The sequence below is a fragment of the Trachurus trachurus genome (genome assembly GCF_905171665.1).
Source record: "Trachurus trachurus genome assembly, chromosome: 22".
NCBI lineage: Eukaryota > Metazoa > Chordata > Actinopteri > Carangiformes > Carangidae > Trachurus > Trachurus trachurus.
Window position 1 is genome coordinate 8,359,484 of NC_139907.1, and position 144,179 is coordinate 8,503,662.

General features: G+C 43.5%; 3 protein-coding genes across 3 annotated transcripts in view; all 3 read left to right on the forward strand.

Annotated features, from left to right (window-relative positions):
- Positions 1-28,300: 28,300 nt before the first annotated feature.
- grin3ba (glutamate receptor, ionotropic, N-methyl-D-aspartate 3Ba) lies at positions 28,301-95,444 on the forward strand (the record flags this gene model as incomplete). Its single annotated transcript, XM_083998042.1, has 12 exons — positions 28,301-28,846; positions 64,101-64,801; positions 70,783-71,279; positions 72,080-72,351; positions 73,086-73,322; positions 76,599-76,745; positions 77,082-77,227; positions 80,619-80,734; positions 90,841-90,992; positions 92,170-92,334; positions 93,748-93,815; positions 94,469-95,444. 12 exons carry the CDS (start codon positions 28,301-28,303, stop codon positions 95,442-95,444), a joined length of 4,023 nt encoding a protein of 1,340 aa, XP_083854168.1.
- An 11,792-nt stretch (positions 95,445-107,236) lies between these two features.
- LOC311005351 (phospholipid phosphatase-related protein type 3-like) lies at positions 107,237-118,674 on the forward strand (the record flags this gene model as incomplete). Its single annotated transcript, XM_083997736.1, has 8 exons — positions 107,237-107,317; positions 107,712-107,897; positions 109,528-109,657; positions 110,583-110,778; positions 112,721-112,778; positions 114,767-114,940; positions 115,886-116,755; positions 117,667-118,674. 8 exons carry the CDS (start codon positions 107,237-107,239, stop codon positions 118,672-118,674), a joined length of 2,703 nt encoding a protein of 900 aa, XP_083853862.1.
- A 12,942-nt stretch (positions 118,675-131,616) lies between these two features.
- Positions 131,617-144,179, forward strand: part of palm1b (paralemmin 1b) — a 22,365-nt gene continuing 9,802 nt past the window's right edge. Inside the window, exon 1 of the mRNA XM_083998261.1 lies at positions 131,617-131,991. The gene's annotated coding sequence lies outside the window, so the exon portion shown is untranslated. The remainder of the gene's footprint in view (positions 131,992-144,179) is intronic.

Consider the following 144,179-nt stretch of genomic DNA (forward strand, 5'->3'; position numbering starts at 1 on the left):
GATCTCACTTCGAGTTACAGCGAGAAGCAGTTTTCAGCATAAAAGCTCTGGTAAAATCACTGTACGCCGCTAAACGGCATCAAATTTGTAACATGTCAATGTCAATATTGTGTGTACGGTTCATCCGACAGCCATCAAGGGGCAGAAAAATCTATTAATACAGCTTTAAAGACAGACAGACGGGGGGAGGCTGACAGGCGGGCTCTTTGGTCAGTCAGACCTTTAAAACAGCTGTAGCCGGTCTGTGGGAATCAGCTGGCTTTTTGCTGCTTTTTAAAGAGGCAGCCAATCGACACTTTTTAGTATGAGTGCTGACACATTGGTATGAGTGCTGATCCGCTCCAGGATCGCTTCATAAGTGAATTTCATTATTTATTTTTCAGGCCAGATTAGCTATAATGGACGGGGGTCAATGACCCAAGAAGATCATTACTTATCCACTGACTCAGGTATCAGCCTATACCTTGCTATTCCTCAATTACTAGCTGACAGACAGGCGTGTGGAAACAGGGTCATGCCAAAGCCCCAGCCTCCCCACATATATTAGGCTAAATCTCCTTCCTCTCACCCCACTACCTCTGGGACTCTCAGGGGAACGCAGAAGAGATTGAGTGCTCCATTGTTTCTGCTAATGCGGTTTAGCTGCCTGTCAAAGAGGCGGTTGGGAACTGCTCCAGTCTTAACCACCCGCTTGTCTCTGACACTTAGTGAGCATGAATGTTTGCGCTCATGCAGTTATATGTGTGTGAGCATCTCTGCTTGTGTGTACATGTGTCAGTGTGTTGAGTGTGGCAACATGCTCTCATACAGTCTGTAGCCTATACATGGTTCTTATGCATTTCACTGTGTACGCAAATTACTTTCAAATATTTATTTCACTGCCCACTTTCTTATCAGCGTTTTTTCACGGTGTTTCGCTATATGTCCCTCTGCCTCTGTTATCCAGCCTCCATCCTTAAAAACTTCCATTTATTGGTTTCCTTCGAACACCACCACCCTCCCCGACACCCTCCCACCCTCCACATTCCTTAACCATACAAATGCATTTAAATGTATTTACCCCCTATCTGCCTTTGCTCCCTGACTGCCAACCCTGCTCTCCCCCTCTTAAATAAACCAATTTAATCATGGAGGCTTCTTTGCCCTTGTGCATTTCAGTGTGTGTGTGTGTGTATGCGTGTGCTCCTGTTTGTGCATAGAAGTCACTGTGTGTGTGTGTCTAGGTGTGTGCAATACACAGAGAGAGGAAGAGAGGGAGATAGATCCCCACAGGCGTGTGTGTGTGTGTGCGTGCTTGCGAGGGTGCACATGCATTCCCCCCTCTTCCGCTGTCAGTGCTGGGTTCAGTGATGCCCAGCATACTCATCCGAAATCTGTGTGACCTTGCCAGTCAGCTAGTCATTCAGCCATAGCAGGGCATCTCGTACACCTGCCCTCTTTTGCTGTTGGTGTGCGCTTGCATGTGTGTGTTTATGTGAGTGTGAGTGTGCGGGCATGCGGGTGGGCGGGCAGCAAGCAGCGTGTGCATGTGTGGATGATGTTTCCTTCTTCTTTCTGTCTTGTGTGTTTGTGTGGCTTCAACTGTAACAGGCAAACAAGACCCCATTTTGTTCCCATAGATCCAGATGATTAGTATCAGATTGGGCCTTTAATCCTAATGACTTTTTCCACCACACGCCTTTAAGATCACACTGGCTTTGTCACCCAGTTCCAGCCAATAAAACACCCCCCTCCCCTCCAGACCTGTCCCGAAGTGACTGCGGTGATTGCATAACGCCAGGATATTCTCAATGAAGCTGGCAATGGAAATGAAAGAAATAAATGCTCTCCTCCTCCATTAGAACTACTATCAAATTGTCCTGTGGCATTTATAAGGTGCTTATTCCCTATTTGCTACATTGAAACTGTTCAGTGGCAGACACTTTTTAACTTTAATTGTTCTTGAAAATGCAGAGACTGAATGTTTTTAACTATCTATATAAATGTGAAGTGCTACTGCAAAAAAAGAGCCTAAGTGCTGAGCAAACCTTCCCTGGATAAATAGAGATTAGAAACACACACATCCACACACTTACACACACTTACACACACACTCACACTTACTCACATACACACACACTACGCACAGTTGCCAGCAGGTCTTATATGAAATAGACCAGACTCAAGGCGAATACCAAACAATGCAGCGAGGCGCAGGCGACACACTGTAATTTCAGGACAGGCCTGAGTTATTCTGCCAAAGGAAATCCTGATCTCGCATCTCATCAATCATTTTCTGCACGAAAACGGCAGCACCTGCCTGTGTTTTGTTCCCATTCGGCTCAGTTCTGTAAACTTCCTGTCTCCTGTGGGGAGACATTGAGCTTAATTCATTTCTCTAAAGAAGCAATCTGGCTGTGGGCCCTTTAGTGCAAAAGCAGAGCATGCGGTGTCTCCATCATCCTAATATTAAAATGGCCCGCATCCCTCCCTCTGCCCCTCATCCTCTCCGGCTGGCACGCCCCGGAGCCATTTGTCACACAAACAGCATCTAATACAAGAGTGGGGTTGACATCAGTCCACCAGGAAAGATGACAGATGACACATTTCACTACACCTTTATACGATTGCAGAGGCTTGTCCGTCAAAGTACTGCAGAGAACAGAAAAGATGGAGAAATGAATATTGGTTCCGATTCGTATTTTCTTTCCTTTCCTCTGTTCTTTACTCAGCTGCCATCTCTACTCCCTCCATTTTCCCCCCCTCTTGTAATGGTTTATACAGACACAGCATATCCACTTCTCTGTTGGCTCAAAAGCCATTACATGTAGAGGCTGGATGTGTTCTTGAATAAGAGTTTGCATTTAATCAATTCCGTGTCCTGCATTGCAATTGTGAAATTAGCGCTGGACATAGGACGCTGGGAATTTACAAACTGATCAACACTGACAACTTTATCAATACTCAGATCAAATACTGCGGATCTTTACTCTTGAGACTCTGTGAAATCTTGATTTTTCGCACTTGTTTTACAGATGTGTCTCCATGCAGCAGAAAACTGTAATTACTCATCTCATTGAGCACTGTTTTTCCTGAGAATTCAAATTAGTAGAAATTGGTTGTAATTGTCAGTGTCTAAGAAAATGACAGCTCTTTTTGTGAAAAAGAGTTGGTGCAGAACTAAGAGCAAAATTGCAGAAACCTGAAGAATTTGGAATCACTATCGCTGTCCCTGGTGTGCAGCTGACATGATTTTTTTGTTATTGTTTTCTTTTCTTTTTCGGCTCCCTCCCTCCTGCAGGCTGAGATGACTCTTGGAGGTGATTTAGTATCAGAAGGAAGAAGCCAAGGGGCAGTAGGGGAGGGAGTTGTCTAAATGGGAGTAATAGATGGACGGCCAGGGGTTCATGAGGAGACGTGGGAGGGCCCAAGAGCTGACAACGAATCGTCTGAATCAGGGTTTCTCAAGGACTTTTGTAATTCACAGTTTGATCTTGGCCTGGGGGGATCGTGGGGAGACGAATGGAGGAAAGGTGGAAAGGTGGAGGGGGGGGAAGGAAAGATGTCAAGGAAAAGAAGAGGAAGAGAGGACGGAAGGGAGGGGTTCCCGCTGGAGCCGAATAAATTGAGAGAACAATTCGGTATTTTTAGGAAGCGGAGATGGATTGGTATCTGATAAAGTGTAACTACTATGACAAATGGGCCCTGTTGTTTCTCACACAGCCACACAAAGCAGGTGATAGTTGGTGCCTCTCGCTTATAAAAGTGTTTGGAGAGGTGGCCAACGCCGACAATTAATGAGAGCAGAGGGGCTGTCCAACACGGGAGATTAATGTTGGATAGCAGCTGATAAATCAAGCCTCAAGCTGCCAGTTAGAGCCGCATGTAGATGACTAAATGGCAGTGGAAAACACTGCTCGGTTAAAAACAACTCATACTTGGCACACCTGTTAGAAAAGCACTTGTAAGTGGCTACGGTGACAACAAGTGACCTATCATCACGCTAATTCAATAGTCTTCTGTGTTTTAACTGTGCTGCTGCAACTTTATTGACTGTTAAACAACAGAGCACTAATTGTCTCTTCCATTTTCAGTGTGTTTAAGTCTTGAGAGGATCGCGTCCTTATCAGCGCCGAGCCAGGCACCAGGAAATGGTGCTGGAGTCTCTCATACACAATCCACACACTCCAATGGATGCACTGAATATACACATATAAATCCGCACATGGCAACACTGGCAGGAATGCGACTTCACACAATTATGTACACATGAACATTATGCGTATATGGACACATGTACACACCGAGGGCCTACCTATGAGTAGACCCCTCCCCCCTCCTCCTCCAGAAGCTGTTTCATCTGTCCAGTCAGTCATATGTGTGTGTTTGAATACCTCAAAGACTTGAAGCCACAGCCCCACCGCTCTGCCCGCTCTGCAGCCCTAAGCTGCGAGAGGCAGAAGAAAAGGGATTTGCGAGTTCACCAGCGCTGAAATGACTGCGATGCTTTGGCGAGTTATGCTCATGTGGGATTTAAGTGGCTGAGAAATTCGAGGACACTTTTTACTCCTCTGATTCAATCCACTGACTGATCTGTCTTTGGCAAATTTAATACACGAATGTGAGATTTAAAACCTCAGGGGTGAAAGAAGCTCTTGACTACTTCCTTTTCTAGCTGGTTGTAATAAAAAAAAAAGAAAACTGTCATTGTGAGGGGAAAATACCCTCCATAGCCCACCGGGTGCAATTTACAATATATTTGTATTTTACGAGCTGTGCATGCACACACAGCCAGTTCACAGACTGCAGTCAGAAATATTTAACGCTATGTGTTTACGAGGCAATTATTCAATGTATTGTGAAAAAGCAGACTTAATCATTTATGGTTGCAAAAATTCGACATTACAATTTTTTGCTAAATCTATCCAAAGTGTCAGTTCCAGTGGTTTCCCTTTGCTTATCCTTAAGCCAGGACCGGCTTAGACTGATAAGTGGAGCTAGCCGGGGGTCATCAGCTGCTTAGCCTGTGGAGGCCTATGTGTATGTGTGTGTGTGTGTATCCATACATGGATGAGAGCAACTGTGCATTTCCAGATGATATATTATATGCATGTTCGGTCGTGTGCATGTGCATGTATGTACGCTGACATTCATTATGTGCTAGCATATGCACAAGCCTTGTGCGTTTTGTCTGCAGTGCTGAGGTAGACCGAATGTACGCATAAGTATTCAGCCAGGTTGGGGATGTGCTTTATCTCAGCTGTCCGTTGCTGTATCTGAAATCCCTCCCTGACCACATCCCATCCAGGGGCCAATCCCACATACTGCACCTGCACCAAGATATGGTCATACAGGTAAATGTTATTATGGCTGTTTCAGTCGGCTAAAATGTGAATGCTGTGAATTCCTCCATATTCTCATACTGTAATAGTATTCTGTGTTATGACCTTGGTTAACGTGCTTCGGTTTTAATTTTACTTAGTCTGAGTTTCCACCTGGTAATAATAATATAAAATAATTGTATCTTCTGTATTCTCATTCTCTTCTGCACTGGTCTTTATTCTGTGTCAGTCTGCTCTGTTTCTCTCTTTTATCTTCCTTCGATTCTTGTCAGCCTACCGAAATTAAATTAGGAAGCTGACAAGATGACATAGATGACATGAAGTCTGTGAACAAAAAGGTGTGGGGAAAAAAATGTAGCACGTTGTTCTGGCCAGGCTGCACATGTTGTGGCAATCAAGGCCAATTGCAGCACTTTTATTTGGTCTCACACTTTTCAGCTTGTAAAGAAAAAACAGATTAAATTTATTATTTTCTTCTGGAGAAAGTTGGACAGAAAAGTGTAACTCACAAGGCCTACAGTAAATTGATTCCACACCAGTAACATAATGTGAGGAGGAACTTGTTTTTGGGCCTAATCAGACATACATTAAACAACTAGCCATTAGTGATGTTTACAGCAACAGAGGAGCCTCAAAGTCAAAGCGAATCAAACGTCTGCCCCGGTGGTTCCAAGGGCTCATTATCCCATTTGTTGTCTGTGCTGTATGTTAGGCTGTCTGATATATAAGTGACAGCATGTTTGTTTGTCTGAACTATTGTTTTTAAGCCTCAGTCCATTTCTGATAGTTAATGTAAAGGAAGCTTAAAAGGAAAAATGAGATGATACCAGCTGATATTAGCCTGTGATATGGGATATAAGTACTGTAAATGTTTCTTCAAAGGGATGAAGACACAGAGCTCTACTCTACTCAGTTCTGCTTGCGGTGGCCGTCTGCTGATGTTTGCCCCACTCTTCGCATGCCAATTAGTCATTAAGTATCTGACTCAGGTAAAACAAGAAGCCATTAAACCTGTACATAGTGCACTTTCACTGTTTTGATAATTGCACAAATGAGTATTGTACGGCACAAGGAAGATTTAGGCGATACAATCTCCATTCTCAGACTCTGACTTTGCTTATTTCTCGTGGACAAGTTGTAACCTGCACCTTCACCACACTATGAAATAATCATGTATAATTATGTAACATAATACTGACACAAGAAGCAAATACTCTGAAATACTTAATTGCGCTTCTGAAATTACTCCGCCCAGCAGCCTTGTCTGGAATGTAGTTCCGGCTACGCATTTGCCTTGAAAACAACTCTGTCTCATAATGTTACATTATTATTTCACAACAATAAAAGAAGTGATGGAGACGAGGTAATATTGGATTGACTCCACCTGTGGAGACTGCTCTTGGTGAGTAAAAGAATGAAATTTGATGCAAAACTACACCGTCTCCACTGAGTAAACAGTTTCTGTATGTGGCATCGCCAACCTTAAAATAGCTGCTCTAAACAATCAAGGTAACAGTTTCATGAATTAGCTTTATGATACACAGACAGAGCCAAGTTAGCCATGTTTTCCAACCAGACTTTATGTGAAGCTAACTACCTACAGGTTTTAGCTAGATACACAGAACTGATATGGATAGCCTATTAATCCTTTTTTAATCTTACTTTAAGTAAGAAAGTAAAGTATTTCTTAAATGTCAAACTACTTGAGGAGGACAATGCAGAACATTCTGTTCTGTTTGGGAGAAAAGACTTCTTCATAATGTAATGGGGAGCAGGGACAGCAGGAGAAACAGATGCCATAAGGAAATTATATGGCTTTTAGATGATTTAGAATTTCCTTTTTATGGCATTTCAGGACAATCAGATCTTGTGTAAAACTTGTTTACTGTGCACTTGTAAATCATGTTCCTTGTATTCTCAGATTATTTACTGTGCAAATTCATCTACATCCCAAGTGTCATTATTTTGGGAGGATGATTATCAAAGGTGTTACGAGGTCTGAACCAACTTTCCCTGTTGCCTGAGCTGAAACTACTGTAAATCTTCCCTCTGCTGCATGCAGGATGGTAACGCCGGCCATAAATTACAACCAGTGCAGCAGTGCAGCTTTTTCCTTGAGCACAAAAAAAAGAAAAACACAGCGGCGTAAACGCAACACACAACTTTATGGAGCAATGAGTATCATAATGCTTCAATTTATGCGTGTGGTTCATAAACCGAGAATCAAAGTGGCTGTAACTATTTCTGAACTGCAGCAATTAAGTGGATTTCTGGAAAACAAACTAAAGCACACATCAGCCACCACATCTACTTTAAATTCTTTACAGTTGGGGAAAAGAAAATCTTTGATGTCGGAAGTTCAATGGTAGAATTATTGATTCCTTTTAACTCCAGCTGTGAATTGGGTCCAACATGAAGGAAGATTCATGAATGAATGAAACAGCTCAACGAAAACAACTCAATCTACTGCTCAGTTAAATTATATTGTACCGACGACGCACATTTATCTTTATGCCTCTCCATTCTTTTTCAGATAACAAATAAATTATATTCCCAAATTAGATTTACTGGGATGGGATCATGTTTCTCATTACATGCCACTTGTATCCACAGGGATCAGTATTTTTCCTGTCTGTCTGACTGAGTGAGTTCACACCAACCGATCGATAAATGGCTTTGTTTACTATGAGAAACAAACACACCCAGCAGGCCATTATTCTGTCTCTGAGTGTGATAGTAAAAAAACAACAACAAAACGTCATAAACATCTTCCAACTGGCCTGATGCCTGGAAATTGATTATGGCATTATTGACAGCCCTTGTGGCATGTCATGGCCGTGGTAATGATATGAGGAGCATTAGGCCGCCGATGACACAAACTCACAACTGTTTTCATAATTCTGACCTTGACTTACGTACGTGAAGATCTTGCAGAGCACATTACATCTCCGTTAAAATGACTCATGGTATTGATCCACGTGTGGAAAGTGTTGACTGTTTTTCCTCCTGTGGAATCAGTATTCATTAAATGTCAGTTTAGAGCTTAATTATGAATGGTTATAATTAATGCTCCGGTCGTATGATGAATGGTTATCATTGTCCTGGGTGGCGCCGCGTGCACCGGTGGCGACAGCGGTTTACAATATCATTTCTCCTCTCAGCCCTTGGCGAGTTCATACCCTGTGACCCTGCGATCCCCTGTGCATTTTCATGCCCGGCAGGCTGACTGCAAATCGATAAGCTAAATTGTCTTATACATAAGAAATGATGCAGTGGCGCCTTAAGGTGATGCGGCATCATTAATGAACTGATGTATCTTCATTTTGCATTTTTTAAATTCTTTTTGTGTATTGGCAGGACCATAAAGGAGTTGAAAAGAATTATTAGAGGTATTTCAGGGATCCGGGGCTCTTCAAAGACTTGGATGGATATAAAGCTCCCACAGAAGAGCTACAGTAAGTGAGGGATTTCAGTGGTGTATCTGTGGGTGAATTTATGTTGAGGGAAATTACAAAGTCAAAGGTGCAAGCTTGTGTACATAAATACATTTGGAGAGTAAGGAGAGAAGCTAATTATGTTTACCAGGGAGCTCGCAGACTCTTCCAAACTGTAATAAATATATCCTGATTAAATAAAGTATATAATTAGGATGTATTAAATACAATTTGCAGCAGTTCATTTTTGGATCTGGATTTAGTTTTAGACGAATTCAACCACTGTGATGTAGTGTTTTGTCAGATGACAACAAGTTCAAATAATTCAGATTGGCAGCCATATAAACCTATTGGACCCCTGAGACTCCTGCCTTGTTATATAAAGATATATTGAGGAAGTCTTATGAAGAATAATTTGAAATGACAATTTATCGAGGAGAAAATCATCCGAACCCAGCAGCTAATTCCACTTTGTAACTCTATTAAACACAGTATTAGCAAAGCAGGTTGTACAAGTTCACAGTGCAAATGTAGTAATAATAGCACAAAACAAAGTTAATTAAAATCATATCAAATCAATTTAAAAACCCACATGATAGGATCAGATAAACTTTGACAATCTAATTTAATCTTCCTTGTGATGATCATAGAAGAAAAAGAGATGAGAATATGAAATAAAAATGGTAAGGTGGGAGGGAGACTGGACATCATTCTCTATTTGTCCCAGGTGAGTTTCCAAATCAAGAAGTGTGACATTGGACCAGAACTCACCGAGGTGTGTTGGCTCAATCCACTGTTTCAACATTAAACTTAAACCAGTCCCTGTCGCCTCAGCTAAAAGACCTGAAATGTCCCTTTTATTTTTTACATTTTCTGTCACTACGTTTTTGTCTCATTCCCACACGTACAGTACAAAGCTCTTGATGTGTGTTTGGTGTTTCCCAGGGGAAAGTGTCATTTAGTTTTGTCCCACGAGATTTTTCTGAACTCCTTTGGACTGAATGGAGGCACCGGTCTTCAAATGAACACTGACAGTTTGGTTTATTCTTCCACCTCAGTGAGTTATCAGTCACCATCAGCCGCCCCTAGAGCAGCGGGGGGTGGGGGGTGGGGGTGGAGAGGTCTTGTTGGGTCTCCGAGAGTGTGTGTACATGTATGTGTGTGTTATTGACACCAGCAGGAGGACAGAAACACCCTGAGGTGAAAAGAGGATGTAGCATTCTCTGATTTATTTTCATTTCTAGGCCATACTTCATATGAGTACCTTAGAAACCCTCATATTCATTTATAAAGACAGCCACACACACACACACACACACACACACTGACACACACACACACTGCACAGTAAACACATATGCACCGCCGCCTCACTGAAATCCGAGGATTAAAAGCTTCTGTTTGGTCACAAATTAAACGTGTGCATTTCTCTGTGTGTGCGTGTGTGTTGGTGTGTGTTATTAGTGTATGATGAGAGGGAGGGGGGGGATTTTTTTTTCTCTTTTTGGCAGTGTGCTGAGCAGAGAGAAGGTTCAAAGCTGTGGGCTTTTTTTTTTTTTTTTTTGCCATCTCCCTGCTTCAGCATGTGCACAACCAATGACCTCAATTAGCCCAGCGTCTGATAGACACACACACGTGCGCACACACATAGACAGACAAAAACAGCTAATACTGGGATACTGGGGGTGGCGGGGGCTGAGAGACAGAGGCAACAGTAAAAAAGTGATGATAGGATTAATGGAGGAAGACTATTCAAATGTGCAGAGATGTTTGTGTACATCTCTGTTTCATCATCAGTGATAAACCTTGACTCCCTGCTGGGGAAGAAAGAGAAGGAGTGTGACAGATAGGAACAAGATGAATGGACAAAAAAACAGAGAGAATCACAGACCCCATAAACAATGAGACTGACGAAGCGATGAGTAGAAGTTTGGTAAGATCAAACAGAGACTATAAAGAAAGACGGGACAGGGGAGAGAGTCACAGAGACAACAAAGAAAAAGAGAAGTGGAAAAAAAAAAACGAAGTAAGATTCAGTTTAAAGACCGTTAAGGGAAAAAAAAAGCACAGCAGAAGATGGAAGACTTACATAAAGGCAAGGAAGATGAATGAATGAGTGGAAAAAGTGGCAGAGAGGAAAATGAATGAAAAGCAAAAGTGGGAAGTCAAACCGCGGAGATGAAAGAAGAAGAATGAGCAAGAAGAGGAAGAAGCGCGTTGTGCACAGATGTAGATGGAGGAAGCAAGGATCTGTCAAACGGCAGGCACACTGAGAGGAACAGCGCTCTGACCTTCACGGGACAAGCTGCTTCCACCGACAAGAATTTATGCGCGCTCTCACTTTGTATTATTGCCCATAGTAGAGTGAGAGTTCATATGTGTGCACAGCTATGTATACATGCATGGAGATGTGTTGCTTTTTTTTGTCCCTGTGGCTTTTCTGTTGTAATGGAGACTTTAAGTGTGAATGAATATAGGAGCATGTTACTCATTGTGAGTGTGTGTGCGCCAGACACAGCGTGAGTAAGGTAAAGATTGAGGGTTTCCCCTTCATCACACACATTCCCAGTCCTTCTCTTTCATTTTTGCTCTGTCTCTGTCTCTCTTTCTCTCCCTCTCCTCTCTCCCAGCAGCCCCATCTCTCTCGGCTCTCGGTGGGAACTCCATTAGACCTTGCACTATGTTATCTTATCCTGGAAAAATAGCCGGACCACCTGCGGTTCAGAGCAATTATTGTACACCATATCTCAGGAGGTGTTACAAATTAAACATGGCTTGGGTCACGCGCGTTTCGCTCAAAGCAGGCAGCATACATGCAAATGTTCGCACTCTAACGTCCCACTGTACCAGCTGTAATAATAAGACACATTTGTTTCCACCGGTTGCGCACGCCCCTTTGGAAATGTTCCAATTTGTTACACAAGTAGAAAGTTGACAGCACCCGAGGTGTACAGCATCAGAAAAGGTCATCCAATAATGCTGAAGATCCATCATGAATAAAAGACAGTGTTAAGAACAAACTAGAGGTTAATGCATGAGGTTTTTGTGTCTACAGGAACATGGTATTTGAAAAATGATTTAATATTTTGTCCAGATTTGTTTTTCCTGGAGGCTATGATAACTTGCCCAATTGAGTGTGATCTGTAGTTGCTGTTTTACGTCCCCTCTCCCCAAAAACAAAAAGACAAGGTGGCCTCAGGCGAAGCTTTGAGCAACTCTCGTGGTCAAGACCTGTGGGATTGTAACGCCCCTGGCATTAAAAAAAAAAACGAATGGAAAACATTGTGAGCTCAGCCCAGCAAGCACAACAAGTATTACAATGAAGGATTACAAACAAGTGATTCCTTAAAACCAGTGCTTCACGTGGTGAAAGCTCACAAGCAAATTACAAGACTACGAGTTAAGCCCATCGCATGCTCCTAAATATTTGAGTAGTGAATGTACACAACTGGTCATGCAGCGTGAATGCTCATCTCTGTGTATTAAAGCGTGCAGTGTTTCTTAATGAATTTGTAAAGCAAAGTGATATGAAGTCATTCTGGCTCCATCAGCTTATTCGCCAAATGTTTTTAGTGAGTTTGGAGGTTTATGGGTAGTCACTTTACGGCTCAACATTACATAACTGAATTAAATGCGACCCATGGGGATGAATGCAGATGAACTGGGGAAAGACACATTTTAGATGCTTTCCGCACCGCTGCTGTACTTACGGGGGGAATACTGTAACCAAAACAAATTGCTTCCTTGTAGCTATCCTGCAGTGCTAATGCGGGACAGCTGCATGCGAGGCGGAATTTCCACTGCAGGTTCATTTTCAGAGAATTGAATAAATATCTGCTGCACAGTTCGAAATGTCAAAGAACATAAAACAAATGTGCACCAAGGAGGCAAAAAGTCAGTTTGCAGACTCTGCTTCTTTTTTTTATTTTTATTTTTATTATCGTCCCCTTTGTTGTATCTTTTCTGATCCGAGTCTGCGTGTGCACACGTGTGCATGGCTGTAGATATGTGTCAAACCTCAGAGCGTGTGCGTGTGTGTGTGTGTATTTGTGCCTGTGTGAGATTTAGGCTGTGCTATCTTTTATGCAGGAGGCTCGCGCTCACAATCTGGCTACTTGAGAAGCATCTGCATCTGTGGCGGCAGTGGTCCACCTGTTGTGCAAGCCAACAGCGCAAAAGGCTTTCCAAGAGCTTGGAGAGAAGGGAGGAATTATCACAAACACAGACTGATAGCTTCTGATGTCTGGCCATGAAGCCGGTTGGAGATTTGTGGCCCCACCACAACATGAGATTAGAAAATCTAGAGGACAAGACTTTTAGCTTTAACTTCAGCTTCTTTTAACTTCCTCTGAACCGCAAAAACACACAACCACACACACATGCACAGACCTGCTGGCCTCACATGAGCATGCCAACACCTGCAGACACTCAGTAATCAACACATTTAAAGAAATACACACATATGCACAACTCACACACGGGCCAGAGGCCGCAATCTGACACATGCTTAGTGATGACACCTAAAAGTTAAACTGGCCTCTGGTCGCACACACACACACACACACGCTGTACACACAGACACTCGGGTAAGTTAAAGAGGTTTTCTGCCCTGTGGTTGTCCTTGGGCAATATCATCACAGAGAGAATCAATAGAGCCATCGCTCAGAGTGAATGGAAAGAGGGAGAGAGACATTGAGAAATATATAGGAGCAGAGACAGGGGGTGTACAGAAAGATTGGGGAGGAGAGGAGAGAATAATAGATGTGAAGTGAGGGAGGGAGGGAGAGGGAAGGGAAAGGGAAAAAGCAGAAAAGGGAGTAAAAGAGTGTATCATTAGAGGGAGTGAGTAGGACAGAATCACAGAGGGATAAGAGGAGGAGTGAAGCAGGGAGCTGGCAAGAGCGTTTGAGGGAAAGGAGTACAAAAGGAAGCTGGAGACAAAGTGACAAGGATAGATGAAGGAAGCAAACGGAAGAAGAACAGATGGAGAGATGGAGGAAGCTAAATGATGGGGATGGGGGGCAGAGAGTGAGTAGATATAACAAGTAAAAGAGAGTGAGAAGTCAGAAGGAGGAGGGAAGAAGTGTGTGCTTCAATAAAAAAGAGAGGGGGAAGAAGAAGATAGGAAGAATAAAGTGGGGTTGAGAGAGTGTGGGTGGGTTAAAGGAAGAAGAGAAAAGTAGGAGGGAAAGAAAGTTCAGAGGGGGAAGGAGGGAAGATAGAAGAAAGGAAGAAGTGATTAAGTGTTTGAGTGAGGCGGTGATTAAGTGAGACGAAGACTGACCCTGCAATCAAGTTCTGTCAGATTTATGGTTCCCCCGAACATGAATGACACTTTATTATGTCTGAGGATCAAACTGTGATGTAATTGCTCTTGTCAACATGGCCGATCAGAGTGAGCGGGTAATAAATTTCATACAGTAAAGTTGACAGTAAAACACAGCCACAAATTTGGTACACAAACCGAGGGCATTATCTGATAGCTGAAGTGGCAAAGCATTCACTTCCTTGGCTGCATTTATCACGATCAATAATAAGTATTACTATTGTCTTTCAGCACTTTAGGGTCTTTCAGCTGATTATTTTGGTTTCACAGTTTTACTGTAACATCTACGTGCTATTCTAACACCTAAAAGATCCAGGTATTTCCCTCAGCTGTGGCAAATAGTCCAGAACAGGAAGTAAAAATTCATGCTTTCATTCACAACTGTTCATTTAGCTATACAGTACTGTATGTGGCTGGATGGCTACAGAGAAAACTGTTATAAAATACCTACATCATAAAATGATAATGTGATATGACTTTTTCTATTGCTCTCAAATGACTAAAAAAAGATGAATTAATAATGAGTAATTTAACACCAGTGTTTCGCTGACCTCTGGTTGAAATTTTCAAGCCGGTCGAACGCTTCCTGGCTGTGATCAGAGGACTTCCCCTGTGGCACCTTTATCCTCCTCTTATAAGTCCTGAGGTCATCTGAACATCCTCTCTGTAAGTTCAATCACTGGAGGGCAACAAAAACATGACTTTTATACAGTGTAAAAATACTCTTCAAATATTGTTTAAAGGGTAATTGCCATTTTTTACAATCTGGACCTTATTTCTAGCATAAAATACGATCATTTACTCACCCAGATAACTTTGGTGTCATTACAAGTCGTTATGGCGAAATTAGATCCAGCCAAGAGCCGCGTATATCCACATAATGCGCGTACACGGGCAGCGTAATGCAGCCTGTAAATAACACATTATCTGCTGCGAAACCCGTTCATTTGACCAATATTTTGTTATGATACGCTAGTGCTATTCCCCTCTGAGTCCGGGGTTTCCTGTTATCAACATCCGGGGTCTGTAGGTTGACCTACTAACCTCTGACCTGGATGACATCATCTCTGAGGGCTGTGCAGCTTGTTGCTACTGTACCGCTAATACTATGGTTCGTTTCTGCGTGTTTCCGACTTCCGACTCGGGGAATAGCACTAGCGTATCATAACAAAAATATTGTTGAAATGAACGGGTTTCGTGGCAGATAATGTGTTATTTAGAGGCTGCATTCAGGTGTCCTATAGACTCGCATTATATGGATGCGCGGCTCTCGGCTGGATCTAGTTTCGTCGGAACGACTTGTAATGACACCAAAGTTATCTGGGTGAGTAAATGAAAGTATTTTATGATAGAAATAAGGTCCAGATTGTAAAAAAAAACTGCAATTCCCCTTTAATATGTGAATCTACAATCTCTATGCTAGGATATGCTAGGACTGGCTCCATCTGACCCAGAAATATGTGACAATATGACCAAGTCGGGAGTCTGGACATGATAAAGTGTGTTACCGTAGGGGAGAGGAAGGAGTTGAGGGGAGGTAAGAAGGTGGAGGAGTGGGAGCAGAGTGGATGTGTCTCTGTGGTGGTGTAATTACATCGGACTGGTCCCGGCCAGTCTGCGCGTCGTCAACTTCATTAGCAGGTCCCATGTTAATGCAATGACAAATGGCCTACATGGGGAAGAGGCTGATTAGATTTGAACAGATCATAGAAGACACACATTAGCTCATATTAGCCTCATACAGGACCTCTCATTATTAACCAGCTGCCCCGTGCTCCTGCTCTGAGGTGAACTCAGGCATCACAGCCCTCCTCCTCCTCCTCCTCCTCCTCTCCTCCTCCTCCAACTCTCTCCTGCTCTACTCATTGCAAAGTGCTGTGGACGCTTGGGGAGAGGCATAGTGGCCTATATTAATGTAATCCCCTGCACCTAGCACTGCCAGCTCAGCATACAGCCTCCCCTACGACAATGGGAGTAATGGGCACGGCTCTAACCTATTATCACAGCTCACCGTTAGCCAGGGGGACATTAACCTGTGCAACTCGACATGTACGTCTTCCGCCCCATGACAGTCTGCTGCAGTCAGATTTTTCCCCCCTCGGGACACAGTGTGAAGAAACTGATCTAGGAAAAGTTGAATCTGGGCTTCCGGGGGATTCTCTATCTTGTAGACAGAGAATATCAGGTACATTTATTTTTTTGCACAGCTAAGGAAAGAGCAGCTGGAAATCAGTTGCAAGGTACAGCTAATCTTTTTAACTCTGTGAATTAACAAAAAAAATGTAATTAGCTCTCACATCCTCAGGCATGAAATGAAAAACACACACGCAGTTCACACATATCAGGTTGATCAAAGACAGTTTGCTCTATATTTGTTTAGATTGTAAAGATACACATTTGCTTCTGAAACAAGTCCTGAAGCTTAACTTTTAGCTCAATCAATCGACAAAGATTGTATGGAAATGGGCAAATATTGTGGATCAAAGGCTTGAATTTGATGATGAAATGAGGAGCATGATGGTGAAATGAAGAAATTAAGCTTCTTGAGAAATATAATGCAAGAACTCAAAGTTTATTTCAAAGGCTAAAACTTTGGAAATTTTAGACCAAGTGAACTCCCGGGTAAAAAAAAAAGAGGAAAAATATGAGGAAAGCACAAAATGACTTTGAAAATTGTAGCGTGTGATGATGCTGTAGGTGAGCGTTAGATAGACTGATATGTGATGACATTTTCAGGCTGGATCCATACGTTTCAACAGCTTCTGCAGGAGGAGGAAACCCAGCAACAAATGCGAAACATCTTATATCACTGTCAAATTAATTCTGAGAGCCTGCTGTAATTACCCCACACAAATGAAACCATGGTTGAGAGGATTGGTATAGACACTGCGTCATGCTGGTAGCCTTGTTACTGTAGTGCTCACGCTTCTCTAAATTAAGATCACATTTCTGGCAAACCTCATTACTTACTGCAGTAAAGCGCCATTGCAACTTATCGCTTCTCCTCCTCTTCCCCCTCCCCCCTTCCATTTCTCTGTACATGTTTTGTTTTTTTAATTAATAGATTATTTAATTTAACTTAAGAGGAGAAACGTGTGGGACGTGATTTAAAAAAAAAGTTTTCTTCCATTCCAACCACCAGAGACATCATTGATTGAATGCTGGTGTTTTCTTCTTTGTTTTGATGGTAATGAGTCTAATTTTCTTTAATTTCTCCTCTGATTAAGTCCACTTAAAGATATGTGTGGGTTGTCCAATTTAAAGTTTAAAATTTTAAGTATTTTTAAAAATTATTTTCAAATCATTCTTTGTGTCAACCTTGACATCACCTTTTAAAGTTGCAATAAAGTGATTGGTTATATGAGCAAGCTCTTTTTTTCTTTTTTTTCTTACCTCTATAAAATGCAGAGCAGTATCTTTATGTGCCCAGTTGAGGGCTGGGATTCTCCCTCTGGCAATAGAATTAGGTAGGTTTAATTCAGTACCTGAGGATGGAAGACTATGCACATTATGTAATCTAAATGTAATTGAGGATGAACTGCATTTTGTGTTTCCGTTATATGATGAAGCCAGGCAGTTTTTGTTTCAGAAAATACAAAATGTGAAGACTGAGTTGTTTTGGGCTGATGATGAGGTAAAGTTGGAATGGTTCTTTAGAAAATAAGTCTTTACTATAGCTACTTTCATAAAAAGTGCCTGGACACTAAGAAAAAATGAATTATTTATGTTAATTCCATGTGGTTTTTGTTTTGTCTGTACTCTGATGATTTTGTTTGTTGTCTAAATATGAACTGTGTCTTGTATGCATACATGCATACACACATTCATACTGTACATATACCTACACAGTACGTCCCCCACCGACCATTCTATAACTATCCACAAACCTACACAACTCAAAAACAAAACAGGTTGAAATTTCCTAGGTTACATTACACAACCCATATCAATCCTCAACTACAATTATGCTAAAAAACTGTCAGAAACAAACAAACAAGAAAACTTCATGTTTGTTGCAAAATTAAGTTAATTATTTCTCTGATCCTCAATCAAACATTTTCAAGTTTGTACATTACACTTAAATCAATATCAATATCAATATCAATTCAATTCAATTCAATCCAATCCAATCCAATCAACATTCATAGGCCACCTTATGAATATAAAACATTAAGTTTCTCTTTAGGTCTTATGTTCACAAGACAGTTTTGTTTTTGCTGAAAAGAGCTGGCGGTTGCAGCTGCAGGTTGATGAGAATCATGAGACTGAATCAATAATAAGCTATCTAGGACTACCACCTTGTTCTCCTCTCTGCCAAACAGCCAAGCTGCAGGAAGCATGGTCACAGTCTCCCCCTCGCTGAGCCACAGCACTGAATAATGGCCAGAAATGTTTTTGCAGAACATTATGTCACAACAAAGTCGACCTTTGGCCATTTAAACATCATCATTTCCTCATTTTATCCTGTTCGACAATTGTGTCATAGTGACCTTTGACCCCTGACCGTCAATTCGTCTTTGTGTGAGTCAATGTTTGTAACAGATCTTAAGAAATTCCCTCAAGGTGGTGTTGAGATGTCACATTCAAGAGGCCGATAAGAGTCCTAGATTCAAGGGATTCCCAGGATAATGCATTCACAAGGCCAAATTAGGATTTGGGTAGAGCACAGTAACCTTGACCTTTGACCTTTGGCTACCAAAATGATAACAGTTCAATCTTGAGTTGACCAAATTTGAAAGAAATTCTCCCGAGGCGCTCCTCAGACAACAGTATTGATGAGACCAAGACAAACAGAGGGACGACCTAGAAACATGAGGCCTCGCCAACCCATAACCCTCGCGGTCTCCAGGGGAGGGGTCATAAAAAGGTTAAAAAGCTGAGCACAGAAGAGGGAAGCTGCAGAGTTCAGCAGTTAATCTCTATGGGCTTGTCACTATGGGCAACCCCCCTTTCACATCACATCACACACACACGCTCATCCGAACTGTTGCCGGCGTAAACATTGTGATTAGTGCAGCTTTAAATCTCATTCAACGGAAGTTTCCTTTGATCCTGTAAATAAAACATGTCAAATTACTATTGTCACAACCGTATTTATCGTTTAATTTGTACTTGTGAGTGAATAATTTGCAAGCTGTCATACATCCCCAGAAGCGATGTAACGATTAAATAAAACATTTAATTTGAACAAGACTTTTCATAATGCAGTGTGGTGTGTGATCGTCAAACACTGGAGTCACTGGGGGAATTTTCAGTAGCCAATAAAATTGAGTTTGTGACAAAGTCAGAGGGAATACAATTAAATGTCAACAGCCTCGATGTCAGTTTTGTGTCCAAACAATCTCTGTGTCATATTAGTGATGACACAAAACTTGTCTGCGCTCTGACAGCTGACAGCTTAGTTTTTCGGGAAAATGACACCCAGCTTTCTCTGCAGATTATACAATCATTTCCTGCAATTCTTTCATCCATGGCTTAAAGGAACTCTGCATTTCCATCTGTTTTTTTTCTTCCATATTCATTCTGCTAATATGTTTTCTTTCTCCTGTGAAAATGTCAGGAGGAACCACTGTTTGCGCCTTCGTCTGCCCACCACAAATCTGCATCTTGTCATTTCTCTGTCGTCTGAGTACAGTGGCAACAGGTGCTGTGTGCATTCATTAACTGAGATAAAAGACGCAGGAAATCTTCAGATGGCATTTGATACATGGGCGTCCTTTAATTGTTGCTTATGATGAGAACAAGACTGTAATGTGTCTGAAGACATCGTGTTAATCAAAGACCAAAAGAAAAGAGCAGAAGGAGGAAGAAGCAGAGCGAAAAAGAGCTCCAGGCAAACCCCAAACCTCCACCTTGGGAAAGTTTAAATGATTAAATGGCTCCACCATGCTGCTGCTCATTATGCGTCGTGTCCCACTATTGGACCCCATCATTTTCTATAATTGCCCCCATTGGCCGAACTCCTATCTGGCCTATTTTGTCCCGTTCTTGCTGAGAAATTAAGGCATTCCTCCAGCGACCCTGACCTGTCCCAGGCCTTGTCGTGTGACTGACAGCCCATTAGCGCACCATTGATTGGTTGAATCCGGGAATGTGTGAGCCAACCTAATTAGGAGGAGTCCCTCCTCTCTGAATGTCAATTGAGACCCTTGGAGGAAACAAAAGTGCAGGCAAATTAGGCCTTTCTAATCCACTGAATGGAGGCGGCTGTTTTTACACAACAAGATCAGCAAATTACAGTGCGACAGACAACAAGTGTGTTTAAGCATTCAAGCACACACACATATACACACACACACAATCTTGGATAAAGTTATATATACGCGAACGTATAATAAGCAGATTTCAATCAGCCATGTTCAGGCACGTAACCATGCTAATACATACTCACATGGGTATTGCCTGGGTATTCCCTGTTTCACTCACACATGCATATATGCACTGAAACATTGCCAGAGGTCCTGATTAACACGTCACCCACTCACCTGGACAAACCTTCGATGTCTCATAGGGAGGTGATTCAGCGGACACACATACACACACGCACACACACACACACACCTAAGTACACTTTTATCTGCAAACACTCACAGAAGAAAACCCATGTCTTCCTATATGTCTTCTTTCTCTCGCAAACACTGCCGCTCAGTTAACACGTGTGCTTTGCTGTGTTTAAACAGACACACACTCCTACATGCTAAAACACACACTGGTTCGCTGAGATGGGGGACGTGCCTGCATGTGTTTTTTTTTTTCTTTTTTCTGAAAGCTGCTGCTGCCTACAGCATATTCCGAGACTATTTGGGCTAATCAGTGCCGCTCTCCACCACAGATGGTCCTTGACTGAATCTACTACTACCCTGCCATTAGTCATCTCGCCTTCTCTGCCATATTCATGCAACAACAACAATGTATTCCTCCCAAAACTTACCTTGACAGTTTGGGTTTTAATGGGTTTGTGAATTCAGTCATGAAAATGGAATCACTTGTGTGGTCACAGGAGTGCTCAGGAGGTTTTTTTTTTTTAAAACTCCAGATGAGACACTAATGAGATGTATTGTTGATGATGCTTTTCTTATGAAAAATTGATACAATTGTGGATGACAGTTTATCACGCTTCCTTGGGACTTAAATGATATCTGTGGTGATCGTGAAGGATGATCCATTTAACAGCTACTATTATACTATTGGACAGTGGACAGTTATATATTTTTCTGCCATTAAGAGTAGATTTCTGCAGAGCAGAACTTTTTCTTGAACTGGGCAGTGCTCCATCTGAGATTTCTTTTTCTTTGTACTGTAGTTTTGTTTCGAGTCTTATGGCCCAAGGTCTTTTTAAGGACACCAACCCAACCTGATTTGCTGATCAGCCACAATTTTCCTCAGACACTCAGGAAAAGAGCAGATCAGGAGAAGGAAGACTGACGAGCACAAACACACAGCGTGTGTGCGTGTGTGTATGTGTTTGTGAGTATGATACAATTCTCTGACATAAAATATTGATGCCCTGCTTGAAAAATACATAATAAAAACACAACAATTCTGCATTGCCCAAATCTGCTCGGCTGGATTTGAATATTTTATAATTAGCCTAAAAGTTTAAAAGCTTTTTGTGCGAAATAATTCAACAGTACTAACACAAAGTATTTCTTTGTCATGATTGTCGGTTGGGATTTTGGTAATGGTCATGGTCCATCACTGTGTTTCTGAGGCTTTCCTTTCATGCCATTAAAACAGAAATTTAAGACATTAATCTATTAAATGTATTATTTAATTTGGGTTACATTTACATTTAATATTAAATAGACACTTTGCACTGCGTAACATGACCTGTGTTAAAGGGATAGTTCAACATTTTAATCCCTATAGTTTTAGGAGTAGAGAGTGAGAGCGTTTTGGAGTTGTTGGATTGTGTATTTGATGAGGGAAACCAAGAAATCCCATTAGCCTCCGTAGCGTAGCTCTGAGCAGCTCGCCGCTCTGCTTCGCCGTTCTAAAAATAGCTTGCACTGACAATTAAAGGTAACAAACCTACTCCTAACACTATAGGGATTACGGCAATGGGCCGAATTGCCAAAATGTTGAACTATCCCTTTAAATCTATATCACATTTTAGAGAAAGAAGGAGTAGGTTGCCACATCAGTAAACAAATCAACTTATTGATATTTGAGATGGTCACAAGTGATCCATCATGTTTCACTTGCATCTCTCTGAACTGTGTGGATTAGTAAAATGAAATTACATTGCCTATAAACTCCTGTATTAACGACATTGTGAAGGCATAAATCACATTAGTTTTGGACCTCACATCCTTTTCAGAGACAAATGCACTATACGTGAAACGTTTTCAACACCTTCATTTTTTCCAGTATTTATTGAAAATTTTCGCAGTTCATGTCCGGCGAATATCTAAATGGTTACAAAGGTAAGTGGTGAACTGCCAACAGGCCTTTTTAAGAGATTACGGTAATGATTAATTCACAATCTTCCTGTGGCAGTGGAAAGAAACGAAGACTTCAAAGCTGATGCACACAATTCCTATAGATTTTGTTGATGACTCACAAACACTCCGTCTGCACCGAGGCCGTGTTGGAGCTATATGCGTTGCAGCATCCTCTGTTCGGCACATTGATATCATAATGCTGAGATAAAAGGGAAGTAAGAAAGCAGGGGGGCAGGGGGGAGGTTCACCCACTGAAAATAATGACCCCAAACATTACAAGAAAAGACTCAGACAGTGATTTCAGAAATGTCTCAGAGGCACTGAGACACAGGATTATGTAAATTTACATAACAGCTGGAAAAATTGCGGTGCTCTAAAATTGTATTTTTTTCCTAACATCATGCAGCCGTCTCCGGCCCGTCTCCCCCTCCCTCACCTCCTAGAGGGAGGCAGACAGCCACCCACCCTGTGTCCAGGATGTCACCTGAGAGCTTCAAAATAAAACACAGAAGTCCTGGCACAAAATGGAAGACAAACCACAAAAGCCGCGCGTGCACAGACATGCACATTCACTCTCACACACATACACACACAAAAACCGACGCGCACACATCCTCATGCACGCACACACACACATGCAGGGTGCTGCTGTTGCTTCCAGATAAGTCTCTCTCCATGGACCAGTGTCTTTGTGCATCGGAGGGAGCAGACAGGGAGAGGAACCGGGAGGAACAAACTCGTGTCGTTAATTTGTTTCAACTCATGACACAGTCGCCACCACCAGCAAATCTTCCTGGAACATTCCCACCTCTCCGCACTCGTGGTAACCTTCTCATGCTCCCTACAAACCTTTTTCAGGGTTTGCTACACTTGATTATTTGTCTTTTTTTCTTTCCTTTCCTTTCTTCTCCTCTGTCCTTCTCTCTGTCTTTCCTCCTTGTTAGTGAGCATTGTGCTAAGAGGTGATATTAGTGCCTTTAGTGCTGTGCCAGGAATACTAACTCGCAGCTCCCTGGCATTTCAGCAGCCTCTGTGCTACCTGGGTCTGTACTGGCAGATTACTTAGGATTACATTTACACACACACACATACACACGCACGCACACACATATAGGCACACACAATGAGATGCACACAGACACAGAGTAGTCTTCCTTGTACAAGAGCACTCACCCTTAGTCAAATTGGCAGTTGTTGTTGGCTCACCCCTCAGCTGAACCACTATGTTCTCCAGCAGTCTTTTACTAGTGTAATTGCAGTTTTGGTTCAGGGATGAATCACTGATGTGGTTTAATGGCGTGGGTTGTAATGTTTGGGGGGCAAACAGCGAATGTGCCGTCGTCTTGCCTCGGCGAGACACAAAAATATGAAAGAGAGAGTGAGGGAGTGGGACCAAAAGATCAGAGGGAAAAGCGGATGAAGGTGAAGACGGGAGGAAATAGGTGGAGCGGGGCAGATAAAGGGAAAAAAGGGGAAGCGACTGAGGAGAGGATGCATTTAACATGCAAAGTCGGAGGGCAGGTAAGAAGGAGGCGCGGGACAAAACAGGGGGGCAGGAGGTGCCGAGTGAACAGGAGGAGAGATCTCACACAGTGAAAGTAAGACACGGCCCCTGCTAGCTAAGATGAAGGGCTACTTTAATTGGGTTTCTGATGCCGGCTTAATCCTATTCTCCATATTAATCCCTTACAATGTACATAATCAAAACAAATACACCCATGGGGGGAGAAGCTGCTAATAGGAAACAGTAATACAGATCAAGTGTGCATGTGGGACACCTGTATAGAACCTTTGGGGACAAACTAAGGACAAGTCCCAGCCTTCAGCCCCCCTGTGCTGTGCTGTGGGGGTGGCAGAGGGAGTTCACCATCACACTTGAGACCCTTCATAATTCTCCTCCTTCTCCTCCTCATGGACTGTATATTGTGCTGCTGAAATGTAATTTTATTATCACTCTGTTCTCAAAAATGTCACAGAGCAACAAGTAGAAGCAGTCACCTTGCCCGAAAAATAAAATTACATTAGAGTGTAGCGTCGCTCAGCTGGAAAACATCTATCCTCCATATACTGTACGCCCTAACCGTTGCTCGCCAACCCCTAGAGTTGTGTCTTTACTTCACGGTGCCTAATTTATTTCACAGTTAATTCTTTTCACTCTCATGGTGGATTTGATTTGAACTGTTTATACTGTAAGCCTTTCTATATGCTTTTTTTTCCAAATGAATTTTCAATACTATTGAGTGGTATATGTAAATATGAAGCAGAGGGGGATGACGTTCCTCCTTAAGAACATCACAGTGGTGAGAAAAGGGAATTGAATGCTTTCAAATAATCTACATTTATAAATGTAGCCCATATAAACACATATAAAATGGATAGAATGACCTTTTTCTAAGTGCTAACACCCACTTCACTGTATTGCTCCTGTCCATACTGAATCCATCATTCAAACAGCTGCAGGGGAGGTTGGAAAAAGCATGGAAGCCCCTGGGCTAACAACAACATCAACAAAAGCTGACTGGAGGCCAGCACGGGCACGGGCAGACCTGGAGTCCAGTCAACGAAGGCGGATTGCAGGTGAAGGTTAGAGCTGTTTTGATGAATAAAAAAATACAAATAAAAAAACACTCAATGATTTTGGAGCTCGCTGTTTGCAAGACGCGTCTGCTGATGTGAAACATGCAGCGCAAAAAGAAAAAAGATCTCAGAAGAGCCCTGATCAAAGGGTTACAAAGTGTTTAGATATTCATCAGTCCACAGCAACACAGACTGTGTATAAATGTGGATGATTTAGCTCTGTGGCTACTCCTCTCTGTAGAAGTGGGAACCCAGCTGAGAAGATTCCAGAGGCACAATGCAGAATGCGAAATGAGGCAAATAATGAAATAAATAAGAACACAAAGCGCAGTGTAACAAATAAAGATTTAAAGGCATCATCCGAGCTGGTTATCATGAGTCTGCCATATGCAAATCATGCACAAGATTGCATGAATCACGGTGTCCTGTCACAGGCGCTACAGAGGAAGCACTGCTCTCCAAAAAAAAGAGCAAATACTGTAAAAATAATAACAGCACCTGGTGTTCATCAAAAAGCACAGTGACAGTCCTAAACTAAGGCTGAATTGAACATGCAGCACTATGGTGTAAAAAGGGAACTGCACACCGACATGAAAACATCATCTCAGGAAGGTGAATTATGGTGGAGGGACTGGGAGCCTCGTGATTTGTGACTGCTTTGCCGCCTCTGGGCACGGACGGCTCGACACCACCGAGGGGAAAATGAATTCCAAAGTTCATCGACATACTGTATCTCGGCAGGATGATGTCGGGGTGGCCGTCCACCCGCTGAAGCTCAGGAGTTGGGTGATGCAGCAGGACAATGACCCTCGACATCAAAGTAAATCTACTACAGAATAACTTCAAAGAAGGAAAATCCACCTTTTGGAGTGGCCCAATCAGAAGCCAAACCAGCTGAAGGGAGCCACTCACACCTGATATCCTAAGAGTGTCTGAGACGAAGCAGCTCTGTAGGAAGAATGGTTCAAAATTCCTCCTGAACATTGTGCAAGTTATTGATTCTTACGGAGGTTCGACCAGGTAGAAAATCCACGACTTTCCCCACCAGCATTTGGTGCATCATTAGCATGAGCGCATTGTGTTTGTCTATACTTGAGACTTAGATGAAGATAAGATCTCATTTTATGACCAATTGATCCAGAAAACCGCATCATTTCAGGGTTCATTTACTTTTATTGCCGCTGCATCTATTTAGTGAGAAAAAGACAAAACAGAATACAATTGTTGGGATCAAATTCCCTATATTATTTGTTTTAGAAAAACTAGGTTGGTCTGGATCTTCATTAAATATAACTGCTTAGTCACAGAACATTCTGCTGCTTTGAGAAACAGATTTTGCAGAAGTCAACTTGTGATAAACCTGCTCCGACAATCATGACGCTTCACAACATGAGGAGACAGAACTACATTTAGAAACACTTAGTCTGAACTCATCGCTGCCCTGCTTCAACAGGTTCCTGAGGGAGACTGTGTGAAGAGCCATGCAAGTTTAATGCTTGCTGTTTTTTTTTTTGCAGTGGAACAAAGCCCAGAGTGTTGGTTTTCATCTTCTTCCTATACCCAGCAAGTAGAGCATGAGGAGGAGGAGGAAGAAAGGTAAGAAAACACTTTCTGTTTTTCACCCAAGTGTCTTAAGATTTGTCAGCAAACGGCGCCAGTATCACACTGTAGGTCACTCAGCAGGCTGTGAAATGACTTGTTGATCCCCAGGAAATGTGTACGTGCGTGAGAAACACAGAAAAACAGAGACAGAGAGAGGCAGTGATACCTGTATTTGCAGGTTTGCCATAAAAAAAACCTTTTTCTCATGTCAGGCCTCTCACTGAAAGGGCCCTGCAGCTTCACCACCCCCCTGTCAAATCTACAGGAGAACGACAGAGGGAAGCTAGAGGAAGAAGAAAAAACAGAAGGAGATGGATATCTGGACTATCAGTGGTGTCTGGCAAACAGGCAATTAACAGAAAAGGTATGGGGACCCCCAAACCACACACACCACTGACCAGACTTCACTCAGTGGACACAGAGATGTAATGAATGTTCTGCTCTAACGATGGCAAATTAGATCAGTGGGAGATAGGAGTGAGTGCAGGATGAATGAAGGGAGGACTGAGTGCTGTCCCTTGCATGAAGCCAAATTAGCATGCACAGTAGATCTCTTTTATGGCATTGGCGCTGTCCGTGGTGCTGAAAAGATGTGGTTACACAACGGATAATGTTCCACTTGGACGGCGGGCAGGAAGTGGGGATAAATCTCTGAGGTAAAAACTGAGATTTCAGCAAGCTATTAGCTTTGTGTTGGGCCAACCTGGCAGGAACACGGCGGAGGAAAGGTGCTTAAAAGTGGCTTATTACCTCACACGTCTAATGACTACCATTTATAACAGCACAGACGGATAAAGTTTATCTTTTATCCTTATAAAAGTTGAAGCAGTTTCATTCTTCTAGTTCTAGTGTTTTAAATGTGTGTGCGTGTGGCAGAGATTGCCTGAGGATAAAGTAGAAAATGAAAAACATAGAGGTAAGTGAGTTTGCCCACCATTAAAACGAAAATAAACAACAGTAAACTCTGCTCTACGAGGAGTAGACTAATCCCTGTATTGAATTGTCCGTCTTAGAACAAGAATCATAAAAAATAACGAGCAGATTCATCTTCGATTGCTTGTAGTTTCAATACTGAATGAAAACATTAAGCGCAAATTCTCTGCGGGACCGGGAGAAGCGGAAGGAAATGTTACCCGACGAATATTCATTAAAATTCAACAAGAGGCAGGCTCCGTGAGAGGTTAGTTTATTGGCGGGCAGGCGCATGGACACACACACATATACTGAGACACACACACACACACACGCACACACACACTCTTCACAGCTGGTGTGCCTTCCTCCAGCAGAGACTGACAGAAGCGGGGCGACCGCTCTAAGCTGCGAGCGCTCATCTCTCCTCTCCTCCACCAGCGCGTCTTTCACTGTTGACATAAAAACTTTGAAGAGGTGAGAGGCGAAACGTCAAGACGCCCACAAATCACCGTCGACAGCGCGCATCAACAAAGAAGAAAAAAAAAAAGAAGAGAGGGGGGGAAAGAGGAAAAAGAGCCATCAAGTCCGAGGAAAAGCGGTGGAGCCGGGAGAAAGAGGGAGCTATGCCATCTCCCGCCGAGCAGAGCCCAGTCCTCCTCTGTTGTGTGTCAGAGCTGCAGCATGGTGTCTCTCTCTGGACTCTGGACCTACTGCCTCGCCCCCGGGAGACCTCATCTCCTCTTCCTCACAGTCATACCGCTCCTGCTGCTTCTCCTAGTAACCGTCTCCTCCACCTCCTCCTCCTCCTCCCCGGACTCCTGCTTCCCTCACCCGCAGCCTTGCCACATCCTCGCCCGGATAGGACACACCGTGCGCCTCGGTGCGCTCTTGCCGACCCGCCAGCCGGTACGGATACAAAACGCGCTCAACCGCGCCCTGGCTAGCCTCCGGCACCAGAGCGGAGGAGGGGGAGACACGACGACCTCCCAAACGCCTCCCCTGCTGCCCTACAACCTGAGCCTGGAGATGGTGGCTCGGTCGCCCGCGGGAGGGGACCCGGAGTCGCTGTCCCGTAGCGCCTGTCAGGACCTGGTGGTCAGGGGGGTGTCCGCCGTGCTCGCCTTTCCCCGCTCCAGGGAGGAGCTGATCCAGGTGGAGTTCCTCTCCTCTTTTCTGGAGCTCCCCTTCATCTCCATCCTGGAGGACACAGAACCCCTTGTGACCAAGGTATGGAGACAGACAGAGTGTGTGTTTCTGCATGTTCCTTTGCACCTGTAGCAGAAATCTTTTTTATTTTATTTTTAAGAATAACAGAAAACACTAGAGTTTTTAATATTTCATTGTGTTAACTCTTTATGTGCCTTGCACTTGAATAAGCAGGAAGCTGCTGGTCAAACCTTTATCAGACAGTTGGAGGCTCAAAAATGACCTATTACCCTGTGGCAAGGATTTTGAGTTGGTGCAAAAGTCTCTTCAGCAGCCACATCTTAAAGCTGGTTCCAGGCAATGGAAGAGTGTCAGGAAGAAAAAAAATAACTAAGGGGGATGATTCAGCAGAGCAATTATTCCTGATCACAATGTCATGAATTATTAGAATAAAAAAAATATAAGGAACAGAAATAGTGAGAAACATAATGGCGCAGATTAAAGCATCAATTGAGTGCCACGGATTCTTAAATTGCAGCACTAAATGTCTTCTTCCAGCAAAACTCTGATGTGGAGACTGATCTCAGCTGAGCTTTGCTGGTGAACCTGCAGGCCCTTCACATGCATGTTTAATATCTGGTAGCTCTGCCTTGGTGTTGGACTGAACCCTGCAGCCCTCCAGCAGCAGAGGTTTAAAGTGAAATGCTTTTTTTTTCTTCTCTTTTTTTGTAAGCTCTCTTCTTGTGTATATGTGTGTGAGTGTGTGTGTGTTAATACAGCCAGAATGTGTGTGTGTGTGTCTGAATGGGAGTGTGTGCATGCATGATTCAAGACGGCTGTGTTTTGGCACCTTTCAGAGTGAATCATTCAAACAGTTGAGATCCTGATAGATGGATGCTGTGGAGAGGTGTGGTGCCCACAGCTTGTGCTATTTGTGAGTGATAAGTGTGTGTGTGTGTGTGTGTGTGTGTTTATGTATGTTTGTATGTGGGTGGGTGGATGTGTGCGTGTGTAAAAATTTGTAGATGGGCAATAAGCGTGTGTGTGTGAGTGTGTGTCATGTTAGTATTCCCAGCAGCAATCGAGCTGCTTGCCAGTCAGTCAATCCAGCTCCAGTCATATCCGCCTCTATCCAACTGAGCAGCCAACTGCATCTCTCCGTCACACACACACACTCACACTCTTGTATAGGGGCAACCAAAAACACACACACACACACATCCAGGAAGGCACGTGCATGTAAGAAGGGCAGTCAACTTTGGTAATGGTTCAGCTGAGACACACAGACAGACACACAAACATCAAAGAGGGAGGAGTGGCGGAGGAGATCTATAGTTCAAGTCTGAAATCTTTGTCCTGTCATGTTGCTTTGTCAACAATGGATTGCTTATTCGATTTCAATAAAGCTTGCATGAATGAGAAGTCGCAGCACTTGACGAATGTGTCGGCAATGTAAGGAGATAAGCAGGGGAGAGCAGAAGGAGAGAGAGAGAGAAGGAGAGAGAAAGGGGAGAAAGAGAAGAAGGGGTGGGCCTGGAAGGAGGAGAGAGGTTTTTTTGAGCTGTGGGAGGCCTTTCATTTCTGCATAACTGTGCCAAGCAGTCACTGGGCAAAAGAGAAACAACCATCACTCTCGTTTCTCTGTGTTTCTCCCCTCTCTTCGGCTTTTTCAGTATTTTTAGCAATAATTTTTTCAAGCAGCTTTTTTCCACATAAATGAATGCCTGTTCTGGTGAGCTGCTGGGTTCTGTGCTCCACAAAAAGTGGCTCAGCCTTTTATTAAAACCATTTTCTACCCACCCTACCCCACCCCCAACCCCTCCACAGTGTCAGACAAGGTGATGTGTACCAGGTACCTGGCAGCTGCAACATCTGTTCAGTTTGTAAGCAGGAGAAGAAGAACTGGGGGGGGGCAGAGCTTTGAATAGTAATAGCGAGTGAACAGACCAATGATTGACTCAGGCCAGTGAGTGGAAATAACAGAAAATCCATGGTCAACAGTCACAGAGAGTGAGCAGGAAGATCAAGAGAAATCAGAAGTGTTTTGAAACAAAAAATTCACAATGTTAAAATGGAAAGAGGAATTTTACATATTAAAGAAGACACCACTAATCCTCCTCCAGTCGTGTAATACTGTATAACTGTTGCTTAGGTAAAGAACATGGTCCTGAAAGGATGATTTCTGCAAAAGCTCAATTGTTTCCAGCTTCTCAAATCTGAGGATTTTCCACCTTTCTCTGTTTTTTTTTTATTACTGTAAATTGAATTTCCTTGGCACTGTGAGGTTGCTTTGGAGTGTGCTTAGACGAATCATGCAATTTAAAGACATTTCCTTCGACTCAAAAGGGCGTTTTTCACAATCATCTGGCATTTTACATAGTCAAAGATTGATGTAACCACAAAAACAAAAACAAAAAAAAAACACTCAACTGCTTTATGGATAATAAAACAGAGAGAAGTTGCAGCTTTAAAAGAGAATGAATTTCAGTATGAGAGCACAGTGAAAGAGTGTGTTTCCTTTATCTAACGCTCCAGGGTGCAGCTCCATAGAAAAGGGAGCAATGCGAGAGGGGAAATAAAAGGAGGCAGGCAGGAGGTGGGACAGGTATTTAAACACACACAGAGAGGGCAGTGACGAGTGGGTTAGGTCAACAGGGAGGCAAATTGTTACCCTGAGCAAACAGGGAGAGAGTGCACTGGTTTCTCTGCTGATAGGGACAAACACACAAGCAGAAGATATGATTCTAATTAAAAATGCTATTTACATTTTAGCATCAGGAGGGAGGAGTGTTCCTGAGACAGGAAGAGAAGGAGGGCTGGAGAAAAGACGGAGACAAAACAGACACCGCTGCCAAAAAATATTTGTCCCAGATTGATTAAAAAAAAAAAAAAAAGAGGAGGAGGGTTTTTTGTTTTGTTTGTTTGTTTGTTGGTTTTTTGGAGGGAGACTCATCACCCCACCCCCCTTGAGTGTTTTTTTTTTTTTTTTTTTGAAATGGTGGGGATTTTTCTGCAGGGTGTTGGGAATCCAGCCCATGTTTGGACATCAGAGAGAGACTGGGGGAGGCACTCATGCGTACACAGGAGGAGACTCTTGCCATGCTTCCGTCAACCTGTCAAGTAAATTTTACACAACTTTAAAAAACTGCACAAAATAAAAAAAGAAAAAAGAGGGAGAGAGAGCGTACCAGTCATGGGCTAAATAGACTTCGTCAAGGTCAACGAACGTGCGCACGAGAAAACAAACACATTCTTTCAAGAATTAATGAGTCGGTGGTGTGTGCTATCATTTCTCTCTAATATTTTTTGCCATATTTCCTCTGAAGACAAAAAAACAAAGACATGCACTTGGCACAGTGGTGATGGAAAGGGGGTGTGGGGGGGGACATCATACAATGAGTGTGACATTTCTTGGAGGTGGTGATGATAGATATTTTCCAGACTACCTCTCAGCACACCCACAAACCCCCAAGTGAAGGCTTGTCATCATTATGTACTTGAGGGGAACATTTCTCCCATAAATTATCACAAAAGTTCTTTTACTGTAAAAAAGAAAAAAAAAAAGAAAAATTTCTGCATTGCGGAAGGGGGAGAATTTTGAACAGCGGCGTAAAAGGACTGAAAAAGGACACAGACGGAGAGAGGGACAGACGGAGACAGAGAGACAGACGGACGCCGGGGGTCGGTTGTCCGTCTGCGTCCTCCTCTCTCTGCTTAGTCAGACCGAGCTGTGGGACTTGGAGATGCGTCTCAGCAAGGAAGTGCTTATTCCTTCCAACCTACTTAAGCTAATTAGAACCACTGTGTGACCCCTAACTGTAAATCTCTCCCGTCCATCTATGGCAGGCCGGATGGGGGGGGGGGGGGGGGGGGGGGGGGGGTGGTAGAGGGGAGGAGAGGAGACAAGAAGAGGGGACAGAGAGGAGGAGGGGAAAGAAAAAGGAAATGGGCTTCTAATTCCCATCAGGGCCATTATGGGCATTTGGGCAGGTGATTTGTTCATCAGAGGCCTCTGGATTGAATTAGGGAAAGAAATGAAAATGGACAGATTTGACGTTTAAGTAAAGGAATCCAAAAGTAACCTTAATTAGTCTTGGAAAAAAATGACTTTTAAAATTGGTATTCTACGAGTATGATGGGGTGTGTTGGTAATAGCAGCAACAGTCGTGGTCTCTGAATGAAATAAGTTGGTTGCGCAATTGCCGACAGATTTAATTAAAATGAAAATCTCCATATGCAATCGCGGTCCATTTTTAATGCGGCCAGCCCTCTTTAAAAAGCACGGCCTCACCAAACAATTCTAGATTTGCTGATAATATCACAGAAATTATTTTGTGGATCATGATGTCTATTCCGGAAATGTATTAGTAGGCAGAGCTGAAGGAAATGGTTTTTGCTGATTCCTGAATGTGATTAGGTGAGAGGGGGTGGTATGGTGCGAATTCATTATTTGTCATTCTTCACACTGGAGACTATGTTCCTGCAACTCACCTCACCCCCAGCTATACTTAATACTGTTGAAATACACCCTGAAATTCCTCCATGAGGCACAATATTGCAGGACTATCTATCAGAGTCTCATACTGAATGCCATTCATACTTCTCTTTCTTCTCTGTAGTTCACTTACCTCCATTATTTCCGTCTTAAAGGTTCTAATATTCCCTCCAATATAGAGGACACATTTTATTCATATTTCACACAGTCTCGTTTCTACCTACCTTGTTTTTTAACGAGCACTCCATCATACTGTATATACAGTGCTCGGATCCTGTTGCTTCAGCCCCTCACACTTTTTTTTTGGCAGTGTTTTTCATTTTATCTGAAGTAATTTGTTATTTCGTTTATTCCCCCCTGCATCACAGCGTTAGTTGAATGCCCAAACTGCAAAACATTGATGTCACTGTCATTATCCGAAAAATATAATGGCTGCAATACACACTCAAGATATACTTCTGCACTGTATAATTCATGAGGTTTAGACTGTTTATGATTCAGAATAACCTTTATGGTTCTGGTGGGGGAACTACTTCCCCGCGTGCAATCTATCCATCCCGCATTCTTTAATGAAGTCACTCCTTTTTTTTAATGACATACCTCATTCTGCTTAGTAAAATGAAGATTAGCACAGTGAAAAAAAAACCAATTTGCAACTTTGAATGAAATTACATTTTAATCCAGAGACCCTGCTGAATAAGACGCATTGTGGCTCTGAGCTAGCCCCGCTCTCAAAGGACACACACACACACACACACACACACACACACTGCACACCCACTCACTCTTACTCACACACATCTGTGCACTCAGATACACAAAGATGGCACATGCACTTGTCCCACACAAATGTATACCTGCCTTTATGACATTCACACACACACTTGCATACAGTGTCTGGTCTGTGCTCACTAAAGGTTATTAAGCCTAATGAGGCTTTACAAGGCCATGCTGCCTTTAGTGTTTCCTTTGAGCCGATGAGGGGATTTGTGCCCCGACCACAGTGGATGAACGAGTGGATGGAGAGGGACAAAACTTGCACCGAGCCAGAGCCCCAGGCAAACTGACAGTTCGAGACAAGCTGGCCACTTAATGCAAACAGCTCAAAGCTTTTTCTTTATTAGTGTTGTGATGACAGTTCAGCGCAGTCTTGACTGAGCCAGATTAATTGAGCAGAGCAGAAACAGCAGAGTATGTGTTACCAAAAGGACTGTGGGCCTGTTTGAGCTGCTCAGTATGGCATTTGAGTCCGTGTTGTAATGTTTGGCTTGTGTTTGGCTTGTGTTTTCGCCTCTGGTGAAACAAATGTCTCCAGTAACTCCAGACCAGTACAACACGTCTCTATGGAGTTGGCAAAAAAAAATGAAGCAAGTGATGGATGGTGGCGGAAAGAAAGGAAAGCAAGGGGCTGCATGTATCAGGGAGAGAAGGGGACATGGTTGCCATTATAGAGAGTTAATGGAGGGATTGAGAGTGGTATGTTGGGATCAAGGAAGGAAGGATCAAGGAAAGAAGAGGAAATAAGTCGGCAGGGAATAGATGCAAGGAGGAATGAAGGGTGAAAGGGGGGAAAGGATGTTGTGGAGCAAGTGAAGGAGAAATAGAGAGAAAACAGGTGGGGAATAAGGGATCAGGTAGGACTGGAAGACATCAGGAAGTGTAACATGGGAAGGAGAGATGGAGCAGAACAGGAGGGCTGTGGAAGTAGGACAGCAAGAAAGAAGGGATCAAAGAAGAAACTGCAAAATTGAGTGTAAGAGGAATTGAAGGAACGATCAAGGTGGAAATGGAAAAAAACAGGCAGAGTGAAGAAAAAGAAGAGGAACCAGATAGGAAGAGGGAGTAATGAAGGATGAATGGGCGGTCAGCATGCGGAGAATAAGAATGATCGAGGGGAAAAAGAAGAGTAGGAGGAGCAATCAAGGAATATATGGAAGAGTTGGGGAAGAGGAAAAGAGGAATGATCATCAGAGGAGAGGAGGCGGGGATTGAAGGAGGGATGATGGAGGGTGGGAGAAGATGGAGGTATGGAAGGAATGAGTGGCAGGATGGCAGGAGGCCTGGGTCGTGTGCTTCCTCTTCCATTGAGGAGTTTGATGGAGGCAGTTTTTATCTAAACTGTGCCGGTTCATTAGAGGATTAGTGACTGATAACTTGGAGCTATCTGTGATTGAAAAACACCCCCACACCAACATACGCACAATCCATACTGATAAGTTAGTGCACACACACACAAACACACACACACACTGTGCGTCGATTCTCATGCAAGCCTATTCAAACAGCACAAAAACAAAGGAACACACTTAATCATACAAATGCGTACTCTCTCCACAGGGTTCCTACACATTTGAAATTTCCAAATTCCATACTTTTTCCAGACCCTAATTTCCAGATTTCTCGGTAAAAAATTCAAATAATTTGTGATATTTGAGTAAATAGTTGTGCATTATATATAAAAAATCATGCAATTAATCATTTGTTTTCATTTGTATTCTGAACGTGTATGCCATTATGTAACCAAATAATTTCCAGGAGATTTTAGCTATAGGTAGCACATACACAAATAATTAACCCAGATAACTTCAGATAAGACCAAACCCAGATAAGATATTAAGATAAATATATTTCCATACAATAATTACCATTTTCCATACTTTTCCAGACCTGGAAATGTATAAAATCAAATTCCATACTTTCCATACTTTCCATACTTGCGTAGGAACCCTGTCTCCATCTTACTGAGGTTACTTCCATGTTTCCCTCCCATGAAGCCGATGTCGTTAAGGGCGCAGCAGCTGTTTGCATTTGTATACATACGCGTGAATGTGTGTTATTGTGTCACAATATGTGGCGACAGAGGCAGAACATCACACACCTAGACCAGGTGGGCTTCTGTGATAAGGACAAAACCTGGAAACAGCAACCGCTGAACCCTATAGAGGCTCCCACAGGTCACAGGTGAAAGACAAGCAGACGGGAGCGGCAGACAGGAAGTAAGACCGGTGAGAAAAGGTGAGAAAGATGTGTGCTGATGTGAGATTAAACAGATGCTGACAGATGGCTGTGGGACATGGCTGAGCGAGTTGCCAACGCGACAGGTTAGCCAAACACCCGGGGGTGAAGACGAGAAAGTGGGGTAAAGGTCCAGAACAGGGTGGGGGGGAAGAAAGACAGAGGATAAAGAGTAAAAGCGAGAGGAAGAGACGGTGAGAAAAACAGGCTCAGACAGACAGAGCGATTCAGACAGGTGGAGAGGTGAGGAAAGAAAGACGGGCAAAAAACAGACAGTAAAAGGAAAAGATGAAAGATATTTAAAGATGAAAGGAGGAAAAAGGAGGAGAGAGAACGTAACGGAGCGCAAGGCAGTCAGAGATGGAGTTATTTGAGAGGCGGGTGAGGCGTAGACAGGGGATTGAAAGATGGTGGACCCCAAGGTAACTTCTGTGTTCCTTCTGGGATATTTATGTTGGGAGTTGGCACGAAAACCGTATGATTTAGAGCCCATCTGGATGAGCTTCAACACCACCTGCCCACAGAGGAAAAGCTGTCTGTAAGGAGACACACAACGGTGCACCGGTGGCATTCGCGTAGCTACACACAAACACAAACACGCGTTGTTTACATCACTTACACGTGTAGAAATGCAGCCATGTTTTTTTTTCCTCCCCACTTGGCTCCGGTCCAGCTCGTTGGATCCGAAATTGTCTCCTGATTGTCCCTTTACAACATTTTAAATCAGAGAGGACCCATTGTGTGGTTATTAGTCTCCCGCTTGGAAATCAAACGCTTGTTAGCCTAGCTTGCTAACTTTGCAGCACATTCCCAGTAGAAAGACCATTAGTTTTTGTTCATCGCACTACAACACCTGCTGAGTCACAGGCAGGTTTCATACTGTGCTGGGGTTTTCTCTGCATCAGAATGGATGGAGCGGGTCCAGCTAGCATTAGCCATCTGTGTTTCATGGGTAATGACGTCTAACTAGCCACAATAACAGGCATTTATGTGAATTTCCCAGGGTGTCATAGTGGACAGCTGAGGTGTAAAACGCTGCGTAGAGTCTTCCTGGCACAACTTTCAAGGGAGCAAAGTCTGAAAGAGTCAAAAAGTCCAGCAACAGTTGCTCTATACAGAAGAAGGAAGAGATAATGATTAAGTGGCTGTTGGTAATAACAGGCTATTTTTAGTCCCTAACCACACAGATGTTGTACCAATCAAATTACAGCAGTGACATTGTCAGTGGTACAATACATTCGTAATGACAGGAGAACATTGATATAGGAAGTGCTGTCTTATGGTGTTTACACAAAGGGCTACAGTTCTTCACCTTTTCCCTTCAATTAAGGGCAAGAATCACTTCAACGTGATTGTTTCATTTAAAATGCAGCACAGAGAACATCTCTACCTGCTGTCTGACTTTACTGAAACTCTTCTTCGCCACACAGCTACGTGCACACTCCACAGTGCAGAAATACACACTCCTCTTGTAACAAACCTGTAATCTCCTGTAACTGCCATATACTACTTAGACATATTGCTGTAGATGCAATCATAAGCTTGCGCGCACGCACACACACACACACACACACACACACACACACACACACACACACACACACACACACACACACACACACACACACACACACAGATGCTTTCACACAGGTACACTTGTACCTGCACAGTCGCAGCTTTGCTCCACATGTGCATTGATACGCTCGCACAGTCAGATTGTATCCTGGAGCATCCATCATACACACAAGCAGTTGTCATTTGTCGGGAAGTCTTGTTTCAGCTTAACTCTCTCTCTCTTCCACTTTCTTTCTGTACTGACCTCTGTGGTCGAGCTGCCTCCATAAAGCAGAGCAGAGCGGAACGACTGATAAATCCTGAGTGATATCCCAGCCCGACTACTGGTGCAGAGGAAACATCAAGACGATCAGATATTTATATGCACAACATCTAACACATAAAAACTATTTATGGGCTGGAAGAAGACATGCAGACATGATACAGCTGATAGAGTCTCTACCAGACACTGGGTTTTAGGGAACGAGATTTGAAAGGGAAAGGATTGAAGGAAATGGATGGGTGAATGAAGCAGACGAGACATTAAATGAGAGCTCGAGGGCGGGATGACACAAAACGAAAAGAAGAGACGGAGAACTAAAGGTAGAAAAAAAAGTGTGATAGAGAGAAGAGAAAGAGGATGTGATCAATTTTCCTTCCTCGTTGCCCTTCACAACAACAGAGGACAGACTGTCCTCCAGATAGCGCTAAAGCAGCTTCCCTGTCGCACTTATCTCATGCCAAGTCACGCTAGAGAGCGGAGCAATATTTCACTCTAATTCAGGTCAGTTGCATGCATATATCATGCATCCATCCCCGCGGTCGCTCTACCTTTTATTTTAGGGGAGAACTGAAGAACGCCATTAAATTACAACTAGTTATAACCCTCAGGGATTTATTAGACGACCCGGATCAGGCTCTGTTTGGAAAGAAGAGACGTCTATTAGGATTAAATGACAAATAGCATGAAACACAAACAAATCATGACTTCATGGCTTGATGCCATGCTTTTTTCTTTTTTTACTCCATTAGAGGCTGTGTCCTCACTGAACTCCTCTAAGTTTAGTTATGCTGTTGATGCAAAATTGAATGAGAGATACAAATGTTGTGTTTCCAGTGTTGTAAAGAGGCTGTTGCAGCAGGAATCTGTATAGAACTGAACAGGATCAATATGTTCTGAGCTACTTCAGGCGAGGAAATGGAGCAGATTTTTAATCGAGAAAAATGTAATAGGCGGGAATAGATTTTTTTTTTTCCCAGGTAAAACAGCATGGTGGCAATATATTTGAGGAGTCGAGTGGACTAACATAAGGATGTGTCGGGTTGTTATTCTGCCAGAGGAAGGCTGTTTATTTTGCTCCAGGCTTGACACAAGAGTGAACTGGCATTGAGGCATTAAGGTGGAATGGTTTGGTAGAGGGATTCCTTTCAGGCAGGACGGACGGGCAGGCAAAATGGTTGGTTGGAGATATCTTTCTCTGGCAGCTCACAAGTGAGGACTGCTGTAGAGATTTGTCAAGTATAACATAAGGCCGGGGAAGAGATATCTCAATTTTAGTTGAGATGCCTTAGAAGAGTTGAGTAAAATCTATACTTTGGCAATTTATGATGGTTTCTATAAATCATGGGATGATGCAATAGCCATTAAAGACAGAAAGTAATGACTGTGTCTCATCCATACAGCTTTTGGGAGAAACACTTCTGCTGCCTTTCTGCACCCGCCTGTCTACATCAAGAAAAGGCAGTCAACAGTGTCTAAAAATATTCCTTTTTCCCACCATTTTCTATGAAGAGTGCTGTGAAGAGAGTATAAAAACTCTTTTAGGCTTCAACAAATGCCTCTTCTTGCACTTCTTGGATGTAGATAAATGTCCTTTACAAGGGCGTAAAAACTCACACCTCTGTCAATGCCAGGCCACGATGGAATATCATTAGCTATCAATAAATATGAATCAATCACAGCACTGAAGTTGCCAAAATACTTAAATCATTTTGAAATGGCTCAGTTCTGCCAATTTATGCAAGGCATTTCAAATTTATGACTCTGGGACTAGCTAGCTTAAATGCTGAATACTTAACGCACAGCTCTCCTGCTGGGAATGAAAAGTATGAGGAAATATTTTCAGTGAGTGATGAAGTCTGAAAGTCACAAGCTTTGCATGCTTTGAATTTATATTACATATATAAATATAGACATTATACATCTTCAAAAATACATCATAAAATATATAATTTATGTGATATAAATATATAATAATCATTTTACATCTAATTTTACATCCAAGTCAACTTCCTCTCATGCGTTTTTTGGGGATTTGTTTGTTTGGCAGAAGACACAAAGCAAAGCTTATGACTCAGCACTGCAATTATTGCATTGGACATTCCAGTGGCAGTCGCTCCCAGACTTTGTTTAACAGTGCTAATTTTAAAGTGGGCGTGGTGGTACAGTTGAAGCGTTCATTGACAGCCGTGTCTGCTCTGGTTAAAGGATGTCTGATAGATGAGGGCATTCACAGTCTGTCCAGTCTGTGTCAGTCTCGATCAGGCCACCCTGAGTGGAGCAGCACTGTGTTGCAGGTCGACTGCCAAGGCTTTCCCGGCAGTGATGATGCTCTGCCAATGCTACCGTTTGTGTGCATATGCAGCTATTGTCACAATGCTGGATGTGACAAATGTTTCAACATGGTCTGTGTGTGTTTGGGATTGTGCATATGGTGGTGATGTGATGCTTGTGTGCTTTGGTGTGCTTGCCCTGTCTTTTATTTGCCGTGCCAAACTGTGTTGGATCCAACTCCAAGTTGGCGAACTACTTTGATTCATCAAAATTTATTGTGGCAACTGGCAACTTTTACTTAGACTGTTGTTTCAATGTACACCTTAACATTTGGGTACAAAACTACAAGCTGAAAACACAAAGTGAGTGTGACCTATTCTCAGCATGTAAGGTTGTTGTGTCAAAACTTGTTTCATTCAACCATCAGACGACAGCATTGGCATTCACTTGGATTTGTGTTTCTTGTTGATGGACATCAACTCATTATTGATTTTTTTTTTTTAGTTTTGGAGATCAATACAGTATGTGTCTTTTGCTGCTACTTGCTTCACTGTGTTCATCAGGTAGTTGCTCAATTTGTCTCTTGGTTTGTAGTTTTTGCCGAATCACCCTCCTGAAGTGGTTTTAAAAAAATAAAAGTAAAAACAAAAACAAGTTAAAAATGATTTAAAGTGAGATGAGGGACATTAAATGCAAATTTTCTCTTGGTTATTGTTGGTATAAAACATACACAGATCAGCTTTCATTAGCTGTACTGCTTATCCATTTGCTATCCTGTGACAGGGTTGACATAAAGAGACAGCAGCATGCTCACATCCATCAACTTAACTCTAATCACATGAAAACACACCGTTTTATTTGATGAACCTGTGCTATTTGCTAGAGTGAACCAAAATCAGTTTGAGGCAAGATTTGTTTTCAGCATGTGCCTGAAACCTGTTTTCTACTGGTAACATGGACTACTATAGTAATCCTGATCGAACGCTTTTGGATCTGGTCCCATTGTGCATTAACAAACAACATGCATGTACGTGTGAGTCCTGTATATGGGTCAGACAGTATAAGGAGCACTGGTCAGTTGTAATTCCTTGCTGGCACTTAAAGGATGAGATATTGATCGCAGCACACACAACTTATTTTCCTGCTTTTCGTAAATCAGTTTGTGATTGACAGGTCCCGGGCCGAGAGCTGTCCATCCCATTGACTGCTGATTTCATCAGCATACCTTCCCTCCTCTCTCCTCAGGCAGCCAGTGGGTTAACCCGGCTTTCAAATCAGCATCAGACGCTTCTCTGAGAGCATTATTAACAGTGGATATTTTCCAAAAACCTAATAATATTGCTTGTTTTCTCTCTATAGCTTGCCTGAGATTGAAGAAACCTAAGTGATTAGTTTTGCAGCAGCCCAAATCGCTTGGAGGTAGATTGTCAGCGAAGAGTGCAGGAGGTCCTCGGGACGAAAGCATTCAGTCCTCCAGCTATTTAATTACGAGGGCGGCAGACCCCTGGGTGCTTGGCTTCATTCTCCCACAGCAGCGGCTCGGCTAACAAACTGTGTTGCGTGCCTTTGATTGATCTGAAGCCATTTGAGGTGGCCATGAAAAGACAAAGGCAGTGACAGAAGGAGGGAAGGAAAAGGAGGGGGAGGGGGGGAGGCCAGGGAGGTGGAGAGGACAGGAAGGGATGGAGGGAAGAAAGATGGAAGGAAGAGGATGGGGACGGAGAGAGGGGAGGGGGGCATGGAGGTGGGGAGGAGGAGGAGGAGGAGGGGGATGAGGGATGAAGGGGAGCTAGGAAGGATGGACAGAGGGGTGGTGGTGGGGGGGGGGGCTGGTGCCTTTCCTGGCACAGCATTCCCCTCCACACACAACATCAACACAAATACACAAGGACCCTGGAGGTGCATTTACACACAAGCCCACACAAAAACACACTTCGTTAAACTGTACTTAGGCCTTCCACGGTATCAGGGGAGCAGAGATGTGGGTGCATTTGCATAAGTGGGTATTATACTTTGAGCCAGTGGACAGTAGCGATGGCTAAAGTAGATAAGATAAAGCTTTCATTCTCTGGTTCTCTCCCTCCCCTGCCACACACAAACTCTCCATTTATTGCTTACTCTCCTTTTTTTCCCCCCTCTCCTCTTTCTCACTCAGGACAGAAACCTTCTCTCATCCTCCACTTCCTACTCTGTCTTCCAGCAAACCACCCTCATCTACAAAACACACATTCATCCTATATGTTTGTTGTGGTGCTAACATTTTCTTTTCTTCTTTTTTTTTTTTTTTTGCTCCCTCAAACTTCTCTCTCCTTATCTTCTTTACTTAACTCCCAGTGTGAGAACTTTTTCAATTATCCCTGCCTCTACCTCTGAGGGTTAGGGACGAAGGCACGGTTTGGCAGGATGAAGAGTCCGCAGAGGAGAGAGGGAGAGAGACAGAGAGAGAGGCGGAAAAAAAGAGAGGGATGGAAGCAGGAGGGGAGGAATAGATGAGGAGTTGAGGGAGAGATTCCGCAGTGACTCCGTTCCAACAAGTCATCTTTCATTTTTATGACTTCAATCAAGTGTCCTTGAAGCCTAAATATACTCAGATCATGCGTTCTTATCCTGGCTGGAAGGCTGGGATTCTGTATAATACCTGCTCTTTGCAATGTGTGCACAGATGACTGTCACTAATGCTGCCATATTAACAATCTATGTCCTGTCCATTCTCTGCTTTGGCACAGATACAAAAATGCACAGCTCCTCTATTTTTCCCCTCCATTGTCTCTCAGTATGTCTCTCTCTCCCTCTCTCTTGCTCTCTCATATATCCCCTCACGAACCTTTTATTCTCCCTCTCCTCCTCCACTTCTCTCTCTTTCTTCTACACACACCCACACTCTGTATCTTTTCCTTGGCAGGAGACCACTGCAGTTTGTCACACACTGTGCAATATGGTACAGGTTGGAATCACTAAAAGAGTATTTCTATTTCCCTCCAAGAATCTCTATGTAAGTGAAGGTGGAAGGGGGTTGTGAGTCCTCTTATCCTGGGAGTTGTGTTGGCATGGTCATTGGCCCCCGGTGGGGTCTCCGAAAGCAAATTGGCCCCCAGGGAGAAACTTAACTTAGAGCGATTCATATATAATTCCTGCTGAACGGTACTTTTCAAAATTGCATCACCGTGCCCAAACCAGAAAAAACGAGAGGGGAGTTCGCCTACGATTGTCTGAAAGCCGGAGCCAGACCTCAACTAAAACTCAACTCAAGCGCTCACGAGTGGCAATGGAGAAACCTGGAGATGGACAATAAGAAGGGACAACAGCCTGTCTGGTCTGAACTTGTGTGGTAATTTGTCAAGTGACTCCTGTGTTTGTCTTGGCTCAGCCAGAACAAACACCCTCTTCAAGCACAAGGACTTTCAGAAGTGTACTCTGCACCATGACGCCCCTGGGCCCCTGGGTGATTGACGATTGACTTTGTGGTCACACAACCATCACATCTCAGGCGTCAGATCAGGGATCCTCCTGAGCACCTTTCATTGGAGGTTTTCCAGCCACATCCAGCTGGTAGGAAAGCCACAGGGCATTGCAGACCCAGGATCAGCAGAGATTGCCTATCTCATCTGAGTGGGGAAAACGCTCCAGGGACTCCCAGGAGGAACTGGAGAGCAGGGAGAGGCACATCTGGACTGCTTTTTACTTAACCTGCTGCCATGATAACCTGACTCTAGATAAGCAGCAGGAAAAAAATGGACTGATGGATATTCCTCTCAGTTACTCTCTCCCCCTTTCTGATTGTGTCAATGTATGTGTGTGCGCGCAAATGTGTATGTGTGTGTGCGCGTATGTGTGTATGTGTGTGTGCAAGAGAGAAAACTTGCCAAAGAGGTAACCTTGCCCAGACAACTCTTGCTTAGGAAAGTCAACTGTCGCCTTTGTGTGTTCCAGGACAGTTACAGAGTTATAGGAGTGTGTAATTCCATCTGCCAGCGTCTACCTCACTGGGATGCACTCTGTATGTGTGTCTGTATGTGTGTCTGTGTGTGTGTGTGTGTGAGAGAGTTTGTGTGTGCTCATCCAAGAGCGCGCACAGCAGGGCTGCCTCCTGTTCCTTCAGCCATCACGATTCCTTGTCCCATTTCCATCGTTCTATTTCTTAATAAGACGTGTCCCCTCTCCATATTCTCCACCTCTCTCCTGTTCCTCGGCTTTTACCTATGCCCTTTTCTCTCTCACCAATTGCACCTCTTGGTCTACCTCTCTGCCACCGCTCTCCATCTTTGTCTTAGCTCTCTCTCAGCCTTTCTCTCCCTCTTATCGCTCTCCTTCCCCCCTCTTTTCCCGCTGCTCATTTCACACCTGTATGGGATTGCTGTTCAGAGCCATCGAGCCCGCAGCTTGTAATACCCTGACCAGAGTTATTTAGCCGTGCTATGACAGGTAGGGAAATGAAATCACCATTCTGCGATGTGTGTTTTTCTTTTCGTTACCCTTTACTGTTTCTCCTTTCCATTTATGAGACCCTGCTGCAGGGCTATTTTTAGTCCGCTGCCACCTTCTCACTGGCTTGTAAAAGCCGACCGCCATACGTTCACTTGAAGGGTTGATGAATGATGTTGTCTGCCGTTGTGTGTTGGCATGAAAAGTAAAAGGCAAGGTTCTCTGTGTTACTCTTTTTTAGTTGCTTTTTGAGAAGTACTCAAACGATAGTCCTGATTTTACAATACATCCAAACAGACTTTCCGCTTTTGCCTGATGATTGATGCAGGAACAAAAACAATTAATTAATCAATGTATCATCTGTCACTCACTTACAGACATATTACTTTGCTTTTGGTCTTGCTGGCAGCTTGATGTAAGTTTTAGTCCGTCTGTCATCCAATACTTTGGTCTAAGTCTGAACATGGTGACTGATGTTGTATCTGCACAAAATGTCATGATGACATCACAAGGATGAAACACATCTGTTCTGTTGTCTGGACACTACCAAGAGGTTGACATTAGCCGTGACATTTGCTACAACTTTTTGTTAACCCTCCAGCTGTCCTCCTGGGTCAAGGAAGGAAGGACGAAAGAAAGGAAGGAAGGAAGGAAGGAAGGAAGTTAGGAAGGAAGGAAGGACAAAGGGAAAGAAGGAAGGAAGGAAGGAAGGAAGGAAGGAAGGAAGGAAGGAAGGAAGGAAGGAAGGACAAAGGGAAAGAAGGAAGGAAGGAAGGAAGGATAAAGGGATAGAAGGAAGGAAGGAAGGAAGGAAGGAAGGAAGGAAGGAAGGAAGGAAGGAAGGAAGGACAAAGGGAAAGAAGGAAGGAAGGAAGGATAAAGGGATAGAAGGAAGGAAGGACAAAGGGAAAGAAGGAAGGAAGGACAAAGGGAAAGAAGGAAGGAAGGAAGGAAGGATAAAGGGATAGAAGGAAGGATAAAGGGATAGAAGGAAGGAAGGAAGGATAAAGGGATAGAAGGAAGGAAGGAAGGATAAAGGGATAGAAGGAAGGAAGGACAAAGGGAAAGAAGGAAGGAAGGAAGGAAGGACAAAGGGAAAGAAGGAAGGAAGGAAGGAAGGATAAAGGGATAGAAGGAAGGAAGGAAGGAAGGAAGGAAGGAAGGAAGGAAGGAAGGAAGGAAGGACAAAGGGAAAGAAGGAAGGAAGGAAGGACGAAGGGAAAGAAAGAAGGAAGGAAGGACAAAGGGAACGATTGGAGGAAAGAAGGAGGGGAAAAAGGAAGGAAAGATAGATGGAGGGAGGGAGGGAACAGATTGGGTCAAAAAAGAAGGAAGAAGTAAGGACGATGGGTAGGGAGGGAGGGAGGCAAAAAGGATTGTGGAAAGAAGGAAGGAAAGAAAGATGGAGGGAGGGAGGGAGGGAACAGACCAGGTCAACTGGATCAAAAGAGGAAGGAAGAAGAAGGAAGGACGAAGGGAAGGAAGGAAGGAAAGAAGCAAGCAAAAAATGATTGTGGAAAGAAGGAAGGGAGAAAGGAAGGAAAGAAGGAAGGATGGAGGAAGTGAACAGATTGGGTCAATTTGACCCAGAAGGACAACAGGAGACTATCATGCCATCTCGCAAATCTTCACCTTGCTTGGTTGAGAATAAAAAATTCAAGCTGAATAAGTGCCTGGAAAAGATGAATAAAATAGAGTGGGTTGTTGCACTTCAAACCAGAGAGCAGAGCTGTGCTTCTGAACACTTACTTGTAACATACTTGTAGTTCTGCTAAACTGCATAATTGTTAGTGTGAATCCATCTTGATCCACGCAAAATGTCAGAGCAGCCAGTATAAGGCTGCTTGTTATTCTGCCGGGTTTTCCATTCTCATGTGTAATGTCACGCCCAGAGTTTGTATGTGTGTAACAGGCTAGTTGGTCACTCCACCTTTGAAGCAGAAAATGGCGGATTATGTTCTGTAGCTTCGTGTGTTGTGCACAAATAGAAAGTGAACCAGAGGAGCCCCTTTCCAGAGTTCCAGTATTTCTTTCAAAACATTTCATGCCGTCTGAAAGGATCCCATACCGAGTTCGAGTACCATAAAACTCCTATGTGGATTGATTTGCTCATGCTTTCATAAAGAAGCGGCTGTAGTAGCCTAGAGGTCAGAGAGGAAGGTCTGGATTGGCTGGCTGGGGCTGAGGAAATGTGGGGAGAGTACAGTGCAAGGTGCATTCAAAGCAAAGAAGAGGTGGATGGAAATGGTCTCTTGTCAAAGTGCCGACCATGTGAATGTGAAAGAAGGTGAATATGACAAAGCCGGCGCATGGTTGGTTGATATTCCCTGGAAAAATATAAAAGTTGAAAAGAAGAAAAAGGAAAGTTTTTTTGAAATGTCTCTTTTCTTTTCAGAGCAGTCAGAAAATCTGGTTTTCTGTAGCACTCTTCTTTCTTCAGAGCACAGTTTCCATCTGCAGTTGCATGTGTGTGTGTGTGTGTGCTTTTTTCTTCTCCCTCTCAAGCTCAGGGGCCCAACTGAGGTGACAGATCGGTCCCAAGGAAAGGACAGACTGCCTGATGTTCAAGAATTGAAGACGTGTGATGTTCTGATCCGTAAATGTCATTTTATCTCTTGGCTATCTTTCAAAAATTCATTCTCTCTCCATCTCTCTTAAGGGTGTAGTTTTACACTCTCTCTCCCTCTTTCGCTCTCATCCATCAGATGCTTAATCTGATATTAAATGTACTCCCAAATGCTACACTACCCTTCAGAGCTCCCATTTACCTGTGAGACGCATTCGTACCTGCCAATGACACTCCCACCTCTCTCTTCATTGCCTTTCCGCTGCTCTCAGTGTCTCTTAGGGATGGGAACGCACCTGCCAAAGACATTGATTTCTTCCCGACCTTCTCTCTCCGCCTGTCTCTCTCTCTCTCTCTCTTCTTCCCTCCCCCCCTCCCTCTCTCTCTGTCACACACACACTGTGACCTGCCAGTGCCACAAAGCACCTTTTCCCTTTGAGCAGCTTCCCTACAAATGTCAGGTGAGGTATTGGGCGGGGAGGGGTGAGTGAAAGAGGATAGGGTGGATGTTTGGGGGAGGATGAGGAGTGAGTGAGAGATGCACACATCAGACACGAGGAGGATTTTACTTTTTCCGTGAAATCACGTTATCAGACTGGAGCAGGGTATGCCAGCTGGGAGAGGAAAGCAGAAGGAGGAGGAGGGGGGAGCTGAGCGACAGGAGGAGGAAAAAAAACCATAGACCGTAGACACTGTAGGCTTTCATATCCTGCCGACAAAATATTATACATATTGAAAAGCTGCGATTTCATATTGATGAGTTATTACTAGAAAGGCTCACATTCTTGGCCCAGGAACTATTTAAGAGGTTCATTTGGATGTGGAAGTGGCTCGACCAGCAGGATTGGGTGTCAATTTCATGGTTACTTTGTCTTGTACACCAACCTAAGCTTCAAAGAAATGTCTTAGATAGAAAGAGGAGCGTATAATCGCCAACATAATATGCGCTCACACATGCTCATGCATACTATACACAGTGTTGGCATAATCTCCCCCGCTTTGGCATGTGGATGCACGCTCACAAGTGCGCACACTTTTATTGTATATACGTCATATTAGACACAGGGGTTTTGGCTTGTAGCACACACACACATGCGCAATATGTTTTTTTTTTTTAAGGAGTACGCAGAAGTGGAACCCACACACTCTCAAACCTATGTGCACACATCTTCACACACTCTGCTACGTGCTATTTATTATTTTGTTCTTCTTCATTTTGTTTGGGTAATATTAATTATTCATTGCCTCAGGCAGCGCACAAATTTCATCCCAGGAGATTAATATAAAATGTATCTGTCCCACTTCCTCTTCCGCAGCCTGCTCTCTTGGGCCCGTGGTGGTGTGTATACACCTGACACTGAGCAAGGAGCCTGTTTGCTATGCAGGTGGAACCTCTGACAAGCCAAAGACCTAAAGTTGAGTTAATTAAACATTAAGCATTAATCAAAATGAGATACTTAATCTCGACACGATTATCTGCGATATTTTGTAAATCATGTGCTCCTCCTCAGGCATACTGAGTGGAAGCGGCGCAGGCAAGCTGACAGACGTGTACGCACAGTGAAGACAATTTGCATAGCCTATTGTGTGCGCGTGTGTGTGTGTGTGTACACAAGTTTGTGTGTGTGTGGGCTGACAAGACAGCGCTCTCTCTTTGCTCTTTGATGCCCTTTACATGTTTCAATCAACATCAATCAACACTTGGAATGCAGCTCTTCATATTAATTGAGACTCAGAAATGCAGCTGCGGAGGCAGGGAGCGGGAGGGAGGACGTTCACAGATGAGTGAATATTGCCTTCAATCCAGTTAGAACATAATCGGGTCAAAAGTCACTGTAGACCACAGTAACTCCGCTGACCTACGCACGCCACGCTCAACGCACGCACACAAATCATACAGTCTCACAGCTGCTCCCTCTAATTGAAAGATCACACTTTGCCGAGGTGTTTGCCAACTAAGGAAATTAAGTTTGGCCCCTAAAAGTCCCAGTACTTAGGAAGATCTGACGCATGCAATCTTTTTTATGAATCTAAATTGGAGGTGACTTTGTGGAGTGTTAAACTCTGAGCTTGCATTTACAGAAAGATTATTGCTTCCTCTTTTTCGCCTCTCACCCTTCTTCCCTGCTCTCCAGCTTTGAGGAGCAGAGCTGTATAAGTTATCGCCGGGTTTCGTCAAGACACGGACTAGGCTGGTATAGCTCCGAGGCAAGTCTGGCTCTTATCACTGGCTGCTTGCTGACTTTGTTTCTTGGATATGTCTGTTGCCTATTAGTATATGCAAAAAAAAGAAGAAAAAACAGACACACACACACACTCCTCCACACAGAGTGTTGATACCGTGTCATGCATTCACACAAACATAAAAGATCTGTGTAGTTCTCGTCACGCATGCACGGGCACACGATCATACACATTTTGTACATCCAACATCCAGCGCCACAGAAGTTGCCATCTAATCCGTCTATTTTCCTCTGAACTGACAATAGTTGCTTTGCTCTAAGTGGGCCACCCTTGCGCCTTTGTTGATGATAACACCAAGTTATTTTCCACAAGTATGAACTGCCCCAATTACACCCCCTGGCTTGAAGCACTAATGACAGATAAGTGATTAGGAACTAGTGCAGAGATTTGGCTCATTTATTTGATGCAGCAATTAATACTGAAACTGAAGTAACAGAGAGTTAGATTAGTGACTTCATTTTTCCGTAGCCCAAGGGAAGCAGCCAAATGCCCGATGATGCTATGGTGATTACATTTCTATATAAAATGGGGGGTCTTAGAATCCTTTTGGTTTAGAAATGAATCATACCACAACTTTCGTTTTGGTGTTTTTCCCAACTCTGCATCCAATTTATCTCAGCCGTCTATAACAATGTCTCTCATTAAAAAGAGACCTGCACAAAATCCAATCATAAAAGATGCACATCGGTTAAAACAAATCACAAATCATGAATGAATGAAGAATGGTGTTCAATCCATCGTCTAAGATGGAACTTGACAAATGCCCATGGGGCCACAGAAGGGCAACAAACCTTGCATCGTTTGTGGCAATTTGTATGATTGCCAATTTGTTTTGAAATGTACACTATGACAAATGGGGTTAGCTTTAGGGTAAGGGTAGCTAAAAATGATGTAGGTCTTGCAGCAGTCAGTCTAGAGGTCATTTTTGTTGACGGATTCAGCTTCACTTTCAGAGGAGAAATGCCACCATGTTGCTCTAATGTGGCCTAGTGCATTATAACAACCACAATGATCCAGCACTTTCAGTCCAAAGTAGATACATGAATTGCTGAGCCTCTGTCTACTCTGAACATCACATCTTTTCAGTAAAGTAGGTTACAGGCAAAAGTATGGCTATGTCACCGGCTAAAAAATATCTCCCATTGGAGCCAATCTCAACACAGAAGGAGTAGAAAGCAAAATACTGAGCTCTTTCAGAGGAACAAGACCGAGCCATTGGTTCAGACAAGTGGACACACACTGGTCAAAGTGAAATCCTGGAGGTGCTTCACAGAACACATCAACTCAATGTGCTGAAACATGTTTACACAGGAGGAAGTCAGAAACAACAGCTTAGCTTTTTGGACTGTGCTATAAAAATTGAGGACAACAGCAGCAGCAGCATCCACAATGTATACAGGAAGGTCAAACACACAGATCAATACTGTTTGAGTTATCGAAACACTTGAGACGATAATATGATTGAAATTTGTTTATTTGGATAAAACCCCTTGAGATGTATCATCTCGTTTTCGAGGGGGTCCAAACATTTAAACAGACATAGATTCAACAGACAAACATGTACTCAACAATATAGAAAAACAGACAAATAAACAAGCAAACCAAAAGACAAAAACAACAGTACAAACAAGGACAAACCACAGTTATTATAACTACATCGGGACAAAACAATATATACATGGTATAACAATATACCAACAAGTGCCCTGGCTCCGAGCAGACAAACACCTGAGGTCTACTCCTTAAGCTTGTGGATATCCTAGTTGGACCTTTGTGAAAACAGCCATAAGATCCAAGGAGAGCACCAGGCAGCACTGTGGGGGAGGAAAAAGAACAACACACACACACACAACAACAGTCATACGTGGCTGGAGTATCTGAGAAACTCAGGGGGATCTTCTAACAAACACAGCATCCCTGTGTTTTTCAAAGCCGGCAATGCACTCAGACAGAAACTGGTCGATTTGAAAAGGCCACGCACCCAAACACTAGAAAAGCAAGGTAATGTATGCAGTCCAATGCAGTGACTTATGTTGGTGAAAGTAAACAGCCATTGATCAAATGCATGACAATACACAGGACAGCCAACTTGTGAGGTCAAGACTCAGCAGCTTACCTAGAGCTAAAAGGTAAGGAACAATCTTTAGAGAACAACAACAATCTACATATTTTTGACATCTATCGGTTGAGCGGAGAAACGCGGCCTCAGCTGAGGAGGAGGTCTACAACACCACTTATCCCTCACCTACAATGCTTTTATCCTTTCATCCCTGCTCAGGATATTCAACAGCTATTCACTCCTGGCCTGAGGTGACTCCGACGGCTCTAATGACTGTTGTTACAACAGCCAGGGGCACTAATGAACCAAGTGACACAAATGGCTTCAGCAATGACCCTGCGGAGGTTAAATACCTGGGACGCCCAGCTACTAGTGAATCACAAATGAAGAAGCTTCTTGGATGAGGGGTGAAACCAACCCGTGGCCCTCATTTCAACTCTTCTCAGAGACCACGACCGGGTCCTGACCTGAAGCGGGTCAAAATTGAGGAGGCATCACAGAAGATTTTCCTCCACAGTTTCAGTTAGATTCAGCGTTGTATGTGTGGTTCATTCAGTCACTGTGAAATAATCATATAACCTTTGCACGTGCCTCTTAAAGGTTTCTCAAAGGTTACCTCTAAAGGCAGAGGTAGATGAAAAACAATTAAACCTCGCTATGCAAGATGAGTCATCAGAATGACTAATGGCACATTTACCAAGAAGACGAGGGCTCAGGGGCCATGCTAAGTGCAAAGTTCTTGTAATATTACTTGCAATTCTTTTAATCTGCATCATCCCCCTGGAGTATGTTAAGAACACCACTTAAGCCCTGCAAAAAAAAAAATCCTTGTTTATTTTAATGGGTTTCTTAAGTGAGTAGAGTGACAACTTATTATCCCATTGAACACATCAGTTACAGTCACCATTAGTGCATTTAGATCAGGAACAAATCTAGTGTGAGTTACTGAAAAAAGGTTAATGAGCAGGTAGAGTAGTCTTTTGCTTTTAAAAGGAAGGATAATTGTTGCACATGAAAGTAGGGTTTGCATGAACTTTAAATTTTGAACTTTGTTCATCTGTTACTATTTGGTTACAAATTTGGCTGACTGACAGAAACTATAAGATCACAAGGTTTGCAAAAGCATTGTGTATGCAGGTGAGCCTTACTCCCTAGGGGTTTGACCCTGAGATAAACATAAAGCCATGACTGAACCGCACTCTTTTCGATGAATAATCAAGCAACCTGCAAAAATATGAGCGTTTACCATTATCCAAGGAAGGAAACGGGACAAAATATCTTTCTCCTGAGAGACATTTGCTGCAGTTAGGAATCTGCCTTTGACAGCTGCAGTGCTGTTGTTTATGTTTCGTAGTTTGGGCTCTGATGAAAAACACAGTGTGAGAGATGCGTAATGATAATGTAGCAGCTTACGGGGCACACAGCTGGCAGTCAAGGTCAGTAGTGTGAAACCCACAATATGATGATGGCACGGGCCTTGAATGCACCCTTTCCTGACCTTTCATCAACGTCCACTGTGGTGTCTTTGAGCAAGGCACTGAAAACTATGTGGTATATCATTTGTCAAGGTTAAGGTATGTTTGCACTGTGCAGCTCTCTGGTAATGAGTGTGCGTAAATGTATGAGTGTTTCTTTAAAAGAACATCTAAGCTCAGCATAAAAAGGAATCATCCCAGGATAAATAAAGGGTTTAATATAGATATTACAATTGAAGCTATTGTCGGCAGAAATGTCTACATCTATCTTGAATTAGGACCACTGCTGCTATGAATAATCCTCTCTTGAAAGTTATTCATTAGGACAACATTAGCACCGTTTATTCACAGTTTATTGGCAGACTGAGCTAATGACAGGCCCAGATGCACAAAATTTATGTGGGCATGTGCCTTATGCTTACCCATGTGTGTAGAGATGGAGAACAGCAGTAAAGCGGTGCCCAGGCATTCTGCTTCAACATAACCTGAGTTGATTATACAGGTTTTCATGCAAGTATCGTGTCGGCTTTGCCAGATGTTTTTGAAAATAAACTACACATACACTTCCACACTACACTATGTTCAGCAGTGGACCAGCACTGCTGACCTGCCTTGCAATAACAGATTATTAGTAACATTAAAGTGCACTTTCTTCACAGGGCAATAAGTTAAACTTAATTTTTGCAACCTCATTCAGACCTCAGTGTGAAAAAGCTACTAAAATGTGGTCCGCAAATTACATTTCACATTAAGTGTCATATTTCTCTAAGAGTCCTCTTTTGTGGCCGGTATTTCAGTGAAGTTGTACAGCTGGCATCTGTTTTTCTATCTTCATCTGTATCCATGTCCTTGTCCTCTGGTTTTCTAATACAGAAGCTCATGTCTTTTAAAATTACTTTCTCTGAGCCATTTTCCCAGGCATTTTACTAAACCAAAAGAAACAAAAAAGAAAACACTGAGAACAAATCAGAAATCTCAAACCAATACCTCCGAGAGTGGGTGGGGTAGAGGGCACAATAGCAAAACCACAGCTGCAAGGACGTTTTACCGCTGGATTTCATTTCCTGCACAAATGGTCCATATATCTGCTGGTAAACAGAACAATTTTCTGAGCTAAGGTATTTAGATGACTCAATACTAATCGACAATGTGGCTCATGTTGATTCGTTTCAATCATTTTCAGAGCAAGCGTAATTTATTTTCTCTTTGGAATAAAACCTCTCAGTTTTACATATTTTCTACTCATTTCTGCTGGTTTGGCTTTGCGTGTTTGATCACCACAAGTGGGTTGAGACCAAACAACATGCTCATCTGCACTCCACATCAGCTGCAGCCCCAAATGGCACGTCAATCGACTGGAACTCACATTAGAGAGTCACTTCTGGCGTGAACAGGGTTCCCATATTAGCCCCGATTCAGATTGGAGTCTAATAGGCTTTTTGTTCGTGTCTTCTGTCTCTGTCGCTCGTTCCCAAATTTCTATCCCCGTCTTCACTAATTAGCTCCTTTATGCTCACTCTTGCACTTGAAATCGTTCGACTCTCTCCTGTGCATATTCATCTCTTCAGCCTCTCTCCCTCTCTGCCGCTCCATCTCTCCGTCATCCCTCCCCTTATAGAGATGGATGAAAGGGAATATCAGGGAGTCTGGGTGGAGAGCTCAGCTGATAGGCTAAATCAAGGCAGGTCATTTACTCACCGCCAGCCCATCCATCCTAGCTGGTACCCCCCTCCACACACACACATACCCACATCTCGGCCGCGACCACTCACTCCCCACACACACACACACACACACACCCTTGACTCAACACACTCTCTCGTACAAACACACTGCCCCTAAATGACTTCCATCTCTGGAGGTGTATTATTTCACTCCTGGGAAGTCTTGAGTTTCAGTATTCAACACAGCCCGGTGCTGAGGGACCTTTTCCATTAGGAACTTGCTCAGTCACACATCGAAGCGCCGAGCACACCCAACAAAACAAACACACAAACAAACACACAAACACACACACACAGCCTTAGCACTAAGAAATATCACATGTTCTCAGACGCGTACGTACCCACAATGCCCAAAGCTCTAGACACCATAGACACATTATACTGGCATGGCGTGCTTTCACTGCTGGGGTGTTGCTTTGTTTGTTGCCCGTGGGCTGACTGTTAATGGCATCACGCCACCCTGCATCTGTACTTTAGGGTATTGTTATCAAATGGTATCATTCTCCCCCTAACTAAATAATGTCGCTGTCTCATTGGTCCAGCTGCCTCCTGGTCGAATTACAACAACCCGGCAAGAAGCTATTTCTCTCCCCCTGACAGTCCCCGCATCAGTCGCCGCCGGAACACCCAACACAGCTTATTCCACCCCCCAACATGATGGCATGATTACTGCGAATACTTGACGCCAACTCGAGCAGGTTAGCAAGTCAGTGAAGGGGAGGGAGAGATAAAACTAGGACACAGGATGCAGGGGGGGGAGAGTTATGGTCTAGAAATCCGGGGTGATGGAAGGTGTTGGAGATGGGAGCTCCGTGGTACAGTGTTCGTTATTGACAGATGTGCGGAGTAATCAGAATACAGCATGTACAGGCCTATGCGCTACTGTAGAGCGGATGGATGAGTCAGGGGAGAAAATGCGATTACAGTGGCAATCATAACTCAGATTAGCCTTCCTCTGTACCTCTCGCCACTCTTCAGCGCGGGAATCAATCACCATCACATTCACTACGCCGCCGACGCCGTCGCCGCCGATGCCGCCTCGCATCACGCACAGGGCCGTACGAAAAAAAGGACAAATATTATTCTCTCCGGCAGAGAAAACAACATTGTCTATAGAGCAAGGACAACAATCGCTCTCTTTAATAAATAACAGGAGCTTTTATGATCATAAATAGTGAGGGGGCCAGGGGCTGTTTGTAAGCGAAGGGAGGGGGGGGGGGTGTGTGGGGGGGTTGATACATGAATCCATTCAGCATATTTCTGCTGTGGGCTGGTATCTCTGCAACTGAGGGGATCAAAGGAGCTCCTGACAAAAGAGGCGCCGATGCAGCGTGCTGAGATGACAGCCTTCACCAGTGTTAGCAGTGCACTCAGCATTAACATTGGCTGACTGGAGACCTGACTAACCAGTCCAGAACAGCATATTCAGTCCCCCTGCTGTTTCCTCTATCTGATTTTTATTGATGACATCAGGACATTCTCAGGCCCGTGGAGGTTCATTAAATCACAAGTCAACTGATAATGAAAGTGAACACTCACTGCACTGGATTTCTTCATTTACTCAACACTACAGACTAGCAGGGGGAGGATTAGCATACTTTGATATGCACTTGCATTTTAGTTATTCCCTCTGGATTGCCATTTGATTAAACTGCGACTTGAAATCATGTTGCAAAAAAAAAAAAAAAAAAAACTGAAAAAAACTTCTTCGTGGCTACATACAAAGCCCAAAGCAGCCGGCTGGTTTTGAGTATGCGATCAGTCTGTCTGTGTTTGTGTTTGTGCGTGTGCACGTGCGTGTGTGTGTGCGCAGCAGCAGCATTCATCTGGTTCTTTCACTTCCACAGAAGCTTGCAATGCTCCAGGGGGAAAAATGCTGATGTGCTCTGTGTCTTGATCATTCGAATTAATTTGGAGTCGTGCAGAGAACAATATTCTATCAAATGGTTTGTAAATCACTCAAACACACATGCACGTACACACAGAGACACAATCACACACATAGCATACAAATACTTGCTCTTGCGCTCACGGGCAGACACAAATAGTTTTGTATACACATACACATGCCCAACTTTTGACTTCACCGCCGCACGAGCACATCAGCCTCGCCACGGTTGGTTTGACGCCAATGTACAAAATGAGCGAATCCCATTTTCTCGCACCTTTTTTTTTTCCTCATTCACAATGATCCCCATAAACTCAGCGCCCAGAGGGAAAGTGGAGGCATGGCCCGTCAAGACTTTTATGGCTTTCCCCCACAATCGCTCAGGACTACAATGGGGTTTTTACGATGTTACCGTACCCACCTGCCACACCACTAAGGAAACTAACAAGGTCCTTGCGCTTAATGGACTCCACACATTTAACGTGCGTCCAGAAGTTGCCAAATCGTCGCCCAGCACGAGCCGAGCGGCCAAAGCAACAGGCAGCTGCTCTCCGGCGGCTAATCAGACCTAATTCAAAGTGTGCATTACACTTTTCGCCTGCTGTTTCATGGCGCCTCCTAATAGGCCACAATCTCATGTTTCTGTGCTTTATCACTGTAAAGGAGGTGGTGGGTGGAATTTGATTGAGTCAGGGTATTTGCATACGTAATTTTAGCGGTGACAATCATAGACACATGGCAACCATCTCCATCAGCTGTTCACCGTGAAACAAGATTTAGCCCCTCTTTTCAATCTGTGGCCAGTCCTGTAGTGGCGCCTAATAGTGTGTATCTTACTGCTTATCACTCTGTTTCTCTGAGCCAACAGGCTGTTATGCTTAGATAACCATAGTCATTTGCTGTGTTAAGTGGCTGATTGCTTCACAGTCGTGTTTCGCGAGCGTGCGCGAGCGCGTTGCATACTTTCATGCACGCACGGGCACGTAAATGTGATTTGCTGCCCTCGCCCGTGCGTGTGTCTGTGTGTGTATTCCGCTTTCGGTGCTGGTGTGAGTCAGTGCGTGCACGTGCATTTGCATGTGCGTCTGTGGTGCATATGTGTGTACCAGTGCCAGTGCAACTCTTTTCCCAACCAAGCTTAGCTCCAGACCCCGGCAGCATGGCTGAGTAAGATTAAAGTCACCCATATTACACTTAGCGCCAGGAGACGTAAGGAAATTAGGAGAAAATTAAACAATGCAATTTGCATACAATTGCACAACAGCACGGCAAAATGCTCAGTTAGCCTCCGTCTGGTCAACTAAAGAGCACCGCTAAGCATTGCTTCATTAACTATGCAAACAGCTCTGCCTGGCCCTGTTCAATCATGGATGTTTATTTGGACTGCGAGAAAAAGACAGAGAAAATTACTGACATTCAACAGTTTCTTTATTCATTATGTATGAGCTAATGCAAGCGTGTGATGCCAGCTTGCTCCTGTTTTACTCCGTCTGACAGCGAAGAGCGAACTAGTCCTCGACTGCAGGTAAAGACTGATCTGCATGTTGGATTTAGATTGTTTCACGTGTGCATTTAAGCCCACATCTGCTGTGACATTTAAAGTTTGACATTCAGTCTAGGATACGTTCAGTTTTCATCTCAGGTGTTTGAAATATAAGACTCGCGCCCTGCTGAGAAAATCTTCCTCAAGACACAGGCACGCTACTATCACTCTCTCCGTCTCTCGCTCTTTTCCGCTACACAGACACATTCAGATGCACAGCCATCACCTTTCGCCACTATTCACAAGTACGGATATTAAACTACCTATCAATTCTACTTCCATCTTTCATCTCAAACATATATTCACACCCACACCTCTCTCTCTTCCTGTCTGTCTTGTCTCTTTTCCTGTCTCTGCGCCCCTATCCGTCCTACATCCAGCCGGCTCACCTGGTGCCAGCGCTGGTGAAATATTAATGTGTTCACTGAAGTGTTGTTGCTTGGAGTGCAGCCCTGACCATGACCATTGTGTTTCTGGACATGGGAAGAAGTCATTCACACGTTCAAGAAGACAGAGGTCCACACCGTCGGATGCCGAGGACAGCTCAAAGCAGGCGCCCCTCGCTCTTTCTCAGCCAGCACTTGGCTCCATGCAAATGATTCATGACTGCAATGTTAAGCCTGACCGGGGCTACAGTGAGCTTTAGCAGTAAGTCAAGCTGCAGCGAGTTAAAGAGATCCCTCGCCTGAAGCGCTGGAGGAAGGACACTAAGTTTTTTCAGAGCTTCAGCTCACATCTTAGGCCTCTTTAGCCTCCTCCAGCTACCCAAACCCACCAACACACCCGGAGACGCGCACGCTCCCCTCCTCCTCCTCCGTGCTTTTTGCTCCAACTTGCCTCTAATAAGCCCTGAAACTGCAGGTGCTGCCATTTCTTCTGTGCCCCCTTTTTTTGTGCACTCGGTTGCACAGTGTTGCTGCTTTTCTTACAGAGGGCCTAAATAAGGAATGAGCTTAGTAACTGGGAGCTGCTCCCTCCTGTTCTGATTCAACGCACTCCTGTCGGTTTGCTTACTCCACATCGCCCGAAGATCCCTCTGGGTTTATGCTCGAGTACTGACACCAGTGTGTTTGCACTGTATCTGTGCTCTGGCATCTGTGTGTGCATGTTTGGTGATGCCTGCTGCATGCATGCTTGCTTGTCTGCTGAGGGTTTCAGTCCATGAATCTGTGCACATGTTTTTCTTTTTCTTTTTTTTTTTTGAAGGCCAGCGCATCAAACAGCACTCAAACAGGATTTGTTCGGTAGAAGCAGAGGTTGAGTTCGAGGTTCCTAATTTGCGGATGTGTAAGATGCTGTATGGATTTTATATTTTATACGGGAATAATGCTGACATTCCTTTTAGCAGTGCTTATCTTGCATCCTTAGTTCTGAGTCTTTCTAACCTCCCGCTTTCAGATGAAGCTTATACCTGAGAATAGAAAAAAGATAAGCGCATACACACAAACACACACTCACTCACTCACTCACAGAGGAGGTCCTCCCAGGTCGAAAAAAGGTGTAGCTGCGCAGAGAAAACATCCATTACATTTCTAACCAAGCTTGAAAAAGACCTGTGTACTTCAGAAAAAGATCGGCCGGGGGTTTGGATTGACTGGTGAGCTGCACAGCTAAACTCACCGTGGCTGAAAGGACAGGAAAGGACTTCTCTGTTTCAGAGGACACCGGCAACAGTCTGGCAAACTTTCCACCCCCAGACAGTACATTCACCTTTTATCTGGTCTAGACTGTGACATCACAGGAAATATACAGTCTGCATTCCTCCAGAGATCAACAACTCAAAGGCTCAGCTTCCCTAAGGTCTGCAGCAAAAAAAATGATATTTTAAATTCAAATGTCCGATAACGGCAACAACTAAGTTGGCCCCGACCCAAGGCGAAAGCTTCGGGATGTCGAAAACAAAACACAAATTCATGCAGACAGCATGAAGTGTACTTGAAGATCTGTCGTAAGCTTTTGCACACAAGTATGCAGACGTAGAAGACGCATACATTACACAGGCATACGTTAAATCTGGGGATAAACACTGTTGCCGGCAGCTTGTTTTTTAAAACACACTGGATTAAGCCGGAGTGATGACTGGCAGGGACTTCATTGTTCTGGGTTCAGTGCAGTATTAAAAGAGGCTGTATGGAGGAATTTGTCACTGCTTGATTGAGGATCATTTCAGTCTGTTTTAAGAACGAGTGGCTCTTATTAGTCTCTACAGAGAACAGAGCACATACTGTAGTGTATGTACATATGTGTGAGAGGAAGGAGTAATTCCTGTAAAAGTGCTGATGGTAAGAAGGTACTGGTGGTGGTGAGGCCATTAAAGTTCCTCTATAGACATGTTTTAAGCTATAAATGATTAATAAAAATTCAACATGGTTTTTTTGAGACACATCTGCACTTACTTCCTTTTTGGATCAGGTGTTATGCTCCGTCCACCACCACTACTTGGATTCAGTCGATAGGTGAAAAGAGCAGAAAGCATGAAGATGGTCAGGAAACAGAGAAACTGCAGCCACAGATTCATCAGGTCCAGACTCAGGAGTTGTTGGGCCCCAAATCTGCAACACAAAGCCATACGAGAGCGATTAGAGTTTCATGTTTATTAATTTCTTTATTGATTCTTCCCGGGCTCACTTCATTTCCAAAGTGGAGATGCGCAGTCGGGATTGATTGTTCACTTCACTCACATGTCTAAGGAACACCAAATTGGACATGTCAGCGAGGTTTGAAACTTGATTCTTTAAGTAAAAACCAGGAGATCCAGTTTGAGGAATCGATCGAGTCTGAAGACTTCTTCTTAGACGACTCAGTGCTGTACCAGAGTTTAAAATACTGTGAGGCAAGATCTTACCACTGTGGGTAGTTATCAGGGCTGCAGTTATTTTATTTCATCACAATATTTCATGATAAAACAGTTGGATTGCACCATTCACTATTACACAGTAATGCACTAGTAGCGAATGCCGGCCGGCAGAAGTTGAGCTAAACTTTTTTGATGGATCAATCAATTTTTTTTGCCAGAGCTGTTTGCATAGGCTCCCATGTTGCTTCAACAAATTGGCCACATTTAAATAGACTGCGTTTTTTTTTCTTTTTTCTTAATTCAGTGATGCTCTGTGTGAATACAGCCAAGCCGCTCTCTCTTAGTCCAACAGCAGCTCAACTAAGTCAGCTCTCAACGCTTGAATGAACATCCAACACAATCCAGCACAGCCGGCCCATCTCTCAGCTGAAACCACGCCCAGGGTTTATTACTTTCTTCTCATATTTGGAGTATTTTTACATTTTCAGTGCACAGAGCTGGTGGTTTGTTTGTTTACTCTGAAACTTTGTTGGTGATCTTTCTCATCTGGTGTTCTTTTGTGACATAACTCATGTACACCGCCTTGATCAGGTTTTAGGCAGCACTGTGCATGCCATTTGTACTGATAAGCACAGTAGAAAATGCTCTCTTGGGAGTTACAGCGCTAATATATCACTGGAATTAATTGTGCCGAAACATTCCAATGCAGGAGAGAAGTGACTGCTCTGGTAATAGGCAATAACCCCTGTGATGTGCTTTCTTTCTCTTTTTTTATTTTATTTTAAAGTTTCATCGGGTCCACTTTGGTGCTTGTCGCGTTTGATTGCTCGCCGAATTTTTTAAGAAGCCCTGTTCCTCCTCTATTCAAAAAACAGCCGAGAGCTCGCCCACATCTTATGGGCCGGAACTCATGTCTTCAGGAAAAGGCTCATATCACCTTATCAATTCAGAGTCACATCACGGCTCCCACATCTGCCTCCTGCCCGCGTTCGGTCTAATTTTCTTTCTCCCCCCCTAAGAGCAGCAACAAGAAACACAACTTGTGTAATGCTCCGGTTAGCTCTTATCATTATTCTCACGTCCTCCTCCTCACTCTTGAAGTAATTCTGCTGTGGTGCTCCTCATGAGTCGCTCTGGATAAGAGCTCCAGCTAAACACATGGAATTGTAAAATAATCTATTAAAAAAAAGAAAAAAAAATTCGAGCAAGTTAGTGACAATTGTTAGTGGATGAGAAGTGCGAGAGAAAATCATGGTGGTGTGAAAAAAAGCTGACACAGCTGTGGGATGAACCGCAGATGAGCATTATTGCAATTAATCTGACAATGATAGATTTAGCAAGAATCCCTCTCTGGTTTTCTAACAAGCTGCGTTCAGTGCAATTTACAGTGCATGCTGCACATTTGTCTAGGGTTTAGACTTATTTTGACGTATGCTTTACTCAGTATAACAACAAGACGGCCATACATTAACATTTAGCGGTACATTAATATTTAAGGCATAGATGGCTCAGATGGATCAGACCCACAGAAACCTAGAATGAGAGCAGATATAGATTTACATACTAATTCCTCCAGCTGCCTCGAGGATCAGTTTTGATCTTCCATCGTTGTATTTTTGACTTCTGAGGCCTTTGAGGAAATGTGCATGACATTATTTTCATTCTTGACGGTAATATGCTGAATAACGCCAGCACCTGTGGTACAGGCACCTCCTCCTCCTCCCTCTCTCTGTTCTTCTGTGCCACACACCATCATCTCAGCACCAAACCACCCCCCACTAACGCCACCTTTTCCAAAGCCCCCCTCCTACTGAGTTCAAACGAAGAGGCCCATCTTCACTTGTCCCCTCGCACACACCTATGCTATCCCAGGAGGATAAATACAGATGCTGCATTAATTCATCCGTGTCTCTTCAGAATTCAGCCAAATATTATTTCTGGCTCTCTTTAGGGACTCAAGGGCTTTCAGCAGAGGGTCGCTCTGTTTACTTTGTACTCCCGGGTGGGATATTTCCATTTGAATGACTGTGTGCGAGTGTGAGTTGCAGTTTGGTTTAGATGTATCATCTTCACACACATAGGCAGGGTGTACGAGTGTGGATTTTGCAGGTTTTTTTTTCTTCTTTTCTATACATTCTGAATGTACCTGCATAGGTTGACAGTGTACGCACAGATTTAATTAAGTACTCTCTGTGTGTGTTTTTGGTGAGTGTGCATTTTTTTTTTACATGTGTTGCGAACATAAGGAGAATGTGTACGCATTCGTGCTGGAGGGTGTTTCAGAAGAGCACAGTTTGTAGTGTTTATCTTTCATCTCGGTTCACTGAGGGTCGGCCACTCAAAGCAAATCTTAAGTCATGTTAAGCTAAACTTTGGGCTCTCTATATAAAAAGCAGCCCGCCTCCCTCTTCTTCAACCTTGCCTGGAGCACTGATAGGATGAAGAATGGATAGAAGCCCCCAAAGGAAGGAGGGGGAAGGTCCATCTGTGAGCTGCATTCAAGGACAACAGTGTTATCCATTTTGGAACAGTATGAAACAAGCCAGTGTTTTCAGTGGGGTTTGGAAATGCAGGCTTCTGGATGAACTGTGGATGCTACTGTTGTCTTGCCAAGGCAACTGTGATGTTGCAGATTAGATGCGAATCATTGACTCCTTGTTTGGTATCAGCGCGACGTTTCTCATTCAGAGTGAGAGATAATGAACAAATGTGACTGATTGTTTCTGATCAGTGTTGTGGTGAATTACTGCAGCAACAGGGATTGTTTTGCAGTGCGCGGGTGCTCATAAAAGCTGCGTTTAATGTGATTTTATGTTATTCAGGCCTGAGGTGGTGGGGTTTGGCTATATCTATTAATCTTTGTTTTGATCTTGTTTTCTCTCCTCTCTCCTCCCTTTTCTTTGCTCCCTTTTTGCTCACCCCTCGGTCTACTTTCTCTTCTCTTTCCTCTGATTTTTTTAATTTGCTCTTTCAACTCTTTCTGTCTTCTCTCTTTTTAGAACCAATTCCACCTGCAGATGTCGGCCCGTGTGCCTCCCTCGACCCTGGGCAGCCTGCTGCTGGCAGTCCTGCAGGGAGGAGAGGGGGACAGGGTCAGAGGAAGCCAGGGGGAAGAGAGCTGGGGAGGAGCCGCTGTGATCTGCCCCGGGTGGGACGAAGGGGGCGACGGGCTTCTGTCTCACCTGCAGAGGCACAGTGGTTCTACCTGGCATTTGTGGGATATCATTAACCTGACCCGCATCACGGGGGGTGGGGAAAGAAGGGGGGAGGCCAGCGAGGAGAGGAGGGAGGATCAGATGGAAGAAGAGGCTTTGAAGATCCTCTCCACTCGTTTCCTGCGCTCCCCCTCTCCTCTCTCCTCGGTTCTCCTCCTGGGCTCTGATCCTGAGTGTCTCTCCTCTGTCCTGCGGGCCGCTCAGCGCCTCGCTCCGTTGCTGCCGGCGCTGCAGTGGATCATGGGATACCCCTTGTCTCCAGATTCGCTACACACCCTGGGTGGTCCCCTCGGGCTGCTGGCCTACGGGGAGGTCGGACGCAAACCCATCAGTTTCTACATCCGGGATGCTTTGCAGCTGATCGGACGAGCGGTCACCGCGGCGACCATGGTGAGGCCGGACCTGGCTCTGATCCAGAACATGGTGAACTGCTATGACAAACCCAACCGACATGATCTGCCCACTTCAGGACAATATCTGGCCAGGTATACACACTCACACTTATACACACACACAACGGGTCAATTCCTCTATTTGTCATGGTCCTCTCCAACAGTGCAGATAATTTTGGTTTAAAGTTGAATTAAACTTTAATTTTGCTTAAAGGGATAGTTCAACTTTTTGGCAATTTGGCCCATTGCCATAATCCCTATAGTCATAGCAGTAGGTTTGTTACCTTTGCCTACATTTGTCGGTGCAAGCTATTTTTAGAATGGCGGAGCAGAGCCGCGAGCTGCTCAGAGCTTCGCTACGGAGGCTAATGGGATTTCTTCATCCAACTCATCAAATACACAATCCAACAAATCCAAAACGCTCTGGTGGACAAGTTGTAACAGAACGTTATGAGACTGAGTTGTTTTCAAGGCAAATGCAGAGACTGCTTGCCGAAAAACTGTCCCCGATGGGAATGCGCATCAGCAGTTTTGCATGAATTTAGCTCGAAAACAACTCTGTCTCGTAACGTTCGGTTATTATCTCATAGCGTGGTGAATGTGAAGGTCACAACTTGTCCACCAGAGCGTTTTGGATTTGTTGGATTGTGTATTTGATGAGTTGGATGAAGAAATCCCATTAGCCTCCGTAGCGAAGCTCTGAGCAGCTCGCGGCTTTGCTCCGCCATTCTAAAAATAGCTTACACCGACAAATAAAGGTAACAAACCTACTGCTATGACTATAGGGATTATGATAATGGGCAAATTTGCCAAAATGTGGAACTATCCCTTTAAAGAATAATGTTTTCTAACATGACACCAATCCCAAAGTAAGGGCCTGTTTGGTACTGACTGACAATGTTAGATCTAAATTAGCATAATCTGGTTTAAGCATTGCATAACAAGGAAAAATAATAATAATGGTGTGATCCCTTAAAGTAATATCTGCTGGGAATCAGTGTTCATGTTAGCAAGTTATCCTCTACGGCTAACTACCCAACTAAAGATGCAGTTGTTGAAATGGCAATATTTCCTTCCAGCTACCAGATAATCCTCAAACCTCAGCTGTTGACATTTTTCAAAGGGTTTTCTTTTTTCAGAGGCTGAAAGTAGTTTTTAAATATGTTCCCTTTGTGTGTGATTTGGTTGAATAAACCATTTAATACCTTGGAACAATATCAATTTCGCTGCACTTGTGGCTCTAAGATCGGGATCAGTTCCACAGCAGTATCCTGCGGCAGAGAGATTTGGTCGGGGATTTGCCCAAGAAAACTTCAGCAAAGTAGATGATTGAGAAACGTCCCCTAAAAATGAAATATATTGCTGAAGGCGACACAGGATTAGCAGTGGTAAACAGTCTCTTTGTCACCTGCAGCTAGCAGTCCATCCCATTTCTCTTTCAAAAGTGATTCCTGGGGGGGCTATAATGCTTGGACAAGGTCAGAAAAAGTGTATACATTTTTTCATTCATCAGCTGATCCATGGATGACACTGACAAACTGCAATTAAGTTCATCTGGTCACACTAAATGTCTGTAAGGTCATTAGTTTTTCAACTTTTTACTGGCTCCACTTGTGCCACTGTACGCTCCAGTTGCTGCCCTTTCCCGTCCTCTGCACCGTGGGGGTGGCTACTTCTGAACAGTGCTGTCATACTGGGGGGTGTGGAGGAAGTCTTTATGGCATACAGATTCACAGACTGACACCAGAGGGTTTTATCTGTTTCTCTTTGCTGTTACCGCTGCTGCCGCTTGAATCCCTGCAGCTTTTCTAAAAAGGCCTCTGACAGCTTTCACGGGTTGTGTCAAGGTGCGCTCCGTGATAACACATGCACAAGCAGGAATAAAAAAAAGAAAAAAAAACACACATATTGAAATACATATTTAACCTTAAACGTTTTTCACTTATAAAATGAAATCTTCACATTTGTAGACAGAAAAAAAAAACCCTCACTCGCACACTTTATGACTTCTCTAAAGCTTCATATGTGGCAGATATGGAGTATTGCACTGAAGCACCAAACCCAAGCCTCAAACTCACTCACTCAGTGAAATGTTTCTCTTCTGTCAGTTGATATGAGTATTTTTCAGATAAAACAGCAACTCCTGTGGTCGGTCGTGTGGCATCAGTGGATTTGTGGTTTGAGTTGAACCCGCGGCGCGATACTGAACACACACAGTGCCTGCCAGCCGAGAGTGATCAGCGATACCCACATTATCACGAGCTTTGGACTCTGGGTGTTTCCTCCTTCTGCAGTTTAACTGAACACCAGGATGCCAGAACCATTTGGCATGGAGGGCCAGAGGCTAAAACAAGTGGAGAGGGAGCCGTGTTTGAAAAGGACATTATTGGACATCCGTTATTAGAGTGAAAAAACGGTTTAATAGGTTTAATGTGATGAAAGTGCTAATTTTTAGCCACGCTTGCAACGTAGATTAATGGATGGAGATGTCTGTCAGTCAGCCTGCGAACCACTTAAGCCCAGACTAAAATATTTCAACAGCTATAGAATGGATTGACTTTGAAATTGTGTACAGACGTTAATGGTCCATGGAGGATGAAGCCGACTATTTGCTAATACCCCTACTTTTCCTCCTGTGCCACCATGAGGTCGACGTTTATGACTTTTTTTTTAAGTGAAATGTCTCAATAACTCTTGGTTGTTGCATTGCCGTGCACTTTTTGCGTTAACGTACCACTCTGGTTGATTTGTAACAACACTGTTGATCTCTTGCAGAACACCACCGTGCAGCCTTACAAAGCTCCGTGCCGTTAAAGAGGAACTAAGCAGGATTTCTCCCGTGGCTATGCTACATTTTTACCTTAATTAAAAAGCTCCAGACTAATTGTGATAGTTAACTACATGACTTGTGACTTGTTATGAGTGAGAACGGAGGCTCTCTGCCTTCCTGGCGTCTCACGGCTGAAAACCAACCTTTCAGCATCAGTTACTCGTTCGCCGTCCCGGTGTCCCAGCTCTCATCTCTGCTCACTGTGACACAAACACACTCCGTAACCGGCAATCTTTTGTTTATGACGGTTAAAACAACAAAAATACACACGTTGTAACATCGTTTATATTATGTAACGTCATCCGCCGCTCCATGTATTGATTTTTCACTGTCTTCATTGTAAAAAAAATGCACATGGACGAGAGGAGCGTTAGCAAAACAGCGGAAAAGCGACCAGACTTGCATAGTTCCCCTTAAAACTTCTTATAATGTTAACAATCTAACAACAAGTTGTGCTTTTAAACTAACTCGGACTTCATAAGGACACCAGGGGAAGCCACAATCTTTCTGTGGCAGGCCAATTAGGACACTGTCTACACTATCTGAATGGACTATTTATAATGGAGTTCGCCACAATATGGTATCAATGACCTTTGTTCCTGGCCTGTGAGAGGCTGATAAAAGAGGTCATTCTATCGCAATATTCAAACCAGTCCAGTTATACTTCTTTGCCCTCCAGTGTACAGCCTGATTCTTATCCCCCCCTCTGCAACAGCCCGACATGCCACTGCTCCAGAGAGCCCTAACAAAGCTGAAGGAAGTGAGAGACTTCCACATGGAAAAGGCAATTAACAGCTCAATGCCCAAGGGACAGAGCAGCAAAGGCAGGGAGGGAGAGGGGATGTCTGGAGATATAAGTGAGAGAGGAAGGTGTATGAGGGGAGCGGGGGGGCACACACAATATTACTGTTTCCAATTCAAAGCACTGGCACAATGAGGATAGAGCTAACTATGAGAAACTATAGCCACTTTTGATGTAGTTCTTCCGAATGTCCAGAATAAAAAAAAAATCCCATGGTACTTATTCCCAAAAATACAATTGGAGAAAGTTCCCAAAGACAAAACAGATGAAAGACAAAGGAAGTAGGAAATAGCTTTTTGAAGAAAAAAAAATAGAAGGAAAATAGGAATAAAGTCAAAGAAAAGGAAGGAGAAACTTGTTTGGAAAAAGGATGTGAGGGAGGAGACAAAAGGAAAGAAGGGAGGGAAATAGATCGGAGGGTTGTTGTTATCAGAGTGAGATCTGCCAGTCAGTGCCATCTCACTCGACACAGCTGCCACGCTGATTCTATCTTCCCTGAAGAGATTAAAACCACTGAAACAAGCAAGCCTCGTATCATCCCCCCCTCCCCCCTCAGACAGGCAGACATAGACAGAGGGAGTAAACTTTCCTCCAAACTAAAAGGAGATGGAGTGATAAGAGAGTGCGACACATGCCTGGGACTCTCTTATAGAGTCATCATTTACCGGCCACTCTGCTGACATTTACTGAGTAAACTGGGGCCAGGTGTTAGTGAGAGGAAGCCATCCCTCTCTGACACCGCCTGGCTGACTTATCAACCTGCTTTGACAGCCACAGTCATTCTTTAAATGCAGCTTCTGGTCTAGAGCAACACAACAACAACGGCAAACAACAAAGAAGCCATAACTAAAAAAGGAGCCGTTTGAAAATATGCCATACGCTTCACACCCTTTGCTCTCATCTGTGTGTTATCTCACTCCCCTATCTCAGGTTCTTCTCTTCTGGGCATGAATCCAAAAATGTCACAAACTGTGGTAAGAGGAGGGGGGAGTTCAGTGCATTGCTTTTCTCTGCCTATAACAGATGTAAAGTGAAGCTTATGGTTAATTTTTTCATAAACTCCACCAGTGGTGGCCAGCCGCAGCCATTACACTATAGTATATGAGTCTGGAGTGGGTTGGCTTGATGAATCTGCTGTCTATGGGATATGATGATTCAGCCCCGCTATTACCATGAGTGATTTCAGCTCAAGGCAAGGCTAGCACTTCCGCTTTATGGTCGAAGAGAAAGAGAGAGCTGCTGATGAGGAAACATAAGTTAACGTGGAATAGGATAGGAATGACTTTCAAATCAGAGTCATTTTTAATCAGGTTCTTGGGAATTATGGTGCAAGGAATGGGTTTATGAATTGATATCGCGCTGTTGTGGTATATCACTAGGTAAAAAATGAAGGCAGTTAACATAAGCATAAGGTGAATAAGCAAATCCTGACACGCATCCATGTATTGTGTTCATTCTGTGCGGTTCAGAAAAGCTTTTAGCACAATCTAGGCTCGGAGGTTTAGGTTAATGACCCTCATGGCCAATTTAGTCATTTAATTTTCCTTTGCATATCCCGGATTTAATGGAGAAAGTTCCGCAGCGGCCGTTATCTTTGCTCATCAATTCATATAACTTGGAGATGAGGGCTGGAGACAAAAAAAGAAAGACTAAAACAAGGAGGGAAAGAGAGAGATGTTAAGAGAGAAATGCTATTTCTGTGCTCCATAGGAGAGGGTTTACCAACCTTTTTCCATTAACAGGAAAGAAAACTTGCCATTTCTATCCTTGACCCCGAGACGCAATCAACAGTCCCTACACGGTTCAACACATGGCCCACTGCAATGATCCCTGCATACGTTAACATTTAAACAACGCTTTACGATTTACAACGACCTCCATGACAATCCCTCACTAATCAAGACATGATCAAACAGCACTAGTACGGCTTCACATCGAGACGTCACCTGGCGATGTCCACATGATCAAATGCTAAGACATGAGCTAACAATCCTGGCACGGTTCAAGAGGCCAGGGCAGATTTATGAGCGTACGGGGATTGCTCTCCCTAATATATTCCACCGTAAAGACCAATGCGGGTCACCAGGCAAGTGAGGTGAATAGCAATGACTGTCTGTATGGACTCGTAGATAGGAGGAGACCCTTTCTGCACTGCATTAACTTTTAATTATGACTTTCTGGGAGATGCAATTACCCATCTGACACTAGGCTTGCTAAAGCTGCACAGCCAGACCATGCCTGTCTGCAACACCGTTTGTAACTTTTTTCTTGCTTTTTCCCCTGTTTTTTTTTTTTTTTTTTCCATCTGTCTGGTTTTGCCTAGAGCATGATTGTAGGTTACAATTCTAAAGTACAACACCACAACATGAATATTGCATTTTTTTCTCCCCACAGTTTTCTCATCTCTCACTTATTGTCCTGTATCTCTCTCTGTCCCATAAGATTTCTCTCTAACACTTCCTTCACTGGAGCCACGGGCCTGATCCAGGTGGACGCCGGGCTCTCTCGGGTCCTGTCCTCCCAGCTGTTCCACGTGTGGAGTCTGAAGAGGGGCGCTCTGGGCCAGCCAGCCTGGGTCACCGTCGGCCAGTGGACCCGGGGCAGACTGGTGTTAGAGGGAGGGATCCTAGGGCTGGTGGGTGGGTTCGGGAGCAGCCAAGGACAGGGTCTCGGTGCCGGGGTGAGGGGAGGGGACGGCCAGGGCGACAGCAACAACGGAGGACGTTGGAGGCCGGGTCTCTCTGTCGAGGGACACCGCCTACGCGTGGTAACGCTTGTGGAGCACCCGTTTGTTTTCACGCGGGAGGTGGACGAGGACGGATTGTGTCCAGCTGGGCAGCTTTGCTTGGACCCCAGAACCAACCGGTCCGACATCATCCAGAGTCTCTTCAACCAGCTGCACAACCCGAACAGCACTGCTGCAGAGTCAGAGGGCAATGGTAAGTTTTCCTTTGGCACTTCACGGTGACGTACTGGTACACCGTTGAACTCGGAAATACACCTGATATAAATTCTTTATGTTAAGTTGAAGCTTCTCAAATGTTATGTCTGAGACCTTTTGGCCTAGAACTCATTGCTATGTAACTGGCCGAACCTGTACTCCTCCTCTTTAAGACTAAAGTAGGTTCTAGTAGTAAAATCAATAAGGGATCATGGCTAGTCAGTCCGGTTCAAAAAAATACCAGGCGCAATCTCAAGGGCTTGGTTGCATAGCTACATCTTGGTTTTTTTGAATGAAGAGGATTAAAGTCTTGAAATCAATAAGAGATCAAGACAACAGTGTCAAAGAAAGGCCAGCTACTATATGTCTGAATAACAACTATTAAGTGTAGAATACATGCACCCTACTGAATAGCAACAAATATCAAACTCTCTAACTTTCTTTAACTAGAATCAGCAGATGGTCTCTCTCATTGCAAAAAAGGTTTTGCCAGAAAAACTAAAATGGCCAAAAGTGTAAAAATGTATATTATAGCGTCTCCATCTCGCTGACACGACTTATTTTCCCAAGGGTTGTTACATTTTTCTCTTTAATGTTACTCCATGTTTATCCATCCTGGACACTATGCTAATTAAAAACACATGAGCTGAGATGTGCTGCGAGGATCCATCAATATTTTTCCATGATCCATGGACAAATTCCCAGAAGTAACCCCCCATCCCTTTTACATTTCCAAGGCATGTACATGAATACCTGGATTGATAAAAAATTCATCATCACCACTTCTTTCCACTTCAGACCTGCCGGACGACCTCAGGAAGTGCTGCTATGGCTACTGCGTCGACTTGTTGGAAAAACTTGCAGAAGACATGGGCTTCACCTTTGACCTCTACATTGTGGGAGACGGGAAGTACGGGGCGATGAGCGGGACAGGACGCTGGACGGGGCTGGTCGGGGATCTGCTGAGTGGAACCGCTGACATGGCTGTCACCTCTTTTTCCATCAATTCTGCCAGGAGCAGAGTCATCGATTTCACCTCGCCCTTCTACTCCACCAGCCTGGGCATTCTGGTACGATGGCCCAAAGTCATCATTAGTTTGAGCTTTTGAGTTTGCATTTTTAATGCCTGCAGACGACACGGGGCATGTTCTGAAAATATTCTGTATTGCGAGTCAGTGGCGGCGTTGCGGGTCTCAGTGTTACTTTGATTCGTCAATCTCGTTCTCTCTGTGCCTGACACTATTCCAGTACGACTTGACGATACAGTCTGCAACTACTTAATTTTGCCCTTCTGCCCCGCTCGCCCAGTCTTCTGGTGAGCAACTCGAGATCATTAGTTGGGGAATAATTAGTTTGCTGAGTTTTCAGTGGGCACGTTAATTATGAAAGTTCAATATGTGAGCCAGTCTAAGAGCGTATAATGAGTTTGAGAGGCATTTTGTGGAGCCGTCTTAGCAGATTCCTCCAACATGCTGCAGTTATTCTTTGATTTGTTAACATCTCCCTCTGCGGCTGACAAACTGCAATGCATAATATGATCTGACAATACAGTTCCATTTGAAAATGAGAACTCCATCATTTGAAAAAGTGATTTCTTGTCCTTGCAAAAAATGATGAATAGCACAAAACAATGTGCACAATTTAAAGAAAAAAAAAACTAATTATGCCTTGGAGAGTTAAGGAGAAGTCTACTAGATGCTACAGACCGCATGCTGATATCAATCAGTGTTGCACATAATGTGCAGATAGTAATCGTCCGTATCAAGCCAGTCTCTTGCACAGGTGTTTCTTTATGACCCACCAGGTTCGTAGTCGAGACACTGCAGCTCCCATCGGAGCCTTCATGTGGCCTCTGCACTGGTCCATGTGGGTGGGCATCTTCGTCACGCTGCACCTCACTGCGCTCTTCCTCACCTTGTACGAGTGGAACAGCCCCTTCGGCATGACCCCCCACGGAAGGAACAGGCTGCGTGTGTTTTCCTACTCCTCAGCCCTCAATCTCTGCTACGCCATACTGTTCGGACGCACTGTCGCCACCAAGGTATAGTAGCTCTATTGTTTTTTTGTGATAAATGGGCATCAGGCCGGGAGGGGAAGTGATTAGAAATTGCAGAGAGAGGGAAGAGGGCAGAGACCACACAAACAGTGAGGGCAAGTTGAGAGTGAGGGGGGAAGGAGGCATTGTGAAATATGATAGAGATGGCCAAGCATGCGAAAAGATAGATAGGAGAGAGGTTAAGAAGGTAGGCAGTGATGAAGTAGAGCGGTACAGGGAGGATAATGCACATGGAGGGAGGGAGAGGCGAAAGGGTAAGTGGGCTGACAGAGATTGAAGGAGTTATGGCGAGGATGATGGGGATAGATGAAGGTGGGAAAAGAGGGAGCGAGTAGAGGTTAATTCCCCGAAGTAGTCAGACACAAAGTTGAAAACAAGAAGGCAGAGGGGGGGAAGAAGGCCGGTGGGGGGAGGGGGTAAAAAGGTGAAAGTGTACATCAGAAAATGGGCTTCTAAAAGAAGGTAATAGGGAGGTTGAGTGAGAGATGGCGAGATAGGGTTATAAGGGTAAGTGGGTAAGCAGTGACGAGAAAAGCCACAGAATGAGGGTGCCATGGAGGTGGGTAGACACCGGATGATGGGAAGGGGAGGGGGCAAGTGGGTGGGCAATGTTGGAGGGGTAGGAAACAAGGGTTCCTATGAGATAAATATGATGGCTGTGTGAAGTCAAATCCTCACAGTTAGGCAATTGTTTATATGAATAAATACTGCATGTCATTTGTGTAGAGATAATGAAAATAACCTTTGCAGTAACAGTATTCTTTAGAGGTTGTCAGAATTGACTGATCACGCAACATCCACAGTCACACAATGGCGATGAAAAACAACTGTATCCCCTCCTATCTTTGTTTTTTTTAAACAGCAACATACTGTGCATGAATCCATCACTATGATAGCTTATGGTCGCCTCACATTTCCATGCAGCACATTCAGATAAATATCCGAGACATTATTTGCGTAAATTATTCCTGCCTATCCTGCCTGTCGTGCCACTTTGTGTGCAACCACCCCACTGTAATTTTTCTATACAAGCGCATAATCACATTTTGTCCCTAAAGGAAGCAGTGCAAAATGACTTCAGTGGAACAGAGGCCAAGTGATTAGACAGACCTTCCCATAATTGAAAGGTCACAGGTTTGATTCTTGCAACTGGCAATGTGTCAATTAACAGGTTGTGTTCATTAGCAGCCTTATGACCTGTAAAAATGTCCTTGAGCGGCTCTCTGAACCTCTGTGTGCCGGGTCAAAGCCAAGCAGTCAAGTTTATTTATGCTGTGGGGAATTCTAAACCTTCACTGGAGAGTCAAAAATGTAATGAGATTAAGGCCACCTGGAGAAATAAGTCTGTCATAAAATATGTCAACTGGAGAAAATGCTGCTGAAAACCAAAAATACAAGAGCAGAAATCCAAGGAACATAAGTTGTAATCATTAAACATGTCTGTCCAGCTAGTAGTTCACTTTGTGCAGTGGTACTTGAACATTATTTCTTTAGTGCGTGAGGTTACATACCTTTACAATAATTACTGCATTGGTTGTGTAACCCTATTATTTCTCCTCATTGTGGAAACTGGTCCTGCAGCGATCAGGGTTCAAAAGCCGTTCCCTTTTATTCGAGTGAAAAGCAGAAACATAGCCTTTGAGAATACAAACGAGTGGCTAAGCTCGTGTGACAATGAAATAGCAGTATAATATATATATATATTTTGTTTGGTAATGCTATATTTTTGTTTATTTTATTTCCTAATAGATTTCTGGACAGAACCCTGCGGTCTGCTAGAGGAAACAGACATTGTTATTGTAGTTAGTTTGCATTGATTTACAAATGAATGCACCAGAAAAAAAAATTCTGCAATTAAACCTAAAAAGTTTACTTCATGCATTAATTTAATATTGGAAACTTATCCCCATTCAGTCTATCCTATATTTGTGGACATTATGCTATATACATATACAGTATATATTAGCTAACTTTTATAGCTCTGAGGCATGTAACAAACTTCTTAGAATTTATGGACCTATAAAATAAAATGTTTCATTTTTCCGTATCATATGATGCAGATGGACTTGAAGCCACTAAGTCTGTGCTGTAAGTGAGAAACATTAAAAAGCAGCTAAGTCATGTCAGCTAACTTGCTGAAACGAAACACAAAAGTGGAAGCTGTTTTTTCTCGGGCTTTGTCTGAAATCACACAGCCTACCTGCTATTTCTTAAATTAATAACTGACCTGGCACCTTCATAAGTCTGCCTCAGCCCCGTTATCACTGTAGCTAAACTTCATCCCGAACAGAAAGCTTGACCTGCGTAATAACAACAACAGCAGCATCTGAGGGGAACAGGAACATTCAGTGACGTGTTATCAGCACTTAGCTTGTGAGCACAATATGAAATTTTGCTTACCGTCTGAAGAAAACACATAAAGCACTGCAGTGCCCAAAGGCATCCTGATCATTATCTTCAACAAAGCACTACACAGAAAAATATTACTGGAGAATCTGTGTTTGTAATATGCGCAGCGTGCCATCCCTCTCTCTTTCTTTCTCCTCTTTCGGCTCACCAGCTAATTATGCTGAGAGTTCAAAACATCTCAAACACTTTTGCAATAATGGGTTACAACCTTGTTTGTATAATTAACGTCTCATTAATCTCAACCTTTTAAAACACTAGAAATTCATCTCTTTTTCCTTCTGTTAAGTGGATTTTAATTGGTGAAGTAAATAAATGATCACAGTGTTCAGGTGGATTCATTCCCCAAGGCGAGCAATTTCATGGGAAGATATTTCTGATGTGTCTCACCAACAGTCACACTTTGTTAGCGCTGCTCTCTTGCAGTAACTCTTCCCCTGGTCTGTTTTGATTAACTTGATTACGTTTATTCTGGAGTTAAATTGGGAATTTAGAGGAGGAGAAAGAGGATGTTGAGAGGAGCCTCTAGGGGACGACTGTGCATTTATGTCAGCACCTGAAAGCACCCCCCCCTTTTTTCACACATTTGTATTCTAATTTGTTTTAACCAGCGCTCTCATTCCTCATACACTCTGTTAGCTCAGAATCCTGTGTTGTTTGCTGTCATGCAGTTTAATTCTTGTTTTGACGTCATGACATCTTTTTCACTTTGAGATATTTTTAGATTCTCACATCATCCAGACCTGCTGTTTGTGCTCCTTTTTTGTTCTGATTAATTATTTTTCTATGCTAATAGTTACACAACAACAACAACAACAACAACTAAAACTCTTGGGATACATTTCCATTCTGCAGACTCCTAAATGCTGGACGGGGCGCTTCCTCATGAATCTTTGGGCTATCTTCTGCTTACTGGTGCTGTCCAGCTACACTGCCAACCTAGCCGCCGTCATGGTTGGGGAGAAGACCTTCGAGCAGGTCTCGGGAATCCATGACGACAAGGTTAGACCGCACACAAGGACACAAACTTGCAGCTGCATGCATGTCAGCATTCACCCCACACACACACATACAAAGACACAGCTACATGTACACACAAACTAATCTTACACAAGGACAAGCTAATGAGTAAAGAGTGGAATTATTTGTGAAGGATTATCGCTTTCCATATCCCTAAACCCTGTAGGGAGTTCAGGGCTACAGTGAATTTGATATGAGCCCCATCATGATATCCACACCCCCCTTTCCCCCCTCACTCCCTTTGCTCTATAATCACCTCTACTGCTGTCTCCACCCATGCCTTCCTGTGCCGCCCGCCTCTTCCCCCCCCCTTCCCAGCTGCACCATCCCTCCCTGGGCTTCCGTTTCGGCACGGTGAGGGAGAGCAGCGCCGAGGATTACATGAAGAAGAGTTTCCCAGAGATGCACGACTACATGAGACGCTTCAACCAGCCCACCACCCCAGAAGGCGTGCACATGTTAAAGTAAGACACAAACGCTTACATGCACGGCGCCATGCACAAGACAAGACCTCTGATTAAAATCAAATCCGCACCTAAACAATGCAGTCTTGTTTACATCTGCTATCTGTATTCTGCACTTACGTTTCCATGCATACCGTGCATAACAATTGTGTATACTGACAAGAACAAACGTTTCTTTTTATGGATGCAACGCTCTGGTTTTCAAGCTGAGAGAGACTGTTGTTTACATTTGCTCCTAAATCATAGGAGTACGTAGTTTAATGTAAGTTCTGCGTTTGATTTTTGCTCAGAATTTTTTTTTTCCATCTGCAGTGTTGTGTCTGAGCCTTCTGTGGATGTTTTCTCACATATACCACACTCAACATGTTGTTTGCTCTTGCATCTGAGAGAGATTTGAATAACTATGTGAGCTGCATATACTTACACCCTGCATTAGCTTGAGATCTACCTTATCCAGAGGCATTTAAGCACAAAAGTGTAAATGAGGTGAAAGCGTATGAATCACATAAATTTCATTAACAAAAGGCCACGCAATTTATGAGGGAAAATAACTGAGGTTTTTTTTTTTTTTAAATGAAGTGTTGAATTGATGCAATTAGGGCCGAGGACGAGTGGTTGAATTGGATGTCGAATGGGGATAGAGAACAGATGAAAGCAAAGAGGCACGGCAAGTTTATTTTTATCACACATTTAATTCACAAAGGCAATTGAAAGTGCTTTACATAATACATAAAAAAGAGAGATACAGAACAAGACAATAAAAAACATAAATCTAAGGGATAGGAGCAATTTTGAGAGAAATAAGAAAGTACTTTGAGATAATAGTAAGTGGTTAAAGTTCAGCCAAAGGCAAAGGAGAAAATAAAGGACTTTAACTTGGTATTAAAGGTAGTTTATATTTGCTGGCTGTTAGCCCGGCCCTGTGGGGCCTGGTAGCTAAGTGATGCTTCTTCAAGTTTAGTTTGCTCCGGGAATAGTTATTAGTCTGCTACAGTACCACATGACCTGAGAGGCTGAGAAGATCCTATTATCTGTTTCATGTTACAACCGGTCTCGATTGTGCTAATAACATAAAACCTGTTTGTTTGTTTTTTACTCACTGGACACATAACTTTTATTGTAACACAACTTAGGTTTTTGATTTGATGATCAGTAAGGAGTAAGAAGTCAAATCTTCACTTTCTCTAGTAGTACAGGTAGCCTTAGCTTCCTCTTCTTCTTCCTTGTTGTTTGCATAAAGCACATTACCAGTTTCTTTTATTTACTTTTTTTTTTTTTAACATTCAGATTGATCAGAAACAGGATAAGATGCCACAGTGTCACAATATAAAAACATTCTCAGTGGAGTGGCACTTCATGTTACTGAGTTAGACAGCATATCTAATACATTGCAAAAGTAAATTTGGAAGCAGGGAATTACCTTAATATATTATTTTTAATCAGACCACATTTTAATAACTTGTGTTTAATAACTTTAATAACTGGGTTTGATGACTGCAGTTAAACAGTTAGTCATGGTTGAGGGACTATTCAGATCCTGACATGTACAAATCTTGCAATGTGCAAAATAAGTTTTAAATTATGCAAAATCCACCCATCAATCATCCATCAGCCACTATATCTCTCATACATGGGGGGTGATGTAGGGGGTAGAGCCAAGCCCAGCCGACACAGGGAGAGGGCTCGCATTACGTATGCGCCCTGTACTTTTACTGAAAGTAAAACTACTTATAATCCAGGGAGAGATCTCTGTGTGTTGTACTATTATAGTTTTATATCATTGAATTATTATACATGATGCGTTTATGTGTTAGTCACATTTTACTGTTTTATTCAGTCAAGATGGAACTAGATTTTACTCATGCATGTAATCTTCTTCTGTAACTAATCAAAATATATTGAAATGGAAATATTCAGGTACGACACATATAGAGAGCTCAGTTAGTTATGTTACACAATTTGAATTCAGATATGCTGAATAAATCATAATATGCAAACTATGGTTTACCCAAGCACAGATACACACACACAGCAAACACAACTCACAGCTACCGTATAACCACATATGCTTCCCAGACACAATGCCTCCTCCATAGAGCGCCCGCAGAGATGCTGAGATAGTGCATGTGCTGACTTAGTGGTACAAGTGGGAAGATACAAAGCGCTTGTTCAGAGAAAGAGGATGAGAACGCGGCAGATGAAGGGAGCGTTTGTTTGCGAGCGCGGCAAGGCAGAAGTGGAAGTCACAGCAGTGCAGGGAACCAGAGTGAGGCTGTAAAATACTGTGTTGGCAGAACTACTGACCCCAATACTGCACTCAAATCTTAGACAGGAAAAAAACCTTCTCCTGGTGAGAGAACGCTGGAGGCTACATATGCAGCTGCACATTAATGTACTGGCTCAGAGGAAATAATGCAAGCTTAAGCACATACCTAGACAAGAGCTTACAACTTGCAGTCGTGCCTATACACTTTCATGCCAAGTGTGATGCATCCTCACACACACACAAACACAACTCCAGGGCCCAGGCATCAGATAGCTTGCGACCCTCTTTAGTCCCAAAAGAAGTGTCTGTCCCCTCCCTTCCCCCCTGTGCCTCCTGTTTGACAGGTCTAGACAGAGAAAAACAGACTTTCCTGCTTTGCCAGCAGAGCAAAGACTTTGTAAAGTCAACCTTTTGTTCAGCAGCAAACGTCCTGAATAACAAGAAGTTTCAGGTAATTTGATCAGGCTGGTTTGGCTTCCCCATTAGATTGACTATTTATGCGTGTGCGCGAGTGTGCTTCGAACCAGTACATGCATTTATACTTGTTTATCTGGCTGACATTTAAATTTGGTGTATGCGAATGTGTCTGTGCGCAAACGTGCGTGTAACTGAGTTTGTTTGTAGATTTTGGAAGTCTGGGCGTGCGTGTCAACAAAAGTGCATCTTTTCTTCTTTATCGCTCAGTTTGTGCGTATAAGTGTATTATTCAAATCTAATGAGTTTTTCACTTTGTATCCTGAATCTTCTACCGGCCGTGGTCAACAGCAGAGGCACCGTCTGTAATTAGGGGTCAATTAAGGTCAATTGGATCGATATAGCGGGAGTAGGGAGAGTCTTCGGGAGTGTGTAATGCCTTATCAGTGTGCCACAGAGGCTGTTGGTTTAGGTAATGATGTATGTGTTTACACAGTGTATTAGAATGTAGTTAATCTCATCCTCTGTATAAATGACGAAGTAGGTTGACAGCCCCAAAGTACAAGGTTCCTGTACAAGTCTGAGAAAATCCGGGGAAGTAAATCAGATTTACAGGTCTACAAAAGTTTGAGGTTAATTGTATTTAATTAATGCTTCTCCATTTCCTCTGATGTGCGTGTGTGTGTCTGTGTGTGTGTGTTGGTGGTGAAGGACAGATCCTCCTGCCCTGGATGCGTTCATCATGGATAAAGCCCTCCTGGACTTTGAGGTCTCTATTGATGCAGAGTGCAAACTGCTCACTGTGGGGAAACCGTTCGCTATTGAAGGTACACACACACACACACACAATTACACACACACACACACTTGTATTGAGATCAAATTAACTCGAAGTCATCCCCTGAGGGCATTTTTTAAAATGATCTCAAAACTCAACCCCCACCCCCTCCACCTCCACCTCTCTGCAAAGCACTTTATATCACTCATTTGAAAAGTGTTCTATAAATCAAATTAGCCGTCTTGTTCACTCAGACTTTAGAGGAGGTATTTGTAATTTTTTTGCTATTGCTACATAGCCAGCATTGCCATTAATGGCTGTTTTCTTATCAGTCAGTTCAGTTCAGCACCAGACTTCATTCTTGTATTTGCCAAGAACCTGTCTCCAGAGAAGTGGAAAAGCAATGGCAAGGTTAGCTCTTGTCTTTTTTTCTTTTCTTTTTTCCTGCAATGCTAATCTGCTAGCCCCAATACGTCTCATCAGTTTCCGATAGAAACCCACCGCAGCCCACAATCTGTCCTGCAGACGGAGAGGTGTATTGGAACCTCTCGTCCTCTAAGCACAATGCAAAGCTCTTGTCAAGCGACAATCACTACCAGCACCTGCTCCTTGCAAGAAACAGCAGAAGAAAGTAACAAATAGCCTGTTTAACACAAACAGCTATATATGTCTGACTCAGAGCTTCCCCCCAACCTTCAGCCATGTTCTCAATCACAAAACCAAGTCTGAATATCTTACAATATGACCTTGTGGGGACTTTATTTATTTTTTTGTCCTCATATGAAAAGTGAGTCCCCACAATGTGAGTGTGAAAAAGATTCGTGATCAAGCAAACAACACAGAAACGAGACTGCTACAGAGAAATCCACAAACACATTCACATTGTACACCATGCGTCTACATCTTCACATAGAGACAAAACACACGCACGCACGCACACACAGATTCAGAGTGGAGATCAAATACTGTGGTTAGCTCCTTGACTGACAGAATAACAGTGTTTCAGGGTATGAACTTATAACACCGCAGGGTAAAAGTAGTCAGTCATCTATTATTAACAGCGATGGCCGGTTGGAACCCTTTGGACTTATCACTCACAGGTTGGACTACACAACACAGTCGTGAAGTGTAGAGACAGATCCACTGCCAGGCAAAAACTGCTAATGCTGCATGCAGGGAGGTTATTATTTGATACTCAAGTTCTTGTTTGTTGCTGCATGAAATGTCCATGTAGTACCTTTAAGAGCTCTGATACTTTTGTGTGTGTTCTAGTGTTATTCTTGAAGGAGACAGTTTTCCATTCAAAAGGGATGACATTTCTTTCAAACTAAAAGCACCATATGAACCGTAGCAAGCACGGAGAAGGCACAAAACAGAACCAAGGAGCCTGCAACAAACACTTTACACAGCTGTCATGCTTTTATATTTAACAATGTTGAATTTTCCACTGTTTTGTTTCCATCCATCACTCCATCCTTCCTCAGCATCTTTGGCAACCTGTGCACAGGTGCCAAAAGATTATATAGAGGAACAGGCTGTCCCATGTGTTCTGACTATAGACACAATATCCTGCAACTAGCACTGACATGAAATCCTTAACCTCTTGGGCAAACGTAATTGCAACTTGCATCACAAGAGTCCTGCTTCTGTTTGCTGGTCAATAAGTCCGAAAGTCAATGAGCTCCTATTTGATTCTGCTTTGGTTACAAGACTAATTACCATTGTGTGAATTACCAGCACTAAATCATGTTTTTTTGATCAATTGCACAACTATTATGGCCAGATTAATGCATTGCACGAGTATAGCAGAGGTTGCGGTAGATGTAGTAGTTTCCTTAAGTGTATGCTGTGAACCCATAATACAATGAAGGTTTTCTGCAGAACAGCAGTGTATCACTTCTAGAAACAAAAGCAGCCGAGGACCTGTCAGAAAAAATTATGTCCTGGCTCTAATAAAAGCCTGGTGCTCCCTTTCATTGAGGTAAATAAAGGTTGCAGCCAGTTTACAGTATTCCAGTCACATGCCATCTGCACATATACGCCTTCTGAAGGTGACTTTGAAGTGGAATTTCCACTGGCAGAACACTTTTATTGGATGTATCAAGCGTTTAACCTGTAACCCAAGCTCAGCTCTTATATTGGTATGGAATTATTGTGTGTCCCCATGTCTGCATTTATGTGCATGCATGTGTGTGTGTGTGTGCAGTTTCTCAGCCTTCTTCTCTCCTTCTTTGTGTTGCAGCGACAGGCACACACACAGACAGTAAATAGAGAAAAACTAGTAAGGGTGCCGCAAGGGACCAAACACCAACTTTGATGCAAACTCAAAAGCACTCGCAGCAGAGCCTCAGAAAGACCCCGCTCCCACATTCCCTTCTCACTGTACAGCTCTTGTTCACTGGAGACTTTCTACCACTGTTTCTGACTGTACGAACGAGACAAAACGAGGCGAGAGACTCCGCCGTGGTGTTACTCACGACTGCGAAGGCTGAGAAAGCCGGTTTCATTTGTATGTAGAGTGGGTCGGTTTGATGACCACTTGACTCATTGTCTGCATGAAAACGCAGGTGAGGACTCTGCACAGACGTGAGTAGCTATATTCCCCTGCACAGGCTGTGTGAGGACAGAGAAGATGGGGAGTGAATAACTCAATAAGCCGAAATAAAGTAGAGCAAGAAAGAGCAGGAAATGGTCCAGACAGGAAATGTGTGAGAGAAAAAACACAAGAGGGGGAGAGGCAGGTAGCATATGAGATTTTAAAAAAACAAAAAACAAAAAAACAAAGTTTAAGTAAGAAAAGAACAACAAAGGTAAAGAAAGGGAGTACCAGTGTAGGGGGTGAGCGAGGTGGGAGTTGAGCACCAGAGGAGATAGAGGGCTTTCATTTGCCCACTGCCAGTTTGCGCCTTTCTGCACAGCGAGTGATAAAAGAGCCAGCCAACAGAGTCCCCCTAATCAAGACAAACCTTCACCCCAAGCAGATGGAGTGAGGGAGGGGGAGAGAAGACAGAGAAAGAAAGCAAGCAAGCAAGAGAGAGCGAGAGAGAGAGCGATAGAGAGGAAATGGAAGGAGGAAAGAATGAGAATAAGTGTTATTTGGTCCATGTGAGGATGCAGGCAGGATTAATATAGGGGTTTGTGGTCAGGAGATACAGAGAGACGCAGGGATTGGAGCTGTGTGGAGCAGATGCAGGCAAGGTGCTCTGCAGAAACCTCCCGGCTACTTAAATGGAGAGAGATGCGGGGGTGTCGCTATGCGCCTGTTTCCACTGAGTGCTGTTGGGAGATGTTTACGACAGCCTAGACACACCCCATTAATAATATTGCCACCGAACATGCTGCCACTCGCTGCTTGTTTGTATGTGTATCCGTGTGTGTGCGTGTGTGTATGTGTGCCTGCCCCTGTGTGCGTATAAGTGGACAACACAAGCTCAGTCAAGCGGGACAGAGTGCGTCTGAAGATCAGAATGAGGCTGGCAGAAGATTTTGTGTTGCTGGGGTAAGACTGTTGTTCGTCGGGCAGCTCACGTCTAGCAGGGGCGACGCACGATCGCCTTTGTCTGCTTATGTCTTTTTGTGTATGTGTGTGTGTGTGTGTGTGTGTGTGTGTGTGTCTCCCGTCTATGTGTGTTTAATTCCAAAGCCAGACAGCTCCATTTATAAAACAACACGATTGCTCTAACAGCATGCTGTGACAAAAGTAAAACTAAATATGGAGATCTGAATTAATTGGCTGATTGGCAGACAGCCAATATTTTGATAGGTGATTAATAATTCCTACTCTAATCACAGAATCTCGGCTTCATTAGTGTGAGAATTTGCTGTATTTTCTGTCTTATAAACTTGTAGTGGACAATTTTTCTTTTTAAATAACATTTTATATAGACCAACTCATCAATAAGAAAATAATCATGTTACAGTCATCCGGTAGCAGACATGAAATGATGGATTCCATTAACCCACCCATACTGCTCATATTTCATGCCTTCAGAGTACGGTCAATTTTGGCCGAGGTCAATTTTTTAAACTAGGCCAAGAATTTCCTCATAAGTGCCTGTACTGAATTCTGATCTCCAGATCTATTCAGAATGTATAAATAGCCTATCTGACATTAATAAATGGATGATTAATCCTTAATTAATATTTCATAAAACAGGGAGAATGTGATATTTTTTAGGTTTTACACCACTCGTTTTTAGAGAAAAACATCTACTACTATCACACATAATATCATATCCTGTTTTTTTTTAATCTAAGATATGAACTAAATCCACAACAGTCCTACTGATTTGAATTTATTTTATTTAAAGTGAAAATGGCAAGAACATTCACGAACTGTTGGGATTTATTATATAACCATGCCATTATGACTATGTTTTCAATGCGATATTATCAAAAAATCTTCATAACTACTATCTATAATTACTAATATCAATCCAACAGTAATTAACACTTGACCCCTCCCCCACAGCCCCCTCTTTTGATCTCTGATTTGATCTCAGTTACCGAAAATTAAACAGACTCTCATTTATCTTCTTTGGATTATTTTTGTGTTACTTTGCAGGTGCTCATGTCTGTATCGTGACCTCTGCGTGACCTCTGCTCCTTCAGTCAACCATACAGTATATGCTCACTTCTGTTTTAATCTTTCACTGTTTGACCCACGGCCCCTGTCTCTGTGGCAACCAGGGCGAATGTGTTGGGAACACAGACCTCATGACAGTGTCGAGGTTGCCCTTTGAACTCTGTCATCACCTACCCACAAGAAATACACACAGACATGGCATGTAGTGTCAAAGTTTCAAGATTTCAAAAAATAAAAACAACAAAAAACAAATACCTGTAAAAAAAAAAACCTGACCATAGCTGCAAAACCTGTAGATATTATGCATAAACATAACCAATCAGAAGACAGGCCGGTATCTTCAACTGGTTATGCTGTCAGTGAACAGGACAGATATGTTGGAAATGATCCAAATAGGAGATGAGACTGAGAGAAAATGTATTTATAGTTGAAGGTGAATCTGATCATTCATCTTGATATTGTCACCCAGCACTGACAGATGGTGTGTAACCCTTCTCTATCAGACACAGTGATTAAAGAATACATTATGAAAGATGCCGAGAACGTCGCCTGCAAAAACTATACAGCATATTTTTACTCTGTTGTCTGTTCTTAAAATAAGAAATGGCCATGTTTACGAGCCTATATTGGGTGTTTTGTAACATAACTTGATGCATGGGGTGCGTCTGTGGGCGTGAAGGCGTGTGGGGGGATTTGAGTGACAACTTGTGATGGAATATGTGGACGTCTGGGGGGAAAAGACTCAAAACAAATGACAAGTGGCTGCCCACTTGTATTTCACTGTTTGACTGAGGGCTGTTAAGAAGTGTGGATGGAGATAGGCTGATGACAGAAAAAAAAAGTCTGTCTGGCGCAGCAGGAGGAAAAAAAAATAGAAAAAAGGAAGAGGACAGAGACGTATATAGAGACAAAAGCAATGGACTCCTGAGAGGAGCCGAGCGATAAAGAGAAGAATGGAGTGAAGCAGAAATTGAACGAAAGTGAAGGGATGACAGAGATAAGCAGCGGAATAACTGAACGACTAGCGGCAATGGTGGGAGAGAAATGACCTCGGACAGGGGTAGAGGAAGGAGAAGAGAGAGAGAGAACTGAGGGAAAGGAACAGAGTGAGAGAATATGAGGAGAGAAGAGAGGAAAGCTTAGACAGTCTTTGTCATGTAGGAAGCAGAGTGTGACAGGTACGTGAACCTTCGCTATTCTCCATTTCTGTCCGCAACCCCCATCAGGCTCAAACACCTTGACAGCCAACTCACACACACACACACACACAAACACCAGCCAGGTCCGAGACAACCCCCCTACACACACACCTACACATAGCCGAACAAATATACACACATACACAAAATGCTGTTGGCATGACTGTGTCTTTGATTGCAGTGCAGATGAAATGAAACAAACAATCCCAGGAGGTCTTGTATAGCAATAAATCTCCGAAAGGGTCCTTTGACGCTTAGCTGAGGAACGGATTTACCTGCAGGAATGCGCGCTGTAATGCAAAACAGATGCAGTTTCAAAGTCTAGGCCAGGCAGAGCAGCTAGATTTGTTTTTTTTGGTATTTTTTATTTATTCACACATATGCAAAGAGCACAAATTATTATAGTCGGGAAAAGGAATGCGGTGGAGGGAGAGATGTACAGAAAACCCTCAGAGGGCTGGATCAGGACCTCTCTCTTTCTCTGTCCAATAAAAGAGGAGAGAAAATTATTACCAAATCGGACAAAACGAAAAAGGGAAGATTTGAGGTCGCACACACACACATACACACACACACAGGAATACTTTATACAAATGCACGTCATAAAAGCTTGTGCATGAGCTTGTGCATCAGTGGTGTAGTGGCACAGATGAAATGAAAGTAATGATCAATGCTGGAGAAGAGTACTTAAATCATTTTCTTAATTAAAAAACATTATAGTCATGTGCTTTTACTGCTGTAACTACAGTATACTTTATCGCTGTGTCTGGTCTCATTACTCCACATTCTGCTGGTGTTTCACCTTTAACAAGAGGGAAATAGGGAAATTCTGGGCAATACCGAGCGAAATGATGAAACATTTCCTTCTGATCAAGCACAGATGAATATTTAATTTGCATTAGTGCCAGAATAATTTGAATAATTTTTTGAAGCTATGAAATCCACATCTGTGACACCTGCGAGTTTGGACTCTAATTGCACAGAACATTTTATGATCATATCATATTATATGTTTTGCACGTAAACTATCACTCAACAGTGCAACCAATAACTGTAGCTGTCAGTTGCATGAGGGGAAGCGATGGGTAAATGTCCTTCTAATATTTAGTGGAGCAAGTTCACTCAAAAAGTTGAAATCAAGCATCAGTACTGTAAATATACAAGTTTTGATGCTGATTACACAGTATCATCACCACACAGGTGTGACCTAAGGCTGGTCACAATGAAGGCGCACTGCAAAATATGCTCTTTTATTTTGAAAAAACAAAGATTTTTATATTCAAATATAGGTATTAAACTGTGTTAAAGCAGAAGTAAGCGATCCGGTCGTTTTGGCTAACTTCCTGTCAGCCGATGGAGTTAGCAGTCCCCGCCCTCGTCCCTACGTCACCACATTCACGCACATCCCTTGGCTGCACACACAGAGAGGACCGCCCCTTTATGCCGTTCTCTCTCCTCATTGGATAAAGGTTGTAGGATACAAGGAAAGTTTTCTCCTCGGCTTACAGCAGAGCAGAGTGACTGACAGACCCGTGTTTCGGACCAAACACTCTATATAAGTGATTGCTGTCGGAAGATATAACTATTTAAGACTTATATTAACACAAACATTCTGTTACTTCTGCTTTAAAGATATGCACTGAGTTGATCAGGTTGTTCATCGTTGTCCATGGAGTTTTTGCACAGCTCCCTCTTCAATGGCTGTGCATCTTTTGTGTTTATACAAAAAGGCTCAGATCTTTCATTCCAACTTGCGAGGAAGTGTTGCATTTATATTCCTAGCCAGTATGTTATTAAATTGAATGTGTGAGTTTCAAGATGATTTCCTCCTTCACAGTCATGCTATGAAAATAAAATATAGTCACAAATGTAACAATGAGAGTGCTTTAACAAAAAGCTACACCTGAACAGGAAATGCAGAAGAAAATTGTCAACACAAGAATGAGATTCACACAAGAGTAAATGTAATATCAGAGTGTTAGCTAGTTGCCATGCAAAAGCCGAAAAACTGCCCTTTGTTTGGCCTCGATACAAACCTGGGTCTAATCAGAGGCGATGAACTTGAAGTGCACCTGAAGTGGATGATCTGGCCGTGATAAGTGTTTTTCAAGCAGCAGCGACGGTGATGAGGTCAAGCTAAGGGTCCAATTATCTTCGATGCTATATGGGTAATTTTGTATAGATTCTGGTGTGGTGACAAATTGTGATATTGCACAGCAAGAAAATGTTAGTCTCTGACTTTTTTCCTTCATTGCTGGTGTCATAAAACTGACAGTAAAAATAATACAAAGGAATAAAACATATAGATTTATAGTCAGACTGGTACAAAGTGTCATGTAGCTCTTAAAAATCTTCAGGAAAGCTCGGCGGGAACCTGACGGAAAAACCCCTGACAGAAAAGAAGTGAAGTCTAACAACAATGAAAATGATCAAGCACAAAGGAAAGAGGAAGAAAAAAAAAACAAGAACCCAGTGACATTAACTCATTGAGTGCCAACCACGTAATTTCTCGTTTTTCGTTCCCATGCGTTGAGTGCCGAAAACGTAATTTTACGTTTTTTGCTTTTTTTTTAAATTATGAAAATAGACACTTTAATACACATTATATGTAAATTTGGGGACTCTACGACGAGGAGAACTGAAATAGATGACGATCAAAGTCACATGACAGCTCATGATCTGGAAGTTTTTATCATAACTCGGCTTCTGCAAACGAGTTCTGCATGCAGATGCAGCAGCTGCTGCAGCGCAGCTGCTCTGCTCTCACCCGCGCTGCTGCTCCAGCTGCTCGAGCTGCTCGGAGCTGAACCAGGAAGCTCTCAGCCGACAGTCCGCCCGGTCTTCAGCTGGAGCAACACCGTGTCCTCCCCAAAGTCCCCCCGCGGTAAAATCTGATGGTCTCTGGGCCAAAGCAGACCGGCATCACCGACCCGTACCACAGAAGGACCGCGACCACCGGTGGGACCGGTGTTCGCGAGCCGCGGTGGCCGACTGACCCTCACGCTCCGCGGGGAGAAGCTGTGACACGGCACGGTGCGTCTGTGTTATTGTTGTTTAGTGGCGCCCCCCCCGCCCCCGATGGTGGTTTTGTGAATAGAACAACAACTGTTGTATATATTTATCTTATACGAGCCCTTTGATCCAGAAATGCGAGTGTCAGAAGAGCGACAGACACAAACAGCGCACCTTTCATAAAAGACGCTGTATCTCCTTTTCTAGAAAAAAAGGAGGGATTTTGGTGAAACCCAGCCATGTTTAGCTTGACTTTTCTCAGGAACAGAGGCACGTAGAAACAAACGGTTTGTGGCCACTTGAAGCATTAAGGTAAACCTTTCAATTGAGCCACAGTATGTGTTGGTGGCAATAATATAGAATACACTGTGGCTCTACATAAAAAGTCAAAAATGGTCTAAATTGCCGGTACACTTGACTAAAACTTTGGAAAGGAGCGCGGCACTCAATGAGTTAATTGGGGGCGACAAGGGAAGGCAGTGAAATGTACAGGTGAGAAAAAAGTAATAAAAAAAATGTCTTCTTTGCAGAGGGCTTCATAACATTTAAGAAAGCGTGACGTTGACATTTCTAAGTCTAAAATCTTGAGTTACTCCTCACAGGAGAACAAAAAGGTCCAGGGGGGGCTGCAGAGTTGGACCAACTTCCTTCCACATAGTGTTTTATTAAATATGTGATTTACAACACAATAATAAATCAGCGTGGGCTGAGCGTAGCCACAAGACCGCACACCAAAAGGAAATGTAGCTCTCTGTGAGGAGCACAGTCGGGTAAAAATATGAGCAGATTTGCACCCCAGCCGCTGAATGGAGAGTGGAGTCAGACTTGATCCGGCGCCAGCTCCTCAGCTTGGGTCCATTACTATTTGATATTCACCTAAAAATGGCCTGATGTGACAGGTGACATTAAGGTCATTGAGTCTGATGCCGGCATTGCATATATCTGCTACTTTACAGTGTGATAAATGGAGGAATAGGCTGTTCAATAGCATAATTTGATTCACTACAGTAGCCTATGAGTTCTATACCACAAGGGGTGCCTCCATCTGCTTTAGTGCTTTGGTGCATTGTTTCTCTATGCAAATACAATACCAGGATACCCGGGATGGTGTATTTGCGCTGCACTGTACTTGGCAGCAAAATGTGGTTGATCCTGATTCCAACTGAAGCCTGTAAACCCATTAATCTGAGTTTTTCTTCCAGTGGGCATCTGCCCTTTGGCTAACTGTGAAAATGGCTGACTGCGGTTTCCTATACGCTAAAAAAACACCAAGTTACACACCAGTCTTTTTTCTCAGGCACAGTTCTATTACCTGTAGCAATTGTATTTACATCAGTGTGTGTGTCCCTTGTCTTTCAGGCTACGGTATAGGCCTGCCACAGGGCTCTCCTCTGACCCGTAACGTGTCAGAGTTCGTGAGTCGCTACAAGTCTGACGGCTTCATGGACATGCTTCATGACAAATGGTACAAGGTTGTGCCCTGTGGAAAGCGAGTCTTTGCAGTCACCGAGGTAAGTCGCCGGTCAGACAGTCACAGTGTGTGTTCATGCGTTGTGTGTAAAAAAAAACAAAAAACGAAGCCTTCTGCTGTTGTGCTCCCGCAAATGAGATTCCCTTTGGGACACGGTTGGGATTGCCTGCCAGCTAAGCACACTCACACACACACACACAAAGACAAAGATGTACAATTACATGAAGTCAAACCTATTTACCAACCTCAACCAGAGTTACAGGCACGTACTGTCTGGGTGCTCTCATTTCTCACACTATCTCCTGTGCTCTCATTCTTTTTAAAGGAGTGGGAATCTCCAGACGGAGCACACTGTATCTATATCTCTTGTTTGTTCTCCATTCAAATCCCTTTGGCCATCCCTTTTAAAATCGCACTTCAAAGTTGAATCATATTATAGCAACAGACGCAATTACTCAGTCACAGGTTCCACCAATGAAAAGAAAACCTTAAGTTCACCCTGCATGAGGAAGTTATTACTATTCATCTCATCTGCAGCCTAGAGAGAGGGGCTACTCTTAACAATGTGGGCGTTAGTGTGATCTTGCCCTCTGGATTGGGAGCAAAAGGAGGTCAGTGTTGTCGCTGATGAATGTGTCGAGTCAGCATGGGGCTAATTGCCATCAGAGGCAGTGCATAAATGAGCCGGTTGGTGGAAATATGATTAGAGAGCACTGGAAAAGCTCAACACTGCCTCTTCAACTTCCTCCCGGCCCATGAAAAGCCTCAGAAGAGATAGACAATGTGTCGGAGAGGACGTGGGCGAAACCGAATGGGGGAGAAACTGCTCTTCAATTAACCAGCGTCTCGTTTTATCATCTTCCTGCTAACTGCTGTTTCTCTCTGTTACACTCAGCGTTCCTTCACCCGCTCGGCTCTTTGTGACTGTTCCCCTCCTCTGCCTCGCTTCTTTTACATCCCTTTCTTCCCAAACATGTCTTTTACGCCGTTGCCCTGTCTCTTCTTTATTTTTATTCTCGTGGGTTTAACGCACCCAAACTAGACACACAACATCAGAATATCAATTGCATGAACACAAAAAGTGCCCTAAATGGTAATTATGTAAATATAAATCATCAATCTCTGTATTTTCCTCTCTGTCAGCTTAAGTCTTTACTAATCTGTGTCACTCCCCCAATCTCTCTCTTTTCTCTCCGGCACCGCCTCCTCCTCCCCAGACTCTACAGATGGGGATCCAGCATTTTTCGGGCCTGTTCGTGCTGCTGTGCATGGGGGTGGGCGGAGCCTTGCTGACTCTGGCAGGTGAACACACCTTCTATCACCTGGTGATCCCTCGCCTGCGGCGCACGCACACACTGCAGTATTGGCTGCACACCAGCCAGGTGAGTGAACACATACGTACACTATCAGATGTGTGCAAATGAGTCCATGCAACACAAGCATACACAAACACACACACACACACACACACACACAGAAAAAAGGTGCAGAATTCATTATAGAAATCCTCACATTATTCACAGATGTATGTGTGGACACCCACAGGCATGAGCACAGCTCCACACATCATCAGTGCTGCTGGTGAGCTGTCTCACCCCCTGGAGTTTACTCTTTTCTTACAGATGACCTGCGCCCTCTGTTGGTGGAAACCCATAATTACAGTCAAGGAGAAGACTAATGTTTTCCTTAAAACTAAATCACGGCATGTTTTAAAGGATAGATTTAATTTAACTTTGAGCGAAATGCTAATGCAATAATTAATGCTAATGAGTTACTTTGTTAATTACCAACTCTTTTTTTTTAACTGTGTTGCATGAATTAAGACTGAAATTAATTATTTATAAAGTTAGTAAAAGGTTCCCATTGGCAGGGCTTTGTTAATTGGTTCGTGACCACACATTATTATGCATTTGGTTTTTCTATTATTTTTATTGTGCAGACCATTAAATGTTCCTCTGCATTAGAGATATAGACCGAATTATACAAGTAAAAATGAAAAAATAAGACCTACAGAAGCTTATTTTGAAATTAAATTGTCAGAGAATTAGTGTGTTTATGTCAACAGCCACCAAAAGGAGGCACAAACTGAGAATTTAAAGGTCATATTGTGTTTTCCATGAATCTCAAGCCATTACCAAATGAGGTGCCAGTGGCAATATTTTTGAGTGAATAATGGAACAAGCAGTGTGAATATCAAGACTGCTCACATTTGTTTGCTGCATCTCTCTAAAAAGGGCAAACACTCGCGGGCAGCCTGCAGCATTCATCACAACACCAGCTCAGCTATCTGAGAGGATGACATCTGAGTTAGTCCCTCAAGCTAATCCCTATCTAGAGAGAAAGTCTCTCTTTTCCCTCAAACATCTTCAGACGTACTGGAGCCTGCACACCAGGAGAAATTAAAAGCTTATTCATTCCTAATAACCTGGTTTTTTGGATGTTTTTTCCCCCAACTCCAGTCTAACCTAATCACTTGGATACCTAAATCAAAAAGGGCTTAAGAAACTGACACCTTAACCTCCTCAAAATTTCAAGCAGAATGGTGCCTTTCATTGAATTACAATCATTTGATTAAATTATTCAAAGGAGCACCACAGCAGGATTTGTGAGAAATAGCTGTCACAGATGTTCTGTGCAACTGGGTAGAATAATCACTCAGAGATTCATATTCATCATCATCATCTCCGCTGATGTATTATTTCAGAGCTGATGAAGTGATAGCAAATTTCACATCACTAAATTGGTCATCCTCTTATGTCTTATTTTTTCTTTTCTCTCTTTGTCTGTGCTTGTAGAAAATTCACCGAGCTCTCCACACCACATACGAGGACGTCGGGAAGGAGCTGACCGGCCTCGACCAAAAGTAATGAAGTTGATTGATAAGTGACTTTAATGGTCATATGCCATTTGAAATGCAGCCATCTTGTTTAAATGTAATAATTATTAATAAGCTACACTATGTTTGGTAAGATGATATGCTCCACAGTAATGCTGACAGTTAGCCTGTTACCTATAAAGCACCACTTGCCAATCAAATATTAATAAAAGGTAACAGCACATTAATCTGAAATATTGTCATCCCTACTGTAGCTGCTAACTAATGAAAACAGACATGTAACATTATGTAGCCATCAAGTTGCTTCCACATCAAAGAGAAAAGCCAGGTCTGAGTGAAGCAGGAGCTTTTTAGCAACTCATAGGGCTTGATTTCTCAGAAAAGCTAGACCAGTATTTTCTGGTGCATTCTATCTTCTTTCAAGAAACTACCTGCATTTTATTGAAGGTCTTCATGCAATATCTGAACAAGTTTCAACACATTTAATAGTGAGCTTTAGATGTGATGGTAGGTTGATTTGACAGTGAAGTTTGTACAGTGTAGTATTGATTTTCTCATTTGCTTTTATCTCAGTTGCATATATATTGTTTTGTGTATTATTTATAGTTCAGTGTATGACCTTATTCTGCTACATTTCACTAAATATACACCTTTGCTGTGCTCTTCCTCTCTTTCACCAGCCCCTCCTCTTGTATCTCAGAGAACTGCACCCTACACCGGAAGCAGCATCAGCCTCCTCCCCCGTCTCCTCCCACCTCCCTCCCTGCCTCCACTACAGCAGGAGACACAGGCAGCTCCTCGCCATCCCACGAGCCCAAGGAGAAACGTGTGCACTTTGACCTTGAGACTCTCCACAGCTACCGCCTACGTACGCACACCGCCTCAGTGCGAGGCAGGCCCGGGATGGTCGGCCGCCCCGGGCTCGGTCTAGGAGGATTTGGCCTGGGGAGTCTGGGGGGTTTTAGCTCCCCGACACAGATTAGCCTTCATGCCAACGGGGGCCCCGTCTCAGCGCTTCCTTCGACAGGCTTGGTGCTCTCCCCCCTGGGGAGCAGAGCCGCTCAGACCAGCCTGTGGGAGGGAGAGCTCCAGGAGCTGCAGGGGAAGATTGAGATATTTCGCACCCAGCTGAGAGAGGCTCTGGCCAGGAGGGCGGAGATCCAGAGCAGCCTGGAGCGAGAGAGGAGCGGAGTCGTGCGCAGAGATACCAGTCTGGAGAGGGAACGGGACAGACAGAGGATACAAACTATTAACACAGACAGAAGTAGCTCCACGCAGTCCAAACTCCCAGAGAGAGACAGGACCAGCCAACTGCAAACCCTGAACAATCAACAGACAGGGAGGGCCAACCAGTCAGCGGGGCCCGGGACTCTGGAGCATGGCAGGAGCAGCCAGTTAAACACAGTTAACAGTCTGGACAGAGGCAGAGCCAACCAATTACGCTCTGTTAATACTTTGACGGGAGAAAGGACTGTCCAGTCACGCACTTCAACCAGTTTGGAGCGAAGTCGAGTCAACCAACCGGGAGCTGGAAACGTAACTGTCCAATCACGGAATACATCCAGCCTGGACAGGCAGAAGGCAAACCTATCACGCACTCTGAACACTTTGGACAGGACAAAAGCCAACCAATCCAGTGTAAGCAGTGGGACTTGACTCTTTCTGAATCCCCTGATGTACGAGGCGACAGAGGGACAAGTTGTACTTGCATAGCCGCGGGAAGATGGCTTTGATTGGATGGGTTAAGGTCGGAGGGATGCTTGCTGAAAAATGACACTATGTTAACTGACACCATTACTTACTGTAACCTAATCATTTTCAGAGTTATTTCCATGCTCACTTTAAATCAAAACTAAACACATTTAACTGCAAATGTAAGAGCTGAAATCACCAACAAGACGTTTCATTTCGCTAAGCGAAAACCAAAAGTGATTTCAGTAATAACACACTATATTTTCAGACTAATTGGAATGGCAATTTTCACTCACAATCAGAAGGCCCATCAGCTGAATAGAAATATGGCCTGTCCCTCTGGCTGAAGGGCCACAAGCACACAGACACCCTCAACAAGAGCACAGGAGAATTAAAGTTAGTCCAATGTGAAATGAAAACAGCAAAAACCCAACTATTGGAAAATGATACAACATCCATGTTAACTAAGTGCCAGCAGCAGGATATCAAGATGCAAAAAAACAACAACATGATATTTTAAGTAATAATGTCCCAAAAATGTGAATGATAAAAGAAAACTGAGCAGTGACACAGCCCTACTATTTAATGATCCCTTGATATTTAAAAAGTCTTTCCGTCTTTTAATTCCTTTTATCCTTGTGCATTGTTCCGGTTATTGTTACAAGCCAAAAACAAAACAAAAAAGCATTTCCCACATTCTTATCACCGAGTCCCACCCTGCTCTCGTCCTGAAAATGTGACAGAATTGAGAGAGGTGTCTTGCAAACTGAGCCATTCCCAAATAGACGCTTTGAGATGGTAATTTTCCTCTGTGATTCGCTGGGTTCCACATGAAAAAGGACGCCGAGGCAGGGCTTGACAGGGCCTATTTTGAAAATTAATGCTTGCGGAAAAACGTTTGGTTATACCCAAATACACATCACGAGGGGGTATTACTCAGCCTGCGTGAAAACTGTTTTATGGTGTCCTGTCCTCTGTGGCTCCGAGAGAAACTTAAGGTCTGAGAAAATAAACCCTGATGGAGGCAGGAGGGTTTGGAGGCTGTAACTTTTCTAACAGAGAGTCTGAAGCTGTGAAGGTCAGGGTGTCTTATAAAATAAAAATGCTACTGGGAAATGTAGGATCCGTCGTTTTTGGACTTTAACCCCCACTGGAGACTTAAAGTCAAGATGTCTTTGCAGCTGCTGCGTCAGTTTTGACCATTTTTTAAAAACTATTTTCCTGCCCAACTTTGTGTCGGTGCTGCGCTATAAATCACTGCAGAAAGGTGTTTTATGGGGAAATATGGCCGACACATCCCATTACTTGTAACGTTAATTTTTAATGTGTCCTTCATTTGCTGCAGCAGCATGGGTGATTGTTGTGTACTCTGTGTGTCGGTGGTTAAACCCGTATCCATTTTCCAAAGTGCTGTAGTGGCTGTGGGTGGCTTCGTTGCAAGGAGGATGGTGCTTCATATTCACTTCAGACTGTTAATAATTATAATAATAATAATAATTTGATGGTCCTACATTGTTTTTATATGAACTGCAGAACTAAATTACAATCTCAGAGACATTTCAATTACAAGGAACCTTTAATTATCTGATGAACACAAATCACAAACAGCTCATAACAATTGTATATCTGCTTGGATTGCGGCTCTGGCCTGTAAACAAGTGCCATCAATTTGGAATGAGCTTGTTCACATTCATGACTGAAGTACCTCATCACGAGCCTGGCATCAATATGCGCTCAGCGGCTGTATTGTGCATGAATTCACACAATAAGGGAGATTACAGTTTACTAGCTCCTTGCAGATCTAAGTGAGCTCCGTCACGTTGCTTTTCCTATGATTATCAATCATTAAATATATGGACACTTTTTCATATATATCTATATATATATATTTTTGTTTTCTGCTAAAATGTCAAGTTTCATGCTCCATGTCAATGATTTGGAATGAAGAAGGCGGGTTTCTTCAGAGGATTTTATCGGGACTCTCAGTTTTTCAATCAACCACCAGAGGGAGCTGCGTCCCTGCTTCCCGCGGCTATGGACACTGGAGATATTGTGGATGGAGGTTTTGTTCTAGCAAAGATGAGAGAGAAATATATATAAGCAATTGACCTATGATGATGCAGTGACCGGCGGACGCTGCATTTTGCTTTGGGGGACCTGGGGAAATAAGGCCTTTATGAAATCACCCGAGCACTGAACACTGCAATGATGGTATTGAGAGACTCAATCTTGAGAGTCTCTTACACACTTGTTTCAACAGATGTTGGGGATTTCACTGACCCACAGGTCCGACGTACAGATGCTGATATCACTGAAACAAAACTTGAGGTTTTATGAAGGTACTGATGTACATTTAAACGTTTCAAACTTTGCTGTGGTGTGACGTGATTGTGTTCACATGCCATGGTGTCTGAGGAGAAAAATTATTTTAGGTCTATATTGAGAAAGAGCTTGTGGTACTGGATATTTAAAGAAATACTTTTAAATTTACCCCTTATAAAAAATTGTATCAGCATATTCTTGAATTTTATCATAAATGATCATTCTCATGTTTTGAAATAAACATTTATATACTTACGTACTTGCATCATCTCATTCTCTGCTATTTTGAATGTAGACTTGTTTTTTTTATAAAGTACACGAGGAAGCTTTGACCTTATAAGAGAGAAAACAGGCTGAGTCATTCTGATCAATTTCAGATTCATCAAACCCATTAATCTGCTGATTTAATTGCTTATCTATGTTATGAAATCAATAGTGCAGCGAGCACTTCAGACAGTTTTTATGGGGCAACATCCAACACTGGTGTAAAATTACAAAACGGCATTAAAATGGGAGCCAAGACTGTCTTTGTAGAAGTTGTTCCCTTCATTTCAGATCCTCAGTTCATCAAGTGCAAAAACAGAGCATAAGTGAGTTTGCACTAGGTGAGCTTTGAAGTAACAGGTTTAAGGCGGCGGGTCCATGCAACAGATATGAAACAGAACAATTTGATAACAAAATTAAATTAGAAAATGGCAAAAACTAACCACATTAAAAACATGCATATTTGGTAAGAAATAAAACGCAATATATAAACATGCATTAGTTCATAGATCAATACATTGATGACCGAAAAATAGAAATTCTGGTCCTTGTTTATAGCCTTTTAAGGAAATGATTGAATCCTGCACTTTGGGAGTGATTTAAATGTTTCCATCTTTATTTCCATTTTATTCTATATCTTGTTTTGTGGTGGTGTCCACATTTATGTGGAATTATGGATTTTAGCGTCTATTTTATTTCCATTTGGTCTTCCAGCCCACACCTATTGCTTATTGACAATTACTATTTGGCTAGAATGTAAAGACAGCTGTGCTTCTATTCATGATGATAAGAGGGGGTTGAAACTTCAGTTTGTTTTTTTTACAAGGAGCTTTATCATGGGTTTTGGGGGCTTTTGTGTCGTTCATGTGTCATGTCGTGTGCAGGAGACACATGATTTGTGATGGCACTCAGATACCTGGCTGTGTGATCAACAAAGCAACAAAGCAAATCACCAACAGTCCTACTATTGCGTCTCTTATTTCCAATCTTTCATCATCATCATCAACCTCAACACTACCACACCACTTGAAACTCAGGCACAGAAACAAACGAATTAGTTGCTAAGGCGTCTCTGGCATTTTTTATGCAAAAGAAGTTTAGATTAACATGTTTCTTGCAAAATGGGAGAAGACTGGTGCTGGAGTGAGAATCATGGTGCAAAAGGAGTTGCATCAGTTTTATAAAAAGTTGATAACTCATCATGGATGAGTAAATTTACACCCACTGTAACACCCACGATGGCCAAGTGTTACCATGGAGCACTTAGGCGATTGATCTCTGTGGGAATTGTGGATGATAATGATGTTTATCTCAACATAGAAACGATATAATCCGAATCCTCTGCAAGCCTTCAATCAATTTACCTTCACATTCAAACTTGTTATGCGACAAACACAAACCCAGTCAAAATTAAGCGAGGGATTGCAGCAGGAAAAAAAGGGAGGCGAGAATTCTCAAGTGGCAGAGTCTAAATGACTTGTCTAAGTTGAGCCGATGTTCCCAAAGCCACTTAAGTGGGAGGTTTGAGCACTATACTCCACCAGAGGGTATAATGGTGTTGTTTAACTTGTTGTGTAATGACAGCTTGCAGGCACACGGAGGCACTTGAACCTGAACCTGAGGCAGATGAATGTAAGAGCTGGGTGTTGATTCCTGCAGAAAATTACTTTTTATTTTACTAAGAGCATATAGAAGATAAGCAACTCATGCATTATGAGAGAGAGTGTGTCTCCCTTTCACATAAATATATAAACAAGTCAGTCACACTTCACTTATCCCATGGAGTGATAGCCGTGATAACATGACAGTATAAATCATTTGCTACACATCTTAATATCTATTGATTTGAAGTATTGTATTTCATATTATAGGACCATGTTTTCTTAACCACACAGAAACATTAATACTCTTAAAATACCATTTACTATCGAACACTGAAAGCCGACTGCTTATACGAAACCTGACGCTTACTGAGGGGAGAATTGAAATTGATACCACAAAGTGTAACTCTTCAGCACAGATGAGAGCTAACAGCATGTGGGCTGTTTGACGGAGATGAAGAGGGAGAGATGGGAGTAGCATGCTGATGATTTAGCGCCGGTGCATCGACCAGACTACTATAAAGTGAAGATAATCCCACGGTGATAAAGCCAATCAATCGTGCCTTCTCTGCTGTCACACATGGCTGGATTCTCCTTGTTGTAATAAAATAAACAATAGCCCTCTTTGTCAGGTGTCTTGCGGAGCGCCGTGGGTTCTCTGAATGGCCCCTGCGTAAAAAAATCAATGGCAGAATTGTGTGGGCTTTCATAGATGGACGGGTGAATGCTTCAACATATGATGACGAACCTGGATGCTCTCAATGTGTAACATATGTGCTAAACTTACATTGCGTCAACCTGGAGGCCTGCATACGAGCATCTAATATGTGTCCATGCATGAACGCCTACGCCTCTATTAGCCATGCAAACATGCACATGTGCTGTGTGTGTGTGTGGGTGGGTGTCAGTATGTGGGTGTGCAGGCTCGTACATGTGTATATCTGAATGGAGATGGTCGGCCTTTTGCTCAGACAAAGTAATTGGGTCACATGTGTGAACGGCAGTCAAGAAGGATTTTAATCAAACTTAAGAATCCTCCGATGGTATTCCCCCCTCGGCAATCAATTATTATCTAATGGGGATTAATAGTAAAGACGACAGATAATTTTTGTTATTAAAGAAAATGCAGCTGTGGCAATTTCCTGCATCTCATAGGTACTGTAACTGCGTTCGGTCGGTGTGACTACAATCACCACGTTGAGGAGCGCGAGTGGTCTGTGGGAAGCACAAAAGAGTGTTTCGACCACCTCCACCTCACATGTCTCTCTCCCCCACTCTTTATAGTGCTTTGTCTGGTAGGTAAATAGGAGCCAGGCACTGTGAGTGATGAGTTTATTAGCTCCTGCCAGCTGTGACCAACCCTTGGGTATTATTGGTGGTGGGGTGGCCGTGTGCAGTGTGTGTGTGTGACGATGTCGAGGTGGGGGCTATGGGCAGGGCAAGGGGAGTCAGTCAGAGACAAGGGAGTACCCCATGAGAACCAGAGAAATCCCCTGGCAACCAGAGACAGGATCAACACTAAATGGGGCGCCCCCATTCATCCTGCGCGCAGCAACAACACTGAGCCAAAATGACAGAGATGGAGAGAGAAGGAATGGGTGGAGGAGGGGGTAGGGAGGGGTAACTCCTGCGAGCAAATATCTGAATGGGAGTAAAAAAACAAAACAAATGGGATCTGGTCAGCAGGCGACTTCCTGCTTTTTGCTGCTGCTCAATTTTTTCGGCGCAGGTGTTAACCTACAGACTGAGAGTGTCCCTGAATGTGTCACAACACAACAGCTCCATCACTTCCAGCAGCTTCTGACAAAATGACAGAATAAAGACAATATAGAAGGAGAAAAACTGAGGAAAACATGAAAACATGTGGCTGTTGAAGTTTAGTTCTCAACTCCATTAAGAATTGATAACTGTGGGAGCTCAAGATAGATATGGATCTGTTGCAGAGAGCATCTTCGGAAACCACGGCAACAGCAACACACGCGCGCACCTTTACACCCCGACCCTTTGATGTTAATTGCCGCAGTGTCACTCAGCGATGAGTCAGTTGTGATGAGTGGTGTCTGCGGGGCGTATAATCATGCATGCGTGTGTGCGTGCGTGTCCTGGAGCTCCGATCCTCCGTGGAGAATCCAAAAATCTCCACAGTGGTCAGACGCCTCCCTGCCTCCCTCTCCTCCCAGCCGGCCACACCCTTTCTGGGAGTAAACAAAGGCTGAAACATCTGAGCCAACATCCCTGGAAAGATGGAAGTTCGGGGGTCAAACTAACGAAGGCTGATGGTATTTACAGGAGCGCCAGGCGTGTCTGACGGCGGGCTTAATGTTATAATTACACTGGATTTGCCTCCTGCTCATAAATGAAAGGTTATCTCCGAAGACGCCCCCCCCCCTCGCTTTTACGCACACATGCGCAGGCCGCATTCACTCCCCAGTCCCCACACACACACAAATACACACATCCCAAAAAAAAATGTACCCCTTTGTCTTGGTCGCCTCTCAGCGGTCGCCCCGAAACAGGAATTCAGCAGGGAAAGGAAGGGGAAGGGAGAAGCGTGGACCAGACTGTCTCCTCCCCCCACCATAAGCGCACACACACTCGCACACACACACACACACACACCACCCCCCAGCCTCCTCCTCCTCCTCCTCCTCCTCCTCCTCCCTCCTCCTCCACCCCCCACGCCTTTGTGTGTGTATGTGCGCGCAGTGAAGCTGACTGCGTACCCGAAAACCGTGTGACGGATCGGATGCCTTGCATAGGAAATAAGCTGGTTTTCTTTTTTCTTTTTGGGGGGTTTGTTTAGGAAGCTCACCGCGCCACACATCCGTGTTGTTCCGTATATTCTGGAGTGAATAGGAAAAACCAGCAGGTGCTGCTGCTGATGATGAAGGGGAGGAACCGGGTGGACAGCACGTGAATCTCTCACTTTTCACCAGAGCCAGGAAATAGGAAGGAGAGGAGCAAGTGCAGCAAATTGGACTTGCCACCATCAGCAACCCTCCTCCCTCTCCTCTCTCTCTCTCTTCTCTCCTCTCTTGCCATCCCTGCTCCTCCTCTGTAGGTCTCCCCACTTACTCCCATCCAACCTCTTTCTCCCATAGTCTCCCTCAGTGATCCCAGAATACTCTCGCACCGGAGCGCTCCCTGAATTAAACTGGTGGGAGCTTCTTCTTCCTCTTCTTTCTATCTTTTTTTATTTCATTTTGTATACTCATTTGCTGGATTTCGGGGTGACTTGGTTTCCAGACGCCGGGGATGGATTAAAAAAAAAAAAAAAGGGGGACGGTGCACCGCAAAACTGGAGCAGCACGCACGACCACGCCGGGGGGGAAGGGGGCGACGGGACTCGGTGAATTCGCGGAGCCCCCGGGACAGAGGTGAGTGCTGTCCGGTGGTACCGCGGCTCTCTCTCCTCCTCTCCTCCTCTCTCCCACTCTCTCTCTCACCCTCCAGCATGCAGCCCACTGTTCCTCCCGGCGCTGCGAGGAGAAGAAACCAGCACATGGTTTTCACGTTTCCATAATTGATGAGTTCATACGCAATCTGCTGATTTGTGCTTGTGGTGGAGTAACAGCTATGATATCAATAGGCTAGTCTGTGCATTATGTAGGCTATAGATTCAGAGGTTTATTGAAAAAAAGAAAAACATACAAAAAAAACAGAAGCAACTACAACCTGCTATTGATGATGATCTCCAGAAAACAGCAATTAAAGCATATGAACTATCTCAAGTATTTCCAGCAATGGTTGTGAGGACAGTGGAGTAAAATTTGCTTCACCCTCCTCCACCTCAAGTCGAACATATGGCCCTGTATGTGGTCTGTGGCTGCTGAGGGCCCTGCAGTGTATATATATGGCTCTATGGGTGTTTTATTTCATTTTTTTCTCAATAGGCAGCACAGTAACTTTCTGGGAGGATGGAGGGATGAGTAGACTTGGTGAATGGAAAACGAATGAGCTTCTGTTACGCTCCATCCTCTCCTCATTAATTCATTTTCAAGTTCACATTTGTGAACCAGGGGTCATAATAGAGCAGCAGCCTCTATTCACAGTGCATTTTGATTTTACTGCTTATTCAATGGTCTGCTGGGAGAGCCATCCCAGGGCTCTGTAGGTAAAAGCCCAAACTATTGTATTGTGTGTAGGGTAAAAATGGTGTACAGAATTGTTTGCCAATACAGAGTAGACAAAAACATTATGTGGGGTTTTTTAATTTGATTTTTTTTGTATAACAATGTATTTAAGTAACCACACGTGTCTGATTTGTAATAAACAGACTATAGAAAGATGTAGAATAAGTCTAAATTTTGATCGGCACACTGCTGATGCAAGTAATATACCATCAAGTGATCATAATTCAATATTTAATCAGTTGTTTTGATATACAAAATAATATAAAAAATACATCAACAGTCCAAAACCCAAAGGTATCAGGTTTCCCATTAAAGAAACGCAGCGATCTTCGTTTTCAAAGCAGCTGAAACAAGCGAATATTTAGCATTTTTGCATTATTAATGTACAGTAGCTACTGTATTTGTTTTCTGTCAGTCGATCAATTGATTGATCGTCTGATTGTTTCCGTGCTTTGCTCTGCTCAAGTGTTTCTGCTACATCTGCTGTAAGATGTGCAGCTCTTGTTGTAATCCTGGTGTCTCACATCCTCACCTCCACCTCCACCTCCTCCCTGCACCGGTGGTCACCGAGTCTTGTATCTCCCCCTGCTGTTTGACAGACTGACAGATTGTTTCTGTCCACAGCAGTCTATACAAGCCACATCATTCACACACTCACACACAGAGAGATGAGATATACACACAAACTGCTTAGACTATGCAGACATGCAAATACTTCTTTGGTGTTTGCAAGCACAAGCAGACAGCGGCTCAGACTACAAACAGTTTGCAGTCACACACACACACACACACACACACACACATACACGCACACATGATGTGCCCCAGAGGACAAATGCTGGTGTGGTAGATAAACAGAAACACCCTTTCTTCCTTAAAGAGGCTCATTCTGTTTGTGTGTGTATGTGTGTGTACTGTATGTGTTGCCAGTTGGGGTGAGGTTTAAATGCCGATTGGAGTAGGTCACTGAGACCCAGGACCCAGCATCTTCCTAAGCTGCTTTCAGCCACACTGGAATCCATCCATCCCAATATCCTCTCTGTTTCTGATCCTCACCCACCCCCAGCCCCTAGCCCCCGGCCCCCCACCCCCTAACACAGACACCCCACCACCACCACACATTCACATACATAGATACACACACTCACTTTAGCCATGTTCTTCTGCTTTTCTATCATTCCGCTTTATGGTTGTGATCCATGTTTTCCTCCTGTTCCTTCTCCTCTCCTTTCCATTTCTAGTGGTCATGCAAAAAGCGTAGAAGTCTTTGATTCTCTATGTCTTATACCGCCGCGGGGTCAGGCCCTCTTATCTCCGAGAGAAGGAGAGACAGACAGAGACAGAAAGTAGAAGGCTGGAGATGAAAAGGGGAGTGAGAGGTAAAGAGGTGTAAAGAAAGCGGCGAAACTGGAAAAAAAAAAAAAGCAGAGACAGGGATTTGTTGACAGATAGTCTGCAAGAAGCCAAAATGGTGAAGAGGGGAAGAAATGTCAAGAAAAAGGGGCCTGCGAGACAGAAGTAAGCAAAGCTAAACAAAACTTCAGCCAAAAAAAAAAAAAAAGAGAGAGATGGAAGCATAGAGCGCTGAAAGATGACAGGCAGTGAGAGGTAGAGATGGCTAGACAGCTTTCAGCCAATATGAGTTTCTTGAAGGATAGTTTTTCAGGATTGAAGCTTCAGATAAGCCGATCCTGTGTTCATATTCAATCTGCTTTAATGTGGTCATTTACGTGCCAAAAAAAGGAGGAAATTGCAAAGTAGAAAATGTCATTTTTTTCCGCAATCACAGGGACCAAAACTCTCCACTGAAACTAATTCAAAATAGTGTAAATCATTTCAGTTGGATCAGCAACACTGTGACACAAGGTGGAGAAGGTTTTACTAAGCACCCTGAGGCTTAGGGGCAAAAAAATCCATTATACTGCAGAGTGCAATTTTTTATTAAAGTCGATTTCTCACCTAAAAAAAAAAAAAAAATCACACACCTTAGTTGGATATTTGTTGAATGGGGGAACGATAGATAACCGATGGCGGTAGAAGGGAGGGAAAGGCGTATAAGGAGGACAGAGCGAGGGAGCCATACATGCAAGGTGGTGGCGATAAGTAAAATGGGACACAGTGAGGTGGGAGAGGTAGACTGAGATTGAGGAGGGAAGTGGATGGAGGGCAGATACAGAGATGGGGAGAAATACGGAGCTGTAGGGGAGAAGCTGTGAATATTTAACTTTGTTTAGTTTTCCATTTGCGGCCCTTTGGCTCTTACACTCTCCTCCGAGGCCCTCTGATCGCCTACAGGTTACTGATGGCACCAGACGTCTGCATAGCGTGTACGTGGGAGTGCGTGGGATGTGGAAGTGAGAACGTGTCCTATTTAAAAGTAGAATAAATTCTCTTTGTGTTCGTAGATTTCGCTTCGACCTTCAGTTACCGCCAAGTTTAAACATGGCGCATCTTAAAGCAGATATCAGCTTCACGGCCGTTTCGGCTAATGCTGCGTTCAAGGCAGGCTTTTGAAACCGTAAGTTACAGCTTCAAGTCACAACTACGACTTGGTAGCGTTCCAGGTAACCCGTAGCTCGTGTTTTTACCATCCTGTTGTCTGTGAAAGTTCCCTATAACGGCCACTCGTAACTTCCGACCCGTGAACTCGTACCAGATCGAACTGGTATGACTTCACAGGAAGGAAAAACACAAAGTACGAGTTTCTTTGAACGCACCATGAGTTAGCAGCCCCCGCCCTTGTCAGGCATCAATTGGTCCTCGTGCTACGTCACCACATTCACGCGCATCCCTTGGCTGCACACACAGCCCTTCATGCCGTTCTCTCTCCTCATTGGATAACACTTGTATCCCACAAGGAAAATTTTCTCCTCGGGTTACAGCAGAGCAGAGTGACGGAGAGACTCGTGTTTAGGCTGAAATACTTCATGTAAGTGATTGCTGACGGAAAATAGGACTATTTAGGACTTATATTAACAAAAACATTCCACTGATATCTGCTTTAATAAGAGCGTGTGTGTGTGTTTCTGAGTGCATGTGAGGAAAACAGAGTGGGGTTATTAAACGTTTATGTGTGGAATTATGGGCCTAATCATTGAAGGTGTCTGGATGTTTGGTTTTGCTAAAACTAATAATGCACCTCATTACCAAGCAACCCTACAACAAAATTGCTCATAATACATTTTAATGTGATTATTAAGGCAAGGTCTCATTATTCAAACTAATTAATTTTAAAAAACCTTTCAGCTTTAACCAGCCTTTGGAAACTTTTTGAGCCCATTTTCTTTTTTCAAAAAAGTTCAGGCCTGCCAGAAGTTTGAACATCTTTTTGATGCTTAGATTTTATTTTTACAATCTATGGAAGTGCTTTGAAGCTCCTCTGACATCCCTGTACGATCTCTTATTCCCAACAGGCTGTGACTGGTCCCACCCCAAGATGACATCCCCCAAAAACAAAGCCAAGAAGAAACCGCCAAAAGACAGCATGACGCTGCTGCCATGCTTTTATTTTGTAGAGGTGTGTGTAGATTGGATGTATTGATGAATTACCTCTTCTAGATAACACTGCTTGGTCAACATGACTCACTGTATTTACTGAATCACTGGGCGAATGACTCGTTTTATAGACTCATAACCAGAGTGAGTGCTTTGTGTTGATTGCATCTGGATGCACCAACCTCTATTGAGGGCTTGGAGTCTGCTATTTTTTTCCTAAGCAAATATTAAGGTGTCATCACTTTGCTTATTACCTGTGAGAGCGTGTATGAGTATAGGCTGAGATAAAACACTGGATGAATCACCTCTTTCCAAGCCAATATTAAATGCTAGTCACTCTGCTTCGTCCTTGTCCTTGTGTCGGGCATGTGTGTGTTTCTGTGTGTGTGTATGTGTGTGTACACTTGGCTGTGCAGCTCCCCATCGTCCTATCCTCTTTGGTGTCCCTGTACTTCCTGGAGCTGACAGATGTGCTGTCCCCGGCAACGGTGGGCTTCCGTTGCCATGACCGCGACCTCTCCATGCCCTACGTAGAGACGGGCGATGAGCTCATCCCGCTCTTGATGCTTTTGAGTTTGGCCTTCGCCGGTCCTGCTGCATCCGTAAGTTCATCACACGCACGTGAGGGTTGTTGAAGGGGATCGAAGTGATGTGAGGGGAAAAAAAAAATTTTTTCTGTCTGTACGGATATTTTTTTTGAGAGTTATCCAAAGGTTGTTACCCAAATGATCGTTCAGAGATCTCTGAATACACTTTGAATGTTCAGAGGTGTGACTAGTTGACTTCCATTCAGGGATTTCTATAGCAGTGCAAATATGACGGCTGCAACGGTACAATAGCTTGTAATTACTGTACTTAAACATAAAACCAGCTCTCTTCCAGATGGAAATAGGCCTAAGTGTACAGAAAACAGTAATCCCAGCGTCTAGCAGTGGAGATATTTAATCAGAAAAGGTGTACTCACTGGAAAATACATATATTCATAAAACCCCTTGATACCCAGCAAGCTTAGAGAAGCTAAGTGAACAACAAAGAGACACATAAAGAAATAAAAAGCCTTGATGTTATCTGAACACCGTGAGAAGGACGATCTAGTGACAGTCAGTGGGTCATTTTGGGTTAAAGAAAAACACATCCCTTCCATTATTGCTTAAGAAAAGTTACTTTAGCTAAAAAAGTTAGCGTCTGTTTACACATCTGGCACGTATAGAGGAATATTAGCATTCATTTGGAGTCACATTACCAGATGGCGCCTAATACTCTGTGCTTTTCTGTCTTCATGTTCACTCTGTTTTGATCTCCAACAACTCCTGAGAAAGATGACTTCAGTTTGCTAGGTGTTTGACTTCCTTCACTAATGAGTCGCTAGCATTGCCATTTGGTACTGGGCGGATATAGCTAAACATTAAAGGGGCTTATCAGATCTTTAACCCTGGAAACAAACACCACTGCACCAAGACGGAGTCGTGAGAGTTGAATTTTGAGGCTGCACCAGCAAAACGATAAGCTACGCAAAGCTAAAAAGCTCGTTGAGTAATAATTCCCAGTGGATTTGTCACTGAGCAGCATCTGATCCATCGTTCATGGAAAAAAAATGTTGAATAGGTTTACCCCAGCAAAAATCTTCTCATACTGGAGTTACTGAGATAAAATCTTATCACGTAGGATCAGTGGTCTAATGTGTGTCTGGGGTTTTAGGGGGGTGGGGGTGGTGCAGGGTGTGAGTACTACACACATAAATCACACAGAAACACTTGTGAACATGCACAAATACGTAAACGTGCAGCTTCTTGAATGCTCACAAAGCAAATTCAATCTCTCCTCAGAAATGTAGAATCAATGGACACATTGATAAATACACACCTGACATTCCAATACACACCATCAAACACATCCAGGCCTCCCCCTCCTCCTCTTGTTGTCAATACACACAAACACACACACACACACACACACACACTGTCTCACTAATCCATCAGCAGCATGGAAACGAGCACTTCTCTCTAACCCTCATCTATCACTCTGATTGGAAGTGATCACTATTCGATAGCACCTTCCATTCTCTCACCATGGCCCTCGCTCACTGTAGATCAGCATCACAGACACAGACAGATGTACGTAGCACTTCTACCCTTTTTCATCTAATTTCCCTTTGATAAGGAAAATGTATAGAAATTTTTTGCATATTTTTCTTACCTTTAACCTTTCTTATTTCCCGTGCTCCGTCTACAGATAATGATGGGGGAGGGACTGATGTACTGTATGCAGTCCAAGCTGAAGAGTTGTCCAAAGTCGGAAAGCAGCATCAACGCTGGAGGCTGCAGCTTCAATTCCTTCCTACGCAGGACTGTGCGCTTCGTCGGTATGTACAACTTTTGTTTTTCCAAGAGGACGGGAGTTGTGGTCACAGAATATTGCACAGGCAGCACCAAACAGCTGGTGAACGGGGTTTGTTCTAGAAAACCTCACCAGATTGTGTCATAACTTTAAAAAGGAGTCTCATTAACCACATCATATAGAATTAGTTTCCCCACAGATGCTTATTCAATTCAATTTATATCACATTATCCAAAACAAACACCTCAGAGGTAAATCCTGATGGGGTGTATATAAGTTAATAGGCGTTTAAAGAGTCTCAAATGTAGTATTGTAATGTTTTTGTTTTATAGGTTTGCCAAGTATTATGTTTCAGGTCTACTCTTGTTCATTCTTTCAACTTTCCACATAGCTCAAATAAATTATACACAAGGACTTCAAAGTAAGAATGTAGAAAAGCACCCAGATATATTTTAGTCTTCGCTAACCAACAGCATTAAGATTGTAAAGAACCATCTTCTATTAATAGTTAGGGATAAAAAGTTGTTTTTAAGATAGGAATCAGTTTTGGCTCAGACAAATTATTGCACTTATCAGCTGTGCCCCCCAACCTATATTCCACTTTTTAGAGGAGGGGAAATAAGCTAATTACATGCATTAAATGAAGGGTGACGTAAAATGAAATAAGCATGATATAATTCCTCACGGGATGTATCTCGGGGCAGACTTTCAGCTTTGAAGTGAAAAGGAGTAATTAATTCACCTTGCCAAATTTCACTGTCTGTAGAGAAACTCTGTCATGTTACAAACCAAAAGGCTCATGGTGTCACTTCAGGTTGTCAGATGCCGGTGTTCAGACATGAGCGGCTTAAAGTGAGGAAGCCACCAGAGGCTTTTAGTAGTTTTTTTTTTTTTTTTTAACAAAGTCTGCCTCATCACCCCTCTTCTCTCTCTCTCTCTTTCTTTCCCAGGTGTTCATGTATTCGGTCTCTTGGCAACAGCCGTGGTGACAGATGTCATCCAGTTGGCTACAGGTTACCACACCCCTTTCTTCCTCACCGTCTGCCAGCCCAATTACACGGCTCCGGGAGTGTCATGTGACAACAACGCCTACATCATGCAGGACATCTGCATGGGGAAAGACCAGTATGCCATCATGTCAGCTAGGTATGTCGTGCACCTATAGCCGAAGAGGAGCACACACTCACATATGGACATACAGAACGTCTCCATCTGCCTGAACTAATATATGCATTGTGATAGAGAAAACATATGAAGATGCATAATTCATTACAATTAATTATCAGTTTTTAAATGCAGCCTCTTAACTGTACTTCTCTAGTTAGCTTCCCTGGTGCTATCTGATAAGCTATATTTAGGAGCTCAGTTCACTAGCTGATGCACAGACCCATTTACAAGCCTACCATACGCCTGCAGTTGATGTCTGCTCATACAAACACACTGTATGCTTTATGAGAAATGGAGAACACATTGCATCACGACTATGAAGGGATTTACAGAGGTTGTACAGTGTACACCATAAAGCTGCACATCACTATGTTGCAGGAGTAAATGCAAACGACAAGGCAAGGAGCCATCAAATCTAATTTGCATTTGAATAGGATTACAGAAGATTTAAAGAGCTGAGGAACGAAAATGTTGTTGTAACTGTTGGGTCTTTAAAATAATGCAATAGGTACTTGCTTATTAATGAAATGCTTCTGAGGGAAAGTTAGGCTAAGTGTTTATTTGTACAACAATGCTGTTACAAATTCTCATTGTGCCCGGCTGCAGCGTCTCGCTCACAAAAGTTTTGCTTGTTAAGCACAGCACACAGACAGGTCAGACGCACAAACAAACAAACTCCAGCATATTGGGTAGGCTATTAGACAGGCATAATAAAGTGCAAACAGACAGAAAAGATTACAGCTAAATATAGCCGATACAGGGATAATCCTACAAATGCAGAGGTTTCTGCTTCTATACTCATGAATGAAATCCCTGGTTGAAAAAGATTCTCTGAACTCTTAACCTTAAAGGTATTTATAGTAACATTTTAGATAACTTGCCCTCTGGTTTCTGGCTCTTCAACATAAGGCTACATCTTATTTGGTTCATTTAATCTGTACAGAAACCTACATGGTAACATGATGTAACCAAATTATAAGAGGTTATGAGTCAGACAATTTCTTGGTTAGATGCAGTAGCTAGAAAATGAAAAGAAATAGTCTAAACCACAAAATGTTGTTTTCTATACATCCGTTTCTGTAGGTTTTAAAATTAAGTGCATTTTTGTTAAAATACCTTTAAGCAGCAGTTGGCATGGTCTTGTATACTAGGCCAAGATAAGCTAATGAGTTGCTAGCTGTAGTTTTGAAGCCATCTAATGACAAGTGGTATTAATCCTCTCATCTAACTCTTAGCTAAAAACACAAATTCCCCAAAATGTTGAACTATTGTTTTAATAATCACAGCCGAGTGTCCAAGGCTAAAATTACAAGTTTATGTTAATTGTTGGTGTAAGGAGCTAATTCTAAGTTTTGTTATTTCTAAAAACAACCCGGCATTCATTTTAGGATTACACTTCAGGCCTAATCCTCAATATATGACCTTTGAAAAATTATTTATGGACACTTTGTAAGATTAAAAAACTTAAATTTAAAGCATGAAAGCTCAGCTAACCAACACATTAGCACCCACAAGACAGTTTTAGCCAATGTGTGAGCCCAGTGTAAACACAGTGGTGTTGAGACACCAGGATAAACACCCTCACACAGTGGCAAATTAAATGAGATTTTCTCAACTCTAAATTAGTGGCTTTGACCTCAAACCACTCATTTGTTCTCCCCTAATGTTCCCGCTAATGCCCCACGGTAGTCTGGTTGTGTTTATTTAATGCTCACATCCAAGGATGCACGCTCGGTTTGACAAACACAGGCAGACAGGTTTCAATGTCAAACACAAACCTGACACCGCAAACAACAAGGGAAACAGTGACAGTTTTATTCTAAATTCGAGCAGCTTTTATGTCATTAAAATATGGATCTGTTTCTCTTCCTGCCTTCACTCTTTCATACCTAACCTTACCTCTCCTGCTTTCTCCCCTTAGGAAAACATTTCCATCCCAGCATGCAACACTCTCCGGCTTCGCTGCTGTCTATATCTCCGTAAGCACTAACTTAATGTATTTGCATGATGCTTATATGTTTGTGAACATGTTTGTGGTTTACTGGGCGTTTCTTTTGTGGAGTTTCTGTAGATGAAATTCTGTTACATTATCTTCATCTATGCAGCTGTTTTTCTCTGTATTGTTAACTTAAATTGCTGCAGGCAACATAAAATTAGATTCCTGCATAGGGAATTGTTCACTGAAATCAATGTCACTTCATACTCAACTCACAATTGCATTACCATGTTTACTTACTGAGTGATTTCTGGATTGCAAACTGTCCTCAGGCCAAACAGCCTCCATCTAAATCCCCCATTAAAAAACATAACATGAACCACCGTGTCTTGAGGTCAGACCTCATTGTGACATCCTAGTGGGCAGCTTCTATTTTTTTCTTATTCCGCAGTCCGGTGCTGAGAGCAGCACTATGTGAACTGTATGGCAAAGTAGCTCTGTCATTTTTTTCCAGGAGGTAACACCCTCCCACACACACACACACAGAGAAACAGACACACTCCCTCCTCCACCAACGGCTTTAGTGAGCTACTGGCCATATCACTGCTGCCTCACTGAGCTCAGTGTGTGCTCATTAAAGCTCACTAGGCAGATTTCTGATCAGAGAGAAAAGGCAGGAGAGGATCAGGAAAGCAGCTGTTTGTGCTGCTACAATTAAAAAATGTTGTGTGATCAGACGCAGTGATGTCAGAACATTTTCTTTTTCATCTGTGTTGTTCTTTACTGCCATCCGACCGCCACACCGAGACGTTTATTCATTGTATTCAGCCTCAAAACCCCTTTGTCGAACGTTACAATGAAGTGAAGCACATGCTCTTGTTTCCTTCTCACAAATTTGCTGAAACTAAGCAGATAAAGCAGATCACAGAGCAGACACTTGATCCAAGAGGTGTTGACAAAAATTAGAATTGCATTAAAAAAATAACGGAAATGTCACCCTGCTGACAGATTTTTTCTCTCTCTCTCCCTCTTGCTTGAAGGATTTTTATGCTCAGAACTAGATGGACAAGCTTGTTAGGATGGATATTTTTGCAAAAGCTGCTTTTCTGTCACTCAGCTGTCCTCCACTCTATATATTCAAAACATGGAGTGCATGCAGAGAATAGGAATGCAACTGTAAATATATTCTTTCCACGTCTGATTCTTCCTCCTCTCCCTCTAACTCTCTCCGTTCTCTTTCACTGTCAAATCATATTCATTTTAATGACCTAGTTAACCTCAAAGGAAGCTGACAGCTTTTTGGTATCATTTTCATTCTGAAGTTTTATCTAACAATAAAGAATATCTCTTCATTTTACTTGTCACAAGAGGAGAATTCCTCTTTCTTAAGGGTTACATTATAGGCTTAAATATGAGGGAAAGCCAGTAACCTGTTAGTTTAGCTTAGCATAAAGATTTGAACAAAGGGGGAACAGCTAGTCTGGCTCTGTTCAAAGGCCCCAGCATCTCTTAATCTCTCTATTTCACATGTTATGTCTGGACAGAGAACCTTGACTACCTGTAAACTACTGAGAGGTTTCCAGAAATTAAGAGAAAACCACACAATAAATAGATAAATAGTCTAATAGTCCTGCTCCACAAGACCACAACTGGTCATTTTTCACACAGCAGTCTTTGATCAGAGTTCAAGAAAACTATTGAGATAGAACATGAATTTGCTTCATAATAATGCAGACTGGATGTTTCCTTCTGCTTTCAGCCTTTATTCTAACTAAGCTGGCTGGATATGAGAGTGGTGCTGATGTTCTCATCGAAGCATATTACTGAAAATGTCAAACAATTAATTTAATGACAAAATCCATGTAAAGATGCATGGGATGGGATTTAAGATTTATTTCATCAACCCCTCCAAACTGTAATTGTTTTTGTGCATTATGCTGTGGTGTCATAATGCCTCCAAATCTAACAATCCAGTCTCCATATGTCTGAACTGTCTTTTTGCTCATTTTTTGTCTATGTGTGTCTCTGCAGATGTATTTTAATGCCAGCATCAGCAGCACGACCAAACTGCTGAAGCCGCTCCTGGTGTTTGCTTTCTGCATGGCGGCGGGCCTCGCCGGTCTGACACAGATAACTCAGCACCGCAGCCATCCCATAGACGTCTACGTTGGATACCTGATCGGAGCCGGCATCGGAGTCTACCTGGTCAGTTAAACAACGAGCACAAGAGCGTGTGTGACAAGCACAACACAATAATCATCACACTTGTCAAGTTCTATGCTAAAATCTGCAAAATGTATTACAAGGCTTTATTTATTTGACGTTTTCATGATAATTACCCCTTTTTATGATGGTGTAACTCGCTGAAAGACTAAATCCTCCTGTAACGGATGTCCTATTTCAGGGTTTAGTTTGGTAAATGAGTGCCAGCATATGTTTGCATGCATTTAAGGATTTGTTTTGTCCCGAGGCAGCAGTTAATAGTCTGCATGAAGCATGGTGCAAATGAAAGAATACACATAAAAAAGACATTTCTTACAAAGAAAAAATAGGTTTAGTTGTGTTTGCCAGGCCTGAATTGTCCCATTATATTTTTCTAACACAGTATCACAGCAAGTGCTAACAAATGATGCTTTATTTTCATCACCTCTCCTCACCGTGCGGCTTCCATACTTCTCTCTCCCAGCAGTTTTTTTTTCTGGCAGGCTATATATAGCCTTTTCTATTAAGGAGGGAAGAGGGAGAGAATGAATAATCCGATAAGAATTCTCTGGAACAATTTCACACTACGTTTTAAGAAAACTTGTCGTTGCCATTTTCCACGCTTCCCTCCTCCCCCTCTCAAGTCTTCCTTTCTCGTCTTTCACTTTTTAAGAGCGGGAGCGTTTCTTCCTGTCATTAAAGGATGAATTCTTAGGGAGGAGGGAGGGAGGGGGTTGATTCATGCTGACCTCAGACTAAACAGGCGGAAGGAGAGATGCCTATTCATGCACTTGCTTCCCACTAATAGGAATATCAATTTTTTTTTCCCTCCCAAAGATTAAAGAAAATACATTTTCACGCTTCAGTCTTTATTTAACATACTGGGTTCTTCTATCTCCTTATTCATCCCCCCCCCCTCTCTCCCTGTATCCCTCTGTCCTCTGTCAGGCTGTGTATGCAGTAGGGAATTTCAAATCATCAGAGGAAGATGCTCCGTCCTTACACAGACTTGCTTCGGCCCAGCAGAAGGACGGCCTGCGGGTGCTGAGCCAGCGGAGTCATGACTCCCTGTACAGGAAGACTCCCAGGGTGTCTGAGAGCAGAGAGGAGCTGGGGGTGGGGCTGGGGTCGGGGGCCAGGAGCAAGGTGAGGAGGGAGAAGGCGTCCCTGGCTTCTCTTAAGCGAGCGAGCGCCGATGTGGAGCTCCTGGCGACCCGGGGCCCCATGGGCAAAGAAACCATGGTAACCTTTAGCAACACTTTGCCCCGGGTCGCAAACGGCAACAGCCCCATCTCGCCCTCGGAGGAGCCGGTTTCCACGCAGCGCCACATGACCTTCCACGTGCCCTTTGACCCCCAGAGGTCCCGACAGCTGGTGTCGGAGTGGAAGCAGCGCTCGCTGGAGCTCCGCAGCCAGAGCTCACGAGACGAGGACGAGGGGACAGATGGGAGAGACGGAAGCGACGACGGAGGAGGAGGAGGAGGAGGATGCGGAGGAGCAACAGCAGGAGAGGGAGGGGAGCAGGGGATGCCGTCATCTCTGTATCCCACGGTGCAAGCCAACAAGGGCATCGCCACGCCGACCGGAGCCAGGATGGTGGTGGCACCCCCGCTGGTTCACATCCCCGAGGAGGCGTCTCGGCCTCCGCCCGTCTCCCCCAAGAGCGCTAAGACCCGTGCCAAGTGGCTGTCACTCACGGAGGGGGGGAGCGTGAAGGAGCCGGGACCGGGGCCCATCGCCGTGTCGACTCCCCGCGTGCCCAACACGCTGCCCAACACGCAGCCCAACCAACCGCCAAGCCAACAAAGAGTCACTCAGGTGAGGTGGAGATTGGGAAACGAGTGCTTTTCAAATCATTCTAACTACTTTATTTTGATCAGTTGTGTTTCTTACTTTAATTTCAACCGGCATGCGGCCAGGTCTGACATTTAACATCTGTCACACTGCACAACAGAGCTGATTTATTTTGTTGGTAAAGTCGAAACAGAACAGCATGGGCGGAGGCAATTCCACTGATTACTTTCCCTCTGACAAGGGTTCTAACACTAATTATAGTTTGCTGTTAAACCTTATTGAAATGTCCTTCAGGGACATTAAATATGTTGCTAATACACTTTACAGCTTTAACTGTAATAAAAGTCTCTACACATGGCAGGTTTGCAATAAAATGAGCAGATTTCAATAGCAGCTACTTTGCTGTTTGAATACTGATGAGTAGGGATGTCACGATTACTTGTTTTCACAAGTAATCGCGGTATTAAACGCCACAATGAATTGATCGTAAAGATTCCTAAATACCGTTACTTTCCAAAAAAGATGTTGGAACCATATCGGCAGTTAACCCTAAACCTAACCCTAACCCTAAAGAAAGGTTAATGCACAGATACTGGTCCATTTACCTAACGTAACATTGATTTGGTAGGAATTTGAATGTAAGCGTGTCAAAAAACAAAAAAACTAAACAAAAAACTATTTAAAAAAATGTTAATATTTGGTATAGATGACAATTTATGACCTGAATATTTCAAACATTTCCTCTGGGGGATTAATAATTGTTCCTTTATTAATAGACACTTTTAATTTTACACATTCATATTTGTTGTGAAATTAATCAAAGCATATTAATAGTGATAATCGTAGTACCGTGATTATTTCTCTGACAATAATCGTGTCACGAAAATATATAATCGTGATATCCCTACATGAGATTTGTTTTTTCTGTGCTGCAGGTGATCGCCATGTCAAAGCAGCAGGGTCACGGGCCAATCACCTCGTCCACGAAGACCTCAGAGGGCGGCTCCTCCTCTGGCGGTGGGTCCAACTGCTCCGAGTCTCCTTACTACCGCATCCCGTCCGATCGGGACAGCTGCACCGGGAGCAACCCCGGGAGCATCGCCGGAAGCGGGAGCATCGTGACGATCGATGCTCACGCGCCTCACCACCCGGTGGTGCGCGTGTCGGCCAGTAACGGCAAACCGTGGGAGTGGAGGAACACCATCAGCGGGAACATGATGGCCACCATCGCCGCCGACACAGCGGGGGACAAGCACCGCTCGGCACTGCAGCGGCAGGACAACGTCAGCAGCCACTACCGGGATTACCGGACGCTCCCGGTGAAATCGGACTCGCTGTGCTCCTCCTCGGCCAGCGGGAGCGCCGAGGGACCGGACCTGCCTCCCCCTCCTCTCCCCACCTCCTCCTCCCCTCTCCCTCCTCCACCTCAGCTGTCATCCTCCCCTCTCCCGCCACCGCCGCCTCACTCCTCCTGTCCTTCCCCGCTGCCTCCCCTCCCACACCATAGCTCCTCTCCTATGCCCCCTCCTCCTCCTCCTCACCCTTCCTCCTCTCACATGCCCCCGCCTCCTCACCCATCCTCTCAGATGTCCCCACCGCCCCTCCCGTCATCCTGTCAAATGCCCCCGCCACCTCCTCACTCGTCATCCTCCCACATGCCCTTACCCCCTCACCCGTCTTCCTCCCCTCTGCTCCCGCCTCCTCACCCGTCCAGCTGTCAAATGCTCCCACCTCCTCACCCGTCCTCCTCCATGCCGCCGCCTCCTCACCCGTCCCTCTCCAGCATGCTTCCCCCTCCTCCCCACCCCGATTTACTGCTGGACGGCCACAGCCAGGCGCTGTCCCGCTCCTCCACGCTGCCTCGCCGGCCGTCAGTCTCCGCCCGCAGCCACGCCGAGCAGGAGCACTACTACAAGGCCATGCAGAACGAGAGGATGTTATAGTACAGGGCGTGGAGACAAGACAATGGATACCGTTGCCATATCAATGATTGTACTTTAGAAGACTCAACTACAAAAAGAGACGGTGACACAAAATAAGTCACGGCAGATTTATTACTTTTGAAAAATGACATTAAAAAGGTTCGGAGACACTGAATCCAAAGCAGCTTCATTTGAAATGCTGGAGATGAGGAGCCGGCAGGGGTGAAGGACTTTGGGATTGTCTGGCAGCTCGCACACTCAGCAGGGGATCTGCTTCTTTACCCTATACTGCCCACGGCGCCGGCTCAACAGCCCCGACTGGGAAAAGAACAGTGGAAAAAAAACTTCACCTCTACTTTTTAAGCACGAACATCCTCCACGTTCCTTTAAGACACATTGAAAGAAGGAAAGGGAAGTAAGTGGCTGCAGCTGAGAGAGAGATATCACAATGAACGGTTTGGGATTTGCTAAATCAAGTTCCCCCGGAGAGGAGGGGGATAAGACGGAGAAAACAAAACAACTACAGGCAACACTGTACTCCCTTAAACTAGAACAGCTGTTCCAGCCTGTCAACCATTACACACACAGAGAGGATCTGCTCTCCCAGCGCATCCTTCAAAAGCACCCGAAAGGTATGAATACGGAAACGCAACGAAGCTACAGCTACAGCTACAGCTACAGGTTCAAGAGTATTAACTTCAACCCACAAAAGCGTGAGTCTCTTCGCCCCCTCTGAATAAACACTCTCCAAATGGGGAATTTTTATGTTTGATGCCAAGCAAATCTTTAAGTATCCACCCGAAAGAGCCGGCTTAGAGAGCGTCGTCGCTTCTGGACGGGGTGTGAGAGGGGAGGGAGGGGTGGGTATAAGGAGGATCACGCACAGTTGGGCACCCCTGTAGACGTCACTGAATGGATTACTGTTGTAAACATGAGAGGCGGTGAAATGGAGAGAGAATTTTTTTTTTCCATGTGAAGAGGGTGGCTGGGTCCACACAGCCCAGTACAGCACGGCACAGCCCAGAGAGCCAGGCAGTCTTTGCTGTGTGTGTGTGTATGTATGTATGTGTGTGTGTGTGTGTGTGCAAACCTGCCACGGAGCCTCAAGCAGCACTAAGGAGATTAACGTTTGTTTATCAAACCATGCTAGCACACTCTTCCCTCTGTCGCCTTTCGTATTTGGCCCCCGTTGGCGAATCACAATGGTGATGGGAATGCTAATGGAAAGCTGGCCAGCCAGTTAGTGCAGCCGGCCATCAGGATCAACGTCCACACTGGCTCAAGCAGGTGGCGTTTGGCTTTTGTGGCGTTAACTGGCTTGTAGTGGCTACCTGTTAGCATTTCAGCGATCGTGGTACCACTTTCTAAAGGCGTTTGTTTTATAAGAGGTTTAGAGGCTGTCTATTTGTTTAAAATCATTTATTTACGCTTCAGAGATCAAAAGTAAGACGGTCATAAGAGGAGCTGTTCAGACTGTGTCAGGTTGTTAAAACATCCAGATAAGTAACTGTTTGCTTGATGAAGAAGAGCTCTATTAGAAGTTAGCTGTATTTCATCCATACATCCATGCTACTGATCCTTCGCAGGGTCAGAAGGGATCACCAGGGCAACCCTTTATTAATTAAGGCTACGTCTTATTAGAAAATGACACTAAGGCTGTGTCCAAAATCACCCCCTACTCACTATATAGTGCATTATATAGTGACCATGCCATTTTGTAGTGGTGTCCGAATGTTTAGTGATTATTAATGTTCACTATATAGTGCACTCATCTCAATGTATCCCACAATTCACCGCAAAATGATGGTCACTAACCGAAGCAAGATATCCCATCATGCATTGCGGTCACGGATCGCTGTTACGATCACAGTCATAATGTTTTAATTACGCAACATAATACGTGATTAAGTGTGCGGCAGAGTAGTGTCTGAAAGTGTTTTTCATTTGACCAGTGAGTCCACTATATAGTCCACTATATTGAATTCACTATAGAGTGAGTAGGGAGTAGGGAATGAGTGAGTGATTTCGGACACAGCCTAAGACTCTTGGTTCCTCGTCGCGGCATTAACTCCATTTTTATTTTCTATGCATCACAAGGTCTTCACCAGCAGCTCCGTGGTTGCCATGGAGCTGTAGATAAAACAATTGGGAAATTACATCCTCTGATAAAGTTCATGCGATGCAGTCAAAAGCTCCAGTACAAACACGAGTTCAGTCATTTACTGTATATCTAAAAATATGTGTTGAAATGACATAATTAAATGACAGCTGATAGCGGCTCGCAGTCAGAGCTCTAAACGCATAATGAGGCATTTATCAATGAATATGCTTCACAAATTTAAATTGCTGCTCTCTGACATTTTTAGTCAAAACCATTACTGATTAGTTATAAAAATGAAATAAATGTTTAATTCTAATGAGCTGCTGCAGATAAAAAGCAGTTGTAGACCCAAGAAAATCACTTCCAACTGAGTTCTGCTCTAAGTGCGTGTTCTTCCTGCTCACCCCTGCCTCGTGTGTAGTAATACTATGTTGTATAGTCATTATCAGCCACTTCACATGTCCGAGTTTTCTTTATCAGAAGATATTCCATCCAATGACAAGAAGTGCTTTATCTTAGATCATACTCTAATGAAAGATGCTGGTTTCCACCGATGTAAAAACATCTGAAGGACACGTAAACCAGTTTTGTAAAGTTGTGCTAGGAAGAGGCTGCGTTAAATGGAACAAGTTGTATTTTGTAGTGGAGCTCCTCGAGACGAGGGGTAGGTAGATAACGTTGCTTGTCAGTTTGTGCTGCATGTGTGTGTACGAGCGTGTTTTTTTATTATGAAAAAATGATAACTACTTTACTTCTGTGCTACAAGTCTGCACCGTTACAGACATGCTGCATTTTTCAGTGCTGGTGATTATCGTACTACTTTCCCCCCATTTTGACTGTAAAAATACTTGATATTACCTAATATTATTAATACTGTTATTATTCTGCAGTCCTTTTTATGGGCTAATATTTTCTATCTGTGGTGATGTGTAATATTATTAACCTGATTGAATAAAAAAAATGAATGACTTCTTATCTAAGGTTTCATCTGGCGTTTCTGGACTGAGGCTCGTTGTAGGAGCACCTTTTTTCTTTTTCTTTTTTACCGCCGCTGTAATGAAACGGATCTTCTCCATCGATTCCTAGGTTACGAGTTCTATTCTCATGCTCATTGAAACCGTACACTCACACAAGCACACAAACAAATGCACACAGCCAGGCGGATACAGCACATGCACATTTGTAGTGCAACATTTACTCCTTTCCTGTGGGCTAAGTGTCGGGTTTCCATAATGAATTCTACTGGAATGTTGGTCAATCCCAAATGTCCTGCAGGCCAGGGGGAGGCAGCAAACATCAACCCGTATATGTGCAGTGGATATGTGCTTTTCATGGCTGTTATCCAGTAAACCAAAAAAAAAAGGTATTTTTGTTTATTCAGATATAAATTACCATATGATTCATGTTGTGCATTAAGGTGGATGATCACTGCAGATATGAACAGGAGGTTGCACGTTTCTATAAAAGTAGAGCATGGTCCAGATGCAGTGAGGCCATCTTTCCATTCAGATGTGTGTCATTTTTTCCCCCCTATCGTCTTCTATGCATGTTGGATTGTTGTTTGTTTCAGCGCGTATGCATGCATATGGGTGTGTGAGTGTGTGTGTCCAGTGCGGTGGAGCACTGAGCTGTGTGATGAGGCCGTAGAGGCGGTGGGGGTGCAGATGGTGTACTGAGGCCTGAGGACAGTCAGCCTGTCCATGACTCACACTCAGCAAGCCAGCAACTTGTTCTCCTGCTCTCTCTCTCTCCCCTCTCTCTCTCACTTGCCTTGGTGGCCCAGAAACTACAACACAACAAGTGTGTATGTGTGTGTATGTATGTGTGTGTGTGAGACTGCAGGAGGCAACAGAAAATGCAGACCGAGCTGTCTGTATGCATGTGTCTATTTTTGTGACTATGTGCCCGTGTATATGCCTATATCTGTGTGTGTGTGTGTGTGTGTGTGTGTGTGTGTGTGTGTGTGTGTGTGTGTGTGTGTGTGTGTGTGTGTGTGTGTGTGTGTGTGTGTGTGTGTGTGTGTGTGTGTGTGTGTGTGTGTGTGTGTGTGTGTGTGTGTTGTCCGGTGGAAGCTGCTGACATCCTTTTCAGGCCAGATTTACCACTGCAGAACAGCACAAAAGCCTTTTGTCCACAGCTCCACTTTTATCTTACTCACTTTGTCACTATCGTTCCTACCTGCCATCTCACTCGAGCTCCTTGGAGAACCTTTACACGTGGAGGAAGAGGATTTGAGGCTTTGGAGCTTATATCCTGATTTTTTCCCCTCAGCTCTCAGTTTCGTGAATGAGGGATTAGGATTGAAGAGGGTCACCAAAATCATTTTACTTTCAGTCCGATCAATGTAGGGGGTCATTTTTCTTAAAAATGAAATATTGATCCTCTTCTCTTTTAGCATGAAAAGGTTGTCACATCCACAGCATTGCCTTTTGTTCGGCACACAAAGGGACTGACTATGTTGACAGTGGACCACGGCCATGAAAAAGTTGGTTCTGTATTCAGTCCATCTCTGAAATGGTTTAACATTCCTCCTGAGGGACTTCCCCAATTAGAAAAAAAAAGGAAACTGAAGTGGTGGTTTCATATTCCCGTGGCATAACGGTTGTTAAAATCTTCAGCCTGAAATTCACAGTAAATTAAATTTAGTCTCACAAGGGCTTATTAAAGCCTGTCAGAGATCCTGTCATTTGTACACCAACCAGACACAGACCTTATAGTGAGTTCTTTTTGGATCCCAAATGATAACCAGCCTTAATGTGCCAGTCAGCGTCTGCCGCCACAGCTGGGGGCTAACACTGACATTTCCACGAGTCTGCTTTCACTGAGGCAGGAGCTGTATTTTCAGAGCTTGTTTCTGCTCAGAGGTCCAAGATAATAAAATACTTCTTTTTTTTAAGTCTTCATTTCATCAGGGTTTTTTTATGTGACTAAAATATAGAGGATGATAAATGTCTAACCGAGATACAAGTTACACTGTTGCAGGCCAGCCGGGAGCCTGACGTGTTTATAAGGTTGCCCTGACCTCACAAGGCAACTGCAGCTTTACAAGAGCATGATTTTTTTTTAACCAGACTGATCCTAGACAGTCTTGACATGTTGTATTTTTACTTCTTTGTCTGAGCTCGGGCCACATGGCAAGTTTTAAAGGGATAGTTCAACATTTTGACAAATTCGCCTATTGCCATAATGCCTATTGTCATAGGAGTAGGTTCGTTACCTTTAATTGTCAGTGCAAACTGTTTTTAGATCAGCAGGGCAGAGACGTGACCTGCTCATTTAACACAAATACACAATCCAACAACTCCAAAACACTCTCATGGACAAGTTGTGACCTGCACATTCACCACACTATGAAATAATAATGTAACATTGCGAGACAGAGTTGTTTTCGAAAAAAAAAAACACAAGTCGTACCGAGTATTTGCTTCATGTGTCGTTATGTTACATAATTAGACATGATTATTTCATAGCGTGGTGAATGTGCAGGTCACAACTTGTCCATGAGAGCGTTTTGGAGTTGTTGGATTGTGTATTTGATGAGTTTTGAGGGAAAGGCGAAAGTACCATTCGAGCATTTGTGCTCGCTTCTCTGCCCCACCGATCTAAAAACAGCTTGCACTGACAATCAAAAGGTAATAAACCTACCCCTAAGACTATAGGAATTACGGCAATAGGCGAATTTGCCAAAATGTTGAACTATCCCTTTAAAACCAAGACCAAGCATCTACAGACACGTTATCACTTGGTGTGAGGGTGTACTTATAGGTGCAGCAGTGCTTTGAGCTAAATGCTAACATGCACATAAAGTTAATGGTATTTGCAAATTAGCACTTGCAGAGGTGAACTGCATATAAATGGATTAAAATATCAACCTGATGTGAAGTCTGGAGACCGCAGTGTTATTATGATTCATTATGACAGGGGCATGAAAGTGTGTATTAAATATCAAGGCAACTCATCCAATAATAAGACATCTCACTCAAAAATGTCAACCCCCTGCTGGTGCTAGTTGGGGACGACGGGTAAATCAACTCCACTGTGATTAATCCATATAATGGTTGTGGAGATATTTCAGTCTGAAGGAAAAGCGGAGGACCAATCAACTGGCTGACATTTCCATCACCAGAGCAGAGCTACATCGCTAGCATAGCTGAAAAAAACTCCCTGAAATCCGAGCCGTTAGCACAAGAAGGAAGACGATCTGTAAATAACACTGTTTCTAAAAATTCCCCGAAAGTTGACTTTGCAAAGACGGAAAGCTTTCAAGTGACAGCTTCAAGAAAACTCTGCTAAGCAGAGAATGTATGCGAGTCTTTCAGTCCTCGCTCACTCTGCCTCTCCAATTATACTTGATATGTCTGTTTGGCTGTCTCCTCCTGCTCTCCTCTGAGGACTGAGGAGATAAAGAACCGAGATGGGAACGATGTACCCACGCAAACCCCCTGCCCCACATCCATGGACACACTCAGAAAACACAAACACTTACATGTCCCATGAATACACAGAGAAAAAAAACACTCGATACAACTCTCCGAGACACTCACAACATCACGCTATACTTTTGCCCTCGCACTATTTGTCTACATGTGGAGACGGAGAAGGGGGTAACAGTGCAGTGTATTTGAGCATGAGTGGGCTGATGTGTCTGTGGCCTTACATGCATGAGTAAGACTGTACAGTGCATGGCTTCAATACCCTGCAGGGCCCAGCAATGTGTAGTAACACACTGACACAGTTATCCAACCAGACTAATCAGGTCTGGGACTATGTGTGTGTACATGTGTGTGTAGAAGGACCTTTGTATTATGCATGTCTTAATGCGGGTGTGTCTTTTCATGCATTTGCAGGGACAATACAATACTGCTCTCTTACATAGATGTGAATTAAAGGAAGCAAGCAAGAGATGCATCCAGCTGCTTGAGCGTGTCGTGTCCCGTCAACCATCTATATGTGACACGAGCACCTCTCTGTCCCTCTGCGATGGCTTACCTCTCCTCTCACTCATCATCTCAGGTTCATAAATATCTCTCCTGCCATAAGAAATCTGTCAGATGTGTCAGAGTTTTTCTATGGAAGCTCTTGGCAGAGGATCACGCTCTCTTACAACCGTCTGACCCAGTTTCAGTCCTCACATCCCCACATTTAAGATGCTGAGGGATATTATTATGCATTATACACAAAAAAAACACACATACACACATGCAAACATTTAGCCAAGTCTGCACCACTGCATGTTACAACAAATTGGCCACATCAGAATCTAATGGTGCATGCTTCGCCACATCTGCAAACACACACATGCACATATACTGTAGCTTGCATTACAGTTCAAATCAAGCAATCCAGAAAGAAATTAAAAAAAGACAGTCCCATCGTTAATCCAGTCTAAATCAGTCGGTCTGGGAGCATCAATTTAATGAGTAAATTAGAGCGCCGGCGCTGCAGCACTACACTCATCTGTACTCATGCCTGTGATCCATCCCGTTCCCTATCAGCTACAAGCAGGAGAGCAGAGACAAAGAACGACTCCGAATGTAACCGAATGTATCCGACTGTAATGAAAGGCGTTTTTTTTTTAACCTGGTTGTCATCACGAATTTATGTATCATGTCAGGAGTAGTTGTTGATGATCAGAGGTCAAAGACCTGAATCAAAGTGTGCACTGAATTATAGAAAATGAGGAGCTACCGAAGCAAAGAAGAAACAAAAAAACAACACAGAGGGAGGAGAGGAACCCAACCAGAGAGGGAACAAAAATTAGGAGTGGTAGATAAGAGTGGTATGATAAACAAGGGCAAATGAACAAAATGATCAAAAGTATGTTGCAAGGAGGAGTGAGATGAATGGAGAAACTAAAAGAAGAAGAGGGTAAACTTATAAAGGAACAAATACACTATCAAATATATGGGGCGGATAAAAAACAAGGAGAGAAAAGCTGGAATGAATGTATGAAACACAAAACAAAAGCTGACTAAATCATTGGAAGGCGTCCTTAAATAGAAATAAAAGAGCTGCCCCTCCGCTGTGACTCCCAGTCGGGCCTATGAATGGATCACTGGCTTCACCACGACACTCACTGACCTGCATAACAGCAAGCAATTAACACATTGTCACATCTGATGCCAACTTGATCGAGCACCAACGAGGTGGGAGGGGCTGGAGGTGGAGGTGGAGGGGGGGGTCATAGCGATGGTGCGTATGAGAGAGAAACAGACAGAAATTGAGAAAGACAGAAGAGAAAAATAGGAATTCAAATATGGATGATAGTGTGTGTGTGGGCAGATGCAGTGATGGGACAGTGACAGTAGGTGTGTAACTAATGATGCTGCCTTATAAATGAGGCTGACACATTTGTTCACACTCAAATACATTTCCATTGCATGACCATCATTATCCCCCGGCGGATTTATGTGATGTGATTTTTTTTTGTTTTGTTTGAATATTCAAAAGCCACAACCAGATTAAGAGAACAGTGCTTCGCTTCAAAAAAAAAAAAAAAATTGGAGCCAGGGCGAGACGAACGTGCATGCCTTTCATTATTCATGTCTGGTTTATACTGGCAGTATTTTTGCCACCATGGAGAGAAGTACAAAGAGAAGAGGAAAAAAAAGAGTGAGAGAAGGGAAGGACAAAGTGAAAGATGGAAAGAGGAGAATTAGATGAGGTAAAAAGGGTCAGAGAGAAACATTATCATTTGATGTACTTCAGTCAAACAGCTCATTACAAACCAGAGTAACAAAAGTAGGAAAAAAAAAAGAAAAGAAAAAAGAAAATCTCCAGCTCCCACACACACACACCCACGTACACAGGCACAGCAGCATATGACTGAGAATACAAAACAATCCACAGCAGCCCACAGAGGCGCGACTGACATTTTAAAACACACAGTGAGAGACGGAGAAGAGATGAAGGCAGGTGAGGCGGTGAAAAGAAGAAAAAGAAGAGGAAAAAGAAAAAGAAGCGAGAGAATGAAATGAAATGGAAAGAAAGTGAAACATCTTGGCATTTTTCTGGCCCCGTGCACCGAGGGGCATTCCAGGATGGAGGGAAACTCTTTATACTCCACCTCCTTCAGGCCTCAAGCTGCCTTTCAGCCTCTCCCCTCCCTCCCTCCCTCCTTCCCTTTCGCTCTCTCACTCTCTCTTATCCATTCACTTTCTCATCACCCCTTCCTTCCCTGCTGTGGATTTGCAGCCCCCCCCCCCCAAAATTCCACTCACTTATTTTCATTTTGGGTAATTTTTTATTCCGTCGATGATGTTTATTCATGACGAGGTTCTGAAAGAGAGATAAGAAGCCAAGTGCTGAGCTGGCCCCCGAGGGCTGTGAGGGCTCCAAGTCAGTCTGTACACACACAAACACACATCCACAAACACACAACTCACATGCATGCACAGAAACAACCTTCTGCAGTGTGTGCAGCTGCAGGAACACACACGAGCGCATGTTTGCATACACGAGAGCACAAATAGGCTATAAGCTAACCCTCCCACAAACAGACACACACACACTGTTTTTCTTGCAGTTTATCATCACGTGCAAATGGAGGTGTTTAGTGCATGAAACGCCACCGTCATTATCAGATTGAGAGCGACTGCCTCCCTTCGCTGTTTCTGTTTGTCGGGGAGAAAATCTTCTCTCTCCTTGCTTCTTCTTGGGGATGCCAGTACCAAAACATGTCTGACCCTCATCTGTCAGCAGTGTTTATCATGATATCATGACACAGACACACACACACACAGCCCACAAGGGAGGCTGTGTTTCTCCTCCAAAAAAAAAAAAAAAAAAAAAACCTCCTCCTCCCACCCTCCTATGCATAGTTGTGTCTGCAATGTTGCCTACTTCAGTGTGTGCACAGACAGATTTGCAGTTAAAATGGCCAGAGGGAGTGAGAGATAGAAGGCGCCGTGGATGCACTGACTGTATACATCAAGTGAGCAAAGAGACAGGGAGAAAGATGAGGCGTTTGTTTCTCGGAGGGGGTTAAAATCGCATTTCATACACTCTGTCTCCCCAAATCTGCTCAGACACTTTTCTATTTCTACACCTCTCTCTAAGTCCCCAGACAATACACAACCACTGATCCCTGTCTGTGTCTGTCTCCTAGTCTCCTGCACCTTTTTTTTTCCACTTTTCCAAATCCCGAGAAGCCTGCGACTGAGCCGGAGATCCTGTCTGGCACGGGTGGGGGGCGTCTGCCATGCAGCTTGATCACAATAGAAGAACTTCCTAAAATAACAAGCCTGATTAACACACTTGCGAGGTTTCAACTTCGGTTGTAGTCATCTGTCAATCTGTGGGAGCACCACACCATGATCTGAGAACTTCCTTCACTGGTCCTCAATCTGCTCTCTTGTCTACATGGACAAATGGAGCTGTACAATTGATCGCAATGTAATCGAAATTAGAAGAATCAAGTCACAGGAGCTGCAATTTGCTTTTGATAAGGGTAAAATGTACCACGATGTTGAGCATTGTTATCACCATAAGTGTTGTGTTGCTACAGAGATGCCAGCAAAAAACATATGTAAGAGCCATCTTTGTCTGGTACAAGAGCCAACAAAAATCACATCACATGTGAAAATGAGAAGCAAAAACTGACATCGCAGCCATCTATCAATCACAGTGTCTGCCCATAGTCACAATATAATGTTTGTTTGTGCATGCAGCCCTAGTGCCAGTTATTAGGATAGCCTACACAATACTGACCTCTGATAACATACAAGCCAGCATGCACTGATTGGGAAGTGCATCCATAACCATCATTTCCATTGTATTTTCATGACTACATAGCAATATGGAGAAGATCCTGAATTCTTGAGTAACTCTGTCAGGGAAACCACTTCCCATTTGCATGAAATTTATTGTTGGGGGTCCATCAACAAGCTACCTTATAAGCCCAAATAAATTATTCACAATTTAATCATAGATTGACTTTTGAGCAACCTTTGAACACACACACAAGCATCATTAATTCAGATTAACCAGCATAGTAAACTAGCATGAATGCAAAGCAATGGGGATCCTACCTTTAAACTGGTCCCAAAGTCCCATTGTCTGCCTGTTGTCCTCTTCATAGTCCTCCATTGCTGCTAGGCATAAATCCATTAGTGTCCACAGACCTTTTAATATTGAAGACTTGTTCATAATGGTATTCACTGTTATTTATCCTCCATTGCAGTTTCTCGGACAACTTTGTTTGCAGCAATTGTCTCCACATTTCCACCATTTTCGGCCTAGCAGTAAATAGGCCTATGGCCGCTTTCTCGGTGCCATGAAGTTTGAAAAGTTGGATCCAGTCTGTCTCCTCCGTTTTCACGATCGACCTCGACCAAAGGCGGTTTTGCCTCGACTTCTGTTGAAGGCCGTCTGGGCCAGGCCTACAGGATCATGATGTTTACACCTGCAGAGAAGGTAGGAAATTGGCAGGATGTGAGGGGGCGGAGCTGAAAGAGCCCGCGGCTCCACCGATGTCCACTTTCAAGGAAATAGTTCCTCGCTACTTCCGCCAAAGCTTGTGTTTGAATTTAGGACTAGATAAATACAAACTGACTTGATTTAGATTGAGTCGGATTTATTTAGTTGACCTCAGTCATTCTTGAACATGCAGTGTTATTTTACATGACAGACTTCTGTGCGTCTTTCTTTTCACTGAAGCAGGTGAGGCTTTGTTGGATACCTGATCAAACCACACACTCTCTCACACACACAACCCATCAAGTCTGCATAGTCCTGAAGCAGCATTTTGGCTCAGTTTTTAAGTGATAAAGTCATAAATAATAATAATACCAAGAACAGGGAGTTTCTTCCAGTCTTCAACTTTGAAAGCTGCTGGTTTAGCCATAAATATTTGATGCTGTAAAAAGAAATTCTTAAGATTTAAAAACCAATTGGGGACTATGTGGATGATATTGTGTCTTCTAATGCGGTAGTCGGTTAACCACTCAATAAATCTCCTTTATGTATTCTGAAATAGATATATAGTATAAAATAAACACTGATGACTCTTCATATTAGACATGTAACATTTAATGCTTAAAAATATCCCATCACCAGTGGATTTACAGACACAGAGGGTTTTCAGCTATACAGTCTATGGTTTTCAGGCAAGAAAGCTGGAATAACAAGAGGCTTTGTCTGCAGCACCAGCACCACCTGCTGGATGTCGGCTGCAGGTGCAACATCTTTTGGTTGATTTTAGGGTGGCATAACATTCAGAGAAAAACAGAGAGAGAAAAATTTACACTAAAATACTGCAAATTAATTTATTCAATTCACTGAGTGTTTTTTTTTTTGTTTGGTAAAAAAAAAAAGAGAGAGAGAGAGAGAGAGAGAGAGAAAAAAAAAACAGCACAGGCAGAATGATCATTATCCAGCTCAGCTCAGAATCAGTGCTCGAGGCTGTGCAGCCACTCAGCCTCTGAGCCTGCGGATATTTACGCAACCGAGTGAAATCCCATCCTCTCGGCCGGCAGCCTTGACGTTGACCCCCTCCGCCACTAGATGGGGGAGTGGGGCAACAGAACTGAGGAGGAGAACGGCCCTTGTTTCTCCTCTGGTATAGGAGACCTGGATATGGTCCCAATTTTAGGCTGCACGTACGCCGCTCATCTGCGGCCCTGAAGCAGACAGCCTGGTTCCTTAGGACGTCATACGATAAAAGACTGGAGGAGAGCCAGAGGCAGGGCCCCCGTTTGGAGAGGAGGACCCATATCTCAGCAGCCCGGGCCCCATTATCTCCACCAGGCAGGGAGGCGTATCCTTTTCCCCTCTGCACTCCCCTCCACATACCACTCTGACTCTCTCTCTCCCTCCCTCCCTCTCCCTCTCTCACCCATACACTAACTAGACTACCTGCTTCAGACGACGCCCCGTAGCCCATGAGATTTGCACCTCCGCCGTGCGTCTTATGCGCTGGAGAGGAAACCAGTGGGCTCTATATCATTAGGCTATTATCGTCATCACTACTACTATTATCATTATTATTATTGTAGGGCTGGGTGTGCGCGCGAGCTGCCAGCGGCATCACCTCACCAATAACAGACGGGGTGCCAGTGTCAGAAGGAGAAGAGGAAGAAGAAGAGAAGAAGAGGGGAGGAGGAGGAGGAGAGGAACGGGGGTGACAGGGTAGATTCCGAATTGACGCTCAGAAATAAACAAGGCGACTGTCAGGCAGACAGCCCCGTTTTGGAAGACCGTCTGCGGCGGGAAGCGAAGCGACCGGGATCTGCAACTGAGTAAGTCGTGATTTCTCTGGTGTGCAGCTGGTTTTTGTTTTTCCAGCTGCATGACCTGCTTTCGGTGATTTGTCCAGAGGATGGTTGTTGTGCAGCGGCGCAAATATTTAAGCTTCCAAAAAAGCCTGGCTGGCAGCATCCGTGCGTGATTCGGACAGGAGGTGGATGACAACACAGAGGGAGGAGGGAATGGATACACCGAAATAAGGAGGAAAATATATTTGCATGCAGGGGCGAGAGTCACTGTAAACACCGCGTATCGATCGCTGCATTAATGTGGGCTTACAACTCAGTAATCACGAGGCGCAGCAGCAGCAGCAGCAGCATCCTTCAAGGGGACGTGCACGTTCAAAAATAACAAGCTGCACAGTGAAGCCAGGCGCTGATTTTTTTTTTTTTTGGAGGTGAAATGTAGAGGGGAAAAATGGCTGCATTGTTATGTCATGTCAACATCCTCTGCTACATGCCTTAGAGGGCCGCTTTTACTGTACTGTAGCTATCCCCGCCAGCCATGCAGGACGACAGGTGTATCAGGATGACATGTTTACGCGAATGTTTCTGATGAACCACCGTTGTAATATCGACCTGTTCGTGAGGGCAGTGTTTCAGGATGTCTTGTTTGGTTTTTTTTAATGTGTGTGTTGTCGATGATGAATTTTCCAGTGGCGCCAGCCGAGCACGGTCGTCACTGCATGGGTGAGAGAGATGCTGACTGGCTCCAGGCTGTATAGGAGGAGAGGAGAGAGGAGAGGAGCAGGGTATTCTGTGGTGTGTTGTGATGTGAGCAGTCTGCTCCAACATGGCGCGCATGAGCTGATAAACCTTGGCCATTACATACTCCTGTCTGGAATTTACACTGTGCAGTGGGCCAGGCAGTTTGGGTTTGGTTTAGGGTAGCAAGCAGAGAATGAGACCGAGTGCATCTCCTCACAGCCTGAGGTTCAGCTCCTATTCATTTCAGCTCAGGTTGCCCCTGGTGATAAGAGTCCAGGCTCCTCCATCCTCCCAGAATATCACGTAGGCTTGTGTTTATATTCTGCTGCTATTTTTTTTTCTATTCCTGTCTCTGGTGATGTAATTATGTTTGATCACAGCAGGGATGGACACAACCGGACAAAAGAGTGTGTTTTTGTTTGGTCTTTTGTCCATTGTCTCTCTCCTGGGAGTCTCTGCCTTGTGAACCGATGCCACTGTTGTTGGACAACACCTTTGTTGACGAGACCAGCAAGCAAGTGCACGGTGACAGCAGCACAGGGTCTGTAAACACCACACACCCATCACATACGTGCGAGTCTTCGAAGCACAGGCAGGATATTAACGCTTTTGTTTTGGTCGCCACAATAGCCAGTGACACCTGTTTGATTCCTGGGAATGCTGGGGAAAAAATACATGCAGTGAAAGTGACAGTTACTTGAAACACAACATCTCATCCGGTGTTGATTTTGAGAAGGAGCCAAAGTGACTTGATTTCAAGTCCTGAGGGTCTAATTTTCTAGGTGAAGTGAAGTGTTGGGACTGGTGTGTTCTGCTGTAACAATCAGGCCTACAGTGGGTGAAAAAAATGTTCAGGCAACATTTCTGAGCGCTCCACTGGGATAGTCAGTGCTGTGTCACAGCTTAAATCATGTCTCTCATCAAAAGTAATTAAACGAAACATGGTAAGACACCTACTTTGTCAGAGGATTCAGTTAAACGTTACAGTGCTCTTGTATCAGGATCTCTGTTGTGACCGCCTTTTATTCAAAATGTATAAAAATCCATCTAAAACCCCAACACAACAAATAGCATAGATTGCCCCAGCTGACAGATGTGCAGAATGTTGTGATAACTTCACATAGATGTTGTTCAAGATTTGCGAGAATTAATATCACAGCAGAGCTGCATTTGTTTAGTGAGAAAACACGGACCAGGCTGACAAAATATGGAGGAGTGAACTTATCAGCAGCACATGTCTGTCTGTCAGTGGTCGTTGTCTGTTCTGTCATTTTATTGTATGTGTGAGACATGTTAAGTCCACCACAGGCCTCGGCCTGGCCGGGTGTGAGCTGAGGGTCTATATCCGGTTGGCTGCTCTGTGTTGTGTCAGCAACTCGCAGCAGAGCTGACAGCACTTGTCTTGTTCGACCAATCATCGTTCAACATCATGAGTCTGGACAGCAACATTTCTCTGTGTTAGTGTGTGTATGTTTTTGTGTGCTTGTATGACAGTATGTATCCAATGTGTGTTTGCACATGTGCAGCTTTTGTGTGCATTGTTTTCTGCATGTATACCAGAAACAAAAAGATGGTTCGCTGTGTGTGTGTGTTTGTGTGTGTGGTTGACTGTCTCCTGACTGGGCCCTGGGATGGATCTGCTTTCACTAATTAAAATAGGGGAAATGGGCTGGTAATAGGAAGGTCAGTCATTGTTAATCATGGACTGTTGATGAAAAATGAGGTGAAATGTGAGTGAATAAAACTCTTTTCCACTAACTACATTCAGAGTGCACTTCAGGAAGCTCTGAAGCCCTGAAAGCTCAGATAGAAAATCCACAGTGTGAGTAGCTCTGGGAGTGAAATGTTCATACTGAGCAGCTCCTTGAAGTGAAAGTGTAAAACAGTTACCAAAAGGAGCACGCTCACTAACGATACTGATAAACACTCTTTAAATAGGTAAAGCACGTCCAAGTGACGGCGCAGTGTTGCTGACGATATCCATGCAAAAAAAAAAAAGAACGATTCGGCATATTATCTCTCTCTACAACGCAGTGCTCACTTACACTATCAGTCAAGCCACACCAATGTGTGGTTTGTAAGGGTCTCAATATATTCATATTGACAATGAATTTTTGTATAGGAGGTCCCTGATAAAGAAACTATGTGCTATAGCTGCCTAGCACAGTGGAGTATTTATCCACAAGGCCAGATGATTCCCCATTTGTGGTAAATGGACATAACAACAAATAGGCAGCAACAGTTTGTTATATAAATTAAAATATGTTGTGTTGTGTACAGATTGTTTCAGCTGTGCCCCAAGTGGCCAAATAGTCAGGTTTAATGACATTGCTTGGTGGGTTATCTACATTAAAAGTGACAGCACTGCTCTATTGTTTTAATTTTAACACTGCTACTGCACTGCTGGCAATTCAGTGGCATAACTGGGTGGTACAAGATCATTACCAGAGGATAGGAGGCCTCTCATGGGTTCATATCCTGCCCTTAGCGAGGAGCCCCGGAGTGATGGATATAGCTAATTACCCTCTCCGACCTTGCTGTCATTAAGAAACCATTTATGATGTTGTTATAAAACCAGATCGGTAAGCTGCACGTGGAAAATGAATGGCAGGCATTACAGAAGCCTTTACAGTCACTGGTTTGTGCTGAAACGTGGTATTGTAGGGTGAACAAGGAAGTGAAAGCTTGCTAAGCAAGCGTAAAGAGTGATAAGGAGTAACATCTGTGCTCTGAGATGGGAGATATTATTAGATAATGTAATGTACTCCACCTTGCCCCTTCTGTCTGTTTTTTTCTCTCTATTAATCTAAGTCTTTTTTCCTCCTGGATAGTCACTTTTTCTTTCTCTTTTTCTGACTAGCTCTCATTACACCCCCCCTCCCCTCCTCCTTCTCCTCCTTGCTGCTTTGTCATGACAGATAAGGCAAGAGAGGATTTGTTTTTTCCACTCTCTTCCCAGCAGATTGTCTGTCTTCAGATAAACTGTCATTTTTAGCCACTAAGTCGTTTTAATCTCAGAGGGAAATGTGCTCAGCACTGTGTTTGTTCATTTGCGTGTGCGTGTGTGTGTCATATGCACCCCTCCCCAAAGCCACACACCCACATACTCATATGATGATCATCAGTGTTGCTGCAGAGATGATATCAAAAGCACCATTGATAAGCAGCAGAGGGGGGTTCAGCCATCTTCTTGCACTGTAGATAACCTTAACATAACAACATTCACATAACCCATGAACATCTGGTTCCAGGGCAAGAAGGAGAAGGAATATTAGATCTTGTCTCATTGTAAATGAAATATTGTGTTTTTATAATCCCAGAAACGGCTGTACAAACATACTTAGCATAAACAATCCTTGAACCTCTTGAGAGCCTTAAGTGGAGATTGGGATCTCTCCATAAGGGGAGGCACCTGTTTAGCCTAATGGTTCCTGTGTTAATGTTGAGAGGCTGCTCCCATAATGCAAGTGCATATAGCTCCTTCTATCCGGATATATAGTTTACTGATTGACTAGAGAGGCAGATGCACACCAGTACACAGGAGAGTAGGGCCTATACCATGGTCTGTCCGTAAATGTAAAAAGCAATGCTGTCAGCAGGTCATGTTGATGCTAATGTTGTTACACAGCTTTCGCAAAAAGATGCAGACTGAGGTCAAAGTCAATCATTAGAACCACTACCCTACTCTTTGATCATAGTGGCTCAGCTCTCTTATCGTCTTGAAACACACTCCAATTCCTAAAACACTGTCCCAAGGTTTTGGTTGCAGCGCCCGTAATTAAAGGAGCCATTAGTAAGTTTTGCTACTTAGCCAAGGCCAATAACTCTAGAAGAAACATTGCATCTCCGGTATTAAATCTATCATGTGTTTTCTCCTGCTAGCCTCGACCCATCTCCTCACTTTAACCTCTAACCTCTAGTCTGTGCTGAAGACGTAGCCTTGCCCAGAGGATGTATTATAATTTCTTATCTAAATTGTGATCATGGACCTTCTCTTTAAGCTTCTTTGGGGATTTTAGTTTTTTCTGTTCTGTTCTGCTGGTATAAATCATAACAGACCAAGAGCTGCAAGGTCTTTAACTCACTCTCAGTGGTGGTGATTTCCCAACTTCGCACAATCTGATTCCAACAACATGGAGCTATATCAATGACATCAGAGATGCCATGTACATGGTTTTTTCACAGTCCAGGAGGTTGAACCTGTGCTGCGATCCCCAGGCAGTGTCAGCCGTCAAAGCACAGGGATCGATAAAAGTGTCACAAAAGCTGTGTAGACTCTGGCTGCTTTCCCTGAATGCATCAAAATGAACAAGCAAAGACCACAAGTGGACAGATTTGCAGTGTAAAGATAATGTTGCTGTTGCAGAAGTAACGAAGGTCGAGTGTGGTCAAGTGAGGAAATGCGAGCATGAGGCGAATCAAAGAGGAGGAATCCAAGGGGAAGAACCAGTGGGTGAAGATGGCTCTTTTAGGAGATTCAGGCAGAAGAGGCAGAGAAAACATTTTCATAACTTTTCGAAACCAAGAATAAAACAGTTTTGTCCACATGCAGAGGCAAGTTGGGCAAGATTTAAACTTTTATCAACTCTTAAATTATGTTTCCAATCATTATTTTGTGTGCAAAAATGACTGCAACACTAAATGCCTTAAGGAAAGATGATCTCAAACGGTGACCAGTGACCTGAGTAATTATTGTTGTCCACCCCCCTCCCATGATGGACGGCTTTATACCTTGCCTCCAGGCGGACAACTCTTAAAGTGAATACTCTTGGAGGTACAATGAGAAGCTATATACAAAGGGTAAAGTTATACCACACAACCAGGCACTGATGCAGAAGAAAATACTCTAACGATGGTCTATTTAAAATCCGCTCTGTCCCTGTGGAACAGCCTCTTTTCAAACTGTTCACACAACACTCTGAAGAAATGTAAAGTGTGCTGGCCTTCAAGCAACTTTGCGACAATTTTACAAATTCAAATCAGTTCAGTAGTCATGGACGTTATTAGTCAGCCTGTGAAAACAGGCTTTATATGCAGCTCCGGAGAAGCTTTATGAGAAATAATCCCAGCAGTGTCACAAGGATTGGCTTATGATGGGTTTGAAGACGACCAACTTTTATTGGGAGGGTGTTAAGGTTAAACCCAAAAGCTATGGAGGTGATGGAGGAGTATTTGAAAGATTTACCAGACAGGGACGATCTAATGAAATGATACCATTCAGTAGCGTTATGGAAAGTCTATGATTAAGTGTTCTCAGAGTCTGGATAACGATAACTAGGGAAGTGTCAGAGAAAAATATCAGCCTCAGTTTCTTTACTCTGACTGTTGTAGGTCCCCTAACTCAACTTCATAATTGCAATACTAAATCTCAGGGGTGTGGCTAATTGCTGATCTTGTTAACTTGACTGGTTCTAGTCTGTTGACAGTGGACTGTGTGTGGCTTCATGTTCGTCCTCTTGACATGGGTGTTACACAGTGTTTCACCCTGAGCTGTTATTTATGGGTGACCTCGGCAGTGAAAGGAGTTTTACCCTCTTGCGGCTGGAATACTAACATGTGACCTCAGCGGACTTCCTCCAGCTTTTATTGGCACCGCACTGTTTACGTTTGGCACAATTTGTGTTGTGCCTTAGATAGAACGATGCAGAGCCGCATGTGTGGTGGTGGAGGTGGAGGAGGAGGAGTCATGGTGTGCATGCTGGCCTGGGACGAGCGTACGTGTGTGTGTGTGTGTGTGTGTGTGTGTGTGTGTTTATGTGTGTGTGTGGCCGGAGCAGCAAGGCAGCAAGGAAGAGTATTGTTGTCCCTGTGCTCTTTTGGCCTGAAGGAAGGAAGCCATGGAAGTGGGGAGTAGAGAGGAGGAGAAATAAGTGGCACTCCAACACAGTGAGTGCGAAGAGGATTTGGGATTAGTTTCCTTTTCCAGAGTCTCTCAGTTTTGCAATGCAGGGCCTGGGTCATTAAGCTCAAGAGTCATTTTCATAGTCATCATTCTTTCTGAAGAGGAGAGCGTTATATTGAGTGTGAATGTGTGTGTGTGTCTGTTTGATTCAAGAGTAGCCAGAAGAATCTTCACATCTGGTATCTTTCCAGGTTTTAAGCGTAAGTAATAGTAAGTCTAGTAATTAGTCATTTAATGTGTCCCCTGCCTCTCCATTTCATCTCATCTCCACACCGTTAGTTTTTGTGAGTGTGCTGAGGTGTTTCATTATGGCCGCATATAATATCAGTTAAAAGCTTCTCGCTGTTCAAAATGAAAACCTGAATGAACGCATTTCCTTTTTCCGAAGGCAGTTATTAGGGTTGTTAGCCTGTGCGCGCTGCCAGCATGCTCTAACTGGAAGCATTTGACGCTTTTTTTTTTTCAACTTTATTTGCTGTAACTTTTCCGTGAAATGCAGCTGCCGCAGGCCGTTAGGGAGCACGGGTGATATCAATTAGCGTGATTCCTCTTCTCGATGTCTTCTCAGTTTTTTCTGTGTTGGCTGCTTGTCTCCTCCACTTTGTTGGTTGGTTTGATAACAAACCTCTCACTTTGGCTGATTGCCTCTCTGGTTTAACAACAACGTCTCTAATTGGCCAACAAGCCTCTAACAGTTCTTCATATCCAGTGCGTGGAGCCCAATTATTTTCAGATTGAGGCTCTCATTCAGTATTCACATCAGTTTAAAATACAGCAATCATTTGTTCGAAAAGGTCAAGATCTAAATATTCTGTTTGTCGCATCATAGGTCTTGAAAAACGTTGTATTTCATTCCTTTCCATTAAGTGAAGTAACATCCCATACTGTTGCAATGTTGTAGGTGTAGGGTCACTTACAGTATTGTTCATAGCAGTGTGTACTATCAAAACACAGATGAGCTTTTAAAAAAAAAATCTGTGCAGTAAAGTATGAGTCAGCGTGGGAGGCAGGATCAGAATCAGTGTGTTGCAGTGTCCATTTCCAGGTTGTTTGTGGTGTTTGTTTAAGATAATCTGAGATTAGTGGTGATGAGACCTGCTGTAATCTGTCACTGCTGCTGACAGATAGACACACTGACGGCTTGTGGCTGTTCTGGAGTATCATGTGCAGATCAGTGCAGCATGCACTCACTGAACCTTTCATTTCCAGACGCTGTGGCATAAATAATGAATTTTATGTTTCTGAACCATATTAGTGCAATTGGCTGCAAACAATTTTGTGCCTTTATAAAAAAAAAAAAAAAAAAGTCTTGAAAATGATGACGGCAAGGAGAAGGAGAGGTGTAAGAGGTGCGTGAGTGATGTCATCACACGCAGGTTAGCCTGTCATCTCTTGGCCGGTCCCTCCTTGCTTGTTTTTGTAAACCTGACAAATCTCTCAGATCTTGTTAAAGGGATAGTTCAACATTTTGGCAAATTGGATGGAACGTGACGAGACGGAGTTGTTTTTGAGGTAAATACAGAGACTGCTTGCTGAAAAGCTAAAACGTTCCATTATTATCTCATAGCGTGGTGAATGTGCAGGTCACAACTTGTCCACCAGAGCGTTTTGGAGTTGTTGGATTGTGTATTTGATGAGTTTGATGAGGGAAACCAAGAAATCCCGTTAGCCTCCATAGCGTAGCTCTGAGTAGCTCACGGCTCTGTTCCACCGTTCTAAAAACAGCTTGCACCGACAATTAAAGGTGACGAACCTACTGCTATGACTATAGCGATTATGGCAAATGTTGAACTATCCCTTTAACTTAGGCAACATACCAGCCCCCAAATGGGAGTTGAACCCTGGCCTCCCTCTCCAAAGTCACTGCCATTACCCAGTGAGCTATCCAGCTGGATGTATTGAGACCTCAGGTACACCATGCTATTATCTTGCATTTCACTTCCTGATCATACGCAATACTCATGAAACAAAACTGTGATCGGGTCAGAAGATGAAAGCACCAGTAATATAATTGAAACCTGCAGTCTGTGGGTTTATTTTTCAAAAACATAGATAGAATCAACATTTTAGACTACCCCTTATTGGTAATGGTCGTCCCACATTTTGTTTTTTGGGACCTGGTCACCCTAGGTAAGGTATAAGTGTGATGCTCTGCTGAACAGAAACCAACAGTGTTTTGGTTTGGTGAATTCCTGACAGTTTCAGGGAGGGAAAACTATTTCTTCTCACCTCAGAAAGGAGAGGGTTTGTTTTTTTTCTATATCCAGGTTGGGCTTAAGGCCAACATATCACTAAACAAAGACGTGCAGCAGGATTATTATTCATTTAGCTCCATAGACCTTAAAGTAATCACTTCTAGGGCATTTCAGTGCAGATAGAGTGTGTAAAGTGACTGCCGGTGCCAGAGGACGGTGAGCACAACGCTATTAGAAGAGGATGCTGGTGCTCTATGCGGGCAGTTAATGTGTTCCTGGAAATGCTACAAGAGCAGTGCACTCAGCAGGGAATAGGCCTGGTCATTAAGTCTGTTTCCCTGACTTCTTCTGTCATCCACCTGCCTTGACATTTTGAGAAAAACATCCCGGGTCTTTATGTACTGTTTGTGTGCAAGTCTCTCGGGCAAACACTGCTGCATCTCTCAGTTCTATCTCACTGACCCCGATTTTGTTGATCTGTCATATTTATCTGTCTCAGCGTGTCTCTGCTGACCTGCTGATCTGTGAGAGACTGCCTGCCGGCCTCCCTGCAAGTCTTCCTCTCTTGGTCATAGATGTAATAACTCTTCCAGCTATACCACTAAGATGCTTGTCTGTGTGTCTGCTTCCCTTTCTCCCCATTTGTCCATAATTTATGAGAGAGGCAGCAGGACAAAGGCCCAAAATGTTCCAACAAGGTGGACATATTTTTTCCCAATACACTTTAAAAATTCATCACAGCAGTATAGCCTAGAGGTTATTAGAGGCAAGGCTGGCATTAAAATTCATTTTTGAATGCTGTGACCAGGCTTGGAAAATCTTAGCATTTAGCTCCCAGCTCGTCCAATGGACTTCTGCTGTTAACTTTGGCATGAACCTGGTAGTTATGGTCATAACTCCCAGAGCCACGTGTGAAGACTTTCCACTGTTTGTTTTCAGTAGGCATTGGCAGGAGGTATTTCTGTTCCTTTTGTTAAATGTTTGTTTTGATTTGAAGATCCACAAACTAGCTTTGTAATTATAGCTTTTTTGGTTTTTAGATGATTTTACATGTCTTTTGCAACCGGTCGTGTTCGTAACTTTCAAGTACGGGAAGTTTTGCATGTAAACAGTTTCCAACAAAACTTTCGGTTCATGATATTTTTTTCACAACCGATGTATCCAACAGAGCTAACTGACATTAACAGAAGTACCTGTAACTCCTGTCAGCTGTCAGGGAGCCCTGCCTGGTCTCTTTTAATAAAAGCAGAGTTGAGTCGGTGCTTCCAGGCCTGATGAACTGATCCAGATGAGTTCCCAGATGCGCTGTCAGCTAACTGCCCCGACCGCTTCCACGGTAACCTGAGGGCTGGGATGGGAAGGAGACTTAGACAGAAAATTGCCTATAAAACACTGTCAGCAACAGAAACGTGACCAGGATCTGAATAACGTCTTCACAGAATATAACACACTTTGAAATGTGAGCAGGAGCTCAGGAGTTTTTTTGTTTTTGATCATTAGTCAAGGTGCAATTTATAATTCATCTGTCTGATTCATCCTGATTTCACTCTTCACACGTCTTTTCATTCTTCCTGTTTGTGCTCTGGGAAAAGCAGAAAAATACTAAGAATGTGTCTAGACAGTGTGTGTGTGTATTTGTGTTTTTATGTGTGTACTGGGTGGGTTGATCAGATGATTGTGGTTTCATTTTTTCTCTACAGGCTCTCCATGTGATGGTGACATGAGAGCAGTGCAGTGTGTGGATGTATGTGCAGATAAACCCTGCATGTACGGATTATCCTAATGTAACACACCCTTGGGGTTTTCTCCGAGTCCTACAGCTTTATTGATTTGAAGAGAGAGAGGACTAACAAGTGTGACAGAAAATGTATGCTTCTTTATGTTTTGAGAGAGGCCAGTGTTGTTGCACTGCGTGTGTTTTGTGCAAGGGAATTAAAAAGTGTAGCAATCAGTCTGACCCTACAGCAGGGGTGTGATAGAAGTAATGCGGTCTGTTGATACGCTGTGAGTTGTGTTTTTTTTTTTTTCTCACAATCCTTTGCTTTGTGAGGATTTTGGTTGGGTGAAATGATGTAAGTGAATTCACATGGTGACAGCGGGGGTCCTGGCCATTCATCAGAGTGAGTGACACAAACACGTTCAACACATTTTATTGGCACTGCGTAGTGGTGGGCGGGGAGCGATGTAGAGATGTGTTGTCATTTTGTAAGAGTTTGGGTTTGGACCAGTGCGGCAGAGAAATGAGGATCCCATATGTGCCGTAATACAGTTTTTAGTTTGGGCTGGAAAAGATTGGAAGAGACAAAACAATGTGAGGACGGAGCTGAACGACAAGGAACCTGAGGCTCAGTTATTTATCAATTTGACACCATCTCTTGCACAGAAGTATCAAATGTCTTTATTTTAGGGCAACAAAGGTTATAGTTGTTACAAAAATAACATGTCACCAGTTTACGTTTCTTCACTTGTTCCACTGCTTTTACATCACATGGTTGTAAACTTCCTCATGACAAAAAGAGCATACATTTAAATCTGTGAGATTGTAATTAGGATGTTCATATTTGTGTTTTTTTCTTTTTTTACATTTGCACTTAAAAACTATTATGACTGATCAAGATAGTTGGTGCTGAATTCACTATTAATCGGCAGAGATTACCAGCCAAAGCTCTAGAGTTTCAACACAAGAATTTCATCTGGTTTATTTTTAAAAGGAAAGAGAGAGTCTGCACACGTGTTCAGGCACAACACAGACGAGACCACTCACACTTACCAACCTTTTTTTGTCAGCTGATGAATCTCATGTTTAGTAAGGAAAGGTCACATATAGTTTTATAAGTACAACTAAGAACATGCAGTTCTGTTGAAAGAACAAAATAACATTCCTCTTCTATAGGTAGCTCAGATCATATCTCAGCCTGTTATAAATATATCTTCACTTTTTATGCCTTCTGTTCCACTTGGACCAGGTGACATCAATCATTTGCCTGCAGAAAAGCCTATAAAACTTAGATGTATTGCTTTTTCTCCCTGAGAGAACAATATAGTGATAGCTTTGTCCCAGCACTCACAGTCCTTCCCCTCTGGCTTCAGCTCTGCTTCCGTCCATCCTCCATCCTGCAGCTCTGGTCTGGAACCTATTAGAGCAGGAATCTCCAGCAGCGCCCTGCTAGCGCATTAGCATGCCTTCAGTGACGCTCCCTGACAGGAAAAGAGACACTGATTTAGTGCAAACAGACAGATATTTAACCTCAGTCACTGGGAAGTCGTTGCAAGGTAAATGGCTGGTGAATGAATGCTACGGTGAAGGGAGGTTGTTTGTCACTGTGTGTAATGTCAGATGTCAGTGGTCATGTGTGGCTGTAACTCTCTCTCTCTTT